This window comes from Chanodichthys erythropterus, chromosome 22 (genome assembly GCF_024489055.1).
Source record: "Chanodichthys erythropterus isolate Z2021 chromosome 22, ASM2448905v1, whole genome shotgun sequence".
In the NCBI taxonomy this organism is placed as follows: Eukaryota; Metazoa; Chordata; class Actinopteri; order Cypriniformes; family Xenocyprididae; genus Chanodichthys; species Chanodichthys erythropterus.
The window spans coordinates 14,982,275-15,126,453 of NC_090242.1; the positions used below are offsets into that span (position 1 = coordinate 14,982,275).

Here is a 144,179-nt window from a genome sequence, read left to right on the forward strand (position 1 = left end):
TAAATACTGCATCATCTCAAGAAATATCTGCTTACACACGTAACCACTGAAACCAACTCAAAACGATGAAGTATACATGCCAGCCCAGTATGTGTCACTGTAATTCTGCCACAGAGATACACTAAAAACGTAGAAACGTAGAATAATCTTATTGATTACAAACTCTTGTATACAAACTTTAGTAAAGCTTAGTAATAAAGCTTTATTTTAATAAAGTTAGTTGGCCCAGTAGCTTCTGCAGCACGAACACAAGCATGTAGTTCGCTATTGTTGTTGCTGTTACGTGACGTAGGGATGTCTGACTAGGGTCGAGACGTGGGGTGATGACATCATCGTATGGATTGGCTGTACACACGAAAATGCAAGGGTGTTGTTTTCAGATTTATCTACTCTGGGACCTGGTTTAAAAAAAATAGCGGTTTCAGGCTCCCAAAATGCCGGATCCGTCTGGACGAAACGGCGATGCGATACAAAATTTTTCCGTATACAGCTAAATGTGTCTCGGTGTGGACGGGGCTCTGGACCTTAGTTTCCATTAGCGATCAGGCCAGGCTGATTAGTCAGCCAATATTTTACATTTTTGAATGCTTCATGAATGAACTTCCAATTGAATACTGTCTGCTTTCAAATATTTTAAAGTAAAAATGAAATCAGAATTGATCTAATTTACTTTCTAAATACACCTTCATAGTGGGGCTGGGCGAAAAACAATATCATATCAAGATTGCAGTAACATTTGCATCGATGACGACGATAAGCTCTGGATATTTTTTACTCAATATGAAACAGCCTATCACACAGCAGAAATAAACGCAACAACAGCCAGTCAGTGCATGTCGCTAATAAGTGATTTCTGCGTTTCTCTGTGTGAATGAGTGCTGTAGATTTGTCTGATACATAAATGCTCACCATGTTTTCAGAGTCTACTGTCTCAGTATATGACGGCATGAACACATGCCTGTTGAACACAGAACACAGTTCTGTTGTTCAGCATCTTATTTGACAAAAAATAAAAATGCAATGTTTTTTGTTGTAAATTAATTGTTATATTTTCATTTGATTACATTTTAAAAACGTGATTAAATTGTTAAAGTTTATATACATTTAATATTAATCCTAAAAAAATAAAATCGAAAACACAGAATATAGGGGAAAATAAATTAAAAGGTAGCTATTCTGTGGGGTTAAATTGTGAACAAACAATTTTAAATGTTTACATTCATTTTCAATGTCTAACAAATATGTGGAAAGCATTTCCTTCGCCATTAATGGTAAATTAATATTGTGTTAAATATCAATATCATATGAAGTTAATTTTCTTTCAAATGTTCATACATATTGATATTACTTCTGCATTTTACTTATTTGCGTACGCTTTTGGCAAACCCATATTGGTTGATTGATAGTTTAATCTTAATCTGCTTGTTATCAGCCATCTGAATCAGTGAAATTGACTTCATTCTTTTTCATTCTTCTCGGTACTTAGAGAGAAGAAAGTTATTGAGCTGTGCAAATCTCAGAAGAAAGTGTATGACTCCTTCCAGGATGAGCTGGCTGACTACATCCAGGTGCAGAAGGCCCGGGGACTGGAGCCCAAAGCAGGGCTGGGCACTGTGGGACAAGCAAGCAAAGTTATGGATGAGAGTGCAACAGAAGGTCCACTGACAGCAGAAGAGATTCCTCATCCTGTCCAGTTGATGCCGCGTTTTCCGCCTCCTGGTTTCCCTCCACCTCACTGGCACCCACAATTCCAGTCTCCGGTCACTAATTTTGGCTTTGGGGTCACTGGTCCTGTCCCACCCTATCAGCCGGGATATATACCACATTCCCGTCCTCCATTCATACCTGGTCAACTATATAAAAAGGGGAGGAGCCCTGAGTCATTTAGCTCCTCCTCATTCTCAGGCTCCTCCTCCTACACTAGCAGCAGTAGTGACAGCAGCAGCAGTTACGACAGCAGAGAGAGGAGGAGACGGAAGAGAAAGATGAGAAAGCGCGGAAAGAGCAAAAGAGATCAGGAGGATGGGTCTGATATGGAAAAGAGAGGAAGGGAAGGAGTGGCGGAACGAGGGGAAAGGAAAAAGAGGCGGAAGGGAGACAGGAGAGGAAGTGTAGAAGGAGAAGATGATAGAAATAAGAAATGGAAGGAGAGAAGAAAAAGAGACAGAAGCTCTAGTGAAGACGAGGAAAGCAGAAGTAAAAGAAGACAAAGCAAGAAAAGCAGGAGGCACAGGGATGGACATCATGACAAGAGACGAAAAGAGGAGCTCTTGGAGAAACAAGAGGTTGAAGTGCAAAATGAGGAAGCACATGGAAGGATGGAGGAACATGGGGAGGATAGGACAGAAACAAAAGATGGCAAACAAAAACACAAAAAAGAGAAGAAAAAAGGAAAAGAGAAGATTAATCAAGAAGACAACAGGACAGAGGAGGAAAGGCTCTGGGATGAGACAATTCTTGGTGTTTTTTAAAGACTTTTCGATGATGGTTTGTCAGTATTGTTGTAATAAAGCTGCACGGGACCTCAGAAGAGCACTGAAATCTCCTGGACCCATCTCACTATTTATGCTCTCTGAAGAACTCTAAAGGCCTTTTTTTTTCATTCAGAAACTCATCTGCTATCAATTCCTTTTTAAAGGATCAAAAAATAAAAAAAATTGTCATCATTTACTCACCCTCATTTCATTTTAAACCCAGATGACTTTATTTTTTCATTGGAACACAAAATTAGATGTTTTGAAGAATGTTCATGCTACATACAACTTGCACAATATATTCTGAGTTTTTGTGAAGTACAGAGAAAAATTTGTTGATATTCACTGAAAATATTGAAAATTATTCCGCATATTTAAGAGTTCTGCAGCATTAATCCATTTTCACAGTGTGGAAAAGAGCAGTGTGAACATTATCTCCTTTTGTGTTGCACAGAATAAAGGAAGTCATACAAGTTTGGAATGACATGAGGGTGAGAAAATGGTGTGAAAATGGTCATTCTAGGATGAACTATTCCTTTGAATGCTCAGGACTACAGACTATATAGGATGTCTCTAGAGCTGCACTTCTCTCTTGGAGAAATCAGTAAACATTTTATACCTTGTGGTGTGATGCAAAAACACACTACATGAGCCATCCACCCATGTATCCTTTAACTTGCTTCATAGTTTTCATCAAATAAATCCCTCTCACTGTTTATATCAGCATAGATTTAGTATTTATTGTTGAGTGTTTTCTAAAAATCTCATACATGAATCTTTTCGTATGTTCATGACTTAATAGAAGCATTTCCACTTTTAGCCTCAAGGGGGTGCTGATTGCCACCATGTATGCTGTATCTGGATCAGCCTTGAAATGCCTTTCTCTGACTCTGTGTTCAAGATAGATGTCAATAATGAACGTCGAGAGTAAAATGAAGAGTTTGTCTGAATAGAGGTCAGATTTGCATATCGTAAATATTTCCCTGTATCAGAAGAGCTGCAATCCTTTGTTTTGTTGCATTTCTGTGTGTGCAAAACAGTAATGTAACATCAGCCTCATTTGATGCAGCAGTAGCATACAGGAATATTTTTTGTTTGCAGGTCTAACAGGTGCAGGAGTTGAATGAGGACACGACTGCTACTCTGTTGACCTCTTTCTTGCATAGAGCTGCATTTCCCTTTTTGAGACTTCAGACAAATATAACAATCGAAAAAAGTGGTTGTGCTGCATATCTGATATCCAATGGCTCCATTAAACAATTCTCAGCAATTCTTGGTTTTAGAGAACTTTCTTACTTTCTTAGGGAACATTTTGAATGTGTTTCAGAGGAAATGATACTTGGAAAATACATTAGCAAATACAAAATGCATGATTCAGCCAAAAATGACAATTCCACAATTTACCAACCCTCATGTTGTTCCAGTCGTAGGTTGGGATCCGGGCTGGTAAGCTCCAATATGACAATAAAAAAGCATCATAAAATACAGTCAATTTGAATATGCATAAGCACAAATGATATTTAATATAGTTAGATTGATTTCTGAAGGATCATGTGACACTAAAGACTGGAGTAATGATGCTGAAAATTCAGGAATAAATTACACTTTCAAATATATTAAAACAGAAAACCGTTATTTTAAATTGCATATACACTGTAAACCCGGAAAAAAAAAAATCAAATATTTTGAGTTAAGTAATTCAAAGTTCAAGTAAGCAGAACTGGCAGATTTCAATTTTGGATTCATACATTTTAATTGCTCTTAACTTATTTTTTTTTAGCAAGTTGTTTCATATATTAAAAGTATAAGAAAAGTCTGCGAGCCTGGACTCGAACTCTGGTTGCCCGAAATAAAATGACGCTCTATGTCAGCGCGCTGCCCACGAGGCTACCAGTGTCAACATCTTAAATTTTATTTTAAGTAGTGGAAATTTATATAGCTATAACTAGCTAATTCAGCAAATGTTAATTGGTCACACAATGCTTTGATAACAGTAGCATAGGAATTGCTGAAAGAGTACAGAAATATAGAATATTTCTGAAATACCTGTTCTCAATCTAAGCCCATGCTCCACTTGTCCCCCCCCCACTATTAAACACTACTAAATCCTCCACTTAACATTAATCTTGCATAAAAAAAAACATTATAAAACACTTAATTTTAGCATTTATTCTACCTTTCAAGTGTCATGGCAAAGCATGCTGGGAAATAGAAATCCCATCCCATTTCAGGAAAATTTAATTTTGTCTAAATTAAAAGAAACGAGTTCACAATTCATAATACTTAAAATGTGTCAGTTTCGTGAACTCAAAAGAAAAAGAAAGTTCTAAATACTCATAAAAGTTAATTTGATTGAACTAATTTGATTTTACTATGTTTCTGCATAAGAGACTTCTTTCAAAAACATAAGAATCTTAAACTTTTGATTGGCGGTGTACATGGAACGACGTGATTGTGAGTAAACGATGACAGAATTTTCATTTTTGTTTGAACTATCACTTTAAAGTCCGCGTGAACCGGAAGTTGCAAACGACTTTTCTCCAGTGTTGTGACGTATTTCCAAGTGAAACGGAATATTGAATAGAGGGCAGTGTTTTACTTTAGCGCTCCTCCTCTCCGTCTCTCGCTCATAGCAGACACACGGTTGCAGGGGAGTGGTTTACGCGTTTTCAACCCAAGCCGTCAAACTGACGATATCAGAGAAGGAACGCCATTCCAGACCGGAAGTAACTTTTCAGATTTTGATTAAAGATTACTGCAACAATTTTTTTCTGTGTTTTAACTTGCACGGATTAATTGTTCACCACAAGACTAGTAATATGCACTAACAAAGTAAATAGGGTCGATTTTGATTTCATGTGTACTTTAATTTGCTTTACTTTAATTTCTAATTCTAATGATTATGTGTTGATCTTCAAATGCACTTTAATGCATATTAAATTGTGGATCTAACACCCGTATCGTCTCACACAGTGTTTATACTTCAGAACTATGAACTTTTTTCCTAAGCATTTGTAACCGCAGAGTTGAAAGCCCTCCGTCGACACAAGCTCGTCGACATTCGCATTGAAGCGTTCTCTCAAGCCCCCTGAGATCTCCTGTTTTCAAAGAATCGTGTGGTTCGGCTCCCTCTGTCTTTGTCGTACCCTCGACCTCCGAGGCATGCGCGTCTCCCACATCCTCCCCTCTTCACGACCCCTCCACGTCCCATGAGCCCCTTCAGCCCTCCTCGCCAATGAACAAGATCTTAAACGCTTCAGCTCAAAACTCCCACACAAGCCCCCCTGAGCTTCAGGCTCCTGAGTCCCACACACTCAAAAACTTCATTAGTGCAGTTTATCTAGAACGTGGAGTGGAAAACGAGCACGTTGACTTGTTAAATGAGTTGAGAAATGTTTGTGAAAAAATAAAACAACGGTTTGACTTTGTGGTTCAAATGTTTAGCTGTGAGTTAGGCCTTCAGTTTTGTTCTTCAGGTTGTTTAGTGTTACTGACGTGTAAATTTGGTGTGCAATAATGACATAATGAGCTAAATGTGTTCGCCAACCTAGAGGCCTTGGAATAAACTGATCTGCTCTATCGATATGTGATTGTAGTGTAAAAGTGTTTTTACATTATGAAAAAACAATACGCTCCAATTGAGCAAGTTAACCTAACTATTCATTCAGCCAATATGACAAGATCGAGTACATACAATTCATCAAAAAAAATTATATTTTCATTACACTGTAAAAAAAAAAAAAAAAACATTTTTTTTCTTTTGTCAAATCATCTTAGAAGATTATGTGGTTCAGATAACATAATATTTTAGGTTTCTGTTGATTAAATCAACCGCTTCATTGTATTAACTCAAAGTTTTAAAGCAACCAGGTAACTTACTTTTTTAAGTTAAACCAACAATTCTTTTTTACAGTGTATATAAAATATTACTTTATCCATTTATCCAAATAATTTATTTTATGGATACTTTTAAGCATTTTCTTGATTTTCTTCTGTAAATAAATTCAAAGTGGTCAAAAAAGTGTAGGTTGTAAAAGAAGATGTAATGGCAATGCATTTGGGGGAAATAACATGACATTATAAACAAAAATGTATCATAAACAAACAAAATTAATTAAATTATTTCCCCAAAATGTATATGTACTCAAGGTGTGATTTGTTAAAAAAAAACATATTTGAATAAGAGTCATAATTTAATTTTTAATATTTAATATAATAATAATAATATATATTTATTATATACTAATAATTTAATATAATGTTTAGACAATGTAGAAATTCGATATAATTAATTTTTAAAATGATTGTTAAAAATATGAAAAATAATTGTTTAAAAACGATTAACTAAAAAGCATTTTTAACAATTAACTTGACTATATGTGTCCCCATGAGGTACTAAGATAAGCTGTCAAACGTTTTGAACACATTTAAGTCACCTTTCCTGACAAATTTGTATTATTTCATTCCATCTTAGTCCGGGATAAATCATAGTGTCACACACTTTTACTAGAATGCTTACGACGCTCAAAACAGACTGTCAGAAATGGGAAATGTAGGCTATGTAGCCTACTCTATCAATTCTTTGAGGTAAAACATATTTAGTTTGCCACGCTGCAATGTTGTTGGTTATATGCCACCATCTGTACTTTTCCAGTATTAATATAATTACTAATTGATTCATTAAGCATTTTTGTAGGTTATTTGTTCATTAATCTAGCATTAGCAGTATGTTGAGTTGGATCTGTTATTAATTTCAGTCTTATCTGATATTCATCACAAGTGTTTTTTATATTATGTGTTTGTGTTAGATTTGACGCTGTTCCAGCTGTGGTGCTCTGCGGACAGATGCAGGTGTTTCTCAGGTCACACACCTGCGTTTGGGTTAAAGAGCATTTTAATTTCTGCGCATTCTGTTTCAGAGTAGAGAAGAAAGTCTTTTAACAGTCACTGGAACTGCTCAAATAGAATGACCTGTGGGTTTTATCACATTTTTGTAAATGTGTGAGTTTTGGAGAAGTTGGAGATCATTTCAGTTATGAGTTCATAAATATATATATATATGCTGTTTTGATTTTAACTTCTCTAACAACGTGTCTGTTAAAAGTTACTTGAAGCACAAGAGTAAACGCTCATCTAATTTTTTTCAGGATGTTTTTAAGTCAAAACAGATGTTATATCTTAAAAATGTGTTGAAATGACATACTATTGCATTAAATTTGACTATATATTTAAATGATCATCTCACTCCTAAAACCTTGTAAAACCTAAAATGCTAAATTCATTCTTTATTGCATTGACAAATTCAGCGTTGTCACGCCACACGCTAAAAGATAATTGTGTACTTCAGAGCTTTTTAGTAAAACTTTTAGTGTTTCTGCATGTTCAATAGTCAATAGTTCCTATTTTCTTGTTAACGAAACCTGAAATATGTGTTTTTCTGAAAAGGCTCCTGATTTTTCCTTGATGTTTCATATGTATGTGTGTTTCCTCTGACTCATTCTCTGATAGGCTGTCAGTAATTGGTTCATTGGCCCCACACACTGCAGGGCAGGCCCTCCTTTCAGTGTGACACATGAAGAACAGAAAGGAAAACACAGACACACAGTTGACAGCTCGCACACGGACACCCAAGGATGACCCTCTCTTGCATGTGCAGTTATTTGTTCATGTGGATGGCAGGTAAGGAACTTTTCTTTCCATTGTTTTTAAGAGCGTCAAATTCCAATGTGACCAGACCTGAAACTTACAGTAAGTGCTACAAGTAAAATGAGCTTGACGAAAGGAAGTCTGCACAAGATAATTGCTGACTGCCGTTATATATTTTATTTGAATACTGAAGTTGAATTTTTTGTGACATTCAGTAAAAGGTGGTATTCTTAAAGAATCTTTTAAAATAACTTTGCGATGGCCTCAGTGGTTCGCTGTAGGCCCGAAGGTGTTTTGCATCCAAAGGCAATTTACAAAATTTCTTCCATTTAAATATATTTGCATTTGATATATGGCTTGTATGTTTTGCGCACACAATACTTAAATGTTTGATAATATATATAAAATAAAATTACACTTTATTTTGATGGTCCACTTTAGACATTCTACTAACTATAAGTAACACTGAAACTACATGTCAACGAAGTCTCATTAGAGTATTAGTAAACTATTAGGTTATGGTTAGTAAGTTGACATGTAGTTGCAAAGTTACTTAAAGTCTGTTGCATGACCATCAGAATGAAGTGTTAGCAGATATTAAGCAGACAGTCTACTCATACTGTAATGAGATGCAGTCGACATGTAATTGCAAAGTTACTTATTGTTAGTAGAGTGTCATTGAAATAAAGTGTAACTAAGCCAGATAATCGACTACAACTGAGTCTCGCACGCTAATTTGCATCTAGTAAATGTTTAAATGTCGAAAAAAGTCAGAGTTAACCAATAAATTGTTTGATTTAAATCTGATTAAAAAAGACTCGTTTTCATGCTCTCGCACTCCCGGCCTATTTTGGTTTTTGTACCAAACTGAAAATTGATTTTTTCCATTCTCTGATATATATTATCATGTCTTTTTCTGCTCATATGAATCTGTGCCCACATATGCGCAATTTTCCCCCAGGCACTGATAAGAGAGGAAAACTATTTTGCAAGAGGATATAGACAACATAAATTGCCTACCTAAGAGTTCTGTCTATTCAGGTTTCCATTCTTACATAACAAGGAAATTGACTAATGTGTTTCTAATCCTCTTAATGACTTTTCAGTCTTTTCTTTTACAGTTTCTAATTCTATATTTAACCTAACCTGCTCTACTTTCTGAAAGTGTCCTTTGAGTAGATTCCATCTAAGATAAACTATATTGTTAAACCTGAAAATCAAAATGTGCATAACGAACAAACCAGGACTTAAGTGCTACAGTAATATGAGCTTCTCATTAGGAAGTCTGCAGAAGTCAAAGAAAATTGATGACTGCCATAATATATTTTATTCTGAATACTGAATTTGAATTTTGTGACATTTTGTAGATAGTATTCTTAAAGAATCTTTTAAAATATCAAAGTCGTTTTGAATAGGTACCACTTAAAACTGAATGTGGCTAAACTACATAGTTTAAAATGTGCATAATGAACAAAGCAGGACTCATGATTTTTCCTTTGTTTCCCTTTAAGCGGTCATTCTGCCCTCCTTCCAAGCTACTTCGAACGTTTTATACCCCAAAATCAATGGCACGGAAAGTCTGTCCTGTGAATGTCCAGATCATACCTGCCAGGAGGTGTTTTGGTACCGTTACCTTGAGAGTACAAACACTCTTGAGTTTCTCATGTATGTCAACAGCGCTGGCAGAGAGCAGCACGGAAAGAACATCGAAGTCTCTCGGTTCAAGGGCAGCGCGTACTCCGGACAGAAGGTGGTGGTCTACACCCTACGTCTCCTGGGACTACAGGAAGAAGATGCCGGCTTCTATTCCTGCATGTTTAAAACTAAGGATATGATTCCTGTTGGATATTACATAAAGCCTGGAGGTATGGACAGTGCTCTCCTTCTCTATTTTGGTCTCCTACCCTGGTTCTTGTCTGAACTTTTCGCTCGCGAATGACCATTTTAGGCTAAAGAAAGTCAAGACGACCAAATAAATGAAACTGAGATACTAAATGTTGGTTTACAGAGTCATCTTAGTAAAATCACACCTTGAGGTTTCCATCCCTCAAGTGAGGACATCTTCACCTGGCGTGAAGGTGGAGATGTTTCCAAAGTCTTTATTCTCTTTCATGGTGCTCTAAGAACATCTCAAGATCATGTAGCGTAAAATAAATGACTGATGGGAGACGTGGTAGGAGAGATTCAAACTTCAGTTAAGTGTTCGGAGATGCCGAGGTATTTGGCCTGAGAATCCCAGAGTTATGTTTAAGACCTGTCTGGGATCTTCTGGTCTGGTCTGGACAGGTCATGTTAGTTGACTTAGTTGTTGGATACAATGGATTCAAATTTCATAGTTTTTGAGGGGGATATGAGAATCGTTTAATCTTCAGGTTGCACTGACAGTTATGTTGTCTTTGCATTCGTCTATGCTAGTTATTTAATTCAGTTAAGATTGCTAAAATGAATTTATTGTTTTTAAGTTGTAGTAGAACCATCTGAACCATTGTTTCTTGTCCATGTTCTGAGGTCACTTTTGATCTTTATTTTACCTACAATTTTACATAAATTCTTCATATCTAGAATCATAACACTTAAAAGATCCTAATTTTTTTTCTTTCGGGAGCAGATGCAGTCTGTTTTGTCTTGACATTCTTTTTCTTTGTTCTCCAGTGAATCCTCCAACAGTTCAGCCGCCAACAGTCAAGACCCAGAAACCTGTGAAGAAGCCTTGTAATTGCAAACCCTCAAGCTACTCACCTAAAGGTGCGGGCAGAGGCTCGGTGTTAGATGATGCTGATTTCTTGCTGTTTTATACTGTTTAGTTTGATTGGTTTCTTGTGTTTCAGGCTGTGAACATTCAGTGCTTTGGCCGGGAATTGGTTCTCTTTTGCTTTTGGCCATTACCCTTGCTGGCACACTTTACTACTTCAGTCGTGAGTACACAAACACACACAGAACATACTGGAACATCGCTGTGGTCAAACAAAGAGCTTCAAAACTTCAGTTTTGCCATGTGACATGCTTGTTTCAAATGCTCAGATGCCCCATGTAGATGTCCATTGGGAAAGTTTCTAAAGTACATCACAGTGCTTATAGTTCCGTTACAGTTTAAACAGTTACTGTATAAAAGTGTAAAGAAATTCATTCAAATTTTGATTTTATATAAAATTTGTGTGAATGTATCATTCATATTTTCATTTTTTTCTTTATCATTGAGACAACAGGTCTACCTAAGAAGTGCAGACATCGATTCACCAAGTAAGTCGAGAAGAGATTTCAGTGTGTTTTTTTTTTTTTTAAATCAAATAATTTAAACATCCCTTAAATGATCAAAGATGAAAATAAGCAAGTAAACAGGAGTGTTATAGTTTCTGGGTTAAGTTGATTTGCGACACTCACGCTCACATCAAAGCCCTTATATGTGTGTTTGCATTGGCTTGGTAGCCTTATTAGGCTCAGTGAAATTTTGATAAACACTTAAATAATTTGTTAGACTATTTCTGCCAATATCATGCGCTTTAAGAGCTTTTTTAAAAAAAAGTTTACTGTGCTATTTTCTCCACAGGACGAATCCGTCGCGATGAGGTGGACAACAGACTTTTCATCTCCAAACAAAAAGTATCTACAATTTGATAAAACACATCACATACCTACACTTTATAATATGGTTCCATTCATTAATATTAGTTAACTACATTAATTAACATGACCTAACAATGAAATTCACTTCTGAAGCTTTTATTAAGATTAGTTAATTTCACTTTTTACTTATACATATACACTTATAAAACTCAAAAGTTGTCTTTGTTAATCTTATTTTACCTCAGCTGACATGAACTAACAATGAAAAGTTTCTTTTTATTAACTAACATTAACAAAGATGAATGAATACCATAATAAATGTATTGCTCATGTTAGCTAATGCATTAACTAATGTTAACTAACGAGACATTATTGTAAAGTGTTACCAAAATGTCTTTTTCTTATATATTCCTGACTTACATGCTTTCGTATTTTTTGTTCATTTTTCAAGTGGTGGTTTTTTTCTCTCCAAAGCAATTTTTTTTCACAATGGACCTGTTGAAGTCTATAAAACTAGTGTTTGTGAACAAAAATAAATGAAAATTCTGTCATTTACTTACCCTTAAGTTATTCCAAACCTGTAAAAATTTGATCTGCTGAACACAAAAGAAGATATTTTCAAGAATATGAGTAACAAAACAGTTGTGGGGCACCATTGACTTACATAGTATGGGTGCCCCACAATTATTTGGTTACAAACATTCTTCAAAATATCTTCCTTTGTGAAGAAGAAAGAAATTTGTACAGGTTTGGAACAACTTGAGGGTGAGTAAATGACAGAATTTTCATTTTTGGGTGAACTAACCCTTTAAATTTACTCAATAGTCTTATTGGATGTTAGTCAGCCAACAGTCCACTTTATGAATTCGATTTAATGTCTGACTAGAGCTGAACGTACCACCAGGATTACTACAAAACTGAACTCACACTCAATCTGGACTAACCCGTGTTTTTATCAAGCCTGGTGTTTTGTTCTTGGCAGCACAGCATGTTTAATTTGCAATTGAATGTACAGTTTTCTTATTTTTTAAATGCTTTAAATGTTATGCTCTTTAGTTTGTATAAATCTTTAAATTAAATCTCATGTTTTCTCTTAAATCAGTGTATTATTGAGTGTTTCTGTGGGTTATTTGTTTGTGATGACACCTGTTTGTGTTGTAGGGGATTTATGGTGTCCCCCCGTCTTACATATCTGAGGGTGTGTTGGTTTATGTGTTTGGGCGTTTACAAGTTTCCCTCTCTGAGGGTGTGCGTTCCCTTTATGAAACTATACTGAATGATATTGCCCAGCATCTGATCGCAGCAAAGCTGATTAGCTTTTTATCAATTCAATACAATTGATAGGCTACCAAAATGCACATGTTGATGGTTAATGTGATGATACACTTCACCTGCGGTTACTCTGCAAAGACACCTGTGTGAACTTGAAGACTGTGACTTTAAACACCAGTAAAAAGCTGGTAAATGAACAACAACTCAAATACAAGACAAATGTAACCTTTAAAATGAAAAGGAGAAAACAAATACAATCAAAAATACATAAAAGGTCTGTGTCAAATAAAAAAAATAAAAAAAATGTGGGTATGAGAGAAGTGGTGCTGCCATTCAGTTTGGCTATGCAGCTGTTCTTCCTGATACTTTGAGGCAAATGAACAAACCTCTTCCTGTGCAAAAAGACAGAACGTTATCTCTCTCGCATCGCTCGTTCAGCTTTGAGCTCCTCAGCGCTACACTAAAACAAAACCACCACAGAGAGACCACAGACCTTGCCGCATGGAGAGCGTCACAGGCACAGACTCAACACAAGACCTCCATTACATTGTGTAGTTCTACAGTCTGAATTTTAAAAGCAATGTTTTATCATTAGTTTATTCATTTTGTTGGGATTTCAATAATACAGATGCAGTACAACAAATGGCGATGGAAAAATTAGATTTTTTTTTGTGGGAAAGGAAACATTTTTTTTTCATTTTTTTCTTTATTGATTGTAGAAAAAAAAAAACGTTAAACCAGGTTACATTAAAAATGTTAAAACAGAACACATTAAATTCATATACATCTAGCATTATTTATTTCAAAAGTGCACAAAACTACATTTGGCAAATGATTTATAAGAATAAGGTCATCTTTATTATACAGTTCTTTCAAACGTTAAAGCAAAAGAAGACAAGCACTTTGCTCAGAAAATATCAGGAATAAGGTGTAATTTTTGAAAAATGTAAAAAATGAATATAGTACGTGTACATGTAACTTACAATATGGTATTGTTCAGAAGAACAAAGAAGGAATTCTTATTCTTTGTTGCATCTTGATAACTTTCTTTGTGATCATCTTCGCTGAGCATGATGTATTCTGACATGAAACACAGCCAATTTTATTTAAAGCCTTGGTATGAAAAATTACCCGTTATTATGTTACACTGTGTGCAAAATCTACAATTTTTAATGACCATGTGCATTCATCTTTGTTTTGTGTCTCAAGTAGATGTAATCCATTAAAAGAGACACAAGAGCAATTCCTTTGAAGGGTTGAAAATGATAAAATGGTGATTACAAACATAGAATATCGATTTCTTAACCCTCAATGACAACAGTGAATACTTCATTTATAAAGATCATATCAAAACGCAATACTAGCTTCATTCACATCTAAAATATAATTACATAACTTATTTTATATACATAAATTCATTCATTTAAATAATAATAATAATAATATTGCATATATATTACTTTTAAAAATTGTATATGCTTTAGTGGTATATGAACTGTAATTATTACAGTATAAACCTTTAAATTGTACAGTAACTGTACTGTAAAATAGACCGTAAACTAACTGCTGTCCCGTAAAAACCTAAAATGTTGCTACCGTATTTTTTACGGTAAAGTTCTAGCAACCACAGCTGCTGGTTTTTAACTGTAAATTTTACAGGGATTATTTTATTTTATTATTATTTTATTTATTATTGTTTTATATATATATATATATATATATATATATATATATATATATATATATATATAGATATATATATATATATATATATATATATAAAATATTTAAAAAATATATTATATATATATTATTATATCTTCTGCTAAAACATATACAATATATAAAAGTATTATATTTAAAATATATATGCAATATTAACATTGAATATTAACAGATGCATGTTTATGAGATTAATATTACAAGCTTATAAACATGCATCAGTTAGTAAGATATAACTAAAAAATATAAAATATCACACAACTTTATCCTATAGCAATCCATCACTTGATGAATATTGTAGAGAAACAAGAGGTAATAGCGGAGGACATTAAAAAAACAGTCATGAATGCATTTGTGAATATGTGTATAGAGTGCAGCTGGCGTTCAGAAACTATATTGGCAAAATAAATGCATTTGAATGTTTGTTTCCTGTTGTGTCTGTACACCTTTTTACACCTGTAAACCTCTCTTTTAACATTAAATGATAAAGTTAACATTGAAGTATCAGTTGATTCTGTGAACATTGTTTGAACCTTATGAGAAATTAAAACTGACCCCATAAAAAGCATCATATCAGTCACATTTGAAAAATGCACTTGTACATTGGATTGAACTTTATTTCGCAGTACGTGCGCTTTCAATCTACTTTCAATCTACTATAAGTACTGAGTAATGTAAGGTAACTACACGGGTTAAGGTTAGGGATAGGTAAAGGGTTATTACTAGTTATTTCCCAGTTAATGTCATTGCTACAAAAAGTACATGCGAAACTGTCCACCTGTAAAATAAAATGCTACCGTACTTTGATAATGCTGTAGGTGTACAGCTTGATTTTGATTAGATGAGAGGAACATTCAAATAATTTCAAGAAAAAAAAATGCTGTTCCATCATTACTTAATAAATACACAAGAACAAACGCACTATTAACATTCTAGTTACTACAATTAACTAACAAGAAACTAGTAAGTAGTAGTGCTCAGTTAGTAAGTAATAAGTAATGCTCAGTTGAATGTGGTAGTTCACTATTAGCTAATCAGTAACTACGATTTTTTTCATACCTCCCAGAGGACTGCTAAGAACTACTATATACAGGTTCATAATCAATGTGAATAATTCATAATGTATAATTAATTCTAAAGTGAAGGCCATGGTAACCCACTAGAAATGACTCTAGTATTAACAACTTCTTCAGAAGGAATTTCTAATTACTTGGATCAGTATTCTAAAGTTGATAATTCCCTATAGGAATAACTGAAATCACTGTAAGCTTTTGAGGTTTTGGATAGTAATGACTCAAGTGTTTCTATATCCTTCTAAAGGAATTACCAATTATTTGGATCAGTAATGTGAAGATCATAGTAAAGTTAAGACTCAAATCCATCAGAAGGAATTACTATCCAAAAACTTACAATGACTTCATGTTTTTCACTTTAGAGTACTGATCAAAATAAAGTCCTTCTGAAGGATTTGGTAACACTTGAGTCATGTTAGCACTTTATTTTACAGTCCTGTTCCACATGTACATACTATGTACTTATTATTACAATAACTGGGTTATAACCCCTAAACCTAACCTTAACCCATGTAGTTACCTTATATTACCAGTACATTCCTGGGTAAGTACATTGTAAGTACACTTTAAGTACATGTAATGTAAAATAACGTGCAACCAGAGTCATTTCTAGTGGGTTACCATTACCTTCACTTTAGAATGAATTATACATTATTCACATTAAATATGAACCTGTATATAGTTTTAGTAGTTGTCTGTGAGGTATGAAAAAATATTGATTAGCTTCATTCATCTATCACAATACTAATTCGTAAATCAGAGTTTCTTGTTCTTGACGGAACAATACTCTAAAGTATACCAAAATGTGGATTTAGATAGTACTATTATTCAGCACTGGTCTCAACTGAACATGAAGGTATAAAAACATCACGAAGAAACCAAAACTACTTACATCAGGCTGTGATCTGTTGTCACTAATCCCTCCCTCTGAGCTTCACATTAATGGATACAGTGTTTGAATCACTGCTCTATCTGAAGAGAGTCCTAATGCTGCCATTACTGCAGTGACTGAAAGTCTGTTTTTACTGATCGCTCTCTGAGGTGGGCTGCTGTCTTACTGCATCTAATATTTCTCAGTTGTGGTGTGCGTGAGGATGAGTTGGCCCTGTTTCTCCAAGGAATCCCCAGGTAAGCCCCATCCCCCTCATCCTCACCTCCATCTCTGGGCTGTGTTTTGGGTCTGAGACCCACGTCTCTGAGATCAGGTTCTTTTGGTGAGTCAGACAGGGATCCCCATGCAAGAAATCAGTGGATGATGAGAAATTACCCAGACTGAGAAAGTGACTCAAAAGTACATGGGGGGCCATGGAAACTGAGGGTGGACCGCCTGTCATAAACTGTCTCTCCGTTTGACTGGAGGTCTTCCTGAACACCCACCTGCACGATATGAAAAACAGAATCTCCCCTTTTATGATAGGTCAACGCTGTATGTGAGAAAGTCATAAGGTCCCTGCCTTTGTTTTTGACTACAAAAAGAGGTTTTCTATTTTTAGTGTTTAATATGTTTTCTGTAATCAGTACTGTATCATCATTAGGTCAGCTCAGCATACAGTCAAACTCATTTTTATTTTTTATTTATCAGTTAGTATGTCAAGTAAATATATTAAAGCACCTTCGCAGGTGATTTCAAATGTGAGAGGTCAAAATGTATTTATGTATTTATTAATATATATATTTAACATATATTATATATATATATATATATATATATATATATATATATATATATATATATATATATATATATATATATATATATATATATATATATATATATATATATATATATATATATATATATATATAAATTTATATATATATTATATATATAAATAATATATATATTTAATATATATTTATTTAATATATACATATATATAACATTTGAATTATATAATTATTTATTAATATTTGAATTAAAAAAATAATTTTTTTTTTTGCAGTTGTTGTTTGTAATTGTATTATTATTATTATTATTAATCTCTAATTTGATTAATTTATATATGATATAAATATCTAGATATATCCAGTGTTAACAACAACAACAACAACAATACTTTATATATAACACTTACATTTAATAAATAACAATAATAATTATTATTTTGTTGCATTTGTTTTTGTAATTGTATAATTCTTGTTATAGCCTACTTAAAAAAAAAAAAAAAATGATTTGTTTTTTTTTTATAGAATTTGAGTTTTTGTTGCTATTGTCGTAAACTCATATTTCCACCATCCAATGAATATTGCGTTAACTTCCAGGCGAGGTAAATGTACATTACGTCAGACCGTGTTGCGACATAAGGAAGAAAGGGGGCGCTGTTGCTAGTGATGTAACCGTGTGGGCAGCATCCTCACCCCTCACATTATTTGGAGACTTGCTGTACGACTACAGAACAAAGGTGGTCTGAAGCTGTCACACAAAGCGATGAACATCTTTCCACTCTTATTGGAAACGTTATATTTTGATATCGTCGTGACGTCAGGTGATACTGCAGTCCTGTTTGAGTTTTTCCTCACCGAGATAAGATAGCACAAACACACTTCTCAAGCTAAACATTTCACAAAATGAAGATTTGAAATCACAAACTGTTTCAAAATGAAGACAAAAAGTGTCTTTTTTTCGTTCTGGTCCTCAAATGTAACCTCAAATACCTCCACTATCCACCTTGACACCAAATAGATTCAAAATAATTGCAAAAAAAAAAAGCAGTTGTGGATAGTAAAGAAGCATATTCGTTACTGTACTTAAGTAGCTACATTTTTCGGTAACACATTAGAATAATGTTCCGTCATTAATAAGTAACTATGCAGGAAGTAATGAGTTGTACTACATTAACCCTTCAGTTACTACTATTAAGTAGGCTAGGCCTAATATAGAAACAAGCTTAACTAATCAGAAAGTATAGTACTAAGATAGTTCCTTAGCTAATCAATAATTAGAGAATGAGATTGGCATCATTAAGAACTAATAGGTAACTATGACAAATTATAAAGAATTACTAATTAATTACTAATCACAACATTAAAGTGTCTGAGATGAGAGCAGTTGTCTTTTTTTACTCTCAGCGTGGTCATAAAATGCATCATTAATTACTCAAGTGTTACCTAGTCACTACTCAGGAACTACTAGTGATCAGGACCATTATTTTAAAGTTCCTGCATATGACTAGGTAACACTTGAGGTAACACTTGAGTAATTAATGATGCATTTTATGACTATATTCAGAGTAAAAATGATGACTGATTATGTCTCAGACACACGATAATGTTAGTTAATAGTTATTAATGATAGTAATCTCATTAGGTAATTATTGATTAGCTAATAAGGAACTATCTTCTAAATTTGATATTACTTACTGATTAGTTAAGCTTGTTTCTACATTAGTTAATAGAAGTAGCTGAAGTGTTAATGTACTACTCAGTCCTGCATTACTTCCTACATAGTTACTTATTAATGACGGACCATTATACTAAAGTGTTACCCATTTTTCAAGTAGGTTGACTATATAAACATGGTTCATCGATCAGTATTAGCCTACTTTTTACCTTTAATACTTAAGTAGGTTACATTAAAGGATTAGTTCACTTTCAGATTAAAATTTCCTGATAATTTACTCACCCCCATGTCATCCAAAATGTTCATGTCTTTCTTCAGTCAAAAAGAAATGAAGGTTTTTGATGAAAACATTCCAGGATTATTTTCCTTATAGTGGACTTCAGTGGAGCCCAAACGGTTGAAGGTCAAAATTACAGTTTACAGTGATCCCAGATGACAAATAAGGGTCTTATCTAGAGAAACCATTGCTCATTTTCTAAAAAAAAATTAAAATTTTATTCATTTTAACAATAAATGCTCATCTTGAACTAGCTCTCTTTTTCTTCTTCTTTATTAGAATTCCGGCAGTGTAGACACTGCTAAGTATATTACTGCCCTCCACAGGTCAAAGTTTGAACTAAATTGTCATATACAATATGCTGGTGCAAGTACATAACAATTAGTTCAAACTTTGACCTGTGGAGGGCAGTAATACACTTAGCAGTGTCTACACTGCCGGAATTCAAATAGAGAAGAAGAAGAAGAAGAAGAGAGCTAGTTCAAGATGAGCATTTATGGTTAAAAGTTATATAATTTTTTATTTATTTATTTATTTAGAAAATGAGCGATGGTTTCTCTAGATAAGACCCTTATTCCTCGTATGGTATCGTTTAAAGCCCTTTGAAGCTGCACTGAAACTGTAATTTTGACCTTCAACCGTCTGGAGGCCATTTTAGTCCACTATAAGGAGAATAATCCTGGAAAGTTTTCATCAAAAACCTTAATTTCTTTTCTTTTTTGAAGAAAGAAAGACATGAACATCTTGGATGACATGGGGGTGAGCAAATTATAAGGAAATTTTAATTTGAAAGTGAACATCCTTTAACAATCAAATACTTGTAACTTGAAAATGAGTAGCCCTACTAATAGTTTTACTGGAGTAACATTTTACATAATAAAATAGGCCTATCTCTATCTCTAGGGCATCCTACTTTTACTCAAGTGTTAGTGAATGAAAGTGAAAACAACAAAAATTTTTGAGAATATTCACTTCATTTAGTTGTGCATAAATAGATCTTAAAAACGTACACAAACAAAAACATTCCATGCACATATGTACTAGTCTTTGCACACCCTAACGCTACATTTTCAAAGCTAACTGAACGTTGGGGGTCCAAGTTGCCCACCGAAGTTACTTGAACAGCCCCACTCATAGCGTGTCACATGCGGTTTCACACGCCATCAAAGAGCTGCGCGCGCCGGTGCATGGGCTCGTGCTGCGCTGCTAGTGCAAAGACCCCCTTCAGGTGCACGCTGAGAGGATGCTGCACCACTGCAGTGACAATACGTCAAGCCACTTAAAAAACAACCACCTGTTTTATAATCCAAATTTTAACAATGATCCACATTGATACAGTGTCTTACAGAGAAATTTTCTTCATAAAATACTCTTGACATAAATCATGCAATCAGATTCAGATGATGAGAACTTCATCCTTACTTGACCTACATGGTATACTCTTTTAATGCACAATTGCAATTTCATATAGGCTATTTTCATATATTTTTGCTGTTTCTTGTATTTTATGGTTCCCATAATTGTTTTACAGTTTAAATTGTGATTAACACCTTATAAGCTGTTAAATGACCCCATTGTGACAACTTAAAGTGTGACAACATCCCATAATAGCTTCTAAGTTTATATATATATGCATCTAAACAGAAATTGTTTTTCAGAAATAGACGTATTCACTGGAGTACAAAGTGTGATAAAGTGTGATCCTTGATCTCTCCTAGGATTCTAACTAAAATGAGGTGAAAAAATTACAAATTAACCTTATTTTATTTCAAAATTAACCTTATTTAAAATACAAAATGACACAATTAGTAGCAACAAAACAAATAGTACATTTATTTTCTTTTTGCAGAACAGCTGAAAACCAAGACAGTGAGGGTTTGGGAGGGGCAGACAAGGAAATTTAGTTTCATCCTTTCAGTAGTTTTGTTCCTGTCGTTAAAGAAGAACTGAATGTCTGCGCTGAAAATTGAAAAAATGTATCAAATATACATCGGATTTTGTGTGAGTTTGTCACTCTTCTTTGGTGAGTTGAACATTTTCTCTTATATGATATTGCAATTACATTAAAGGATTTGTTATGAAAGGCATGAAAGTGTACAGGATTGACAGTTTACGATTATTTTGAATAACGACTCACATTACACTTGGATAAAGTAGGCTAAATGTTTGCATGTTGTTTTTATACAGCCATTAGACAATCATTTAAATGGTAAAGTAATATATATGTATATATATATATATATATATATATAATTTAATATTTAGCCTAACTACCTCAGGACAGAAACAGCATGGAAATGATGATATATATTTGTATTAGCATGCTTAAAAGTATAAATGTACACATTGCTTTCAGTTAATTCAGTGGTAAAATACGTTTCTATTTTATTTTCACACCGCTGAATGTAGAGGAATTCAGTTGCACATGACTTTTAATGTGATCAATAAAACATTTCTGTTTAAATCAGTTTCAGATGGTATTGGTTCACACTTGGATTCTTAATGTAAAAACATTTCTTTGTCTCCAGGAGTCTCTGCACGGATCTATAAAGAAGGAGAGAAGATAGAAGTTGACTGTGATCCTAAACAGTCCGGCACCTTGACATTCTGGTTTCGAATAAACAGTAAAGGCGCAGACTATTTATTCAGTGTTAAAAATGCAGATGTAAAGGAAAAAGGCTTAAATTTGGAACGATATGATATCAACAAGAACAACGGTAAGGTACGTTTGGACATTAAGTCGTTCAAGAAAAAGACAGACAGTGGCGTTTACACCTGCGCAGCCATGAACAGCAATAAACTCTTCTTTGGAGACATGACTGAAGTTGAAGGAGAACCAGGTGGGCATCTGACTGTTTATTTTTATAATATAATTTAGTCATGTGATATGAGCACTGCAAAACTAATTTTCTTAAGCAGCATTTTGTTCTTGGTTTCCAGTAAAAAAACCTAAACATCCTTAAAACAAGATAGATTTATATTAAAAGCAAAACTAAATATATTAATCCTGTTTTGATTCATTGTAATTTGTCTTGAATTACTATTATTTTTGTTACCTCATTGATAAATTCATTTGTCTTGTTTTTAACTTAAATTTGACCACAAAATGTAAGGTTTACGCTTATAATTAAAAAAATTGCTAGTGGGGTAGTAAAAATATACAATTACATTGAAAAATAATGTCATTGGACCATATTTGCTAATATCTCTGTTTCAGATTCAACAACCAAACCTCCAAAAATTGCTACAACAAAGCCGCTCACAGTGACTGCTACAACAAAATCGTGTTTGTGCAAAAAAGGTTTGTTATATATATATATAAAATTACACACTGGCAGAGCTAACAGTAGCTGAAAAATAAATCTTTTTATTATAATACAGCATTGTAATAGGAGGTGTATTTGTTCACAGATCTGAAGCTCCGTTTCAACTGTGAGACTTGGATATTGTCGTCTCTGGCCGCTGGCTGTGCTCTTCTCCTCATTCTGCTGATCGTCACAATTTTGTACTGCAACCGTAAGTCAAATCCACACCTTTTAAATCATACAAAGTGCAGTAGATGAGGTTATTATTTCATTTTTAAATGGTTTAAGTTAGTTTTAGAACATATAAGCTATTGCACATAGTTACTGCTTGACTTGAGCACAGACATTTAAAACATATACACAATTATACTAATCATACATGTGCAAAATGTGCATTGTGAGAAACAACAATGCATACATGCAAATGATTTTCAATACTCCTACACAATTATTTGGAGGACATGTCAGAACAATTAAACTATTCTTAATCTTCAAACACACAAACAAAGATGTAATTACACTTAAAATAAGTTATATTTTAACTTGAATAGAGAGCACTGGTCTCATTTTAAAGGTGTGATCCTAAATTCTAAACCAATGAGGAAGAGGTCTGGTCTGAGCCCCACATGGGAGGACACTAATTTAGTTTTAGATTTACACATTTGCATATTTCATATATTTCAAATTTATGCTCCTGTTCATAAAAACATACAGATGGATTAGGTTTTGGCAAGCTTAGTTTTTATATATATATATATATATATATATATATATATATATATATATATATATATATATATATATATATATATATATATATATATATATATATATATATATATATATATATATATATAAATCCTGCTGAAGAACTTATTGCAATTTATTTAGTTAAAAAAAAATCTAAAATAATCTTTTTGTTTTGTTCTTCTCCAGGTTTAAGAACAAGACGGTGTCCCCACCATTACAAAAGACAGTAAGTCACAGTCACACAAATTGCCATTAATACAGTACAGTTTCTGTTCAACATCTTAATTTGTCATTTTCAGACCTCAACCCAGACATGCTGGCCATGCGAAACTGCCCAACAACCACTTCTAGCTCCAGTAAAGAAGCAGGAAAGTTTTCGTTGGATACATTTTCGTCTCAACAAGTACATTTAAAAGCTGTTTCCTCCTTCAGGATTATTCAGTCCGTAGAACATTAAAACTTAAGCATCCAAAATGGAAATGTTCGAAACATCAGGATTTCTTTTTCTGTGAATTTATATGATTTTTATAGTTATCTCTTTGTATCTGTTACTGTTACATCTAACACACCGACAATAATCGGATCTTTTCTTTATGTGGTTTTTGATAATCTAAATCTGTTCCTGGTGAAATATTTTATGTTTTTAACATTTGCTTCAATTTAGGTTTATTAATTACAGCTTATGTTGGCTTAATTTGATGTCAAATATGACCACAAATGCATTTGCAGCAAGTATAGCTTTACAGTTCAAAGTGGTATAATTGTAATGTTTAAAAGAGATTTCTGCCATCTGCTGGCTGTTAGTGATATGAAGAAGTGGCATACATTATGTGCTGAGCTTCTCAGCTTCTCAGAACAAACTGCTTTCCTGCTGATGTCTGTTTCTACAACATTGAATTGTAAATAAACTAAATTCAATTAAAAAAAAAAAAAAGGCTCTTGGATAAAGTAATAGGCCAATATCATGCATTAATAGTGACATGAAGAATTTAAAATAACCAATTTCAGTATAAATCCTATGTCAATGGTCACATGCCAAAGAATAAAGTACATTGAAAATCCTGGGTATATACACCCATTAAACTCTTTATTTTATTTCAGTAGGCCTATGTACTTTGTAATCTTCCAGAAATCCTTAATGAATGTGTAAATACATTGCAGGCTTGATCAGCCTAAATAAAGATGGACTAATCAGTTATCATTAGGGGTGTAACGGTACACAAAACTCATGGTTCAGTACGTACCTCGGTTTTGAAATCACGGTTTTCGATACAGCAGGTGGGGAGAAAACTAAACATAATTTTTTTTTTTTTAATTAAACAGTGGTTTACTAAACAAATTGTGTTTTTGTCTTTACATATATTTAATTAAATTATAACTAAAAGTTTCTTAAGGATAAAAAAATTATCCTTGCAAATGCCATCAACTATGTAGGGAGCCCTTACTTGAACATTATGCTACTATAATATTACAGGTTAACAACTGAGCCCAAACTATTAACCTAAATTCAATTGCTTGAAATTTTTAGATATAATAATCAACACTCAAATAACAAATTATATGCAAACATGTAAGCTGCACCTAAGGCAGTTTTTGCATTAACTTCTAAATATTTTTACTCCAATTCGTTGTTGAAATATTATCATTTCCACACAGTGGCTGTCATTTTAATGACAGATTTATATAAACATGCATTAAATAATCAAGAGATCACTAAAAGGTTAAGTAAAATATAATGATAGGCTAATACAGTGCTTATATTAAGCGAAAGAGTTCATTTCTCTAGCGAACATACAAGCTGACTGTGGACATTAAATGGCCAAGCTGTTTTATTGACATCTTTCCGCCGTTGAAACACCAATTAGGCGAGTACACAAGATATTATACATTTCAGTAAGTTGCTCTGTATCTTTCAACCTACTTTCAGATGTTCTTTCATGTTTGTTCTGTATAGTATTAAAGAGGAAGAGTTAATCGCGTTTACTCGCGCTGCCGGTTGAACTGAGGCGCCTGTACGGTGATCTGTCACGCCGCATCAAAGGGCGTCGAAACGGCATTTTCTGTTTGAATTTCCTGATTTCGTGGACAGAATTTGAATTTCTTATCGAGAGTAACAAAACGCAGAGCTTATTGTGATTATTGGTGATTAGGCTACAATGTTGCAATGTAATGCTTCGGTACACATGTGCACTGAACCGAAAGCCCTGTACCGAAACGGTTCGGTGCGAATACGTGTACCGTTACACCCCTAGTTATCATGGTCTGAAATTATGATTTTAATCTAGCCTATTACTACATTCTTTGTAAACAACACACACCAAAAAATAATGTCAGAGTCCTTATCTTTAGTACATAACCAGACAGCAACATAGTGTGGCCCAGATCCTGCCCACTGCCAACATCTGGTACATGTGCATTACACGCCGGCCAGGTCCGGGCCGACACTATGTTGCTGTCAGGGTATTTATTTGCAGATTTTTAGAAACAAAACTTCAAATCTTTTGAAAGATTTTAAAAACAAAAAATAAAAAATGGTTGTATTGTTTTTTTTTAATCTCTTGAAAATACCTGACACAATGTCTTTAAACACTCTAGGAAGACCTGTCTGGATCTGTTCACCATTTTACGATCAGAAAGAAACTTAATTTTTGGAAGACACTGCTTAGTTTAAAGGTCGTATTTCAGTTTCTGTCATGAGCTATGAACGCTATTTACACATTTGAAAGCATCTGATGTTAAGCAAAACGGTAATGTTGCGGTAGCCCTTAAACCAACACAACTGAGTTAAAGTGAAAGTGAAAGACTTTTACCGCATGTAATGCAACACCTGTGAACTTATTAGTGGTTCTGAAAATTAAGTGTAAAACTTGAGCTTAAGCTAAGCAACTTTGTAAATGAAAATAATAATAAAAAAAAGTAGCATAGCAACAGGAATATGTCCAATAGGCCTCAAGGTCCAAGCGTGAGCTCCCTTTAATGGTTTCTCGTGTTAGGACATCATTTCCTGGTTTCACAGATGAGGCTTAAGCTAGTCCTAGACTAAAATGCATGTTTGAGTTGTTTTAACTGAAAGCAACTTGTTTTGTCTCAAGATGCACACCAGTAATGTTTTTTTTCTAAGGCACATTTATAAAAACCACTTAAATATCCAAATTGAACTAATGCCTAATCCTGGCTTAATCTAAGCCCTGTCTGTGAAACCAGGCTCATAAGTCTGTATGTCTATCTATCTATCTATAGTTGTTGAAATAAACTTCATGTGTTTTTACAATTAAAAAAACTTTATCTAGCTTATTTTTATACCATTTTTACAAAATGATGTACACGTTCAAATAATCTAACCAATCAGCATGAGAGAAGGCCTACATAGCCGACTCGCCGTTCCCCTCTGCCACCCCAACTGTATAACCACTAGATGGAGCTAAGATCCATTTTTGTTGTTGCTACAGGCTACGTTTCTAAGAGTATAGAAGTATTCACTATGACGCTTATATATATATATATATATATATATATAAAAAGATATACATAAATATATACAAGTATATATATATATATATATACATATATATACAAATTTATTTTCAGAATTACATTTTTTTTCTTCAAAACTAGTCTGTGGGGTAAAACGCCCCCAGGGGGCATCGCTTCCCACTATCATAATTACTGTGGTTAGTTGTTCTGAACATCTTTTGTTTTCCATCATATGTAATCTAACTAAGTGGTTGAATAAAAATATTTGGACTTTATATTTAAAAATTACCTCAAGTTAGGATCAGCTAGCTAGTATGGTTTTCTTTCTTCTGTGGAACATTGAAGAAGATAATTTAAGAAAGTATTTTTTCTTTCTTTCATACAATATATACCAATAGTAACCAAAATCAGCATTATCAGCATTCTTCAAAAATATTTGTGTTCTGCAGAGGAAAAGAAAGTCGTACAGGTTTGGAACAACACGAGGGTGAGTAAATAATGACAATTTTTTTTTTGGGGTGAACTATCCCTTTAATAGCACTAAATTCACTTTACTGCATGTCTCAAAATCAATGCTTTACTGCCAAATGTGCATTTCTGTGTGGCTGAACTGCATTTGCAGAATATTCAGTAATATATATTATTTGTTTGAGTCATATTTTATTAATTTATTTACTTTATAGCTCTAACCCCAGCAAAACATTTGGCAAATTGTTGGCTGAAGGGCTGGATTTGTCTAAGGCTGAATTTTAGCCCCAGTCTTAAAAAAAAAAAAAAAAATTACATATATTAATTTATTTCAGTTGTTTTCTGAGAATGTGTCTTGAATTACAGTAATTGTTAAACACATTAACAGTAAATATTTTGGAACATTTAAGCTATTGCAAACAATTACTGCTTATTTTATGACATGAGCACAGCCAATTATATAGTGCCACAGGAATCATAAATGTGCAAATTCCATTATTTGTAATGGTGAGAAACTACATCTGTGCAATGCATGCAAATGATAGCTATAGATCTCAAAAGTCTTAAATGCAAATGTGAATAATTATAATATACTAAACTTCCAGAAGAGAGTGGAGATTTAACAGCTCGCGCTTCGGTTTCTCAACAACAAAGCTGGAGAATCTCACGCTGCCAAAATGATGATTGTCAGTAACGGTGTTCAGCCTTACATTGTTTAAACCGGAGAAAGGGAGTCATTATGGACTGCAGTGGGAAATACGTCATTCCCATTATGGATGCGTGAGTATGCTGTCCCTGACAGCAACATAAATAGTGTCGGCCCAGATCCGGCCCACATCTGGTCCGCGTGTAATCCACATATACCAGATGTGGGCCGGATCTGGGCCACATTATGTTGCTGTCTGGGGTACTTGGCCTTGGACAATTTCATTTCAACTCAGTTTACACAAAAATGGAAATTCAGTAGGCTAATTATTCACTCAGCTTAATGTTTTAAAGCTTTATTAGGGCTGCCTTATTTTTTCAGAAAGAAATTAAAAAATGTCCTGCTCAAGCTTGCCCAGAGAATGGAGAAGGCAAAGTTGTCAAACTAATCTCAGGCAAATCGTGCCGTACGCTATATTCCAAATGCTCTGAAGGTATACAATGATTTAGCGAGAAACAAACCTAAAGTGTAATTTATTTTTACGAGAAAATTGAAAATCTTGATTGCCCAAAATAACCCAATGGGCGAGCGACCTTTAACCTGCATGAAAACCATGGACTGTTTGCGCGTTATCTTCCAGAAACGTTAAGTTGTAGTCCTATAGGATGTAAATACAGTGCAGATTTGATCACAACATACATAAAGATGAACTAAATCAGTTCTAATGATCTGAATTTACATTTTAAGATGTATTTTATGAACTACTATCATTCACCATAAACGCCACAATGTATATGTGCCTCTAACATCATTACATCTTTATTTTCATAAAGATTTGCAGAACAGAACATTCCAAACTAATTAAAACAAACAAACAGGGCTTATGTATTTTATTAGTTTTATTTTTTAAGAGTAAAAATCCCTTCTTTAAAATACCATCCTGTTACAATTAATAGTACACAACGTCTTTCAATGCTCTGTCCAGATCTCTTCAAGATTTTATGAGCATAAAACAAGGAAGACACTGCTGGGTTTGATAGTAATGTTTTTGTTTCTACTGTCAGCTATGGAAGCTATTTAAACATTTTAAAGTGTCAAAAAGTGAGTCCTGATGCACAAAATGGCAATGCTGTGGTTGCCCTTAAACCAACACAACGGAGTTGAAAGACCGACTTTGCCCACCACATCGAACTTAACAGTGGCTCTGAAAACATTTCAAACATTGCGTTTAAGCTAAACAGTTCCTATTTAACCTCCGAAATCAAGTGGAAAACACTTTTGCAGTGCAATATGAAATTGTCCCAATTATTTTCCAAAGCTTTTGTGATGAACAACAGGCACATGGGGCGTTTAGTGTTTGCAAAATTGTTTTACCGTTATTTTCGAGAGCATCCTTGTAAGTGCACTTGAGGAAGCAAACTACACAGAAAAAACACCTCCCACACAAACCTTTTTTGACTAGTGTCATCATACAGACATTCAAAAGGCATCATAATCACGGCCATCTACTGCGATCCCTGCACTGTAAACCATGAATTCCTAACCTGCGGCATCTATGTACACTAGTGTCTCAATTGATCCTCAAACAGCAATAGACTGTAATGTCTGTGAGCCGGAAGACTGTAGAGACCCCCAGTTAAATATTAAAAAAAAAAAAAAAAAAAAAAAAGTATATGGCATAATATTTTTTACTGGGGGAAAAATTATATCACAAAACCACACCAAAAATAGACGACTGAAAATAGAACAACAATACATGCGCTTTCTGTATATACATGTTCTATAAGTCACAAGGACACAAAAAGATCATTAGATTTATTTTTGCTTTGCTTTAGGAGAAAAGAGGATGGGGAAGGGGAGGGGGGCTCTAAAAAATACGTGTTTAAGTGTCTCTGTGCAGTTAAATTTTTTTCGTTTCATTCCGTGTCCACCATAAAATATATTTCTTGTCCGAGCAGCTCCCTTTAATGGTTTCTTGAGTTAGGGATGAGGGGACGCACCATAAATCTGAAAAATAAACAACATGGATTAAGTAAAACTTCCATAAAATACAATACATTTAAAAAAATATAATATGAAATATATATATACAATATGGTTCAAAAGTCTGGGGTTGGTAAGATTTTTTATATTTTTGAAAGAAATCTCATCAAGGCTGCATTTTTAATAAATTTATCAAAAATACAGTAAAAACAGTCATATTGTGAATTATTACTACTCTATAAATTAATTGTTTTCTATTTGAATCTATTTTAAAATGTAATTTATTCCAGCATTCAGTGTCACATGATCCTTCAGAAATCATTCTAATATGCTTATCAAGAAACATTTCTTTTTAACAATTTTGAAAACAGTTGTGCTGTGTAATATTATTTGTGGAAACCAAACCGTTAAATTATTTTTTTTTTTTTAGGATTCTTTGATGAATTGAAAGTTCAAAAGAACAGCATTTATTTGAAATAGAATCTTTTCTAACATTATGGATTTAGTGTGACCTCTGATTAATTTAATGCATCCTTGCTAAATAAAAGTATTAAAGGTGCCCTAGAACCAGTTTTTACAAGATGTAATATAAGTCTAAGTTGTCCCATGAATGTGTCTGTGAAGTTTCAGCTCAAAATACCCCATAGATTTTTTTAAGTTAATTTTATTTGCCTATTTTGGGGCATCATTAACTATGCACCGATTCAGCGCGCGGCCCCTTTAAATCGCGCGCTCCCTGCCCCCCGAGCTCTTGACTATAATACAGTGCATTTAAAAAGTTCACACAGCTAATATATCCCTCAACTGGATCTTTACAAGATGTTCGTCATGCATACTGCATGTATGCGTCGGATCATGCGAGTATAGTATTTATTTGGATGTTTACATTTGATTCTGAATGAGTTTGAGGCTGTGCTTCGTGGCTAAAGCTAACATTACACACTGTTGGAGAGATTTATAAAGAATGAAGATGAGTTTATGCATTATACAGACCAAAAGTGTTTAAAAATGAAAATAGCAACAGCTCTCTTGTCTCCGTGAATACAGTAAGAAACGATGGTAACTTTAACCACATTTAACAGTACATTAGCAACATGCTAACGAAACATTTATAAAGACAATTTACAAATATCACTAAAAATATCATGTTATCATGAATCATGTCAGTTATTATCGCTCCGTCTGCCATTTTTCGCTATTGTTCTTGTTTGCTTACCTAGTCTGATGATTCAGCTGTGCACAGATCCAGACGTTAATACTGGCTGCCCTTGTGTAATGCCTTGAACATGGGCTGGCATATGCAAATATTGCGGGCATACATATTAATGATCCCAACTGTTACGTAACAGTCGGTGTTGAGATTCGCCTGTTTTCCGGAAGTCTTTTAAACAAATGAGATTTATATAAGAAGGAGGAAACAATGGTGTTTGAGACTCGCTGTATGTGTTTTCCATGTGCTGAACTCTTGTTATTCAACTATGCCAAGATAAATTCACTTTTTAATTCTAGGGCACCTTTAATTTCATACTGACCCCATTTCTTTGAACTGTAGAGTGAATATAATATCCAAATCTGAATTCAAATTCAAAGCGGTTTGTAAAGATACTGACGTGCAATCTATCTGTTTCCGCCCTTTGTGGAAGATGAAGGCACCACATCTGAGCTCACTTTACCGGGCAGCTGGTCCGTGGCTGAGGAATCTTCTACTGACTGTTTCTGGGACACAAAATCAGAATTTTAATTATGCAAACCAAGTATGCAAACATTCTACGTAAGCATGTGGCTGGTGAAATTGAAGGTTGCTTTGTGGCATAACAGCACTACAATGTGTGCAAATGATATAATCAGGTGATCCAGATGCTGTATGACTCCTCAGCAAGTTGTAAATGCAAAGCCTTTGAGTATCAAACCAGCCATAGTGCTCAAACAATGCAAACCTGCCAGATTTTTGGATGAATATGCAAATATACAGCCATGTGATTGCGTTTCAGCTGATGGAATGGTGACAGAATGGGATATTTAGTTTGTGTTTCTCCATGCTGCCGTTCATGAGCCAAAGCTATAAGAACCAAATTCATGCATTTCATTTCATATACAACCTACCTTTGGTTTAGGCTTTGGTTTGCCCCCCTTTGCCTGTAATCAGATAGAGACCCCTGATTTAAACTGGTTTGAACCAGCATAAAGGGTCTGGCGCTCATACAGAAATGGCATACATAGATTTATCCTACTTTTAATTTTCTCCTGTTACATATGTTTTTTCAAAGAGGAAGACTGGAGAAGTAAAATATTCTGAAAGAACACAATATGAGAAAAATGTGATGCTTCTAGATCACCATGTTCATGGATATGGTGGCTGAAAAAATATGGGATGGGAGGAAAAAATATTTTTCAAAATTTTGTGTTCCTACAAGAAACTTTTGTGTTCTCTCCGAACAAACACTTCCTGTTTAACGTCCCGCTGGCAGTGATTCAGACAGCTCTGCACAATACGTTCACAATGGAGCGGTTCATAGAGTTTTACTTTGAACTTGTCCTTAAGTATAAAGAAAGTTCAAAATAAAACTCTATGAAACATACGGAGCTGTCTGAAACACTGCCAGTGGGACGTTAAACAGTAAGTTTATCGAACTCACAACAGGTTTTGAGAGAAAGTGTCTCCATCCACATCCATCCATCCATCATAAACGTGTATTTCACACGGCTCTGGGTCCTTCTGAAGTGAAGCGATTCTTTGTGTAAAAAATATCCATATTTAACAAGTTATGAAATAAAATATCTAGCTTCCGCCAGACCGCCTTCCATATTCAAGTTAAGAAGAAAGTGTAAACTGCCGTTGCGTCTTTTTCTGTGAACTGCGAGAGACTTTCTTCGTACATTGAATACTTTATGATAAATAAATATAGTGTAGGACAGGTGATAAATTATTGCGTTGACAGAGTGCCATAGGCCTATACATAACGCTTCAGCGCTCTGAATACATACACCCCGCCTCGGCGGTACTGGTAAGATCCAGCCGCAAGCGCTATTATATAAATTGAAAAACAAAATAATGAGTCATTTTTTATGTTTGTTAAAAAATCTGACTTGTAGAATCGTTTGGTTCATTCTGATGGTGCGAATTGAACAAGAAACTGCAAAGCGTTACACGGACCCATAATGCCAGTTAACCTGTGGCCTGATTCTTACCTTTGGTTTGCTGTCTTTGGCTTTGGGGTCAGTCAGGTTGGGAATCAATTTGCCTGCCAGCTCATCCAAAACTGGACCTGTTGCCTGTAAACAAAGATGAATGAAGAAATAAACAAACACAGTACTTGTGTAAAGCATTTAGGGGAATGTGTAGTTCTTTATGCAGGTTTGTACGTGGTACCTTATGGGTTGGCGGTGTTGGTTCAGGGATGAAGTGTTTGCCATCAGGTGCGGAGGGCTTCACGGCCGGTACTGCAGAAAAATCACTAGACAGCATGTCAAGGGCTGCTGTGTCATCGATTGATGTCTGAGAGACGGACAGACAGAGTCAAATGAGATTCTTAATGATCAAGGTCCTCATGAAAAGAAATATAGAAATCAGTAGAATTGAAGTTTTTATTTATTGAAATTTTATATATATTAGAGCTGCATGATTAATCATTAAAAGATCACAATCTCATATTAAAAACCCACACAATGACAAATGGCTATGTCTGTCTATTAACTTTTGAAAAGTACGATCACAGCAGAACATTCAAATCTGCATTGCTGCTCCCGCTGACCCAGCAAGAGCCGTTATCATGTTTAGGTATTTTCAACATCACATTATCTTTATTTATTATTATTAGATGTCTTACAATTATTCAAATTTTTAACCAAGTACTAGGATAAAAGTTTATAGTTTGGATATAAACACTGAAGTCTACAGTAGTGATCAAAGTAGAGTAAATCACCTCTTGAAAGTAAATGAAGATTGTATCAATTACATCATTACACCAACAGGTGGCGACAAGTGACTGCTAAAAAATTTAATTGTCATTGAATCATTAATTCAAGAGATTTGTTCAAAAATGCTGATTCCTCCAGTAATGAAACAAGTGAAGTCTTTATGAGTGTCATCAAATCATTCTTTGAAGCTTTTTTTTTATATATATATATAATTTTTAACAATATTTTAACTTAGAGCTGCAGTCCGTAACTTTTTTTGTGTTAAAAATTTACAAAAATTATATAATGAAAATATACAACATGAATCCATTTTCCAAACCGTGTTTTTGTCTTATCCTGAATCATTATGGTATACTTATATTAAGTGTTTATATTCTGACTATTTCAGATCGGACTGGTAGGACTCGCCGTAGAGTATCACAGTAACTGCATGACTCGCCATAGACCTACACGGAGAAAAGTAGCTCCGGCTAGAATGTTTCTCCGCAAGACGCGTGCAGTTCTGTTTATTAACCGCTAAAGGGCCAAAAATCGCAGACAGCAGCTTTAAACAAATATTTTTAAAACTGACTGAAGCAATTAACATTTTGACAACCTCTAGTAAATTCCACATTATTATTAAATCATGATATCTATTCTAAACAAAAAAAATAGATTTTGAATTGATCCAGAATTGTGCAGCTCTAATATATATATATATATATATATTCACTCAATGATTCATAAAGTACCTGCTTTGGTTTGACGTCTTTCTGCTTTGTTGCTATAAATGCCTGCGGAGAAGAATGAAGAACAAGTGGAAAATTTGTCTTTAGTTTTAATTGTCAATAAACTAATTCCAATGGTATGGATACATAATGAAGAAGCAAAAGTCACCTTGCGTTCTTCCTCTGAGAACCTATATTCTGGTGGAAGGCTGTCGTCTCTCTCACCTGGTTTACTAACCTTCTCCTCCACTATATTCTTTTCCTGTGGTGGGAAGGAAAAAAAGGCAATACTGTCATAATTTAGTTTACGTGACCATTTTTTGAAAGAAGCCTATGAATACTGTTCAAAAGTTTGGAGTCTGTATGATTTTTTTCTTTAAATAATACTTTTAATCAACAAGGACACATTAAATTGATCAAAAGTGACAGTAAAAACATTTCAATGTTACAGTAATAAATTCGATATTACAAAATATATTGCAATAGAAAATAGTTATTTTCAATCGTACTGTTTACTGTTGCATTAGATCAATAAATGCATAAACTTTTAATCAGACTTAATTCAAAAACATTTTTAAAAAAAACCCAAACTGAACATGAAATGACCAAACTGAAATGATTAGGGATTTTGATAAAAATGATTCTCAACACTGGGATAATTAAGAAGGATATGCAGAGCGACAGGCACCACACAATACCAGGAAACAAAAGGTTTTGGTGTATCATCTCGCATTTTACTCTTTAACAAGTCATTTTTTACAGCTTAGTTTAAATACAGTAAACATTTTTTGAGACTGAAGAGGAAGATGGGGTGCTGTTATGGTTTGTTTTCATAGTGCATCAATCTTTTATCCTCTAAAGATCAAGGAAAATTACTTTTTCATTATTTGACCTAAGGCAGATGATGTGTGTGTACTCCTTCATACCAAATTCAAGATGTCAAACAATCGTTTTGTTTTTTTTTGTTTTTTGTGCATTTTCGAATTATGAAAATAAGTAGCTTTAGTCATTTAATTGCATCGGACTTGGTGTGAATCGGCCTTGAATCTGCTTGGTGCTCAGTTGTGAGTATGGAAAGACATGGTTATTAAAAAGCATTTTACCTTAACTATGGCTTTTGGTGGGACAGGGGCGGGCTCAGGGGCTGCTTTTATGTCTCCCAGAGTGTCTGAGAGGGCATCCAAAGCGGATGAGGTACCTTCTGACAACTTCAACAAAGAGTAGAAGAGGAAAATCAGCATACAAGGAAAATATGAACATGAATAATATGTGCAAATACGGATAAACTAGAAATCTACCTGTCTGTCAGCATGTGGAGGGCCAGAAACAGCAGACTGAACTTTGGATGCAGAAGAAGGGGCGACAAAATCACCTGCAAGAGCATCTAAAGCAAAATCTGAAGCTGAATCTGAAGGCTGAAGTACAGAATGAGAAAAGACATGAGAAAGGTTTAAATAAACATTGAGATGATGTTAAGATTAAACATACGCTACCATTCAAAAGTTTGGGGTTAGTAAGATTTTTTTTTAGAATTTGATACTTTAATTCCACAAGGATGAATTTAATTGATCAAAAGTGATAGTAAAGAAATGTATAATGTTACAAAAGATTACTATTTCAAATAAATGCTGTTCTATTCATGATTGTATTACTGTTTCCACAAAAATATTAAGCAGCACAACTGTTTTGTTGTGAAATGAAATGTTTCTTGAGCACCAAATCAGCATATTAGAATGATTTTTGAAGGATCATGTGACACTGAAGTCTGGAGTAATGATGCTGAAAATTCAGCTTTGCATCACAGGAATAAATTACAATTTAAAAACAGTTTTAAATTGTAATAATATTTCACATAATTACTGTTTTTACTGTATTTTGATCAAATAAATGCAGTTCTTTCAAAAAGATTTTAAAAATCTTACCAACTCCAGACATTTAATATCATTGGAGAAACATTTAAGACATCAAACAGATCTCAGCTGTGTTTGTTTCCTACTGTACGTGGATGTTCACGAGCCTCACCTTAGCAGGAGACTTAGAGGAAGAACAAACAGGGGTCTTGGCAGCAGATGGGACAGAGGGGGTGGTAAAATCACCAGACAGAATATCCAGAGCTTCAGTAGGGTCTAGGGAAGGCTGAGACAGAAAAAAAACACCCACCAATCAATTCACAAGATCCAGCAACAGTGACCAATCACCACACACATCCTTGAGACTGATCACGACACATATGAACGAAGTTTCTGAAAGACAACACTAAGATCAGTGTCACTTAATGCTTATAACTGTGACAGTATTACCTCTTTCTTAGGGGGAGGATATTTTTTGAGATCTTCCTCTGAGAATCTGTAAGCTGGTGGGAGTGTGTCCTCTCTCTCCCCGACACGAGCTTCCTTTTTTGATGTCACGTCCTTCTCCTGCTCATTCAATTATTAAAAAAAGCACCAAGAAATGTAGCAATGATAACAATGCCATCTCTACATTTGTAAAAGACAAAAAAAGTCAAAGAAGAGTCATAAATGATGAGACAATTACATGAACGATGTCCCCAGGTTTGAGTTCAGGTTGTTTTTTTGGTGGTTCTGGTGCACCCAGAGTGTCGCCCAGAGCGCTGAAAGCATCCTACACAGAGAAATACAGAGAGCCATATTAAAAATCCATAGGGTCCTGAAAGCTGAACATTGGTTCTAATATTAAAACAATATATACTAATTATATGAGCAATTTCATATATACAATACATCTTTTATGTCCAGGATTTGCAATACCTCATCTGTCTCTAGTTTTTGCTTAGGGCCTGGAGGGGTAATTTTTTGAGGAGCAGCTGAAGAAACCTAGAGAATAGAATAGAATAGAATAGAATAGAATAGAATAGAATAGAATAGAATAGAATAGAATAGGGAACAAAACAACATTTATCATCTTTTGAGTGAAAACAAATACAGGAAAAATACTGGACAATAATAGTAGAAATTTGAATCAAGGAAGTTTCCATTCACCTATTTATATGTGAATTTAGGGATATCGAATAAAAACACTGGATGGAAATGATGTGCAGAAATTCTAAAAATGTGCATAAAAAAACTTTTGCACTAAAGTGAGGTGGATCATTTATTTTATCCAATAAGACGTCATGCGCATAAACTATGATGGAAACACGTTTACAGAATAAATCCAAAGACTCTCGTAACTTTGCCTCAACAAAGGATGTGGTTGGATATCTAAACTAACAGTGGACCAATTTTATTGCACAGCATCTCAAATGTTAGTTTGGTTATCCTGAAATGCCTGAGCCAAAGTCTGTCATCAAAATGGTTGGGTATAATTACCTACCAGAACCTGATTGCGTTCCCAAACACCAGGCATCCGAACACAAGATTACATGACCGTGTTTATTGCATTTTGTATGAAATGTACAATGTACGAAAAATGCCACAGTGGTTCCCCGACTGCAGCAACTTCCATTTTTATTGCAGATATTTTGTGCCAACTTCCCTACAAGTGACTATTTATTTTGTTTTCTTGAACACATGGGATGGAAACTGTTTATTCGCAATTGTTTTATGCAATATTTCAATTTCAACATTGGATAGAAACACAGCTATTGACATTTGATGGTACCTTAGATGCAGACTGTGCAGGAGCCACGAAATCACTTGCCAGAGCATCCAGTGCTGATAATTCATCTGCTTTATGCTTATAGAAGATTAGAAAGACAGAAAATAAGTAAGGTTAATCTGTGTAAGACAAACACTAACCATTCGCATTCTTACAAAGCATTCTGGAAAACTTGCTTAATTGCAGCCTTCTGTCGTCAAATGTAAGCTGTACTGTACTATTGACCATTTTCCCAATTCAGCCAATTTCTTACATAGCTGCTACAGTAGTTTCATGTCTCCACAGTCACTTCCTTGTAATAATAAAGCAATTTCGAATCAAATCAATATTTCATGCCATTTTTTTGGCAAGTGGCAATGTAATGAGTGGTATAATGTACAGTCAGCCTATCATTATATCAAAATAAACCCTGACAATAAAAGGCCTACCTTGGGAACGTCTTTAGTCTTCTCAGGAACTCCAGCAGGCTTCTTTGTTTCCTGATTTTAAAGAAATACCAGTGGTTTGAATGCTTAAACCGACTTAATGCAATAATATTTGAAAGAACAAAAGGCTAAACACAACAGCTCAGAAAGCTTTGCTACCTTGGGAACGTCTTTAGTCTTCTCAGGAACTGCATCAGGCTTCTTTGTTTCCTGATTTGAAAAATGACCAGTGGTTAAACAGTTTGAAACTGTTGAACTGAGATTTTATAAAATAAATCTTTTTTTGAGGAGAAACAAAATGTGGAATGGAAGCTTTAACAACATGTGAGCAGTATTGGGGAAAGTTATTTTTAAAAGTAATGCATTACAATATTGCGTTACTCCCTTAAAAAAGTTACAAATTGCATTACTTATGGAAAGCAATTTTATGTTGCTTTTGCGTTATTTGCGCTAGGCTTGCTTGTTTGTTTTTTTAATAACCAAAAATCTATTTTTTGGCAAATTTAAAGTTTTTTTCACACCAAAAGTGAAATGAATAAGCCTCAGGCTGAAGGAAATGCAAAGCCTGTACAGTAGAGGGCGCAGCTCAAACCTTTCAGCTGTGCTGCCATTCTGGATTAAAGAAGAATAGGATGCAGTCAGTTTTGCTTATTAGTGTGGTTGAACTGGATCATCAGAAGTCAGCAGCAAAGACATTAGTTAATAAAGTGAGATTAAGTACATAAAGTATACTTCTGTTATTTAACATCTATTTATAGTTTGAAATGTTCTATTTATTTTCATGAAAAGTGAATCTGTGCTTGTAATGCATTACCCCCAACACTGCATGTGAATACAAATGGCTTAAAACAAGACAGCACATTTCCTACCTTAGGAAGATCTTTAGTCTTTTCTGGAACCGCATCAGGTTTCTTCTTTTCCTGATTAAACAAATAAACAGTGTTTAACTACCTGAATGTACATTACAAGAATTACATAATGTATTAAATCCGCAAGCAGCATTGAAAGGGCCCTCGCACATGGCCACAGCCACCCAATGGCCTTAGGAAAACAGTGAATAGTGGACGACATGCATTTAAGCGGGTAAATATAGGAGAAAATAGTTTTGACTATATATATATTTCTATGTAGATGTCTTCGGGTCAGGACTACTATCAAACATGTGAAGAGTGGGGCAGATTGGACATTGTATAATGTAATTTTGTTCTTATATTGTCTCATTTTAATGAAAATGATTCTAAATTATTACCTGTGCAGGAGGAACAGATGCCTTAACAACAGGTGCAGCTGCAGGGGCCGTGAAACCTTCTGAAAGAATGTCCAGTGCATCATCTGTGTTCAGTGAGGGCTGAGAGAGAGATCCACCAATAAGAACACAGTATCCAGTGACAGTAGCCAATCACAACACACCATTAATACAACCCATTTTTGCTTACATGAAACATTCTCAATTATGTAAAATATTAAATAAGAATAATAGAAGACATTGATTTGAAATATTTTGTAAGTTGTATACAATGTCTGACCTCTTTTTTAGGGGGAGGATATTTCTTGAGATCTTCCTCTGAGAATCTGTAATCTGGTGGGAGTGTGTCCTCTCTCTCCCCGACAAGAACACCCTTCTCTGATGTCTGTTTCTTCTCCTGCTCAAAAACATGTAAATGATTAAAAACATAGAAAACTACTATATATAAAAACATATAGAAACTAATATATTATATATATATATATATATATATATATATATATATATATATATATATATATATATATATACACTAAAACTGAAGTAAAAATAAATTAAACCTATATAGATTTTTTTTAATAAAAAAGATAAAATGACAAAAGCACAAATTACTAAAAAATTAAACTAAATTAACTAAAATAACCGAAAATACACTATAGAAGACTAAATAACACTTTAAATAAAAATAATAATAAATAAAATAATCTATTAAAAATTACGAAAGAATGAACAGAGGAGTTACATCAACTATCTGGCCAGGTTTGAGTTCAGGTGATTTTTTGGGTGGTTCTGGAGCGCCCAGTGTGTCGCCCAAAGCGCCGAGAGCGTCCAGCGACATGGAGTCTGACTAGAAAAGAAAATAGACACAATTTCACTTTATTTATAATAAAAATATGTTGACTGGTCAGAAATATTGAATCCTTAAAATATGTACTGAACATTATTTAATTTAAGTATTGGGGTAAACTTGACTTTACCTTATCTGTCTTCGGTTTAGTGGATTGTGCGGGGATCTCCAGTTTGGCTTTCTTGTCAGCCGGTGGAGCAGGTGATTTAGTAACAGTAGCAGGTTGAGACGTTGCTGGTTGTTTCTGCTCAAGGACAGAGAGACGTGCTTAGTTTTTAGACATGCTAATATTATTGTTGCAGTGTTTTAAAAGCTCTTACCTGCTGAGAGGGTGGAGGGGGAGCAAAGTTGGTGATGCCTGCCGAACGAACGTCGACTGCTCCTATCGTTTCAGTTTTCTGAAATACAGTGAATAAATATCATACAAAGAAACAAAACATTATATTAAGTCAAGACTATGCATATACAATCGAATTATCTGACATGACTTAAGCCAGGGTTTAATAATTTAATAATATAAGAGGCTAATATTAGTAAAAAATAATATATATTTTTTTATTTAGTTATTAAAATCATTATTAAAGTTAATATGTTAAAAAATATAGATTATATATATAATAATATGTTATAATAATATAAATAATATGTTAGAAAATATGTAATTTATAATATTTTCTATATGCAACTATTCACAAAAGGGTGATGGGTACAATGAAATTGATAAAATAAATAATAGTTTTAATTTTTAAATTGAAATATTATTATTTTATTACATAATAAATAAAATAATAATAATAGTTAATTTACAACTTAATTTTAACAATTATTTTTAAAAACTAAATATTTATAAATAAAATATAATTTAAAATAATAAATAAACATAATAATTATTATTTTTAGCTATTAAAATAATTATTACAATAAAAAAAAATAGCAAATATTTTCCATATAATATTTTACAATTCATTCTTTGTATTTTTTTTATTTTTTTTTTTAAAGGTGGCTTTATATTTTTATTTAATTTAAATAAAATTCCCTCACAAGGGGATTTTCATAACTGAAGTTCTGTGCATGGCATGAAAAAGTTTGAAAACCCCTGAAAAAGTTTGAAAACCCCATCAATCATAACAATCTGTTGTCAAGGCTACTCACCACATCTGTCTTCTTAGGAGGAGCTGAAGAAGACACGAACCCAGAAGAGAGGGACTCCAGTGCATCGTCTGTGCTTATTGGCTTTTAGAAAACATCAAACAAGCAAACGTGAATGAAAAAGACCAAAGAGAATTGTGCGCAAAATGTCAAAAATAATAATGTAATTCTAGAAAAGACCTTTAGAGGGAGCCCCGAGCTAAATTTCAGGGGAATAACAAACTGCATATGTTGTGGCAGGAAAAGTACAGACACACCCTCTGCATACCAAAAGCTCAACATTAACAGCATGCTGCGTTCACATGCTAACTTATAAAACAAACAGCAGCTGAATAATCTGAGACCTCTATGTACGATCAGAGAAAAGCAATCGGGAAAACTGTACAAAATGGTGAGAGGGTGATCATAATATTCTGAAAACTGAAGGCTGGGCGATGGGCGTTAACTAAAAACTTAAGTGAATGAGTAAAAAATGCAGCACAGGTTATGTGTGTGTGTACAGTTTGTGCTGATTGGGCAACAATGTGCTGAAAGTGAATGAGTGATGAATTTGTGTTTGCTTCTGTTTGCTAGCCAACACCCTTAGATCAAGCTAAATATTTGGCACTAAAATACAGATAGAGAAAGAGATGTGGTAAGACATGGGACAATAACAGTGAGACATGTCTAAAATGATACGATTGGGCGTAACAGTTGGACTATGGGCCTCATTCACTAACCGTGCATATTGTGTGCAAATGTTTTCATGCAGAAATCATGATTATTCAATAAGTTAAACACTGAAATAATTCAAAACTGACAGAAAAAGAAAAAAACTGAAAGATTCACACACCCACACACACACATTATATATATATATATATATGTGCCCTTATATGGACATGGTTTTTATGTGTATTATGCAAATTACTTGATGTCATTTAAATTATCCAAATTAGGCCCAAAGACACGAAGAATAGGGACAATAACAGTGTGATAGAAATAGCAATAATGTGGTGGTGGGGTGTAGGCAAGTAAACACTGGAGACTTCAAACGTGTGTGAACTAGAAGAATGGGAGTCACATGATTAGAAAAGGGCTAAAAACAACAGCTCAATGAACACACTGACAGTAAAAGCCTACCTTAGGAACGTCTTTAGGCTTCTCAGGAACTCCAGCAGGATTTTTCTTTTCCTGAGTATATAAATAAACACCAGTTACTTAGACTCAAAGCCCACTGAAAAATGACTGAAAAACATGCTCCTCTAATAACAAATGCTTTGGATTAGACAGTCAGAAACATACTAAAAACATACTCTACACATCAGTGAGATGTAATAAAGAGGCAAGACTGATGAATTATGAAGAGGGAAACAAATGGTTTAAAGAGATAGTTCATCCAAAAATAACAATCCTATCATTTACCCACCCTCATGTTGTTTCAAATCCCTAAATTTCAGAAGATATTTGTGATACACAATTAAGCTTCCGCAAGAACCAATGAGGTCTGTTCTTGCGTGTCAAGCAAGTATGGATGTGCTTCTGTTTATGTTTGCTGATCAAAGTTTATATGTGAATAAAAGCCCATATTAAATCTGTTCATCATATAAAGTGATTGTGTCTTTTCAGAAGACTTAGATTGAACCACTTGATTCATATGGGTTTATTTTACGATCTTTGTAAACGTCAAGAGTTATGAGTGAACAGACTTTCAATGGGACAGAAATCTCTTCCCAAGATAAAAGTCAAATGGGTTTGGAACATTTTTGGGTGAACTATCCCTTTAAGAAGACCTTTAACATCCTTATTTGGGCTACTTTTATTATGCTTTTTGGTGCCTTTCTGTCCATTTTGAAGCTTAAAAGCCTCAGTCCGCATTAATTGTAATTGTACAAAAAAGTATCAAGCAATAACATTGGATGTTCTTCAAAATCCTCATTTTGTGTTCAATGGAAGAAAGAAAATCATCCAGGTTTCAACTTGGTTCAACTATCCCTTTAACTACTGATAAACTGAAAGGAATAGAAAAAGAAAGAGGTTAAAAATATGTATGATCGCCAACTGACCATGTCTTCCTTTCTGTATCCGGGCGGCAGTGTGTCATCTCTCTCACCACACAAAACACCCTTCTCTGGTTTTATATTTGGCTGAGACATGCAACACACTCCATTAGAAAACACACACATATAGCAAAATACAGGTTGTTAAACAATCAGCATTCACAAACACATGCTAAGATTATTACTTAAAGGGTTAGTTCTCCCAAAAATGACAATTCTGTCATCTATTACTTACCCTAATGTCTTTCTAAACCCATAGGATCTTGTTCATCTTCAGAAACTCAACGGAAAATGTTTTAAATTAAATCTGAGAGATTTCTGGTCCTCCATTGACCGTCTATCCAGCTACCACTTAGACACTTCACAAAGTTCATAAAGAGATTGTAAAACTAATACATATGCATTGAGCCGTGTAGTCCAATTTTTCTGAAGAGACTTGATCATTTTATATGATGAACAGATTTAATTTAGGCTTTTATTCACAATATAAACATTCATTAATGCACAAATCAGATATGGTAAACAGAAGCTCAAACATGTTTGCTTGACACGTGTGAGAACCAATGAGGTTCATTCTTGTGTTACATAGCACGTTTGAGCTTCCACAAGAGGTTTTTTCTTACACGTCAAGCAAGTATGGTTGAGCTTCAGTTTATGTTAGCTGATCAATGTTTATATATGAATAAAAGCCCTAATTAAATCTGTTCATCATATAAAGCGAACAGGTCTCTTCAGAAGATTTGGATTAAACAATTTCATCGATTCATATGGATTTTTTTTTTTTTTTTTTTTTACATTCTCTTTATGAACATTTTGAAGTGAATTTTAGGTGAATAGACTTTCAATGGATGGACAGTCAAAATGCGTTCTCAGTTTTCATTAAAAATATCTTCACTTGTGTTTTAAAGGTGAATGAAAGGGTTTTGGAACGACATTGAGAGTAACTGATGACAGAATTTTCATTTTTGGATGAATTAACCATTTAAAGGAGTAGTTCACTTTCAAATTAAAATTTCCTGATAATTTATGTCGTCCAAGATGTCCATGTACTTCTTTTTTTTTTTTTCAGTCGAAAATAATTTAAGGTTTTTGATGAAAACATTCCAGGATTTTTCTCCAAATAGTGGACTTCAATGGACCCCAAACGGTTGAAGGTCAAACTAAATTTTGTATATGACTAAATTGTCATATACAATATGATAGTGCAAGTATATAACAATTAGTTCAAACTTTGACCTGAGGAGGGCAGTAATACACTTAGCAGTGTCTACACTGCTGGAATTCTAATAGAGAAGAAGAAGAAGAGAGGTAGTTCAAGATGAGCATTTATGGTTAAAACTTATAAAATTTAAATTTTTTTTTAGAAAATGAGTGATGGTTTCTCTAGATAAGACCCTTTTTCTCGTCTGGGATCACGTAGAACGCTTTGAAACTGCACTGAAACTGTAATTTTGACCGTTTGGAGGCCATTGAAGTCCACTGTATGGAGAAAAATCCTGGAATGTTTTCATCAAACACCTTAATTTCTTTTCGACTGAAGAAAGAAGAACATGGACATCTTGGATGACATGGGGGTGAGTAAATTATCAGGAAATTTTAATTTGAAAGTGAACTAATCCTTTAAGTTTAAAACAGACATCAGTCAAATATCAACACTCATGCATTACCTCTGTAATCTCTGGTCCAGTGTATTTTGGGACTTTAGGAGCCAGAGGTTGTGATGAGGGTAAAGTGCCAGACAGGGCATCAAACGGATCTACATCCTAAACAAGCATACAAAATAAACACATTAGACTGTTTTGTTTTTTTTTTTAAAGAAAGAGTCTCTGATGACTACACAACAAAAAGACACAAAGATAAACTCAGCATGTATACTAACCCCTGTACTGACTTTAGCTCCTGGACCCACTTCCACTTGCACCTGCAGCCCAAAGCAAAATTACTTTATTATTCTCCATACTGACATACCTGGACTGGCTACACTACTGAAACATTCCCAGATAGCACACATTTCTCCTTCCAAGGTATTTTTCAATAAATTGCCAAAGACATCCCTGTAATATGACCATATGCTGCTCACCAAACTGTTGTATTAAATCTGCTCATATTAAAAGATGTTTTACAATGTCTTTTAGATGTTTGTTGGTAGTTCACCTGAACTACTATGAAAAGTTGACACATGTTGATCTCAAAATCTCAAACTTTTAAATGGTAGTGTATATGTGGACCAGCTTGAGTGGCTTTACATCCTGCATTTATGTTCTTTGAAATGCATTAACGTGAGTTTACGCTTTGAGCTGAACTTTGGTTGTAGTCGTTAATCAATAGAAATGATTCCCCAAAAAGCCCTTTTAAAATCCATTAAGATATGCTGGGTGCTACTTTTCAAGCACAAATGTCTTCGTACTTTCAGCAAGAGAATGTGAGGTTAAAATAAGAATGATGACACTCCCGGTGATCCTCCGTCATTCCATAAGTACCTTTTGAGCGCTTGTTTGCTTTTGTGCACCAGCCGTGGCTGAGGGCTTTCCAACAGCCGGATCCACTTTAGCAGGTCCCGGTTTGGATGAAGGAACTGTTGTACTCTATCAGAAGGATACGCGCCACATGTTTGAGCATTAATACCAACTTTCACATGGTGATTATAAACTAAATAAAGCAATTGTGTAGCCAAAGCAAACCCAGAGAGGGAAAGAACAGAAAGATAAGACCTCCGTCTTATCTTTTCAGGAGTGCAGTGATGCAACTCCTTTCATAGACGTGTGGGAAAGATAAACACGTTGAGATGTGGAAGGTGGTGATCGGAGAATGAGACATTGCTAAGTTGGGACTATCCATCCAAAGAGAGTTCTTGAAGTAAAAGCAGCAATAAATGGCGTGCAGAAGATGATATTGTAAAAGAGCCATGCTGATGAAGTCTTGTTTGCAGAAGAATAAGGAGGAGACACCAATGAATGATGTGCATTGGTGTACCTGGGCCTTGTCTTTCACAGGGTCTGTGGGCTTCACTCCTGTTCCACCTGTCGTTCCAGCAGGTCCAGTAGCGGAGCTCACAGTTGGGACTTTAGCAGAAGTCGCAGGTGTGGGTTTAGAGACTGTGGCCTGCAATCAGCATGCAGGAGTGGGATTCTCATTATGCACTTTTAAGTATGAAGATGAGATGGACAAAACCCATTGAAGATGGGGTTTAGTTTCGAAATGGCAGAGAAGAAAGTTAAAATGTTTCTCCAGGCGGCACCCATTAAAGTCGTGAATGTGTTCAGCGTTGAGAACCAAAGAACAAAACAAAAAAGCATGATCTCCATTAGACAGAGACAGCAACAAATGGTCCTACAGATGTTTTCCAGATGTCATAGAAACAGAAACAGCCCAAAAGTGTTGTGTTAGTATTCACCAAAAATGTTAACCAAGAGTGAAAGCAAGATTGGTTAGGATAGAAAGGAAAAAGATTTTAAGGAAAAGTGCTGTATGGCCCTGATGTAAACCAGCGTGAGGAAGGTGTGAACAAGCCCAAAGTCTGATAAATCCAGTAGACGGGATGGTGTCTACCTGTGGCGTGACTTGAGAAGGTCCTTTCTGAGTGGTGGCGGGGCCTCCACCGCCTGCAGCTCCTTTCTACAATGCAGATGTGAGAATGTCAATCATATATCATGTCTAGGGCGTCATACACATTACTTTTGGGCCTATTCCATGTTTTATTTATTGAAACTACTTGGGAGAGAGGCAATGTGATCAAGACAGATTCAAACCTATAGCCCCCTTTTACACATACAGTCTTTACTGGAAAAGGACCTTTTCAAAAATACCGGTAAATCAGTTCTGGCAATTTACCTGTAATGGAAGTTGTAACATTCCCCGGAAATTACCTGTATACTCTAAACAAAAATGCTGGTTTCACAGACAAGGCTTAAGCCTATTCCCAGACTAAAATGCATGTTTTAGCTGTTTTAGCTGAAAGTAACATGCATTGACTCATCTTAAAATATGTCAGTGCCATTGTTTTGCCTCAAGATGCATACCAGTAATATTTCTTTTCTAGGCAATGTTTATAAAAGCTACTTAAATGTCCTAATTGAACTAAGCCTGGCTAAATCTAAGTCTCGTTGGGCCTTTAAGTGCTATATAGCACCTATTTTTAAAGCACCTTTGTCAAATGGTGAAATGTAGAAACATAAGAGTTGATTGAAAACTTTACTTACAGAATGCTTCAATCACAAAATATCAGGACATAATGTAGCCTAATTATGTGACTACATAACACAAAGCAGTTAATATATGAACATAGCCTTTTAATTGAAGTTTGTGACATAATTTTGGTATATAACGGACTTAACAAACACCTCCTTTTGAGCCTCTTATCAGTTTACATTCATTCAAAGACTACAGCCAATCACCATGTCTTAGCTTTTGCTCATCCTCCACTTGTATTCCTCCTTCCACATAATTTAAACTGCAACTGACAGCTCTCAGTATCCAAACTGTCTTGTTGCATCCCACTACCACTTAATTCTCCTCCTTAGATTTTAGATGTGTTACTCCACTCTCATATGTTTGCTATGAATGGGAAATTACAAGTTGTTTTGAATCACTTTTATGCTTTTCTGAGGTCAAAAAGTCTTGTGTGGGGGCCTGGAATATTTCCTTATAGGGGGCCTTGAGGGCAAAAAGGTTGAAAACCACATTTTCTTCAGGAAATACACTGTATTTTAATCCGTTTTTTAATCCCCAACTACACTAAGAGAGAGTTAGAGAACTTTTAAAGAACAATACAGGGGCTTAACGGGTTCTTTGCATGGCAGTGGTGCTAACTACCTCAAATTGAACAGACAGTGAAACTAAAGTTCTTCTCCTCATGCAGCGAACGAAGACAACGTCGCGGCATTTAAAGATCATTTCCCATGACTGACATCACAGAATTTACTGGTATTTTGGTGCTGATGTGTGAATGGTCTCTTAAGGGTAAAAAGCTAGAATGCCTTTGCTTGTGTGAACAGCACATATGTGTATTTACTGGTAAAGTCATTCTAGTATTTTTACAGTAATTTCCCAGGATTACTGTGTGAAAGGGGTTTATGCCTGCTGTATTAGCGCCACAGCTCAAACATTCCAGGATGGAGTGCACTAGGTATCAACTAATATTGCAAATTCTTTGTTTTCAGTCTAAGGAGTTGTTAACCAGGGGATTTGGGAGTGAGCGATACCTTTAACAATCACATAAACAGCAGTTACAGGCAAATCAAAAGCAAACTCCAGCTGTAGCTAGATTCAGGAAAGTGAGTCATAGGGCAGAGACGCCTCTCATGGGAGACACCATGTCCTGCCACAACCAAATATGTGGAGCAGAAACATGATTTGTCCAAAAGCAACAAATAACCATGAGAAAAATTAAAAGAACTTTTCTGTTTAGCAATCAAAATGTCTCAAAAAGCAAAGAACAAAGTCCTTTAAGTGTCCATACAAACATAGGAGTGAGTGTATAAAGACTTCTTTGTATTTTTATCTCTATGCAGTCATTATTTTCGGTCCTCTTGTAGCTTTTAATGATGGTGCTTGTTAAATAAAGCGCATAGCAACCTTGCACCAGCCACCCACAACACCCCCGTATTGTGGTGGCGACTTCTGCACTGGCAAATGGCCTTCAGTTGTTCTTCAGAAAAAGCTTGTTACTCATAGTGTCTACATTTCTGCTGAAAGGAACAGCATTAAAGGGGTCATGAACTGCATTATTTTATGTTTCCTGGGGTGCACTTATGTTAGTATGATTTTACATGAAAAACTCTCATAATTTAGAAATAAAATCCATTTTTCCTACCCTGATTTCAGCTCTGTTTTAAGGGGCGTGTCTGCTGGGAGACTTCAGTGTAAACGCCCACTGCTGTGATTGGCTAACATCTTTCATATGAAAATAGCTAAGTATTACATGTGGAACTCTCTCGAAGCATGTTTTTACTATTACAGTTCTCAAGGTTTACTTATCGTAAAAAGTGTTGATTATAGCATTATATTTATATTGTGGCATGCAAGGTTGCAGTGATGAGCATGTAGCCGATCACAGACATGTTGAGTGCATGAATGCAGTTATCTCGTCATTGTAAATTGATTTCTGCACACTAATGAATGCTTTCATCATAACTAACAGTGAAAACATAATGTAAATTTGTTGATCCCAATGGGAGTTTCGGTGAGAGTCCAGAACTCAGTCACTGATAAACTCGTGCTGTTTGATTGACAGCTCCAGCGATTGTAAAGGGATTGTTCTTTGATCGCTTTCTATATATAATTTATAATTCTGCAGAGGTGGTCTTTCACCTATCTATGACATAATAAGGAACATTTTACAGCGAGTCTTAATCTGGGCTTGGTTTCAATAAAAGCTGTTTTTGGACTAACAAGGAAGTTTTCAGTTCTGAAACTTATGGGATATTCTTATAGTATGATGACCTCTTATATCAAAAGCTCAAGGAAAATTTGATTTCTCAATTCATGACCTCTTTAAACACTTTATCTGAATAGGTCTCCATTTAGCAATGACACCACACCTCTTAAAAGCACAGTAGCGTCCCTCACAGAGCAGTTCAGACACCTGGATACTTCAAAGAAGGAAAAAAGCAGATGACTACCAACATCCAGTGTCGAAGCCATGGGTCGATAAAGTTGTAGAGTGGAGTGTAATCTTTACATCAGACAAATAAAATAAATAATGTGAATAAATTGTTAATGACTGAAAAGGATGAGGGTTTTTACCTCATATTGTGCAGGTTTCGCTGTGGAGACCTGAGATGTTGTGGTGGGTGTGACCTGCTGAGACTAAAAACAAAAAGAGAGACAAAAAGAGAACAGTTGAGTGTCTGAGAAAAGGAAATGCACTTACATTATTATGAAAAGCCTTATTGCTGCTAGTATCAATACATAAAAATGCATTATTGCTGCTATCAATACATAAAAAAGCATTTGTGCAATATTGATCCCATTACTTGCCCTGACCTCGCTACATTAAAAACAGCCAGAATCACATGCAAATCACAAGTTTAGCATGAAACATGAGGTCATGCTGAATCAGAGGGAAACCCAGTGAACACATTATCAAACACAATTAAATATGCGTGTGTTATTTCAAATGCAAGCAAAAATGTACCAAATGCACAGTGCATGGTGTATTTCTAATCAGATGTAGCATTATTAATAGAGAGAAATCAATAAATCTGAAGCAATAACAATCCTAACTGATCCTTGATGTAAGAACTAAGTATTTCAGTAACTCTACAGGTCCACAGATAGCATCTTCAACAATGGCTTTTGTATTACCAGACAAGACACTTAAACCCCCATAGCAACCACTTTTAGCCATTCATGGTATGTGGTCCTCTAAACCTTTAAACATTAATCTGCCATTTATTTATTAAAGTGACAGTTGCTCAAGGGTAAAATTGTGACAGCTCATGGCTTGTTTTTCTACTGGCCTTTACTTTTCTCTGTTCACAAACCTTGGGTAGAAGAGAAATAAAGTGTCAAGGAGCACCCAGCATGTAGATTTACTGCTTCAGTATTCCTTTAAGTGTTCTAACAAGCTCAGCAGGTTTTAGGTTATGTACTGAAAGAGGGTGGATTGTTGATGATGAAATACGAAGAACCAGAGATGAGATACAGTCAAACATCAGCGTTATTCATGTGATAAAAGCTATTCAAATGTAAATCTTCCATGTCCATTGCCCTCAGTGACCTCGGCAAGTTATTAGTGACAGGACATTTTGTCATCACTTTATTTCTTTTTATAGAACCAAATAGCCCTACCCACTGTGAAATCTCATACATTAAACATCAAATATCTTATGACTGTGTCACATTGACCTTGACTCACATCAAAACATGCTCCTTGGTTGTCATGGCAGGTCACAGGAACTTTTTTAAAATAATTTATCACTTCTCTCTTAAGACCATTTGTCCTCTTTTTAAAGTTCTTAATTTTATTGGATGTATTCTATATATATTTTTATAAACACTTTTTAATATACTGGTTTAAACTCTTCATATCCTGAGAGCAAACTACAATAGAAGTGGCCTAAAGATTAAAACATTTACATGCACCTTCTATGGAAGTCCCAAAAAATGTTCGTCCAATCATTGCAATCGGTCCGAATGCAATGATACAATGTCCCACCTGCCTGTCAACATATGTATTTCCATACCTCCAAACACCCTGCTCATGCAGACATCACACGTCATCAGGATATGCAGGGTTGTAGACAGACAGTCACCGAGTGCCACAAACAAAGAGGATCCACCTTATACAGTTCCTCCTGAACCAAAACAATCAGCTTATGTTGCGTTCATGCCATATTGTAACCATAATTACGAGATAGCAACCCTTGAGGAAAATGAAAGAAGCCAGACACAAATTCTCAACCACAAGAGCACCACAGTTCAACATATCAGATTATAAGTGCTAACCACTAGGTCATGACTTCTACCACATCTTAAATTAAAAAAGTCAGGAAGTTTTGAAGCTAAAGTTAGGGCCATTGTGCTGATATTTGACTGTCAAAAATTTACTCCCAAATAAGACGTACATCAACATGACCACATAATTTAGATTACATGGTTCAAGTGACCCAATTCTGATTTTTTTTGTTTTGTTTCAGGCTTTATTCATGTGTGAAAAAAAAATCTGATATGAATCACATACTTGCATTTGTGTCTGCCATGCAAGCAGACAGATCAGATATTCCAATCAATGCAAGTAGTACGTCATTAAAAAAGCAACGGTGGTGAATGAAGTCAATTCAGGTGCCATCACCAACATGATCACATGACTCTTTTTGGTTATGTCAATGGATCTATATATTTAATGTGCGACTATTTGGTGGAGTCGCACATTAAATATATAGATATAGTCAGATATAGTCAACAAGTCGGAACTGGGCACCAAGACCAGCAGTGTAAATGCAGCAGCAGTGTTCTTTGCCTCTGCCACTAAATAAAGATACATGAGCAACAACTATAATAAAAGCACTGATGCAGCAGTGGACAACATTATCAAAAACTCTTGAAAGCATAGCAGAGCACTTTTGGAAATACTTGGCTGCTAACCTAATAACCCAACCCATTCAATAACAATACAACAGAAAAAGGTGGAAACCCATAAGAGAACTAGTGTGAGTATAGTTTTCAATGAACATGGGTGTAGAACTAAACGTTGCGTGCAAGAAACCGCCTAGAAACACTAGGCATGCTCAGCAATAAAAAAAAACACAATGCATTATGGGTAAATGTATGGGTAAACATAGAGAAGGTACTATTTAAAAAGACACTGCATGTGTGCAGAAGAACCTAAATGAATTCAATGCTGACTCACTGCACTTAAAAATAGAACTAAACATTCCACAGATCTCATTAATGTAACCACAACAGATTATCCTACGAATAATGATGACAATTTCCTTTAAATGTTATGATTCAAAATGTCTAGGTTATGTTTTGCTTTCATTGACATAAACAGCACCCCAAAAAAGCCTCACATGACTCAGTCCAGTCTAAATTATGAGCTCGCATTGTCATCTCAATATCACGATGGTCAAAATTCCTGATGGACAATCCAACTATCACAGATGGATCCTTTACATAAAAATGTCTGTGCACATCCCAATGCAGAGTCTGACAACTCCTCCCAGAAACCACAACATGTTAGCAGGCGTTAGTAAATGTGGCAAAGAAAGCAATACGGGTTCGGTACAAACCACACAGGTTCTCTCCAACCTGTTTTAGCCTCCGAGCCACTGCCCTCTTCTAATACAATCGTATTGAAGAAGCATATTTGGTGGAGTCGCATGTTAAATCTGTAGACACTCCCTTTGAAAATAACAATTGGTGATTTGTAAATATAAGTAAGCTACATTAGCATTGATTCTTACATCCCAATAACTCAAACTCCTTCAACTGCACTATTGAACAGGAAAAATCTTCAGTTTATAATCTTGACGTTTTCAGTAGTTACCCCATTGAGTGATTCAAAATTAACAAAATTCATGACTTAATGCATGTCTCCACCCATATTACCACAATGGTACAGTCATAAACCCTTTGTGGTTTCAGAGAATTAATCCACTGTATGACATATTTGCTGTGTTTCTCAGTCAAAATGAATCAACTACTATGACGACAACATTTCTGTATTTTGACCACATAACAATGATGACAATATGATGTTACCATTGATGTTTAAGAATGGCAGGTTCTACTGGTATAATGAGAGGTTCAGCAGCACACAGATTAGCATGACACAGGGCAGATTGCATTTCGAGATTAACTAGTAAAGTGACTACAGTCAATTCTGGGACCAAAGAAGTGGTTTACACAAATATGATAAATTATGCAAGACTTGTGACTTAAATGTTAGCTTTTATACTACAAATGCCATAATGAGGTAACATCCTGGATTTGGAAAATGCCTTCAAGTTGCTACTTGCAAGCAGTCAAGTATGTACTAAATGGCCAGCAGCAAGGTATAAGGCTATAGGTGTTCATAAATGGTATACATATAGCAAAACCGAAGAAAAAAATCAACACAAATGGCGTTCAACCTGTTTTGTAGATGGCGTCACTGTGTTCTTGTAAGCCTGTGGCCATTGATTCATATTTTAAAACATTTAAAGTTTACAGCATGGGCATATTTGACTGTGTAAAAGCATACAGATTTTCACAACAGTTTGACCATGATGGCATCAGAGTCAGTGTTGCTGAATTTGGCTACTTTTAAGCTTTTGCAGTGGGTTGGGGGTTGATTTTCACCCCCATACGTATGATTTCGGTGCTCCAACGCCCTCAAAACACCGCCCAGACGTACAATTTCAATGGAGAATTCGGCCGCCCAACAGAGAAAATAGCATTGGCTACTTCTGACTGGCCTTTGGGCTATTTTTCTTGTGAAGACCTGGCAACCCTGACCAGAGTAAATTTAGCAAGTCTATGCTAGATTCTGGTTGTCACCTTCAACCAGAATCTGTAACTAATCAGACAGGGTGTATGCTTGTTGTAAGCCCATTATGAAATGAATTAATTATCCAGCTATGCTTCCAGACATGAAATATTACCTTCTGCCATGAGCATAAGTCAAAATGGAAGGTTACAAAGTATGAAAATGGCAATATGATGTCATAAACATCTAAAAAATGTGAGCATTGTGACAGACAGCTAGTTCTGACGTGTACAGCTTGCTTACCAAAAACTTAAAACCTTCTAAACTGTAAACCAATGCAATAAACAAAACTAAAGTAACCAACTTAATAACCAAACCAGCTTTTTCTACAATTTCCTTTTAGATTGCACAATTTAAAATCTGTTCAGATATGTAGTTAAAAATGCACTGAGGCCTTTTTAATCTATCAGACGACAATGAAACAAGCGCAGTCACGTTCGTGCCAAAAGCATAGTAATAATTTCCACGAACTGCCGCACAGTTGGCAGAATCTTCAGCTATAGTCAGGTACATTGACAGGAAACCACAGACAGAAATGCAAGATCTATTGATACATACCATCTGTAACAAAACCAAGAGAGTGTCCTGTTTCACTTTCGTCTGTATAATCCAATCTAAAAGAGAGTCACTTCAAATTCACTCGGTCTGAAATATAAAAAATATATCCCTCATGCACACATACACGCACATACTAACAGAAACACGCCCAGCAGTGAAGCCAGAAGCCTCAAACCCCTCCCACCCCAGCACTTCAAAAGCTGAATCCCCTCCCTATAACTCATGATGCATTGTAGAAGTGTCCTGATTGGTCGAGAGAGGCAGAGTTCCGCCTATCTGCACAGCGAGCCAGGAAAAGTAAACACAAGACTGTTTCCATACAACTAAGGAAGTTGGAGTTGGGGTGGTGGTTATGGGTTTCAAAGATAGGCCGACTGCATTGGTTTGAAGGGGGTCTGGCTGAGTTTGGACTGATAAGCTGTTGTACACATTTCTGTATGGGCTGGTGGAGAAAAAGACGCAGTGCAGGCACAAACCTTCCAGTACATGTCTGTCAGGCAGGGTGTGTCTGGTACACTCACTGCTCAGGAATCTGAACTGCACAACCTACCATCAGCCCAGAGAAAGAGAGAAAAGCATCACATGCGTGTCAATCCACCACACCCAGAAGATGGAAAATAATCAAAGCGTGATAGAGAGAAAGGAAGAGAGAAATGAGTTAATGCACAGCAGAAAGCAAAGACAGAGAATAAAAAACAAATGGGTGAGTCATGAGCCCTGCTTAAACGGAAGCTCAGACTTGGTGCAGAATTGGTGCCAGTGCTTATGTAAGAGGAACACAGCATAGATGCGTAGCCACTGCAGACTTTGACTCGCTGCCCTCATATACCCACCTACTGGTAAAACAAAAGAATAATCTGACTTGTTTGTTCAGATGCCATTTTGTTTACAATCCCCAAACCGGGCAAAACCAGCCAACTTTTATAGTGGAAGAGCGCCCTCTGGTGCACAAATCAGGCAAAGTTAAACCTCAAGTTGATAAATGAGAAAACTATGAAACAATTGAAAAATATTATGAATTTTTTCCTCTGACAAAAATAGGTGGATGTGTAATGGTTCAACGTGATAAATATGACCTCTTCTATCTGGGAAGAAGTTAAAAAAGCACAGAGATTTGACTGAGCAATCAGCAGAAGAAAGACTTGAAAACAACAAGATAATTGGATGAGTACATGTACACGCTTACATAAACACACACAGTTTCATTCCAATCACTTAATAAGCGAGTAAAATTATTTTTAATAAATCTAATTGAGCTAGATTATGTTGCTTGTTTTGAGGCTCATTATACTGGACATATATGTGTGTGTGTGTGTATTCTTGTATACATGGTTTATGAGGACAAAAAAATGTGTTTTACAACATGGGTATTACAACGTAAACATGGTCACACTTCCTTTGTCCTCGTAAACCAAATGGCTTAAAAAACATACCAAACAGTGTTGTGTTTTGTTTTTTTTTATTAAAAAAATGCATGTTTCCTGTGATGGTTAGGTTTAGAGGTAGGGGTATAGTCAAAGTCCCTTTAAGACAAGTCATTTCACTCTGCGGCCATCTTTGAAACGCCTCTCGGGCATCCTGGGCATCATGCCCTATCTCTTTGAATGGGGAAACATCAAATTCTCCAAAACTGTTAGCCAACCTTACGATTACATTTCATATTTGAAATCACCAATGAAATCTGACAACAGCTGTCTTATAAATGTTTTATCCAAACGCTCGAATCATGACAAAAAACTGTATTTTTTAGGCTGGATCAAGCTAATGCGCATGTGCAGACCTAAATGCGCGTCTCTTCTGCCATGTATCAGAGGCGCGCGTCTGACTGTTTCTATAGAAACCGGCATTTATAACGGCCCCTGCAGTGACGCGATGACTTTACCAGTCGACAATTGGCTCTTATTTAGAAGGCGGGACTTATTCCGCCATATTGCGCGTTACACTTTCTCCCATTCAAAACAATACGAGTGACATGTCTTGTGTTATTCTAAAGTCTTTGGTATAGTGTAGGGGGATAGAATGTACAGTTTGTACAGTATAAAAACCATTGCGTGTATGGAGAGTCTCCGTAAACCATATATACAAATGTGTGTGTGTGTGTGTGTGTGTGTGAGAAAGAAGTCTCTTATGTTCATCAGAATGCATTTATTTGATTAGAAATACAATAAAAACAGTATATTGTAAAATATTATTACGATTTAAAATAAGCATGCATGATGCAGGGAAGGTACAGCTAGGCAGGAAATTGGAGGGAGAGGCCAGTGACACAGGCTGGTCTTACAGGCTGTACTACAGCGGAACAGTGCCACGGGCATTTATATGCAGAACAGCTACGGTCATACCCCAATATTGTGGTATTACTACACTTTTTCCACTGTATATATTTTGCACAACTTGCTTGCACAATCCCACATAAAGCTTTCATCCATGTGAAAAAGCTCACACGTCGTTCACAGTAATGGGTGCAGCTGGGTGGAGATATTCAGGTGCAAATCGCACTTATCACGAAACACAATACAATCCAACAAGCACCCAAATTTCTATATTTGTTGTCATGTGCATGCTGGAATGCAGTTACATTCCACAGAGCCACTTCTGAGGCAGGGGACCTTTGAATGAAACCAAATAAGGAAAACAGGAAAGACCCACTAACCAAATGCAACAGATTCGTCCCCTCACAGAACAACTAAAACAACCAAGTCAGATTTCGTTACCATCCATCTGATTAAAGTCAACACAAATTGTTGTTTCCAACCCATTTTACTTCTGTAATGTGATGATTCCCAAATGAATGATCTGGAAATGTGTTTTTTTAAAAGATCGTGACGAACATGAAGCAAGCTACAGCAGGACAAGAGAGTGACTAAACAGGAGTGTTGCATAGCAAGTCTTATCTGTTAATAAATGAGTCTGTCATCAGCACTGATCCCCACCCTCGAGTAGAGGTCAAGAGGTGACGTGACAAAATCTAGGAATGAATCTCAGAAGACCAAAGAATGACTTTCAGTGTCTATGTATATGCAATTCAAGTTCTGCAGGCTCAGAACTGACAATCTGAATAGAAAACATTCGAAAACAAACCAGGCTCTGTAAATGCTCTACACAACTTTGAGGTCGCTCTAATAAAACACTGCTCTGTTTGTTTGAGCGGCCCTTGAATTCTAATATAGCTGAAGACAGTTATCTGTTAGCATTCCCATTCATCTCAATGGAAATTAAAACATCATTTCCATGATAATTGCTGTGCTTTCATTCTGATCCTGTAGCAATAATTATAGATTTTATCATAGAAACCTCATGAAAGTGCAGTTTTCTGTCCTGTGACATTGTTTTCATTTAAAACAGATTGGGAAGGATATTATAAAAGGGCTTTCCCATTTTGCAGCTCATGAAAATAGCAAATAGTCTTCAAGATCTATTTTAGGTCTGTTTTCTCTGTAAAAGGGAAATGATATGCATGTATCTTCCTAAAAGTTAATTTTGTCGTATTTTAGGAGACCACTCACATATAAAAAGCTTCAAAGCGAATGGTCCATCTCTGACCACACAACTCACATTTTGATTTCATGCGGTCTTTAAGATATACTATAGGTAATGCTTTTCCTTTTACTTAACTAAGGCTTTCTGAGAGAAGACACAGCCCCAAATGTACACTAAGAAGTTTAATTTAATAATCACAGTATTACCTACATGCGCATTTAAACATATAAACACAATTGACTCAAAGCTCTAAAGAAAACACAAGGTGTGACACTGATGAGGAAATAACCCTCGGGTGCAATATGATTGAGTCAGCACATTATGATGCATTGTTTGCTCGCAACAAACAAAAACAAAAAATAAAATAAATAAATAAATAAATAAAACATACTCTCTAAAAAATGCTGGGTTAAAAACAACCCAAGTTGGGTTGAAAATAGACAAATCCAGCGGTTGGGTTAAATGTTTGCCCAATATGCTGGGTAGTTTTATTTAGCCCAACTACTGTTTAAAAATTACTATATATGGCTGGCTTAAAATGAACCCAAAATAGGTTGGAAATCAAAAATCAGACACATCATTACTAGAGGCAACAATAATAATCAAAAGGAGAACATTTATTAATAAGCAATTTAATAAATGTTAATTGTTTAATTATTATTCATTAAACTAGTAAATGTTCATTTTATAAAACATATTAATAAATGTTAATTTCTAACATACTTTGGGTTCATTTTAAGCAAAGAATACAGTATTTTTTTTTAAACAACAGTTGAGTTAAAGCTTCCCAGCAGGTTGGGCAAACATTTAACCCAATTGCTGAGTTTGTCCATTTTCAACCCAACTTGGGTTGTTTCTAACCCAGCATTTTTAGTGTAACATCCAAATCTCACTTAGATGGTGTGGTGAATATACGCCCCCAAATGGTAATCTTTCTAAAACACCAAATCTGACAACATCACTGTATCTAGCTTTCTCTTTCAGCTTTTCACCTTCTCTAAAAAGTATGAGTATTACTGACTTTGAAACCAAAGGTATTCCTGACGTTCTATGCTGCAGCTGTGTCTATATTTAGTAGTTTGCTCTGCATGAGGTTTGTTGACAGAGTTTCAGTCCAAAAGTCAGTGGGCATCTGGAGCCAGTTTGTTGTCTGTCTTCATGAATAAGGGCTGTATGGTAACAAAATTTTAAGCTCTGTTCCAAAATCTAGTGAGCTGAGCTGCCTTGTTGTCTACGGCCTACATAGGCAGCTATCTGCTACTTAGGAAGCAATGTGCCAAACAAACTGTGTAAAGATATACATAAAAAATACATAATTAGATTAGATAATTAGAGAAATTTGAATTAATTTCTTTTAACTGTCATGAGCATGTTTTTACTCTTGTGCTACATTCTTTGATTTGTTAGGGTTTGTTAATTCACATATGATACATGTAATGATGTATTAAAATTTTGCCAAAATTAGTTATCTTGTAAGACGCTGTCTAACACACTTATGATGCCTTAAAATGTTGCCTAGGGAGGAAGCTCACTCGGATTTGGGTCAGAGCTTTGGTGAAAAGTAAAAGAAGAGAGCTCTTGTTGCACAAGTGTGCATAGCTCATGATGACATCATCCTTGCATGATGGTTAGGCAATGAACACAGTAATGTTTTTTGATTCAGCATCTGATCATTCTCAGAACATGTGAGATCCACATATGGGCTCAAGGGCATTCAAAATTTGAACCTTCCAGGCCCGATGTTTAACCTCTACAAAATCGACAGCAAAAACACAACCTACACTCTAGGTTAAAAACAACAAGTTGGGTTGAAAAATGGACAAACCCAGCGATTGGGTTGTTTTAACCCGACTGTTGGGTTAAATGTTTGCCCAACCTGCTGGGTAGTTTTATTTAACCCAACTATTGTTTGAAAATGACTATATGGCTGACTTAAAATGAATCTAAAATGAAATTAAAATGTTAATTTATTAAACTTATTAATAAATGTTAATTTTCAAGATATTTTGGGTTCATTTTAAGTAAGCAATACTGTAATTTTTAAACAATAGTTGAGTTAAGTAAAACTACCCAGCAGGTTGGGCAAACATTTAACCCAACTGCTAGGTTAAAACAACCCAATCGCTGGGTTTGTCCATTTTCAACCCAACTTGGGTTGTTTTTAACCCAGCATTTTTTAGAGTGTAAATACAAGAAGCGCAGGAAATGGCAGGGAATTGTTTGCATTCAGGCAGTATTATTCTGTATTGGATCAACAGCTGATAAATCTGACAGTCCATCTCCGAGACAACCTGGGGTACAAAAATACCATCTCATGCTTTAAATACCCGACATTAGCTGCTGAGTCCGCAAATACACCTATGCACATGTGGGCACCCAAACATACAGAAATAGAAATAGTTGTGTGCTATTGGAACTACATGCTGTCGGAACACGTTCCTCTAGCTGTTCAGATCAATAGTGCGCAGCTAACTGAGCACACAAACCACTGTAGATCAATACCCTGTTACAATACACTGAACTCACTTAACAATAGAATTAGTGCTTAAAATACCCTAACACAGAACAGTGTATTTCTAGCCTTAATTTGATATTTTTTTATTTATACAAGAGAGAGAGATTTGCTATAGAATACATCTAACCATGCACTCTAAAAAATGCTGGGTTGTTTCAACCCAAGTTTGGGTCAAAAATGGACAAACCCAACCATTGGGTTAAATTTTTTAATGCATTTTTTAACCCAACAGTTGGGTTTGTCCATATTTGACCCAAATTTGGGTTGAAACAACCCAGCATTTTTTATAGTGTGTTATTAAATTATTTGTTTTTAGAGATTAATTACTTAAGATACTTCAGATGCTCACTGTCCGCCATTAAGGTTTCGAATTGCTTGAAATATAATTGAAATCACTTCAAAAATGAAAATACAGCGCAAAGATATTTATATACCATATTTATAAAGTTATTTACAAAGTTAATTATATACCAGTTATCACTGTAAAGCTGCTTTGACACAATCTGCATTGTAAAAAGCACTATATAAATAAAGGTGACTTGACTTGACAAAGTACAGCGCAAGTCTATCATATAAGCTACATAATATTATAATGAGAACATTATAATGTGTGCTTGAGACATGGCTTTTAATGGTGAGATTGCTGTTTTTGTAATTAGGCTCTCAAAACTGATATTAAAATTTTGATTTTGATTTATCGGCCAATTTATTGGTTATTGGCTTTCAAATTATCAGTATTATCGGTATCGGACAAAATTTTCATATGGGTGTTTCCCTACCCAATCATGACAGATACTGATAAATTTAAAAATCTGTAATGTCTTGATTGTTGCTTCATAACATTAAGGTTGAAGCAGTGTAGTCACATTAACTATTTTAACTATGTCTTTAGTACCTTTCTGGACCTCAAAAGGTGTAATGTGTGGTTCAGAAACCCTCGAATTTCATGAAAAATATCTTAGGTTAAAATAAATAATAATCTGGGTAACTGAAATAATGCACTATACGCAACTCACAACTCATCATTATTTGGTTGCATTTTAAAATATTTATATGTAAATTAACAATGCACGTTCTTCACAGTGAAAGTGAGCAAGTGTCTTCCTTCGGGCCATTAACGTCAGTATAGCTGATGCTTAACCAGGCTGGCATGTTGCACTGTGGGAATGTGCAGCACTTGGATAAATGCCTATTGGCCAACATCAGCCATGTCAGAGAGCTCTGCTCATGCTCAAAATGACACAGCTACCCATGATGTCTGCATAACACCAGTTTTAGGTTGCAGGAAGAAAACTGGTGATATTAATGACATGACTGACATAGTAGGAAAATTAATAGGTTAAAATATCAGATGCAAAAGTCAAAACCAAATAAGGCAATATCAGGTGAAATAGTTTCGATTAATAAAGCAAACCAGAGGTATTATGAATTAACTTCATCATTGCAAATTCTGCAAAAAACATATAATCACCAACAGTCTAATGAATCACAGTGAAACACACCCAGAAATGCTATCATTAAACAACTACTGCGCATTGCAACATCTGGATTTGTCATAACGTTGCCAGTAAAACAGATAACAGAGACTGAAAGTCCTTGGTGAAGCTGAAGCTTTATTAAAGTGCTAAAAGCACACTTTTTCCTAACATTTCCTGGCATTCCCCACACATTCCAGAACTCCTCCTCCCTTAGAGGGTTGCTGTGGGACCAAAGCCAAGACCTGCTGACCAGAACACTTACACCAAACAAAAACTCAAGCAAAGTTTAAAAGCACATGATCAAATCCTCACAATGTCAAGTCAGTCACTGCAACTCAAACCCACTTAAGCAAAACCATGCAGGCACGGTACTCTCTGAGACCTCAATATGATTATATCCAGTAAGCAGCACCTGTTGCTCTACAGCGACGTCCTGCAGGGCCGGTTGGTCCTGTGTGCCGCGGATCCAGCTGATAATCTGGCCCATGTCTACCGGTGCTGAGTGTGTGGCGGCGTCTCTGTGGCTCTGCTGTGTCTGCTGTCTGAGCTACAGCATGTTCCAAGCACAGGGAGCAGGGGGAGGGGTCAGGGGAGTGGTCAGGGTAAAGAGGGGTGTGGCTAGGGCACTTTCTAGAGGCAGGCTCAGGGAAGGAGGAGGAATGACTAAACATGGAAACATGGAATTTATACCGCCTGACTGAGAAGTCAGATACACTTTCAAGGCAAGTGAATAGGGTAAAAAAATTACCTAATAGATATTATCATTCTTACCCAGTTTGATTGATTACACTCTAAAAAATGCTGGGTTAAAAACAACCCAAGTTGGACAAACCCAGCAATTGGGTTGTTTTAACCCAGTGGTTGGGTTAAATGTTTACCCAACGTGCTGGGTAGTTTTATTTAACTCAACTGTTGTATAAAAAATACTGTATTGCTTGCTTAAAATGAACCCAAAATATGCTGGAAATTAACATTTATTAATATGTTTAATAAATGAGCATTTATTAATAAGATAATGAATAATAAACAATAAACATTTATTAAATTGCTTCACTCTAAAAAATGTTGGGTTAAAAACAACCCAAGTTGGGTTGAAAATGGACAAACCCAGCGATTGGGTTCTTTTAACCCAGCAGTTGGGTTAAATGTTTGCCCAACCTATTGTTTAAAAATTACTGTATTGCTTACTTAAAATGAACCCAAAATATCTTGAAAATTAACATTTATTAATATGTTTAATAAATTAACATTTTAATTTCATTTAAGATTCATTTTAAGTCAGCCATATAGTCATTTTCAAACAATAGTTGGTTTAAATAAAACTACCCAACAGGTTGGGCAAACATTTAACCCAACTGCCGGGTTAAACAACCCAATCGCTGGGTTTGTCCATTTTCATCCCAACTTGGGTTGTTTTTAACCCAGCATTTTTAAGAGTGTTATTAATAAATGTACACCTTTTGATTATTATTGTTGCCTCTAGTAATTATGTGTCTGTTTTTTAATTTCTCACCTATTTTGGATTCATTTTAAGCCAGCCATATAGTCATTTTTAGTCAGTACACTCTAAAAAATGCTGGGTTAAAAACAACCCAAGTTGGGTTGAAAATGGACAAACCCAGCGATTGGGTTGTTTTAACCCAGTGGTTGGGTTAAATGTTTGCCCAACCTGCTGGGTAGTTTTATTTAAACCAACTATTGTTTAAAAATTGCTATATGGCTAGCTTAAAATGAACCCAAAATAGTTGGGAAATTAAAAACCAGATGCAATTAGAGGCAACAATAATAGACAAAAGGTGAATGTTTATTAATAAGCTTTAATATTTTATTAATATAAATTTAATAGTTTATTAATATAAATTTATTAATAAGCAATTTAATAAATGTTTATTGTTTAATAATTATTCATTGAACATTACTAAATGTTCATTTCCAACATACTTTGGGTTAATTTTAATTAAGCAATACAGTAATTTTTAAACAATAGTTGAGTTAAATAAAACTACCCAGCAGGTTGGGCAAACATTTAATCCTACCGCTGGGTTAAAACAACCAAATTGCTGGGTTTGTCCATTTCCAACCCAACTTGGGTTGTTTTTAACCCAGCATTTTTTAGAGTGTAGTTGGGTTAAATAAAACTACCCAGCACGTTGGGCAAACATTTAACCCAACCACTGGGTTAAAACAACCCAATTGCTGGGTTTTCAACCCAACTTGGGTTGTTTTTAACCAAACATTTTTTAGAGTGTACATTTGCAAACATTTTATTTCTGAAATATAATTATTGTAAACAATTTTAAATATGCAAATGGTGCATTAATAATTAAATATGTACTAATTTGCATACATTTCCAGAACAAAAATCTGAATATTGGATAAAACCAGGTTAAAAATTCTTGTTTTATTTTGTTGACATGTAATATATAGTCAAAGGTTTTTACAGAAGGGATCTCTTTTTATCACTCTACCGATTTGGGGGGAAAAACTGCCTACAGCACAAAAAAACTCTACAAAAAAACCTTCAGAATAGGAATAAAATGTCTTTTAAATATATGTAATCTATAGACAGATCAAGCGAAAAACAATAAACACATAAATGTGTCTTTTCTGTTTTCTGTTTTTGTCTGAAAAAAAAACACGTTATTAAAAGCCAAATAGCCCAAAATTGACTACTGCAAATTAAAAATGATTTTGCCTGTAGTGTCTTGCCTTAAAGCAGGGATATCCAGGGCGTATGTTTCCATGTTCACACGTTATGATCCAAAGGTAAACATTTATGGCTGTTTTTATGGTGCATTTGAAAGACGTGCATATAGACACTAAAATTCCTGAACCAACAAATGAAACAAAGTACAAAATAATTGGAACAAAGGTGCTCTGACTTATAATACATAGTGGCAGGACTATATGTGACAAAACGTGAGTGTACGAACGCAAGGGTCAGGGCCAGACTTCCTGTGCTTTATTAGTGTGTCCGCTGCCAAGTATAACTAATCTAAAGCATGCTAGCCAAACAATTCCCAAGAAATACTCCTACTCAGCATGTGTAACCAGCAAGAAGTCACATTTCAAGGGAAGGAAACATGATATCTTTACATTTAGTGTCTCGCAAGAGCTTCTCAATCATCAGTGCAATGTTTTAAATGTGCAATCAGCGAAATCAGTGACTTGCTCTTATGAAACATTCCCCTCAAATGCCAAAACACGGTGTGCAGCTATCCACCCCAAATGCTGAGAACAAAGCATGCCTGTTCAGTGAGATAGACTTGGGTGTGATCCTCCATAATTTCCAACTGACATCTCAAGTTCAGTCAGATGTGGACATGCAGTTATGCGTGTTAGACAACTGTGTCAAAAGACAGCCAATCTGTGTCAAAGAGCTTTGACATTTTTTTTACCATGAGAAATTGGCTTACCTACAAACTCTATTTGGAGTCAATTCACTACCTGAAAGTAATTAAATAATCTTTCAGAAACTTGTGCAATCAAGCAATCAAGTAAGTAAAGTGGCTTTACTTTATCTTCAGAACACAAATGAAAATACTTTAATGAAATCTGAGAGCTTTCTGTCCCTCCATAGACAGCTACGCAACTGACACTTTGACGTTTCAAAAAGTTCATAAAGAGATCGTAAAACTAATCCATATGAATTGAGTAGTTCAGTCCAAATTGTAGTAAAATGATCACTATGATTAGATTGACTTTAGGCTTTTATTCACATATAAACATTGATCAGCAAATATAAACAGAAGCTCAACGATATTTGCTTGACGCGCAAGAACAAACCTCATTGGTTCTTGCGGTAGCTCAAAACGTGATGCGTAACACATGAGAACGAACCTCATTGGTTCTCGCACGTCAAGCAGACATGCTTGAGCTTCTGATTACCATATCTGATGTATGAGTTGATGAATGTTTATGTGAATAAAAGCTTAAATTAAATCTGTTCATCATATAAAACGATCAAGTCTCTTTGGAAAATTTGGACTAAACCACTTAATTTATATGGATTCGTTTTACGATCTCTTTATAAACTTTTTGAAGTGTGAAAGCGGTAGTTGTGTAGACTGTCAATGGAGGGACAGAAAGCTTTTAGATTTTATTCAAATCTCTTCATTTGTGTTGAGATGAACAAAAGTCTTACGGGTTTGGAACGACATGAGAATGAGTAACTGATGACAGAATTTTTATTTTTGGGTGAACTAACACTTTAAGTATAGCAAAGTAGACTGCAATGTTGTAAAAAAAATGTGAAAAGTGTTATTTTAACTTAATAATTTCAATTGAACTGACTAAAAACAACAAAATTTCATTCTTGTAGCATTACTGTGGCAGGGGATTTTCAGTTCCCAGTTGGAAAGTTAAAGGAACACTCCACTTTTTTTGAAAATAGGCTCATTTTCCAACTCCCCTAGAGTTAAACAGTTGAGTTTTACCGTTTTCGAATCCATTCAGCCGATCTCCGGTTCTGGCGGTACTACTTTTAGCATTTAGCATAGTTCATTGAATCTGATTAGACCGTTAGCATCGCGCTTAAAAATGACCAAAGAGTTTTGATATTTTTCCTATTTAAAACTTGACTCTTCTGTAGTTAAATCGTGTACTAAGACCGACAGAAAATGAAAAGTTGCGATTTTCTAGGCTGATATGGTTAGGAACTATACTCTCATTCCGGCGTAATAATCAAGGAACTTTGCTGCCGTATCATGGCTGCAGCAGTGCAATGATATCACGCAGCGTCTCTCACAAACGTCTCCATGGTTGCAAGGCACGTTCCCTGTGCAAGCAGGGGCTCATGGGCGCTGCGTAATATCATTGCGCTGCTGCAGCCATGGAACGGCAGCAAAGTTCCTTGATTATTACGCCTGAATGAGAGTATAGTTCCTAGCCATATCAGCCTAGAAAATCATAACTTTTTATTTTCCGTCAGTCTTAGTACACGATTTAACTACAGAAGAGTCAAGTTTTAAATAGGAAAAATATCAAAACTCTTTGGTCATTTTTAAGCACGATGCTAACGGTCTAATCAGATTCAATGAACTATGCTAAGCTATGCTAAAAGTGGTACCGTCAGAACCGGAGATCGGCTGAATGGATTCGAAAACGGTAAAACTCAACTGTTTAACTCTAGGGGAATTGGAAAATGAGCCTATTTTCAAAAAAAAGTGGAGTGTTCCTTTAACAGTTGGGAAGAAGCTGTCATAAAACAAGGTTTTCATGTTGCTTCAATGAAAGAAACAAATCCTAATCTTCTATTTTCTGTGTATAATTATACTCTGAGAATAATCAAATATGTAACCTTTTCTTCTCCAAGGTAGTATATTCAAAATATAGCCCAACCTCTCCTACCTTATTGCTCAATTTTAAGAGATATCAATCCTCTCAACTCTCAAAGACACCACCTGACTGGAGATGTTGACTTGCATTCCTGGGGGATTCATTTCGACATATGAAGCATTAATCAACAGCAGCACACTGAAACGCTTAGCATCAATCCGCATAGTGTCGATTGAGAAAGAAGCCCAAAGGAACCTGATATTATAAACTCACATGGCTAATTATTTCCAGAGGGCCACTTAGAAATGCACAAACGCTGCAATAGATAACAACAGGCACAGTCAAACTATACTAAAGTCAAATCTAAATTATGAGGTCAGTCAGTTTTTTTAACCTGAAACCTAATGTAGGATGATCTCATTCGTATTCGTAAGTATTGACAGAAGACTAGAGTAATGATGCTGAAAATTCAGCTTTGTCATGACAGGAATAAATTACATTTTAAAATGTATTTTAAATTAGAATAATATTTCACAACATTATTATTTTCATTGTATTTTTTAAATAAATGCAGTCTTGTTGAGCAGAAGAGACTTTCAATAAAACATTTAAAAGTCTTTTTTAAAAACGTACTGACCCCAGATTTTTGAATAGCGCACATGCAAAATGAGAAACCCAGAAACTAAAGCAATGATGTCCTATATATGAATGACTTGCTCGTTCCTTTCCCTTTTGTTCATCTATGGAACACAAATAAAGATATTTTAATGTAATCTAAGAGATTTCTGTCCCTCCATTAACTCATTACATAAAGGAACAAGTGAGTCTCGACCTTTCGCAGAGGAACATCCTGCATTTGTGCACACATGAACACACAAAAACACTAGAGTTTTGTAAAACAAAAGGTTCGACACACCCACATACCTTCCTGTAACTTTCAGAAGCACTTAGACTCAAGCTATGAGAACATAAACTGAAATTAACACCTGAAGGTAGAAGACGACTAATTGTCATTAATGGTTAAGCTGATAAAAAAAAAAAACACACATGTTTATGCATGAGATTCTCTGGCATCCATAATGTCAGACACCTGCAGACACACCTGAACATTTCTTCTGCTAGCTTACCGAGCGAGTCAAACCAGCTGTGTTATCTTGAGAAACACTCAGTGATACATGTTTGTTTAATCTATCCTCCTAAAACTATCCTGTATCATAATATACAAGCTAACATCATGCCTTATTATATTGAGTTTAGCGGGCCCTGGTGTTACCAGTCCAATGCCCGGTGCCCCTGTAACTGGAGCTCCTGATAAGTTTCAGGTTATATATATATATATATATATATATAGTAACAAAATGTCCCTGAGAACATTTCACGACACTGTCACGGGACATTGAAACATTGCAGCCCGACCAGGGACGTACTAGCAAACAAGAGCATATAGCTATACAAAATCAATATATTTAATGCACTACACATTCATAAATGCATTCCACTGTTGTTTCTGTGGGTACGACTCTCTGTCTGAAGTAGATGGAGAATTGTGTCATAAAGTAATGTTGTTTTACATTTAATGGGCTGGATGTGCAAACATTGCACAGCTGGGTTATAAAACATTCATGGCTTTGAAGAAATACAGTTTATATATGTGACACTAGCCTGATTGGGAGCAGTAATAGCTAAAGTGCAAGGCTGTGATGGCAAGGACTATTATAGTCCACAAGAGGGTGCCAATGCTACATTAAAAACCAAAGCATGAAAAGTATATACTTGATCAATGAATTATGCAGGTTTCCTAAAGACAGACTATACAAAAATTGCATTAATATAGCAATTTGAATACATTTCCATGATTTTATTCTTCCCAGTCATACAGACCTTTTATTATTATTATAAAAAAAAATATTTCATAGACATCACACTCACAAAGTGCCATTTAAAGCCAATGAGTATACCTATAAATTGATAAAACTCTATTTGTACACAGAAATTAACTTGACTTTTTAGATTTTGTTAATTTGCATGACTTTCATTGCATGGAAAGCATTCTAAAAATCTGATATTTCCAAGTTTTCCATGACTATGGGACATATTTGAGCATATTCTAATGTGAATTATAATTTCAAAACAACACATATTAAATGTGAATGGCTTACCTGGAATCTTGAGGTCTGAGGAACACTGACTTTTTGTAATGAAGTGTTACCATTCTAGAAAGAATAAAGACAGAAAGAAAAGTGATTTAGCGACCTGTCAACACTTACAATAACCTAAGGGTTTAACATGTCACTACGCCCAATATGATGAATAATCAACAGTCTATCTGAGGATTATAACCCTACAGAACAGTCAAAAGCATCAACTGAGTGAAAGGCTATTCTATTTTTGACATATTAGATTTTTTTTCCCCATTTAACCTGACAATTTCTGTCATTTCTCCTTGAATTTTAGATTATAATAGCGTACTTTAGAACATAAATAAACTAATTTTATTAGCTGTAAGTTGACACTGATTTTAAATTGTATTTTTCAGTGTGTAAACCATAGCAACTTTCTTTCCGATTTTACAATTGCAATGCGACTCACACCTACAAGAAACTTTATAATCCAAATCAGACAACGCCCAACTTTAATAGTAACCCGTTGTTTTTTAGTAAGTGAGTCTGTGTGTACAAGTACAACGGTCAGCCTAATCTTGATGCCTACATTTGTCAACACTTTAAAGGACCCTCCTTTGATCACTACGAGTCGTTTCATATTGGAAGTTAAAGTTTTCGGTGCAGTTCAAAGCATGACACGGATCTACTTACGATGCTCGCCCAATACGCAGCATACGCCATGGCTCAAAACGCGTCGTTTCAAGGTTAAAAAGTTTGCTAATGTCTTCCTAGAGTTACGTTCGCCAGCTTCTTTCATTCAAGTGAGGTGTGCTGCTGTCTCGTTCTCAGATAAAGCCACTCCCGTGAACGCGGGTACCAGAACACTGATAATTACAGCAAACGAACGGGGCGGTTTTTCTTGGTTTGAAGATGTGGTATGCTCTTTTGCATTTCATTTTGCGATGTGAAAGTTGAAGCTTAATTTGCATTGCGCATTAAAAATTCAAACAGGCTGTCTCAGGACATAAGCATTCCTTTCTATTGCGCAACAGTTTGCAAAAGAAGGCACGTCCTGATATTGCTGAAGTTATTACATATATATAACATATTTTGTTGATCCTGGAACAACATTCTAGTCTGAAAAGTTAGTCTTAACCCTATTCCCACCCCTAAACCTAACCCTACCCGGCCATAAGTTATCCCAAAAATCAGAGGGAAATGATAGATGAATAACACTGATGTAGAAGCACCAATTCATGATTTTAAGCCTAAACTTGACATAATCTGTAAATTTGTCCCTCAAATCTGATTGGTTGATTTGAATGTTGTTCCAGGATCAACAAAAATGTTGACCCAGGAACATGTTGAACTTAGCAATATCAGGTTATGCCAAACGAAAAGTGCCTTGCAATGGGCTAATGCAGGCACTTTATTTGCAACGCAAACATACACGGAAAATTGAACACTACTTAGTTTGCAGTCTTAAAGATTCAAGAGATTACTTAATATTCCGAGTTCATGCAACTTATTATTTAAAACAACAACAAAACAAGCGGTCTCAAAAGTACATTTGCTTAACATGCTTGCGTAGCCTACTTTGTTGTATGTATGAATGAGTAAGTAAAGTTAATAACAACAGCAGACCTTATTTTACTCTTAAATCCAACAAGACTTAAAACTTGTCATTTTCTGAAGCACTCTTGGTTCACTTCAAATTGGACAGAATTTGACAGACATTCTTCAAGAATGATAACGATAGTTCTAAAAATCGTTCTAAAATAATAGCACTGTCCACAACACAGCTATAACGATAATGAAACGATATCGTATCACTTTCAGAACGATCTTTTCCAATTGTTGAACGATAACACTGACAGCCAATCAGAATCCATTCTAATTCAAGGGCTCGCGCATTTTAAAAGGCGGACGAGCTTAATCGCCGAAGTCCAGAAAAAGCCACCTCTGTTTGACAAGTCAAAAAACGAGTTCATACTGTCAGGCTATCAAACACTAATATAAAATTACCTCAGGCATCCAGCACTAGTTTTAACAAACATTGTCTTGTTTCCTTTGAAGTTGCAGTGAAATTAGGCATTGTTTTTTATTCCATCGACATCGTCAGCTAAATTTGCTGTTAGATTAGATCTAGTACACTAGCTTGATTCACAAAAACATTTCATGCTGATGATATCTGCTGGTTAAAGCCTTGTAAATGTAACAAGAACAGCAAAAACATGTTGCATACACTTGAAAACCGCAGCGCGTGAGCTTCTAAACAGATTGTTATTGTTCGTTGGTGTGAACGCAAATATAACATTAGTTATCTTTATATAGTTATCGTTCTTGGTGTGAACGGGCCTTATTTGAGACCCGTACATGACATGACATAAACTGCGGCTCGGAGAGTCAGATTAAATAAGTAGATTCTTCGAATCGGCTCATAAGAATCATTCGTTTGGGAATCAGTTTATTGAGGTTACGCTGAATTATTTGATTCATTAAAGAGAACCGGCTCCTAAGAGTCATCCGTTCGGGAATCGGGCTGCAATGATTGCTGTAGTTTTCGCGCTGTAAAAAGTCTTAAAAGAATAGAAATGCAGGGAATCAATGTTGTTGATAAATGCACGCTCAAGAACGATTAATGAGCCGAAAATTATGTTAAAAAATCGTTCCGGTTTTTTTCTGTTACGAATAAGAGCAGTTCCCAACCCTAAATCATACCTATTAACTTGAAATAAAAAAAATATTTATTTAATATGGCTAAATCAATCTGATTATATTAACCAAGAAAATTAAGTTTTTAAGAAAGACATGCCTACTGTACATATTCCCTTTCTACAGAGAGTTACAGAACACAAGGCATAATCATGTGAAAAAAACATACCTTGTCATTTTTCTTACGACCATGAGTTCTCTTTCTGCGCGGCATGTCTAAGCAATAAGATCACTGACTTTAAAAACACAGTTTTGTTTTCACCCGAGGTGTACTTCACAGTGTTTGCTCCTCCTGTGGACTGTAAGAGAATCAATCTGTGCCAGAGGCTTAGAGGAAAATCAAAGCTTGTGTGCAATTTTGTGTCAGTATGAATTTGCTTTTGTTTTGATGCTATATTGTGTGGCTTTTGTGTGCGCATGTAAGCTCTTTGTTCAAACAGTGTCTGGCTTTCTTGGAACTAACCGTTGACTTTCTTGGACTTACAGCTAGATGTTTTTACTAGTTTTATATATCAATTTTAATGAGTTGTATATTGCATATGCATGTTCTGAGGCAAACAGTGCCACGCCCCCTCAAACGCTTCTTTTCATTTGTCCTTCGTTTCTTAAAGGAATAGTTCATCCCACTGCCATACCCTCGAAAACCAAGATACTTTTTTTTCTTTTCTTTGATGAAACTCAAAAGAGAAATTCTGTAGAATTGTGCTCCTGGCAATTAAAGGTATGGTAGGCAATTTTTTATAAACAATTTTTGTTATACTGGTTAAAACTATTTGCATCCTGACAGCAAACAATAATAGAAGTGGTCTAAATATTGAAACATGTACATATATCTTCTCTGTAAGTCTCAGGACGTGTATCCTCGCTCATTACTCTTCAGAAAGCTTCCTTGCTCCTCATTCCTCGCCTCCTCGTGGTGCAATTAAAGAATTGAGATGTCCTTCAAGATGGCTTTCTTTGATCAGTTTCCATCTCACGGGCTGGAGGTTGTAGCGAGGAAAGGAGGAAGCATCAGTTTGAGTATTGAGAAGCACCCAAAAAAACTTTCCTTTGATTCCTCCGGGCACTGTAAACAAACAGCAGCCACCTTTTACGCTGCTGGAGGGTGGGATATTATGCTTTCAAAGCTAACTTGCTATAGAGTACCTCAGGGATTATGCGTTTTTGTAGGCAAAACCCGGAAGCGAGTTAGCATTTTAGGACTTCCGGTTCCATCGCCCCGAAGTCAATGGGTTTTTTGAATGGGTTTTTGCTAAATCGCCTGAAAAGGTCTGTGGTAAACAAAGCCTCTAAATATTTTCATGTTTTGGTCTATGACATAAAACACACCAGTTATTAACCCACTTGTGATTTTTTTAAACCTTTACTGTGTCTTAAAAGCGGCAGTTGCTAACAAGTTGCTAAAAGGGACTACTTCCTTTGGCAGGGACTTTAGATGTCATCATGACAAACGGGACATTTGGACAGCATTTCTAATGAAAAAGTGGATAAATATTCATTTACAGCACAGATCATAATCAGAGCATGTTTTTAAATAAAGTTGTTTTTTAAATGCAGTTTGAGGAAGCCTGTGACGACGTTGATCCGCGACCGTGGTGTGCTGTAGTCCGTTTATAGCCTACTGTTAGCTTTTTATATCTGACGACTTTATTTATGCTTCAAAATGTATAAATGTTGTGTTAACTTGTAAAGATTATCTTGATAGACAAAACGTGTAAGTGTCATAACCCTTTGTTAAACACAGGGCTTATTTTTTGCGATTTTCCAAAAGTCTATGGGAAAAATGCATAGGCTTTCAATCGAGGGAACCCGTGCACCGCTAACTTCCGAGTTGGCCTACAAAAACACGTCATCCCTGAGGTACTCTATTGCTATCCTGTCCGAAAGTGCCTACCCTACCTTAAAAATTAAAGGGAACCAAGCCTTTCAAGCCTCAAAATTAGCCTATCAGGCCTTTCAAGCCTGATAATAGCTTTATGTGAGGAACACAGCCCTAGCTCAAACTGTTTTTGAAATGTTTTCTGTTTGTCTTTCTTTCTGTTTATTGCTTTTCTTGGACACACAAAAGAAAAAGAAAAACCCAGTCATGATCCCCTACTGCATGAAAGAGGCTCTGTGCTTTCTACCAGAAACAACAGATATTGCAGGAAAATTTTCAGCATTCTTGAGCAGTACCGCAAGAATGAACACACCTTATTTCTTGCTCAGAGCTGATAGAAAGCTGCTGGTGACTCACACAGGTATGACACAATTTTTCTCTTGTTCTTCACTTAAAATAATTTCCCCTCATTTCACTTCTTGTGACAAAATGTCTGATCTGGTACATTTTAAAGGGTTAGTTCACCCAAAAATGAAAATAATGTAATTTATTACTCACCCTCATGTCATCCGTAAGGTCTTTGTTAATCTTTCAACACATTTCCTCTCTCAAGATCCATAAAGGTAATAAAAACATATTTAAAACTATTCATGCGAGTTCAGTAGTTCTACCTTAATATTATAAAGCAATGAGAATACTTTTGTGTGCCAAAAAAACAAAAACAAAATAACGACTTTTCAACAATATAGTGATGGGCCGATTTCAAAACACTGCTTTGGAGCTTTACAAATCGAATCAGTGATTCGGATCTCCTATATCAAACGGCTTTAAGCTGCTGAAGTCACGTGACTGGCGCTCCGAGTTAGATTCGTAAAGCTCTGAAGCAGTGTTTTGAAATAGGCCCATCATATTGTTGAAAAGTCGTTATTTATTTATTTTTATTTTTTATTTTTTTTTGGCGCACAAAAGTATTCTCATCGCCTTATAATAAGGTAGAACTACTGAACTCACATGAACAGTTTTAAATATGTTTTTATTAGCTTTATTGAACTTGAGAAAGGAAATGTCATTGCTTTGAATACAGGCCTCACTGAGTCATCGGATTTATATCTTATAAAAATATCTTAATTTGTGTTCCGAAGATGAATGAAGGCCTTACGGGTGTGGAACTACATGAGGGTGAGTAATAAATGACATTATTTTCGTTTTTGGGTGAACCCTTTAATCTTCTTTGCCTGTATGCTTAAGTTTAAAAAAACAGCACTATTACTCAAGCTGTCTGTCAATAAACGGTCGTGTAGTGAGGCGTATAAAGATAAACTAGGTTGTCATACCTACGTGACTTCTCATGTAGGCCTAGCCTACATACAGAGAGAGAAGTGGCTCTGGCTACAATGCCACGTAAACACTGTAAGTTTCAGGAGTGACAACCGCATTTAAATGCGGGAGTGAATCCCCCAAATTATCGTTACATGTGTGTACGGAACACAATCGACTCTCTCGAAAATGCGATGATTGACAGCTTGGATACCATAGCGACGTTCTAGCGTCTCTCCTGTTTGGTATCCGTTATCGTAATATTAAAGAGTAATATTAAAGTGACAAAACACTCGTTATTTTCAGCAATTTAACTAAACACACTAACACAGTCGACGGAGGCGTCATATTTTGTACAGACAGTTTCACACAGCGCGCGGCACTCATTCTGTGTTGCCATGGTCACTCATTATAAGCGGTTTTGGGCTTGTTGTTTAAGCTCGTCTCATAAAGCAAACCTGTTTATGGAGTAATTATGGAGTAATTAAAGTGAGCAGACATGAATCGCGATTTTCAGCATATAGCATTTGGATAGGCTTGAGCTTTCCCTGTGATTTGCCGCGCATACTAGAGAGACAAACGTAAAGGTCATTAACAACTAGTTGTTCAGTTCGGTTCCGTACACACTGCATAGAATTTCTGTAAATGCGGTTGTCACTACCTGTATTTTTCGGGAGTTAATACGGTTGTAGAATGCGGTTGTCACTCCCGTATTTTACTGAACTGTGCGTGTACAGAACGAGATTAAGCACTAAAAGGTGAACTGACAACCGAATTTAGCTGCAGTACGTGGCCAATTTTCTTCCGCAAGAACGCATGCAGTTTTGTTTATTTACCGCTAGAGCGCCAAAAGTACATAGTGCACCTTTAATTATAAATGAAAACGAAAATGATCTTATCAACGATTTTATTATGTTTGTTATGGTAATGTCATTTTTAAATAACGTGTTTTATACAGCTCTGTTCACATGCAGGCTAATGCTTTATATTTTGGTTCAATACTACCCTCTGTTGACGAGGTTGGGCCCATCAACTGTTTGGTTACGCATATTCTTCAAAATATCTTCTTTTTTTGTTCCGCAGAAGAAATAAATTCATACAGGTTTGGAACAATTTGAGGATGAGTAAATCACGGAATGACAGAATTTTCATTTTTGGGTGAATCCCTTTAAATACACTTTATGTTGGTAATTTATGCTGCCTTCACGTGAAATATCGGAAATTTGCTAATTCCCACTTCTGAAGTCGTGATTACGAGCGTATCGCATTCAAGTTTTGAAATGGGAGGGCGTTCATGTGCAATTTTTACCTAGGGTTAGAGTTTAATGTGGATATTTACGATAATTCCGAGAGCACGTGAAGGCAGCATAAAGCCACATAATGAACCAAACGTTGCCATGAAAGTCCAGCAGATGGCGCGCTTTCCATACTTCTCAGTGAGTTTTCTACCTTGCAAATTGATGTCATAAAATAGATACCACTGAGTCCATTTACTATTTATAGTTGGCTAATCAGGGGTTGGTTGCATAAACTGCTTAGATTGGTCTTAAAAGTTGGTCATCCATTTTTTTTTTTTTACTTTTTAAAGTCAGTTACATAATTAGGTAGACTGGTCTAATTTGAATCAGAAAAGCAAGACTTACCTTTGACTAATTGCTAGTCAAATTAGTTCTTAAGACACAGTCTTGACATACTGGCTAAGTTTATGCCCAAAGATCATGAATTTAATCCACAACCGAAATAATAATAAATAGTAATAAAATAAAAAAATTAATAGAATTTATTCCAAATTCAAAATAATCCACATTATATTATATATTCATAATATATTATAAATATATAATGCCTAATTTAGACCATTTGTTTGGACTATATTTATATAACAAAATAGTTCAATAATTGCATACAAAAATATTGGAAAAATCATTTCTATAAAGAGGGCATCTGTTTAATGATTTAAGATTGTGTGCATGAGGCAGGTTGTGTCATGATAAAATATGATCCACTTCTGCCACCTTTTTATTTACATCATCCCTCTATTGTTTTTAATTTCCCAGCAGTCTGTAATGTAATCAATAATGGCAGTAGCCAGGAAGGCAGTGTGACTCATTCTAAGCAAAACACCCTGAAGTAGAGAAGTGAAGCATATCCACACTGAGATCGGCAATACTGGAAGTGTCCAGAGTGGAGCCATCATGTTTGCAGGAACCTTTAAATGCTTGATAATCACAGGAAACCTGTGACAGTGATAACATTCAACCACACAAAGGCACTAGCGGCCTAACTGCCGTCTGTTTGGATGAGTGTGTGTCTTTATCTGTGTGTGGATGAAGGTCCTCCACCTCAGATAATGCAATAGGGACACAATCATTTAAAGGGGGCTGCTGGCTCGCCTCTCATTAATTCATTCAGTTCTCAAGGCACCACTGTAGTATCTATTGACCTCTAGTTCATGAAATCAGCTGTTTGTTTTGTGTCCACGCTAATGGCTGGAAGTATTGATTTACTAAAACCAATTAGATGAACAAGTCTTTCACTCTGCAGAATCCTATAGCAGCGTGTCTTTAACAGAAACATTTGCGTGACTTATATGTATGCTTAAAGGGATAGTTCACCCAAAAATGAAAATTTTGTCATCATTTACTCATCCTAAAGTTATTCCAAACCTGTATAAATTTATTTTTTTTCTGTTGAACACAAAGGAAGATATTTTTGAAGAATGTGGGAAACCTAACAGTTTTGGGGCACCATTGACTTTTTTGTTTTACTACGGAAGTCAGTGGTGCCCCAGGCTGGCCTGGTTATAAACTTTCTTCAAAATATCTTCCATTGTGTTCAGCAGAACAAAGACATTTACAGGTTTGGAACAACTTTAGGGTGGGTAAATGATGACAGAATTTTCATCTTTAGGTGAACTATCCCTTTAAAGGGTTATTATAGAAAAAATTATGTCATTTATTACTCACCCTCATGTCGTTCCACACCCGTAAGACCTTCGTTAATCTTCGGAACACAAATTAAGATATTTTAGTTCAAATCCAATGGCTCCGTGAGGCCTCCATAGGGAGTAATGTCACTTCCTCTGTCAAAATCCATAAAGGTACTAAAAACACATCTAAATCAGTTTATGCGAGTACAGTGGTTCAATATTAATATTATAAACCGACAAGAATATTTTTGGTGCGGCAAAAAAAAAAAAAAAAACTACTTATTTAGTGATGACCGTCCGAATTCAAAACACTGCTTCAGGAAGCATCGAAGCGTGAATCAGTGTATCGAATCATGAATCGGATCGCGATTCAAACCCGCCAAACGGCTGAAATCACGTGACTTTGGCGCTCCGAACTGCAGATTCGATAGATTCACTGTGCTCCGATGCTTCCTGAAGCAGTGTTTTGAAATCGGCCATCACTAAATAAGTCGTTATTTTGTTTTTTTTTGGCGCACCAAAAATATTCTCGTCGCTTTATAATATTAATATTAAACGACTGTACGCACATAAACTGATTTAGATGTGTTTTTAGTACCTTTATGGATCTTGACAGAGGAAATGACATTACTCCCTATGAAGGTGTGGAGTGTGGAACGTCATGAGGGTGAGTAATAAATGACAGAATTTTCATTTTTGGGTGAACTAACCTTTTAAAAGTATTCACAACCGGTAAAATGCTATTTAATTTATTTCAATTACAAGGAATGTTGAGTATTTTATTATTTGCAATTTTATTTGATATACGTAATCAAAAATTAAAACTAAAAATTATTTTAGTTTATTAAAATAAAACTGAAATGAGGGGAAAAAAACTAATAAAAAGGACAAAAGCACTATGTACATTAAATTACAAAAATTAAACTAAAATTAAACGGAAAATATAAAAATAAAAGCTACTTAAAAATATTAAATAATAAATAATGCTAAAATAATCAAAATTGAGGACAAAAGCACATTGTATATAAAATGACAAAAACTTAAACTAAAAAGAAAATGGAAAATATAAAAATAAAAGCTAAAATATTAGTAAATAATAAATAATTCTAAAATAATAAAGATTGAGGACAAAAGCACAATGTACATAAAATTACAAAACTTAAACTAAAATAAAAATGGAAAATATAAAAATAAAAGCTAATTAAAAATATTAGTAAATAATAAAGAATGTTAAAATAATAAAAAAAAATGGGGGGGGGATCTATCCTAGTGTATTTCTCCTGGCATTTTAATGCAATTACCATGAAGTGTAATGGATGTTAAATAATTAATGTCAAGTTTTAGGGGGCTGTATTTAGTGCCCACTGGATGTTCAAATGATCTCACAGTTAAGATTCATCATTGTGGTGTGAGTGAGTCTTTGTAGTTTTATTGGCATTACAGGAAAAAACACTTGCTTATGAGACTTTACCATCATTTGAATCAGTTTTCTTGATTGATTTTGTTTTCCCATATCATTTTGATGGTGCCTTCATCACAGCATTCAACAAATATATTGTTAAAATCTGCTTGTCATTTTCCAATGTAAAAAGCAAGAGATCAAGTGGTGTTTTCATTCCTGAAAGAATCACATGTTACAAAGTTTAAAAGCCAAACTAAAGGTCTCCCAAGTTTTTATAAAAGGAAGGTTTGATTGACTTTCAGGTAAAAAAAAAAACAGCAAAACCGTGAAAGTTTCTGTTATACTATAAATGTGATTGAACTATAATTTTGCCAAATAGGTTACTGGAAATTTTCTTTTATTTTCTGTCATGCTCATAGGAAGAGTGTCACTTTCCTCTCTCCTTGTTTTGAAAGGTCATGGATGACGTTGAGAGATGTGACGGCCTCACGGATGTCACTGTTCACGGCTGCAGGAGCAATTAGCCTTTGGGTTAACGGATCCGTGTGATGGTTTGAGCTTTAGAGATATCTCAGATGTTCAGGTGACCTTCTGTCAGCACAGCAGATAAGAAGAACCCTCACAAAGTCTGTGGAAAAACTAGTCTAAAGCACTATTTCTTTCTGAGAGAAGATGAGATGATGTCATTTTCTTTCTTTGCCATTGATTGTTTTGACAGTTGCAACATGCTTTAATTCCAGCATAATGAGCAACATTTTAGTACACATCTCATTCTGCAGTGATCCTCCTAGAATGTCTTAGTTATGACCCTAGCAACTGCATAGTAACATGCTAAAAACTTTAGCAGGCCGTAGCAACTGCTTAGCAATGTGGCAGCAACTTATGTAAATAAAAACATAAAATATAGATTTAATTCATTTTAGTTTAATTTAATTTAATTTAATTTAATTTAATTTAATTTAATTTTCTTCTCTTTTCTTCTCTTCTCTTCTCTTCTCTTCTTTTCTTTTCTTTTCTTTTCTTTTCTCTTCTCTTCTGTGATGACGTGTTTACTGGCACGAGGGGCAGGATAACCTGTCAATCACATGACATCACAGCTAGCAAAACACAATCATCCACTCAATTACCAATGGACAAAATCAAGTCCCACCCTACTATTTTATTTTCACTCGGATATATGTCACAAAAGGGAAGAAAAAATGTATGTAATGTATGTAATCTGAAATGTAAATATGAAGTATTATAAAATACATAAATAAATAAAATATATTCATAAAATTGTGTAAATAGAAAAGGTCAAGTCAAAATTACTTTGGGGCTTAAGCTCAAATAAAGTTTAATGTGCATATGCTTTTAATTAAAATAGGCTCCAGGGCTACAACTCGAATAGTTGAAGTGACTTAATTTTTTTTTTTTCAACTTAACTAAAAAATTTATGGAAGCTTGTTCCCACCACTGAATAAAAAATAAAAAAGGTATAATTGAGACTTTTTATATATAAACTCACAATTGTGTTATAAATTCAGAATTGCGTGATATGAAGTCTAAATAGCATATTTTAAAGTCAGAATTGCAAGATATAAACTCGCAATTATGACCTTTTTCTCAGAAGTATATTTTGCAATTCTGACTTTATAACAATTGCGAATTTTAAAGTCAGAATTGTGAGATATAAACTCACAATTCTGAGGAAAAAAAAGTATTTTTTCCCTCAGAATTGAACTTTACAACTTACAATTGGGAGTTTATATCTCGCAATTCTGACATTATAACTTGCAATTGCAAGTTTATATCTTACAATTCTGAGAAAAGAAGTCAAATTTGCAAGTTTATATCTCACAATTGTGAGAAAAAATGTCAGAATTGTGAGATAAACAGTCACAATTACCTTTTTTATTTAATAGCGGAAACAAACTTCCTACAAATTTTTGTTCATGCTACAAATTAAGTTCCTTTAACTCAATGTAGTTCGTTGGTTGAACTAAATTTCATTATAAGTTGTCATAACTAAAAAAAACTGATGCAAACTGTTGCTTTATTTTGGTTGTTGTTGAGCCAACACATTATTTTTTTAGTGTGTAGAAATGGAAAATAAATTGGTCTGTGTGACTGTAACGGACAGTCATTAAAACTGTGCTTTGTCTTTTAACACTAATTTGTCAGTTTGCTGTGGTCTTTTTCATTGACGCATTTAATCTACCAGTTTCCTTATATTCTTTCTATGCACGCACATGAACATTGCATGTTCCTTTTAATTGGCTCTTTTGGTCGTTATTTGCCATAGAAACTAACAGTTCTACTCAACCTTAGGGAACCCTGTGCCTTTGAGAGCTGCCGCCTATCTCTCGCTCTGTCTGTAGAAACTCCCAGGCTACTAAACAGAAACCTAATTACCGGCTCAGGCCACACCAGGCTATTACAGATATATCAACAGTGGGGGATGTTGTGAAACACTGTTTTTCAGGATGTTGACTTACTGCACTTAAGTATACGGACAATAAAGTGTAAAGTCCATATCAGCAAGTGACATGTTGTCCCAAGCTGTGGGCTTTATTACAGGTAAAGTGTGCAGTTTTTCTCCTTGATGTTTTATGCAAAATAGATATCCAGTGTTGTCATTGTGTGTGATAAATCCAGCTGCTGGTCATTGTTGCATGGTTATATGATCAGATTAATTTCCTCCAATATTTATGTCACTGATATGACACTGAGCACTGACAGCATGATAGAGAAGAGAGATAGTGAAGAAGGGGAGAAAGGTTTCCATGACAACTACACATCCTTGACAAATGAAACGGTTTGAGGACAAGAGTAGGCGATAAGAAAAGAATGTGTGTGCATGCATGTGAGGAAGAAAGAGAGAGAGAGCAAAGATTAGAATACCTGGTCTGAGTCAGAACAACATTGACTGCTGGCAAGAACTGCTATTTTATGAACCGTTTTATATTAGTTGTTACATCAATGTAAATTTTCTGATTCCAAACAGCCGACAGTGTGAGTGCGACTCAGGAATAGATGGCTCTTTGGAGTCGGATCGTTTCTTTCCAGTTCATGTGATTTGAGTAAATAAGTCATTTATGCAATTTGAATGGTTGAAAAGATCCAACTCCAAAGCAGTGCTACTTTAGTATCATTGATATACTATTATATAGTGTTCGTTAATATTTCAAATTATTTTTTATTTTCTACTTTCTGTAACTTTTTGTTATGTGTTTTTGTCATTTTTATTAGTTTTTTTAATATAGTTTTTATTAATTGCCTATAATATATTAATGTAATACATTTAGTTTTAGTTATTTTAGCACTTCAAGTTAAAGGCACACTATGTAAATTTTCGCCACTAGAGGTCGCTTATTCAGGCATAGTTTGATGACGCCTTGATTTCACAGAATAATGGGATTTGTTGTCTTCACGTCTACAGCCCGTGGAAAAGAATCAGGACAGGACTTGGCAAGAGATCATGTTCATGTTGAGATTATTAACGTTACTGTAATATGAAGCAGAGCAGAGCGAGTGCTGTGGGAGCAGAAACGAGGCCGCTGGAACGATTGCTAATGAGAGACGAGTGCGACACATGCCTCAAGAACAGTGGAGCTTTTATTATGCCAAAGTCGCCGCTTCCGCTGCTTCCAGTCAAGCATATGTGAGGTAAAGTATATATAACATTGTTCGAGTGTTTTTTGGATATTTAATCCAAATATCTTACATGTTGTGCCTTTAAATAAACTATAAAATAAAATGTTTTTTTTTAAAATATATATTTTATTTCAGTTGATGTTTATTTTATTTCAAGCAATGATTTTTATTATGGAATTCTTTTAGTTAACGATAATAACCCTGTTTCAAAGAGCTGTTCATGTCTGATTCTTAAATGATTGAATTTTTTGAGTCAGTTCTTTACCTTTCGGTGAGAATCTTTCACAAGATGAGTACAAAGCGTAAAATAAACAATTTTCAATGTAGCTTGTACTATATTTTTCTGCTTTTAGTAGTTTGTAGCAGAGATGGGCACTCAAGTTGCATTTTAATAGACTCCAGACTTGACTCCGGCTCCAGCTTAAAGACTTCAGACTTGATTCGGGCTCCAGCTTAAAGACTCCAGATTTGACTCAGGCTCCATCTTAAAGACTCCAGATTGATTCGGGCTCCAGCTTAAAGACTTCAGACTTGACTCCGGCTCCAGCTTAAAGACTCCAGACTTGACTCAGGCTCCATCTTAAAGACTCCAGATTGACTCGGGCTCCAGCTAAAAGACTCCAGACTTGGCTTGGGCTCCAGTTTAAAGACTCCAGACTTGACTCGGGCTCCAGCTTAAAGACTCCAGACTTGACTCGGGCTCCAGCTTAAATACTCCAGACTTGACTCGGGCTCCAGCTTAAAGACTCCAGACTTGACTCGGGCTCCAGCTTAAAGACTTCAGACTTGGCTTGGGCTCCATCTTAAAGACTCCAGACTTGACTCGGGCTCCAGCTTAAAGACTTCAGACTTGGCTTGGGCTCCATCTTAAAGACTCCAGACTTGACTCAGGCTCCATCTTAAAGACTTCAGACTTGGCTTGGGCTCCAGCTTAAAGACTCCAGACTTGACTCAGGCTCCAGCTTAAAGACTCCAGACTTGACTCAGGCTCCATCTTAAAGACTTCAGACTTGACTCGGGCTCCATCTTAAAGACTCCAGACTTGACTCAGGCTCCAGTTTAAAGACTTCAGACTTGGCTTGGGCTGCATCTTAAAGACTCCAGACTTGACTCGGGCTCCAGCTTAAAGACTCCAGACTTGACTCGGGCTCCATCTTAAAGACTCCAGACTTGACTCAGGCTCCATCTTAAAGACTCCAGACTTGACTCGGGCTCCAGCTTAAAGACTCCAGACTTGACTCGGGCTCCAGCTTAAAGACTCCAGACTTGACTGGCGCTCCATCTTAAAGACTCCAGACTTGGCTTGGGCTCCAGTTTAAAGACTCCAGACTTGACTCAGGCTCCATCTTAAAGACTCCAGACTTGGCTTGGGCTCCAGTTTAAAGACTCCAGACTTGACTCGGGCTCCATCTTAAAGACTCCAGACTTGACTCAGGCTCCATCTTAAAGACACCAGACTTGACTGGGGCTCCATCTTAAAGACTCCAGACTTGGCTTGGGCTCCAGTTTAAAGACTCCAGACTTGACTCGGGCTTCATCTTAAAGACTCCATACTTGGCTCAGGCTCCAGCTTAAAGACTCCAGACTTGACTCGGGCTCCAGCTTAAAGACTCCAGACTTGACTCCGGCTCCAGACTTGACTTGGGCTCCAGCTTAAAGACTCCAGACTTGACTCCGGCTCCAGCTTAAAGACTCCAGACTTGACTCGGCCTCCGGTTTGTGACCAGTGATATCCCGGCCATAAACAAAACTTAATTTCTGCAAAGAACAACTTAGAAGTCATGTCAGGTATATGCTGTGCAGCTAAGGCATAGAAGTAATAAAGATTCTACGTTCAAAAGACCACAGCAGAGACATTGATAGTGTTGGAAGACTATAGAGTCGCCCTTGGGGTAAGGCTGTAATACTCAGAGCTAGTATTAATGATCCTGTGTCGGACCAGCGTACACCTAAGAAGGACGGTGAGAGTGTATAGATGCTAAAGACCTGTGTGCTCACATGTGATTGAAGCAGTGATAGTAGCTTCTTGACAGGATGCCGTCACCTTACTTCGGGAGGGGAATTACCTTGAAGTATTGGAAATGTATTAGAAGTATTCGAGAAGGGAATTACCTCGAGATACTGTAGTGTTATATTGTATTATATTCGGGACGGGAATTACCCCGAAGGTAGCCTACTATAGTACTGTATTGGTATTGTAGTATTGTATTGTATTATATTTGAGACAGCAATTACCTCAAAGGTACTGTAGTACTGTATTGGTACTGTAGTATTGTTATATTATATTGACAACTGGAGGTGGTCAGTGGGGAAGTCAGATATTGGGAATTTCCACGACACTATAGCTACATTTGATTTGAGCCATCCCATTAGGCTACTTGTTTCCCTTTCTGTGATGATTAAGGCTTATTGACGTAAAACTTTCCTATGAAATGATTATGATATAGTTCAAGTGGACTGCACAATCCATTGCTCTTTCATTCTAGGTCTCAATTAATTTTACACTTTATCCAGCTGCATTATTTTTAACACACTGTTTACACAGCCATCATGGCCTCCATGACGTCTTCAGGTCTGATTCAGAGTGCTCCATCAGAGTTTTCATTTCCTGTTGTCTCACCCCATCCCCCTCCACAGGTCTTGGTTTTACCCCACTATGCTTATTGTTCATCCACCATTAAATGTTAACACGTCTCTTAATAACAACTTGCAGCTGTTACGGTGACAGCTTAGATGAGGTGGCAGTAATCAGAAGTGAATTGGCTGATCTGGTTTTTCCACATTTGACGTGTTTGTGTGCATGTTTGTTCAGTGAAGCCTTTTTAATTACACAGTACATTACAGGAAAAAGGAGCATTTGTGTGACTGAGTACTTCCGACACTAAGAAAATCCTCAAGTTTGAGTCCATGGTTTGCGCAGTGGCAGCCCACCAATGACAGCTGGTGTAGTGGACAGTGGTCTTATATGAGACCTCTATTTTCTGTCCAACTCTCCAATGCCTTTTTAAAGAATACAAACACGCTTGTCACTCATGAACCTTGCTACTCTTCCTCATCTATTTCCAGGTGCAAAGTCTAATGAGTTCAGTGTTTAATGCAAACAGGTGTTGCTAGGTGGACGTGGATGACTGAAGCTGCTTAAGCAAATGGACTGTTTGCTCAATAGCCCATCTGATAGGTCTACTCTGAGAACTGACCTGCTGATTTATTTTCATTCAATGTCTGGCTGTCTGGTAGCATTCCCATTCATCTCAATGTCAGTTGCTTAGTCGCTGCATGGCACTACAAGAACATGCACAGTCCCAAGACTCAATAGTTCAAAAGATGAAAATGAAAACAGATTTATTGAGAGATATTTTACAGGAAGTTACACATTTTAGAAGTAGGTGTATACCATGAGAATCAACCAACCAACACAAACCCATTATATTTACAAAAAACATTCATATTTAAAGAGTTAGTTCACCCAAAAATAAATTTTATGTCATTAAAGGTGCAGTATGTAAGAATTTTGCAGTAAAATATCCAAAAACCACTAGGCCAGTGTTATATATTTTGTTCACTTCAGTACTTGTTATATATTTTGTTCACTTGTTCAGTACTTCAGTAAATGTTTCCAACTATTTGTAAATTGTGAGAAAATTGCAATTTTAACCAAGGCTCCGGGACGTGTGAGGAGTCGCCTGTCAATTGCGTCATACCCGCGTTACCCTCGGTTTCCGATTTTGTAGAAACCATGGAAACACCAAAGATGCTTTAATATATTACATGTTGTAATAGTTGAGGGAACAACTGTTTTGATATATTTATAGACAGAAAACTAATTGTTGTTATATAGCTCAAAGTTTAGTCTTATTGTTTAAATCAAATTTTCTTGATTTTTTGCGAGTACTATGCTTTACCATGCCTCAAAGAAAAACACTATTTTGTCAAGTAGCTAACATAGCATAATCAGATGCAGCTTTATTTTAGTAACAGTAATACAGAATTTTCTCCATCATACAATACGTTTTAAAATTAATTCCATGCCATTTATCAACACAAGCCATCCAGCATTTAATATATTCTAAAATCGATCTTACTGCAGTGTGTAACGGTTATATAGACGTTATAACAGTAATGTTATAACATCATGTTCAACACACTCAAATGTATCTAATATAATAAAAAGAGCAGTGTTACCTCGTACTCATGACCAGAAAAGCAGAAGCAGCGCCGGCGACTGGCATAATAAAAGTTCTGCTGCTCGTGAGGCGTGTGTTGCGCAATCGCTCCAGCGGCCTTGTTCAGCTCCCACAACACTCTGCTCTGCTTCATACTACAGTAGGGGTGCAACGGATCAAAAAACTCACGGTTCGGATCGTTTCTCGGATCAGAGTCACGGATCGGATCATTTTTCGGATCAGCAAAAAAAAAGACAAGACAAATAAACATAAGTTTTGTCTTTTTGTTTATTAACACTTTTAAATTATTAAATTAAAATATATAAAAAATATATAAAATGTGATGAAGTGGGCGGTTATCGTCACATAGCTCTCCGTTCCCCTGGACGTCCACCCGTCTGTCGTGAGCGCAACAGAGGATGCTCGGGATAGTTCATCCACAACTTTTTTCTTCTCCTGCTCATAAAGATCTGGCAGAATATTTTCGCTGAAGTGGGTGCGCGACGGGATGTTGTAACGTGGCTTAAGCACTTTCAGCATGTGTTTAAAGCCCTCGTTTTGCACAACCGAATATGGCCTCATGTCTGCACCTATAAACACACCGATAGCGTTTGTGATGGCTTTAGCCCGGTCTGATTGTGCAACAAGGGGCTGCTTAAATGCCGCGGTGATAAGCGGTTGTTGAGCAGCCTTCGTTTTCACTCCTGTCAGTGAAACACCGGTGTGATGTCGCTTCAAATGCGTGGCCATGCTTGATGTGTTTCCACTGTGATATGGCTTTCTTGTGCCACAGTGCCTACACACTGTCATGGTTTTATCCACTAACCTCTTTCCTTCATCATTATATTTGACAGGGAAGCCAAAATGCTCCCATACAGGGGATTTAAATGACGTGGGGCATTCAAGCTCCTCCGTTCCTCCGCTCGCCATGACCACGCTGTGTGTGGACTGAATATGCGCACAACTTTTTTTTTCATAAATCAATCCGCGGATCACGTGTGTGCCGAACCGAAGATATTGATCCGAACGGATCACGGATCAATGATGATCCGTTGCACCACTATACTACAGTAATGTTAATAACTGCATCCATGAACATGATTTCTTCCTGAGTCCTATCCCAATTATTTTCCTCTGGCTGTGAGGTGAAGACCACATGTCCCAAGATACCACACTCAAACTTGGCGTCATCAAGCTACGCATTTGTTTTGAATAGGCCTCTAGCGGACAGAAAATTTTACATATTGCACCTTTAATTACTAAGTGCTGCGCTCACTATGTCAACAGCATAGGAGACTGACGTAGAAGAGAAGAAATTGTTGAATAAAGTTGTTATTTTGGTTTTGTTTTGCGCACAAAAAGTATTCTTGTTGCTTCAAAACATTAAGGTTGAACCATGGTAGTCATATGGACTATTTTAACAATGTCTTTAATACCTATTTCTGGACCTCAAAAGGTGCAATGATGTTGCTGCCTATGTGTGGATCAGAAACCCTTGGATTTCATCAAAAATATATTAATTTGTGTTCCGAAGACAAACGAATGTCTTGCGGGTTTGGAACGGCATGAGAGTGAGTGAATGACAAGACATTTCATTTTTGGGTGAACTAACCCTTTAACTTCAACTAAACTACTGCATAAGCTATTTCATGCAAACAAGAGAATGAAGGACCCCTGCCTAACTTAAATGGATCAATTTCCTGCTGGAGTGGAAGCTCCTGTGTTATGACGTCATAAGTTGGAAAAATAATATGGATATGAAATAAATAATATATATTTTATTTGATCTCTCTCATTTATATATAATAGGCATACAAAAACGTGCATATAACAAACCGTGAAAGGTGAGTGATTAATTGTTGTCTATAAGCAGTAATGTTGGCCTACCAAAACACATAACGTTTTTAAGCAAACCAAAGAGATTGAAGTTTTATCAAAGACTATAGGTTTTATTTATCATAGGTAAGTTAATAACAAATGATTTGTTAACGTTGTTTCAAGTTTTATGACATGTAAAAAATAGTATTTCTAAGCTTAAAGCTGCTGAAAAAGGAATGCCTTATTTGCCGCCACGGCCAACAGGCCCTTTTCAACGTCACAACTAAACGTTTTGGGCATCATCTAAAATTTTGATTTTTCCATTTGTAAACACTTTTTAGTCATTCGTGTGCTCGGAACGCGTAAATATTTGACTCACTTGAGGATGCATAAGGTAGAACCAAGCCCCACTCTCCATTTGTATTTACCCGGAAATGCTTCAGTCGCCTGGACTCAGGTAGGTAAACCGGTAAAAAGCTGAAGAAGAATAAAGATTGCGCTGGCATGCACGAAATGACCGCATTCTATAAAGTGAAACCCAATGTTCTTAATAATGGTTATTTTAAAGTTGCCTTGTTTTTTTCCGAATCCACGTAAAAGGCATCTAAATACATCTGACACAGAGATGCATCTGACTGGACAACACAGTCTATTCAGAGACGAGAGCAAAAGTGTAGGCGGGAGCACAAGAGTGGCACAGCTTTAAGCTCAATGAGACACATGGACCTGTGGCACAAAACAAAAGATGCTGACATCAAAAGAGACCGGTGTCTGTCTCAACATGCTCAAACTCTCTCTTTGATACAAGCACTTGTTGTGGCACGACAAACTGCGCCTCGTGTTCGTCTGGAGTGGACTGAGCTTCAGTTGGTCGCTCTATCTGTCTGGGTCATTGTGACATTTACTGAATAAATCTGTGCGAATATTCATGAGGGCTTGTTGCTTTTCTCTTCACGATCTTCTTGGTATTCATACACAGGGCTGTAGCCGATGGGAATGATTCTGTGGACCACAATTTTCACTACAAACGTGTTCATACATGCATGATATTGCATAACAGTTTGTTGATATGTCATATATTATCCATTATAATGTTTTAAAATGTTTATATTTTCGTGTTTACAATATCTTGTTTTTTTCCTCCCTCATATTATGAATTTAATGCAGCCTATAAAACAAGATTAGCCTACATAAAAAATATGTGAATGTATATGTCTTACCCTTTTCTTATTATTAATCATGTTTCAAGGTATTTTGATAATGCCATTGAGTTTATTCACATTATATTATTTAACTATTTATTTTAAAATATTAATATTTGGAATGCAGCCCATCAGTCTGCCAAATCTAGATCAGTGAAAACACGAAGAAAGCCATTTTGTTGTGACGTGAGAAGAAAACATTGCAGGACCCCATATAACGGTCTCAAGGTCAGTAAGTGTTTTAGAAATATTACATATTTGGACATTTTTATGAAAAAACATTGTTCACGACTAACACTTGATAATCATTATTTAAACACTGAAGTTGTGTAAACTAGTCGAAATATGATGTCAAAAGTTTTTTTTTGTTGTTGTTTTTTTTTTTTTTTGAAAATGGTATTTCATGGCTTTATTTTAAACCAAGTCTCTCTCTCTCTCTCTCTCTCTCTCTCTCTCTCTTTCTCTCTATCGTCTGACTGACTATATCTGTCTGACTATCGTCTGACTGTATCTGTATCATCTTTCTGTCTGACTGATCTATCATCTGACTGACTGTCAATCTATCGTCTGATTATCTATCTGTCTATCTATCTTTCTATCTATCTATATCTGTCTATCTATCAATATATATCTATCATCTGACTGACTTTCTATCTATCTATCTGTCTATCTATCTATCTATCTATCTATCTATATCTATCATCTGACTGACTGACTGTCAATCTATCGTCTGACTGACTATCTGTCTATCTTTCTATCTATCTATCTATCTATCTATCTATCTATCTATCTATCTATCTATCTATCATCTGACTACCTGTCTGACAATCAATATCTATCATCTGACTATCTTTCTATCTATCTATCTCTATCTATCTATCATCTGACTGACTGTCAATTTATCGTCTAACTGACTATCTATTTATCTATCTGTCTATCTATATCTATCTATCGTCAGTCTAGCTATTTATCTATATCTATCTATCGTCTGACTACCTTTCTGACAATCTATCGTCTGACTGACTATCTATCTATCTATCTATCTATCTATCTATCTATCTATCTATCTATCTATCTATCTATCTATCGTCTGACTGACTATCTGTTTATCTATCTATCATCTGAATGACTATCTTTCTATCTGTGTATCTATCTATCTATCATCTGACTGACTATCGATTGTCTGACTGACTCTTTCTGTCTGTCTGACTGTCTATCTATCTATCTATCTATCTATCTATCTATCTATCTATCGTCTGATTGACTATCTGTTTATCTATCTATCTGTGTATCTATCTATCATCTGACTGACTATCGATTGTCTGACTGACTCTTTCTGTCTATCTATCTATCTATCTATCTATCTATCTATCTATCTATCTATCTATCTATCTATCTATCTATCTATCTATCTATCTATCTATCTATCTATCTGTGTCGCCAAATATATAAATAGATAGTCAGTCAGACGATAGATAGATAGATGCGTGTGATATATCTGAACTACAAATTTACAAAACCAATTTAACATGTTGCCAGATTTCTGTATGAGAACGCATATCATTGGTGTTTAATATGGATATTGTGAATGTTTGCACAAGCAGCGCGTGTAGTGGAGCTGTCCAGAGCTGCGGTGCTGAAACGGTCTCGTCATGACGCAGACAGTTACGTCAACTATTTAACTATTACTGAACAGCCGTTCCCTTCTAATTAATTTAGTCTTACTTATAAGATATAGCCTTAACTTAGTATATATCTGCTAGTCTATTAGGCGAATGAGATATTGATTTGAGCAGATGTAGACCATACAGCGAGATTATAAAATCTAGCCCAGTTCTAGAACCTCCTCTATGAAGGTTTCACGAACATAAGAGCAGAATTGCCCGTGTAAACGTTCTAACAAAAGCTTTATTTCCAGCTCTATTCCTAAGCGTAATAATGGTCGTCGGCTATTTATAGAGAAGCATTCCCTTCCGCTTTCATGCGCAATTCACCCCGCCCGACTCCCCCGGGACCCGAGCATCCTACCCCAGGTAGAAATTGACGTCAGAGCGGTTCGTAATTTGACGTGTAAACATCCCTTCCCCTTCCACGACTCCCTCATTGGTGGCTCTCCATGCGCGTTCAATTACTCGCTCAGACTGCATCAGAATTAAGAGGAGAATATAACGTTTTCCAAGGAAGGCTTTCGGAGCTGGACTGATATTTCTTGTGTTTACATATTCTGTATTTATTTGTTAACTTATTTCTATTTAACTGTTTTGTATTCATCGTGATCATCCAGATCAAATTTAAGTGGTTGTAATTTATTTGAAATGGAAGAAAGATGTCGTCCAATGTTGCTGTGCAGTGTTCTTGCTCTGTTCTGTGCGCTGGTGTCCTCAGCTGTGGACAGACAGTATCTGAACGAATGGGCGGTGGAGATTCCAGGAGGAGCCCACAATGCACGATCCATCGCCGACGAGCTCGGATACGAGTTAGTCCGACAGGTAAGTCACACCAAACACTGTTTCTTTCAGGGTAAAACACTTACTTGCCTCACACACATCTGGCTCTACTTTGCATCAGTGTTGCATGCAATTGTGTCTTCCAATTATATTGTGTAGCTAATGCATTTATTCATAGCAACACTGTTGCTTTGCCAGATCATATTTGTTCTGTTCTTTCGATATGAATGAATGTGCATTAGAAAATGTGTTTATTCAGTTGCCAGATCATTTGCTTAACCATTAAACACTAAGGCATCTGCTGGGTGATGGCTGAATGTGCTTTGCAACTAGGATACTTGTTGTTATTATGTTTTATAATCTAAATAGTTGTCTGTCAGATCTAACATAAGAATTCATCTGATTTTTTTTTCCTTTAAGCATTTAATGCAATAATAGCAATAAAATACTTTTTACATTTGCTGTAATTCAGTTGTCACAGAATTAAAAATTCACCTGTTGTGTCATATAGTTCTCTTAGAAGAATGTTTTATACATGTAAAGAAACCCAAGTAAGCTGCTAGGCATTTTTAATAAGTCTATTTTTTTGTTAAGTAGCTTCAGGTCGACTAGACCAGACAGATGGGAACTGCGTCATTATGACCAGGCTTAATTTAGCTCCCAATATGAACCATTCTCTTCAGTCAATTCTGTCTTTCATTTGTCTGCAGATTGGGGCACTGGAAAACCATTATTTATTCAAGCGGCACAATCACCCTAGCAGGAACAAAAGAAGTGCGGATCATATCACCAAACGTCTGTCGGAAGATGACAGGGTACGAGGCTTTACGAAACCCCTTGCACTGCTTTCAATCTATGTACATGCTAGTAAAATGGCCATTTATTCAAAAACCCCTCTGAGACATCATAGGCTTATGTCATGTTTTTTTCAGGTTTGAATATTTTAATAGCATGATATTCCCAAAGAATAAATCATTCACAACAGTTAAGAGATGAAAAATAAATGGACTTTCAATCACCACTAAATGGTTCTGAATGGCACCTGTGGCTTCTCCTGTAGGTGTCTTGGGCCGAACAGCAGTATGAGAAGCGAAGGGCCAAACGTGCCCCACTGGGGACAGAATGCAGGGACTGCTCGGTGGACAAACTCTTCGACGACCCCATGTGGAACCAACAGTGGTATCTAGTGAGTCTCAATATCTTAATTGCTCTTTGTCAAAGGCGGTGTTTGGTTTTCTTTTGCTCTGTAACATTTTCAGGCATTGATTCCAGAGGGGTTTTTTCCCCATTCATTTTCCTCATTTTAAAGTTCTAAACCTTGAACCAACTGAAATGAATAAGCAAAAAAATATATTTGAAAGTCAGAAAAAAGGACAAAATTCCAAGACTCTGTACTTCTCTAAAAAGATAGTGTATATGATTTACTTTGAAATTATTTTCACTCAGAATTTGCTAGTAAATTTCACAAAGAATTACAAAGAAATGGCAAATATCAGTTGAATTTAATATTACATTTTGTTACAGCTTCGAAAAACATTTTTTTATGGTGTCCACTTCCTTTATGAGAGAATGAACGATTCATCCATTGTGAATAATGTAATTAAATCAGAAACAAGAAATATATTCACTACAAATCATTGATTATAAGTATTAAATGCCACTCACACACAGATTTTATATATATATATATATATATATATATATATATATATATATATATATATATATATATATATATATATACACTGAATATTAGTGCTGTCAAGTTTAGTCACGACATAATATCTAAAATAAAAGTATGTATATATGTGTGTATGTGTATATACTGTATATATATACACACCCCTATATCATATATTTGCAAACTTTTATGTTAGATGCAATTAATCACAATTAATCGACCTGACTGCACTAATATATATATATATATATATATATATATATATAGTCAAACCAAAATTTATTCAGACATCTTGAACATTTCATTCATTAATACAGTTTTTTCACTATAGTAAAAAAAAAAATGGTATTAAAATATGACAAGATCTCAGAGTTCAACTGTGTCAGAAAAAATGTATCTTGATTATGTCTGATAACACTTGAGCAAAACATGGTCAGGTCAAAGTGTCTGAATAATTTTTGGTTCCAAATTTTTATCAGTTTTACTGGTAGTCCACTGTATGAAGAATTTTGGGGTATAATATATCACAGTTTACTTTATTTTGCTATCCTCACTTACATAAATGAACTATAGTGTCCTGCACCCACTAGTAAAAAATATATCAAAAATATCAAAATGATCCAATATTTATAAATAGTTTGAGAACGTAGGAAAACTTTGCAGTGTTTCATAGGAGTGGGTGGCCAGTGCTAAGGTGTTTTCTCTAATTCTCCTTTCCATGGTAACAGCAACTTAGTCATTTGGTGTAAGATGAAATCACACTAACTTGTCTACTTGTGTTATATATCATTGCTTAGAAACCTCAGATCACAGTAGGTTTGGCTTAAAAGGCTCATGTGTTCTCAATAAAAAAAAACAATTTCCAATAGAAACGATGGACTTGTGTGCTCAAATGCGGAACCCATTAATATCAACAAACGGCTTTGTTGTAAAAGCCATTGTAACAATCCTCTCTGGTGTATTACATTTCCTGTCTGTAGGCCTTCATTACTGGGTCAGTCGTCCCTCTGGACTGGCGCACTATATGCGGTTGAAGCCCAGTGTTTTTAAGGTTTCAGAGCTCATAGTATGGCTAAGCAAAAATGAGATTGTAAAGGAGAACGCTCCTTAATCCCAAACAACAGATGAGCCAATCACACATTAGTACCAATTTACTGAAACACAATGGATTGATGGGTTTATCTTATGGAAGCCAAGCTCTTAATGCCAGAGAATGGCTTCCGTACAGTCACAGATGGGAATGGATTCAGCTGGCTCTAATATGGATCACAGCTCATGGTTTATATAGCAAGTCACTCTAATCAAATTGAAAACATCCATTTGCATTTCCGACTGAGGGATTAATTTTTTGGACAAACATTTTATTTTAAAACGCAATTTAGCGGTGGCATTAACTGGCAATGACCTTTTGTTCTTTTTTGCTTCAACAAGTTACTAAACCTCTTTATTCATGTGTCGAGCATGTTTGTGTGAGCTCTGCCACCTCTTAACCTAATTGCTCATGAAGTTCCTGCCCAGTTCTTATTTTAAACTGTGCCTGTCACTAAATTTAGCTCATTAACTGTTGTCAGCCTCTCCGTTTGTTCAGAATCAACTCATGAGACTAAAAAGCTGAAAGTGAATATTTGCAAAAACGGAGTATCTATTTACACTTAGTTCAAATAGCGTCCCTTGTTGGCATACGCTATTTACACTAGCTCCGCCCACCAATGTGTGTTTGGGCCACTCAAGTTTTAAAAAAGACGCACAGAATTCGATGTCTTCAGTGGTGCAGCAGTAGTGAGTAAGGTTCACAGTCCTGGCCTTTAACGTGATCGACACGGGCTCGAGTCCGCCTTTTGCCGAGCTCACATTTATTTTCAATAAAAGTAAAAATAATGTTCTAAAAGTGGAAATAAGCTGCGAAAAAGTGTTTAATAATATTAAAAGTGTTAATTTGGTAGGGTTAGTGGAAGGTGTAGGGAGGGTTTTAATTCTCCCAACAAGGCAGCATCCATTTTTTCATTGTAATAAATATAATCATTTACACTCTATGATATTATTGCATCCTGTTAATGTACAAAGATACTGAGATGCACATAGTACCTGCCAATATAAAGTATAGATAGCATCTAATTACTATTTACTTTTATTGCAAAGTAATACTGATACTTTTACGTGTTGTAAATAGAATCTATCGCTATTTTCACCTATAGTGTAAATAGCATAATGCTAAGAAAATGCTGCTATATTGTCACTTAGTGTAAATAGCATCTATTGCAAATAGCCGCTGCCTTGCAAAAATGAAATACATTGCATTTTAGTGAAAAGGGAAAGAGATGCATCTTATTGCGTTGTTCAAGTTCATGTTGTTGTATAATAGAGTGCAACTAAAATTCTCATTCATTTAATTTTTAACAGTAATGTATGAACCTTTCAAAACAGACCTACCATGAGCTCAGAGGTTATAAAGTGATGGTATAAGCTACTGTAGAAGCCACAACTTTGTGTGATTTTTAACTTCATTTTTACTATAAATAATCATACTGATAAACGTAAATTGTGCTCAGAAGTGACCTCTTACACCCATAAGTCATTGACATAGTTGTTTCTCTACTATATAGTTGAATTTATATTTTGAATTTATTTGAATTTTATTTTTTTATATATATATTTGAGTTTTTAGCTACATATATGTATATAAAAACTCAAATATAGAAAAAATTATATATATATATATATATATATATATATATATATATATACAATTCTATAATATTATGTTTATAATATTATATAGATGTATATTATGAACTGATTCAATTATGTATACGCTTCAAGAAATGCTTAGTTTATTAGCTAATAAACAGTAGTCTGTTTTTTTTTCAGTTTTTTTTTATTAAAATTAAAGTTCGTAATTCTTTGATTCATCTCAGAGGTTTTGGTTAGCTTCTAACTCTTTATTGCAGACTCTTTTGAAATCCCTGTAGAGAAAAATTAACAGGAGAAAATGCTTCAGAAACCAAGGCTGCTGAAAAGTGGGCGGTCGTCGTTGTGCTCCATTGGTCACTTTGAGCGATGATGCAGACAAGGCAGGTGGTTAAAAAGGGAAAGAAAGAATGACGTTCAATCTTAGGAGATGAAAGGGTAGATAGAAAAGAAGGTTATGGATTTATGGAGGAAAAAGGCAGCTCGGTGAAAGGATTGCATTTCACCAGAGAGGACTGCTGATAATTCAATTAAAGACATGACTCATATCATATCCTTTTTCTTCTCTGTACTGAGAACACTGTGTGGTTTTATTCATATTCTGTGTGGTACTGCATCTAACATTTTTAGATGTATCACTGCATTTGACTGCATCTCTTTAGAGGCAATGAGAGTTTATGCACCTGCCGATATATGAGACGCCAAGTAAAACTTCTTGACTCACTTAAAGGTGTTATAAAGGTATCAAATCAGTGACGTGGACATCAGCTGTGGGGTTTACAGCCCTCCTGAGGTTATGCTGGCTATGATTGTGCTATGTGGCAGAGGCGTCATGTGTGGTGGGTCGTCTCTTTCTCTCCCCCTTCCCCCTCCTGTCTTTCCAGAGTAAGACCTCAGCTATGAGTCATGCTTCATGGTAGTGTTACTGCAGCGTCTATGCATAATTTGTGAGCAGATCACAGACCCCTTTCTTCATCTCTGTCCTTTTTCCTTTCACTTTTATGCTTTGAGAAGCATTGAGACATAACTATAAACATCATAAAGCCTACATACATATACACTATAGTTGTGTTTTGGTTGCGAACAGCTATTTCTTGAATAAAGTGATTTTTTTTTTTTTTTTAGTGAGCGAATCAGTTTCATAAATTTCCATGCACTGATTTGTAAGTACTTTGTGAAGCAGTTAATAGCTCTTGCCAGCCAGAGTAATTCTAGGAAAATAGCCTAGGCTGTGTGGGACAAGCATACGGAGTGAATACGCCCCTTCTCTAATTGAGTAGGTGTTTTAGGTCTGCACAAATTGAACTAGATGTCTGCCTTGTGAGCAAACAGACTGGAACTTGTTGTTTGTCGATTAATGGATGAGGCATTGTTGAAGCTTGTAGTTAACTAGGCTATTTTTGTCCTTTTCTCCCCTTCTCTTTAGTTTAACAAGCCAGAAGTTATGGAAGCCCATTTCTGCCACATAAAAAATGCTTCAAAAATCAGTCAAAATTAGAGATGCTAAGTCATAATAATGAGATAAAATGTTTAAAATATGAGAAAATTATTTTTTCAAAAAGCTGAATTTCTTTGTCATAATTATGATATATTCCATAAGTATGACTCATAATTTTGACTTTTTATCTAATAATCACAAAATTTGGACATATGTCATAATGACATTTATGTCATAATAAATCATAATTTTTTTGTCTTATGTGGCAGAAATGGGCTCCCATGAGAAGTTGACAAAAGCAGGGAAAGTAACAGGTCTCCTTTGTCAGTGCTGCTTAAAACACTTTCTTGAGTCTCTTTCTTTGAGTCTCTGATTTAGATTTGTAGACACAACACTTTTTAGAGCAATACAAAGATTTTGAAAAAAATCTGCATGAATGATTCTCTGGTTCACTCAATGCTCAAATAAACATTAATTTGTGACCACTTTCTATATGATTTAAACTACAGAAAGAGCTGTATGAATCAATGAATTAATCTGAGTCATTTTGTTTAACAGAATCAAAGATTCAGTCAACTATAATGAATAAAATCATATTTATCCAATTAAAACAGCTATGCTAGTAATCAGATGGTAACCCCACTGTTAATACATATGACATAACTGAGGTTAGCTTCATTTTATATACTAGTAGACTCGCTGTATTTCCCAACTCTGCTCAGCAGCTCTCTGATATTTGATTATCGGTCAAAAAGAAAAAAATCCCATCATGGTCTAGTATGGACTGAAAATAGTCTCTACAAACCAAAAGGTCAGACTGGGTGATTACATCGCCAGCTTTCATTTTCAAGCAAACAGCTTTTGTTGGAAGGGTCAGTGGATGTGTCATACGAAGAGGCTTTTGTCTTTGTGAAGAGGTTGAGAGGACCTGAGAATGTTGAGTGGCACTCATGTATATGACGATGAAATACTCACATATTCCTCATCTTTCCTCATCCTCCCCTTCCAGCAAGACACCCGGACATCTTCATCCCTCCCCAAATTGGATCTACACGTGATCCCTGTCTGGAAGAAGGGCATCACGGGCAAAGGTGTGGTCATCACCGTGTTAGATGATGGCCTGGAGTGGAACCACACCGACATATACCCTAACTATGTAAGTGTGTCGTCATGGCATGCCTACTCGACTACCATCCGTAAACCTCTGCGCTGTTGTTTCCATGCCAACGCCTACCCCCTCAACTGTGCAGAGGATTATCCATAGTGACACCTACCACGACTAGAGCAAAGCCATTTGATGAGGACTTCCAGTATAGAAGGTCACAAAAAAAAATCTCACTCGCTCATTCAAAGCTATTTAAAAATTCAGTCTGAATGTGTTCCATTAACATAAGACTGCAGTGAGCCCAGCATCGCTTTTTTGCAATAGAGAAATCATAGGATAATATCAAACATCTGTCTCTTATTAGGATGTGAGTACATAGTAGCATCAGCTGTCACTCTGCTGTTGGCTTGTTTACAAACAGCACTCAACAAAAAGAAACCCTGGCAAGTGTGACCGCTTAATACAGACTCATGTGTTAGAGTCTTAATAGTGTGCAAATTTGTGCATAATACTTACTAATTTTTTTTAAAATAAATGTAAAAGAGTATGCATAATGCGTAAATATTGTCACATGAACTCATTAGGATTTCTACATTGAGCATTCAGTAATTTTTTCCAATTTTGCATAAAAATTAGTGCTGTCAAATTGATTCATCACAAATAATCGCATCTAACATAAACTTTTTTAAATATATATATATATATATATATATATATATATATATATATATATAATATATATATATGCTTTTATAAAATGGCTATCACACAATACAAATATTAAAGCCAAAAATATGTATCATTGCAACTTTCATTAAGTAAACTTTCAATAAAAGCCTTCCTTCCGCTCGAAAAAATAGTCCCTGACCGTGAACAGCAACAGAAGTTACATTATTACGCCATTAGCTGGCAGCAAAGACTGTCTTTATGAGTGTGTCAGTCAGTAGCGAAGACTTTTATATTGAAAAGACTGAATTGTTGTGAACACGGAACAAAACGCAACTGACAAATGCTTTGACTAGCGCTGTCAGTCATGGGAAAACCCCTTAACTGTTAAAAGGACAAGATAATACATCGGACATTTAAATAGATTTTTTATTATGAACATAGGACAGACCTGAAGGAAAACATTAAATCTGAATGATAAATCTGAATAAACTCGCTCACTCAAACTTTTTCTCAGAATACTCTTCTAAATAATACAGTAAGCATCAATGAACAATATCAACTGAGAACATACAGTTTACGTTGCTGAGAGTGGTTGCTAAGGGTGTTGTGTAGTGATACACAGAACCGTTGTGTAAAGTTGTCATAGCTGTGTTTTATTGTGAATAAAACACAGCTATTGACCAATCAGAATCAAGGACAGGAACTAACCATTTTATAATAAATAGTTAAATAAATATGTATATGTATAGAGAGAGAGAGAGAGAGAGAGAGAATACACACATATATTTACAAACGTTTATGTTAGATGTGATTAATTGATTTGACAGCACTAGTAAAAATGTTTCAATGCAGTTCAGTCTAATTAGAAATAGTAAGAGTAGTGTGCTACTATTCCAAACATAGATGTAATATCTCCCTTCCTATTAAGCCACATCTTTCTGCAACATACTGATACTATTACCTAGTTCTGGCATGAAACTCTGCGCCATGCAGGCTGACAGGTCTTTAACTTATTTGTTAACGATCACATCATTATCTACTTAGCACAGCTGATTGGTTGCCATTGCATTGCCAATGAGCTGCGTTCAGCATTTGAACAAATACTGGTAGTGTTGCTTTTAGCAGTATGCAGCCTACTTTCAGAACCCTCCTCCTTCCCCAGCTCCACCTGCTATGGGAGTTAAATCATGTATGTTACATGTGCAGCAGCATATCTTACATGCTCACAGCAATGTTTGTGAATGTATTGGCAATAGCTAGTCTTGGTACTTGCTCTGCAGCAGCAACAGCGTAGCAGATCCATTCCACCAAGACCAAATACATTAACATTGCCATATCCATTACCATGCCAATCTCCCGAGAGTCATCATGACAGTGTTAAAATTTGTGTATGCTAGGAAAAAAAATCTGCAACCATTCAAACCCTCATTTTCTGCTCTCCTCGATGTAGGATCCTGCTGCTAGCTATGATTTTAACGACAACGATCCTGATCCCTTCCCCAGATATGACTCCACCAATGAAAACAAGTGAGTGAATGAATCTCTATACTCTTTGATTTCTCCAGATGAATGAACTGAATATCTTACAGTTTTTCTCCATTGGTTTGGCTCATTTCTTGAAACAGAAATTACATTCTCAAAACTCTAAGATCATTTGGCAAAACAGTCTTTCAGTTCAGCACAACACTATAGCTCACTTGCAAAAGCTCATATCTCTCCCAAAACTGTTCACTTATGCTTCAAAACTAAATTCCTTTCCCATATAAAGAGAAATGGCAAAGATCCTTCTCAATTGCTTTGGCTCATTTCTTGAAACAGACCAGACATTCTCAACACTCTTGGTGCTTTTGCCAAAATAACGTGGATGGTTCGGCACAACACCATGGTTCACCTGCAAAAGCTCATACCTCTCCCAAAACAGTTCACTCATGTGACAAAACTAAATTTCCTTCTCATTTAAACAGTCAGTGCCCCCAAAATGCTTTGTCCCTTTGGCATTGTGTAAGCACTACAAGTCAAAAGAAGATGAGGAGCTTCTGTGTATTGTATGGGCCAAGACTGGGGATGTGAGTGGCCACACCATTCTCAGATATGGCAGCACACATCGTTATATTGCCCCCTCGCCTCCTTCGTTAGTCAAGTTCTAGTTTCAACTGACTGTCAATTGTTGTAATAAATTTATCAAATGTTCCAAGGATTCATATACGGTATTCATGGTATTATGTTCTTGACTAATTTTGACAATTGAACAGACAGTTGTGCATGTGATGACTTATACAATGAAATGACGCTGACACATTTTGGAGCGAACAACCATTAGACTGAGAATCAACAATCAGTTTAGATCAACAAGATCTATTCACTTGGAAATTGTGCTAAATGTAGGCTACCTGTACTCAATCATTTGCAAAGATGTACTGAGACATTGAGACATGTACTTAGACATTTGCAATTTGATGAAATGAATGAGAAAATCAATTCTGCTGTGAACGATTGCCAAGTGGTATGGAGGTTTGTCCATGTTGTTGTTGTTAATTTCTGTTTCAAGAAATGAGCCAAACCAATGGAGAAAAATGTAATTTCTGTTTCAAGAAATGAGCCAAACCAATGGAGAAAAACTGTAAGAGACCTTAGGATCATAACTGCTGATACACACTTGAAAAGCACAGATTTTCCAAAGTCTTTAGACTTTCAATTATGTTATGCATCACATATAGCGATAAGGAAACTGATAAGTGACTGGAAAATGTTACAAACCTCAGAATGGCATAGTAGTTTTCTGCCCTCTTTAAAGAGATTTGCAGATTTATTTAACATCATACTAAATCTGTTCAGGGAGAATTAGACCAGGCTGGCAATGCTTTCCATCTTTAAGCTGCTATGAAAGAGAACTGACAGTGTCAGTAGGTCTGATCTGAGAAGGTCTGTTCTCCATCAGGGAACGAGTGTAATCCATTCCAATGGTACACACATAACTTGAGCTGTCTTACATAAGAGGATCAGAATCCATGCACATCTACTACAATTTGTAATCAAAGTGCATATATGCATATGCATAATAAATGTATTATTTTTTTTTAAATAAATGATTTAATTAATCAAATTAATATATTAAATTAATATATATATATATATATATATATATATATATATATATATATATATATATATATATATATATATATATATATATATATATTATGTCTATAATATATTAAATAATATATTAAATATCTGTGCCAGAGGAAAGCTTAAATAAATGACAAAAATTACTGATGTGTGCAAATATATATATATAAAACTTAAACAATATATTACCAGTACTTTAAGTCATTTATATATAAATAATATGTGAAAAGCATAAATGGAAATAAGAGACACATGAAGCAAACATACACATATCTTCTAGTGTGTTTTTTGCTTCATATACACATGCAGATGACATCTTTGCAGTTTTGTTTTTCAGTGTCACATCATTAGTGCCTCAGGAAACATGTCAAATTGAAGTTGTTTACATTTGCCTACAGGTCAGGGAGCATATGCAATTGCAGTAATTGATGTGTTATTTAATAATTAATAGTGAAAAAGAAGCTTTCAAACAGAAAAATAAGTGGTCATGAAAATAGAAACACTCATTATTTTGTCTCCATGTGGTTGTGTCCATGCCAGTGAACCAATGAATGACTCATACTGTGCCAGCTATAGTTTTTTTTTTCTCACGCGCGCACACACACACACGCACACACACACACACACACACACACACACAAACAAACACTCATAATTATGCTCTTGAAAAGGCACACGCAAGCTCGCTCATTCTCTCGCTGCCCATGTCAACATATTCTTTTGTCAACTGTGCTCAAGGTGCTTTGCTATAATTGTCTGCACTGTGTAAAATGCATCAACAGGCTGATTGGTGTTTCGAATGATGGTTATTACGAAGGAATTACGAAGGCATATAATAATTAACCATTTTCAGGATCAAGCACAATTATAATCATTTTTGGCATATTACTCCCTGAAAAATATAATGTTATTCAACAGTCTAAATGGTCCTTTACACATTGTTAGACTAATTTTTGACATCAGTCATGAGTACTGTTTTCCACTGTAATTATTACATATATTATTGGTGATTGCAACCACCCAGAACACTAGCAACCACCTAGCAACCATCCAGAACACTAGCAACCATCTCAACCACCCAGAACACCATAGAAACCATCTAGCAACAATCTAGAACACCCTAGCAACCACCTAGCAACCACTCAGAACACTAGCAACCACCTAGCAACCACCCAGAACACTAGCAACCACCTAGCAACCATCCAGAACACTAGCAACCATCTCAACTACCCAGAACACCATAGAAACCACCTAGCAACAATCTAGAACACCCTAGCAACCACCTAGCAACCATCTAGCAACAATCAAAACACAGTAGCAATTATCTTGCAACCACACAGAACAAAATAACCATATAGTAACCACCCAGAACACCCTAGAAGCCACCTAGCAACCATCTAGAACACCCTAGCAACCAGCCAGTAAACCATAGCAACCACCTAGCAACCACCCAGAACACTAACAACCATCTAGCAACCACCAAAGCACAGTACCAATTATCCACCCAGAACACAATAACAAACATAGAGCAACCACCCAGAACACCCTAGCAATCACCTAGCAATCAACCAGAACACCCTAGCAACCAGCCAGAATACAAAACAACCATCTAGCAACCACCAAAGCACAGTAGCAATTATCTTGCAACTACCCAGAACACAATAACCATATAGTAACCACCCAGAGCACCCTAGCAACCAGTCAGAAAACCATAGCAACCATCCAGAACACTAACAACCATCTAACAACCACCAAAGCACAGTAGCAATTATCTTGCAACCACCCAGAACACAATAACAAGCATAGAGCAACCACCCAGAACACCCTAGCAACCACCTAGCAACCACCCAGAGCACTAGAATTAAACAGAACACCACCACCCAGAACCATCTAAACACCAAAGCACAATAGCAATTATCTTGCAACCACCCAGAACACACTAGAAACCACCTATCAACAATCCAGAACACCCTAGCAACCACCTAGCAACCATCCAGAACACTAGCAACCATCTAGCGACAGCCAAACACAGTAGCAATTATCTTGCAACCACCCAGAACACAATAACAACCATATAGCAACCACCCAGAACACCCTAGAAACCACCTAGCAACCAGCCAGAACACCCTAGCAACCACCTAGCAGCCATCCAGAATACTAAAGAGTGTAGTAATGCCCTAAAAACCACTAAGACTCTAGCAACAACATACCAGTCCCCTCAGTAACCATGTTTGCAAATCTGTGTTGGTCTACAAATTTAGATATATTGGGTTTTGAACATGCCAGCTATATTAAATTTGAATTGAACTGAATTGTAACCCTATTCTCTGTTGTATGCCCTCAGGCATGGTACTAGATGTGCTGGAGAGATTGCCATGCAAGCAGACAACAACAAATGTGGCGTCGGAGTGGCCTACAACTCCAAAGTGGGAGGTGTGTGTTGTCAAGCTGTGTTTGTTCACTTTTGGTATCTTTAGTTCTCTGGTTTTACCAGTCAGGTGTTTGTATCCAGCAACAATGAGATGATAGCATGATTACATAACAGCACTGACCCGTACAACAAGTCATACATGTTCATAATCCACCTGTCCATGTCCACTTGGACATATAAGCTTTAGTGAATCATAACATCAGCAGCACATTTAATCATCACCATTCAAACATTTGTGCAGTAGATTTTTTTGTCCTCTTCATGAAGGTCATCTTTTGTGCCTCCCACCTGCAGGAATACGAATGCTAGATGGAATCGTGACAGATGCCATTGAAGCCAGTTCTATCGGCTTTAACCCTGACCACGTGGACATCTACAGTGCTAGCTGGGGCCCTAATGATGACGGAAAGACCGTGGAGGGGCCCGGGCGTCTGGCTCAAAAAGCTTTTGAGTACGGAATCCAGAAGGTAAGAAGTGTGGGAATTGGACTGAATCGAAAGAGCACCCAAACCGAACACCCTAGCAACCACCCAGCTAATGCATTGTGCTTATGGCGTGTAACTCTTAACACAAACACATTATAATCTAATAATCTCAAAATAATTGTTTTTACTATAGGGGCGTGGTGGGAAGGGCTCCATTTTCGTCTGGGCATCCGGTAACGGTGGCCGTCAGGGCGACAACTGTGATTGTGATGGATACACAGACAGTCTGTACACAATCTCCATCAGCAGTGCGTCTCAGCAGGGTTTATCACCATGGTACGCTGAGAAATGCTCCTCTACGCTGGCCACAGCCTACAGCAGTGGAGACTACACGGACCAGAGAATAGTGAGTCTTCACTTCACATACGTATTCTTGCTCTTGTGGTCTCAATTTTTATATTGCTTTTGGTTTCCTTTGTATCATATATATATATATATATATATATATATATATATATATATATATATATATATATACACACACACACAATCTTTTATGTTGGATGCAATTAATCGATTTGACAGAACTAATAAAAATAGATTGTCTGACAGTTTGGGGTCTTTTTTGGTTGGTGCGTTTGCTTGTTCTGTATTGAGTTTGTTGTGTTGACATTTAATCTTTTATCTGGTTGTCTTACAGACTAGTGCCGATTTGCACAATGAATGCACAGAGACACACACTGGCACGTCTGCATCTGCCCCATTGGCTGCTGGAATATTTGCACTGGCTTTGGAGCAAAAGTATGTCAAACATCTTGTATTTTGTATGTTGTTTTACTTGTAGAATTTCATTGGTTTCACATTTGTTTTCCAAGTTAATTATTATTACATGAACAATTTGAATTGCATTTTTAAAATAATCTTAATGTCATGCATATTTATCAGTCATACTCAAAACAGTTAAGAAACAGGTATGATTTCTGCATTCAAAAAAACATGGCATAGGTTACACATTTTATTTTAATTAAATAATCATACTTTCAAAATGCAATTGTTTAAAATCAGCATAAGTCTGTTAATTTTGAAAACTATTAAATGTATTTAGTTAAAAAGTATGAATATGGTTAAAATATGGTTAGCCGTGGAGCAAGAAATATTTAGTTAGTTAAAATGTTTATTTTATATATATATATATATATATATATATATAAGGGGCATTTTTTTTTTACAAAAAAATGCCCGTTTCAGTTTTTGTCTCATATTTCCATCATATTGGTATAGTTATCACATGAGCAACAAGTGCAATATCACACGAGTGCAGTTTTTCTGTTCAGAATAAAATGAGTAAAAAAGTGATGCTGATTTTATACAATTCAATAAATAAGAAGTTAATATTGTGTTTTATATACAAAATTTTGCCAACGAAAATATAAAGACAAAGCAGAACTAATTTTATTTCTGAATCCACATTTTCAAAGTACCGCGAAAGTGATTTAAAAGCAGACGTCTGCTCTCTAATTGTTCTCACGGTACTTTGATGTCATACACCAATCAGTCTGTGCAGCGCCACTTCAATGAAGCCTAGTGATTCAATGGATTTACTTCACTCCTGAATTCATCAGCCATTTTAACTAATCGAATGAACGAATGACTTTATGACTTAATCACCACCTACTGGCAGTTTTATTTTCTTATTTAGAGTATAATTTCATTCAAATTAATTTCATATTTCCATAGTAATAAAAAAAAAACATTAAAGGTATAGTTCACCCAAAAATTAAAATTCATTCATCATTTACTTGCCCTCATGGTCCAAAAGTGTAATCAATTCTGTTGAATCAATAATATATTTCTTGCCGAAGCTACTTTTTGTAATGCCTATTTTATGCTTTACACAATAATGATTTTAAATGATCTTTTGGGTGTAATGTCTTAACCAAATTTGATGTGCGATTAATAGAGATGTGGATGTATTCTTTTGCTCTCCACCCTAGTCCTGATCTCACCTGGCGAGACCTCCAGCACTTGGTGGTTTGGACATCTGAGTTTGACCCCCTGGCCAATAACCCAGGCTGGAAAAGGAACGGAGCTGGATTGATGGTCAACAGTCGGTTTGGGTTTGGCCTCCTGAACGCCAAAGCTCTGGTGGACCTGGCTGATCCCAAGGTCTGGAAGCATGTTCCGGAGAAGAAACAGTGCATCGTCAGAGATGAGACATTCCAACCAAGGTACAGTTTGGTGAGATTGCTTCCAGATGTTAGCATCAGAAAATTCAGCTTTTTGCAGCAGAGACAAGGCAGTGTTGTTGCACCTCACGCATGGAAGACAAAGCCAGCCTGATCTCCTGCCATCTGCTAATAGCCACATTAATGCAATAGATCCAGTGTGTGTGTGTGTGTGTGTGTGTGTGTATGCATTTGTACCCATCTGTTTGTTCTTTACAACTGCTTTTGTAATTCCTGCGGAAGGATTTAATAGGAACGTATATTTTGGGAAATTAGAACTGGAATCCATTCCAGTTTTTACTAAATAAACAGAGCATTGTTTTTCCACCTACATTTACGTCATAAAAACTCTAGAGATTGTGAAGCTTTAGTGTTCATACAAAGCTTAGATAGAAAAACTGCACCTGAACAGATGTTTCATTTTCCTGGAACTAAATTTCCAGATGCCCGGATGTCCTAATGCAAATGTCATGACACACATTATAATGTTGTTTATAGAATGCCACGCAATCAAACACAGCACAAGCTGCCAGTTGTAAAGCACATGGCATTATTGGTATTTGCTACACCTTATCTAAAACACTAAGAGAGGGACACAAAATAGGCTCCCAGCTAGTGTATGTTCATCCATCCATCCATCCCCATCCATCCATCAATCCATCCAACCAACCATCTGCCCTTGTTTTAACATTTGGTGTGCATTATCACCATGGCTCTTGTTTGATGCAAATTCTGTGCCTTTCAATGTAATCTGCTGGGATTACAGTTCATATCGCTCATGCATATCTGTCTAGGGAACAGTGGGTAGAAAAATCCCTTCATTAATGTTCTAACTCTGTGATTGAAGCTGATAATAATAGGATGTTTTGGCATCTTTTTCTAAATTCTTTATACAAAAAAAAAAAGCTGGCTAGATAGAGACATGATACACAAAAATGAAGTAAAAAAGTATTTTTTTTTTTTTTATGTTTTTGAAGAAAGTATTATGCTCACCGAGACTGCATTGATTTGATTAAAACAAACGTAACATTGTGAAATATTGTTACAATTTAAAATACATTTTATTTTTAAAAATTATTTTAAAATGTAATTTATTTCTGTGATGGCAAAGCTGAATTTTTAGCATCATTAATCCAGACTTAAAGGTACGGAAGAGGATTAGGGCCAAGCAATAATAAAAAAATAAAACCATCTCGAGATTAAAGTTGTTAAATTTCGAGAAAAAACTTGTTAAATTTCGAGAAAAAAGTCGAGATAAAATGTTGAGAATAAACTTGTTAAATTATGAGAACAAATTTGTTAAATTACGAATTTGTTCTCATAATTTAATGACTTTTTCTCGTAATTTAACAACTTTTTTCTCGTAATTTAACGAGTTTATTCTCAAAATTTTATTTAGACTTTTTTCTCGAAATTTAATGAATTTATTCTCGTAATTTAACGACTTTTTTCTCATAACTTAACGACTTTATTCTCAACATTTTATCTCGACTTTTTTCTTGAAATTTAACGTGTTTTTTCTCGTAATTTAACAAGTTTATTCTCAACATTTTATCTCGACTTTTTTCTTGTAATTTAACAGTTTATTCTCAACATTTTATCTCAAATTTTTTCTCATAATTTACCGAGTTTTTTCTCATAATTTAATGACTTTATTCTCAACATTTTATCTCGACTTTTTTCTTGAAATTTAACAAGTTTTTTCTCGTAATTTAATGAGTTTATTTTCAACAATTTATTTAAAGTTTTTTCTCGAAATTTAATGAGTTTTTTCTCGTAATTTAATGAGTTTATTCTCAACATTTTATTTAGACTTTTTTCTCGAAATTTAATGAGTTTTTTCTCGTAATTTAATGAGTTTATTCTCAACATTTTATTTAGACTTTTTTCTTGAAATTTAACGAGTTTTTTCTCAAAATTTAACAACTTTAATCTCGAGATGGTTTTATTTTTTATTATTGCTTGGCCCTAATCCACTTCCGTATCAAGGTCACATGATCCTTCAGAAGTTATTTTAACATGCTGATTTGCTGCTCAAAAACATTTTCAAAAACAGCTGTGCTGTTAACTATGTGTACTTACTATATAGTTACAGTTAGGGTTTGCTTTAGGGTTAGTTAGTTGTAATTATGCATAATTTTCTGTTATTACTATGGTAAGTACATGTAGTAACGTGTAACGGCACTGTGGCACTGTAAAATAAAGTGTTACCAAAAATATTTAGTGCATACTGCACACTGTGTGGTAAGAAGTACACTAGTATTCCATTCCCAAAATAGCCTGTGTCTTTCCTGTGAATTTTGCCATTGCTAATACCATTCTTTGCCTGTCGAGCTACATTAATCACTATTTGCAAAAAAAAAAAAATGTGTTTAACTGCATTTACAAACACTTTTTTGTATACAGACCATTGAAGGCTGCAGGTGAGATATCCATCGAGATCCCCACTAAGGCCTGCGCAGGACAGGCGAATTCTGTCGTGTCCTTGGAGCATGTGCAGGTGGAGGTCAGCATTGAGTACACACGGAGAGGAGACCTCCACATCACGTTGACGTCTCCATCAGGTGAGACATATACAAACTTAAACACACTAGCATGTGCACATTTGGGAATGAGCACACTGATTGTTGGTTTTGTCCCATTAGGTACCACCACAGTCCTGCTGGCGGAGAGAGAGAGGGACACATCGTCCAATGGTTTCCGAAACTGGGCCTTCATGTCCGTGCACACCTGGGGAGAGAATCCCACCGGCACTTGGACCCTGAAGATTACTGATACGGTACATACCAGCATCTCTGCAAACAAATATCTAATGCACATGGAGCGCCTGATAATCACATTCCATCCCCCCTTCCCTCTCTCTTGCTAACAGTCAGGACGGATGGAGAATGAAGGTCAGATTCTTAGCTGGAAGTTGATTTTGCACGGGACATCTGAGAAGCCTGACCACATGCAGAAAGCAAGGGTGTACACGCCCTACAACGCTGTACAAAACGATCGCAGAGGCGTTGAACCAATGGAAGACATGATCAAGGTCAGAAAGAGAGCCAAACTTTAGAAGATTGTCGACTTGGAATTTAAGGTTCTATCTGACATTTTTGTCAAGATTGAGTTATTCACATTAATAACTTATTTACATTATGTGATGTTTTTAATGTGTTTAAGTTTTGAGAACAAAAAGGGTCTGACCATAAAGGAGTATGGGATGCAAAATCTTTGAAGCTCAATATCTCAAAACTGCTCAGAATGCAGATAGAGCCTTAAAATTCCAAGGTGGCGAGATGCCGAGAAGAATGTTTGTTGAAATTTACATTTCAATAATGTATTTACAATGTTTCTACGGTTGCAATACTAAATGTTACAATTCAAGCATTACGAGTAACTTGAGTTATGTAATCAGATTACTTTTTTAAAGTAACTAGTAAAGTAACAACAAAATATCTGAGCTACTTTTTCAAATAAGTAATGCAAGTTACTTTTTTTCCCATGTATTGACTGACACCTCTCCTGTCCCCGTATTGAGAGAAATTGTAAGTTCAGAGGTGTTGTGTGTGAACTTTTTTGATATTATTAAAAAAATAACAAGCAAGCCCAGCCCAGATGAGAAAAAATAAAGTGAAAGTAATGTAATAAAAAGTAACTAAGTAATGCAATTAGTTACTTTTTTAGGGAGTAATGCAATATTGTAATGCATTACTTTTAAAAGTAACTTTCCCCAAAACATCGAACTTCAAAAATTGCATTAATTGTGGATGCATGCTTTTGTTGTCTTATTTTTCTGTTATCTGATGGACCTGTTGGAAAGCAGTGGTATGCAATTCCAACAGTCTTATCTCTTCAATTTCCTATCTCTCTGAATAGCAGGAACCCCCAACTCCTGCTCACAAACCTGAAATTTCAAGTCCGGTGGATTCAGACTCACTCCCTTCCGCTGCCTCCATCAGTGTCCCAGAGGAAAATCCAGCCGTTGTTCCAGGCCCTTCCACCACCAGTCTGGCCCTGCTGCGTCTCCTCCAGTCGGCCTTCAACAGGCAGAGGGCGGCAGTTCCTCCGCACGTTCCTCCCAAGACCTTTCAGCGCGAGAGGATCCCACCGCAGAAGCTGTACCAAGCCCTCGACCAGCTGAACCGCTACAGGGGCTCCGAAAACGGCCTGTTCAGTGACTACAGTGACAACTTCTACAAGGCCCAACCTTACAGGCACAGAGACGACCGGCTGCTGCAGGCACTGTTTGACATGATCGGAGACGACCAGCAATGAGACCAGTAGAAGGACAGTAGGTAAAAGAAGCTGGATGCCCTGCTGAAAAGACCAGCTTAAGGCCCCGATATACTCACAGCGAGGTTCTTTTTCGTTCTTCTCTTTGGGGTAAAAAAAAGAAGCTCCTAAAAACTCAGCGCTTTACAAACTCCAAATGTTCGTTTTGGCCTGATTTTGTTTGAAAAGTTTGTTCTTTGATTTCACTTGAAGTATATCAGGGCCTTTAGGCTTTCCAGCAACATAGCCATGCTGTTCTCCAGAAAAAAACTGGATTGTGAAGGTTTTGTTTGTGAAGCAGCATGTTAAACTGGTCTTGGTATTAAAGTTGAGCAAGTTATGCAGCTGGTGAACCTGCCAAGCTAGTCTTTTCAGCAGGGCGACGAAGGGGCAAGATAGGAAGTAAGCTGGTACACAACTACAGGGGGATGAAATGAGATACAGAGAGAAATGTTGCATATTGTTCTCTTCCAGACAAGCTTGTTTTTATCTGCACATGTAGTTATCAAGTATAAGCATTCTACGGCCTGTGTCTGTCAGTGTGAGTGTTTGTATATCTGTGGTGAACAGCCAGCTGTATTTATCCCTCAGTTTTGAACCAGGTTGCTACGATATAAAACCAATGACAGGACCAATCATGGCATTTCTTGCCCTTTGCCCTCTTGATGATTTTTCTCATGTTGCCTTCACTGCCACCAAATTTTGCATGCTATGAAAACGTTTACATTTGGATGTCATGAGTATATTCTACTGTAAAGATGATGATTGTGAATTGTAAAGATTTGGGAAAATCTCATTCTTCACAGAATCAGTCCTTAAAGTCAACTTGAAATCAAATCTGACCCGATTTATTTTCTTAATGCACGTTCTTTGTCTCATTGTGCACGATTTGTGAGTGCGCACTATTCCAAATACATAAATGTTTGTCTTAATACTTTAACAAAATATAATGACTTGCTTTCCGCCTCTAAAACGGCTTACCTTTTTGACTGATGCCACAAATTTCTCTTTCTATTTTAATCTGTCCCTAGTTCTTTTCTGATGTAAAACACCCACTTTTCACATGTCAAATTGATAGCTAAAATGTATTTATTAAATACTGTTGTTTTTCTAGAGCAGGGTTTCCCAACCGTGGTTTGTGGACCTCTAGGGTGGTTAATGATGGAACTACAGGAAGTCTGTGAGATTGTGATAAAAATAGCAATACCAAATAAGAGGTGCACAAAGTAGCTTTTTTTCCTGAAATATATTTTACCCTTAAAGAAAATTATACTTAAGATGATATACACTAACTTTAATCTAAATTGAGTGGATGATTAAAACATCATAACCATTCAAAATTACTGTATTGTAGGGGATCAGTGTTTGTCTAAATTTCTGAAATTTGCTAAAAAGTCTAAATTTGCTCTTGGGCTATTATCGTTAACTAAAACTAAAAACATAAAAAATTTGCTACTTGAAAAAAAATACCGTTAACTGAAATAAAATTAAAACATTCTTTAGTTACTGTTAAGTTAAACTTAAAGTACTTAAATTAAATAAACTAAAATTAATAAATAAACATTTATAAAAACTATATAGACATATTTAAAAAAAAAAAAAACTAATAAAAATAACAAAATGCAAGTTTAGTTCACCCAAAAATGAAAAGAATACTTTTTGTGCCGCAAAAGAACAAAAATAACAATTTTATTCAACAATATCTAGCACTCGACACTGAACTAAACACTGCGTCATGAAACTCTGAAGCTTTACGAATCTTTTGTTTCGAATATCGAAATATGTTTTTAGTAGCTTTCTGGGTGTTTGAAACTTGCTCTCAATGGAGGCCTCAGTGAGCCATCAGATTTCATCAAAAATATCTTAATTTGTGTTCTGAAAATGAATGAAGGTCTTAGGTGTGTGGAACGACATGAGGGTGAGTAATTAATGACTGAATTTTCATTTTTGGGTGAACTAACTCTTTAAAGTGAAAACAGAAAAAATAAAAAAAAATCTAATACAATATTGCAAATTTAGAATATTACTTAAAATCTCAAGTACTTCCAGTAAACAATTGAGGTCATATAGATGGTTTAGCAGACAGAAACGGTTGTGAAACCTTGTTTTAGACTAAAAGACATCAGTAACACCTGGTTCCACTACTGAGTGTTTATAGATCACCGTAACACTCAGGATGACACCATTTACATACTTAGAGAACTATCATTCAGTAAACTGTACAGTAGCGAGGACATGTACCTGTGGGACACCTTGAAGCCTAAATTTATCTGCCCTTTTTTTTGCACAACTGTTACCATGTACCTCTCCCCTGCTCTATCTAGAAACATCTGCTTTAGAAATAATCTCTAAATAGTTCAATTATGGTTTTAGAGCTCATGACAAAAGTGAATTGTACAACCCAACAAATAAGTACGTATCAACTGGTTTTGTATTTAAAAATTCATAAAAACAAAGATAAAGTTTTATTTTTCTAAGAGTTCATAGTTTATGAGAGTACACAAAGTAATATCTATATAGAACCCTAATATATTAAATCACCTTTTACCTCATAAGCCTAAGTCGCAATTCCTACCTGTCTCTCATGAGTATATGTTGTTGTACAATTAGCCTGAATGTCTCTGGACTTATTTCCAATAAACTTTATCCAGCTGTTGTGATGATGCTCTGAAAGGGATTGTCTGTGATTTGCCTTTGTTAAACAGGCTTGAATGTTCCTGCTTTTTTCTATTTTCGCACAACCATATCCTTTTAAGTTAACTATGTCAACTTTTAAGTTGAATGCAAAAGTAACCACATTTCTGTTTTTATTTTTTTAAAGGTATAATCTGAAATTGCTGGAAATGCCAGTTTGTCAAGAAGAAATTATTTAATAAATGTTTGTCATGGTTCAGCACATAATTTTTATTATTTTATTTTTCAGAGTGAAGTCATTTGTCAAATGTACAATATATTTAAAAGGCCAGGTTTGATCTACTGATCCAATAGAATGTGTTAAGGTGACTACAGAAGTAGACCATTTACACTCACACACCTTGTAATTATTCAATGTGGTTAGTGTTTATACCAATTTAAGCTTCTGTCCAAAGTTGTTTACAAACTATATAGTTTAATGTATATCCATATGAAATGACTTTTATCATAATAAACTGAACAGTAACATTGCAATCAAACTTTTTGTTCAAATACCATATGATGCTTTTGTATGGATGCATGTTAAGAGCTTTCTTTCAATGACACATAGGCTACAGTATATTACACACATGCATGGAGAAAGAGAGTGAATACTTAGTTCGTTTCTTGCTACACTTCATTAATAATTCAAACACCTCTGGTTTGTGAGAGCTTTAACAGCTGTTCTTCAAGCATGTCCAAACATACCTCAATAAACTGTAAACTGGCAAATATATTCTTACCGAAGGCCATGCAATAAACCAATTGCATAAAATCAGTTAATTACTATAGCAATTAGAGAACAAGTCAAAATCTGAACTGTTTTTGTTGTCATAACAGTGAATAAAACAGTGCCAAATCAATCAAACGAACAATTAGATAGGCTTAATTAAGCAAGCTTTTTTATTATTATTTGCTTTGATGTTCTGTCATAATTTGTTTAGGTTTTTATTTAATATTCTCACTTCATGTTTGGTGATGTGTTTGATATTTCATAAAGAAACATAGCGCCATCTTGTGACGCAAAATGCACACTAAAAACAGCAATGGTCAGGAGACAGCAGAGAGTACATTAGCCAGTCAAGCAATGAGGTTTCTTCTTACTTCTAACAAAGAACTAATAAACCAGATGACTTCTTCTACTACTTCTTCTTTGTGCGTATACAACGTAGTGACGATGCAAGCTGCCATTAAAACACCAATGATTTAGAAGAACAACATAGTGAGTAAACGTGCTCTGTAGAGCAGTTTTTCCATTTAGGCTTGCTGTAGAAACATGTCGGAGCATTATGGTGACTTAACATGCAAGAGGACCCACGGTGTATGTTAATAGAAATGGATCATTCTAAGGTAATAAAACATAACGGTTCATTATGTAAGGTCTTTATGCACCACTGAAAACATAGTTATGTATATTATATAGCATTTCTGTCAATAGATCCTCACAAATTTTACACATTGAACAATTAAGGGAAAATTACATTGTATAATTTTGTAAACATTATGGGAATGATACTTTTGAATCTTCTCTAAACATTCTAAAGCAAATAGTAATATTTAAAAAATGTTAGACGAATGTCAAATGTCCAAAAACAAATTCCATGAATGTGCTACATTTTGAAGACATTATTAAAGTCCAGATAACTTTAAACTAACCTTCTGTTAAGATTATGGAAGAATGTTTGTTTATAAATAGAACTTTACCAGAACATTAGCGAAAGTTCTAAGAATATATATATTTTTTTAACAAACGAGTTGAGATTATGGTTGAAAGCCTAAAACCGTGGTCACACTAGGGTGTGTCTGTGGCGGCCTGAGAAGTTCGATGTTTCGCCATGAAATAGGAAGTTGTTGTAACTCTGGCAAACAATGTTGGATCTGCCCCAAACTTCACATGTTTTATTAAAGTCCTGACCCGAAGACATCTTCATGACAATATTCAGTTACAGTTATAGCGCCACCTGCGAGACACAGGAAATTACATGTTTTACACTCTGATTAACTCCTCATAGAGATTTAACCAGATTAACATCAAATGTTTTCAGTCTAATCTTAAGACCTTAGCGATGATAAATATCAAAGATCTTGAGTTTTCGTGGAAGGGTGTGTCTATGGTGGACTGACAAAGTCTGATGTTTCGACATGAAAGATGAAGCTGTTGTAACTCAGGCATACAATGTCTGATCTGCACCAAACTTCACATGTGTGATAAGAGTCCTGGCCTAAAGACATCTACAGTGGGTATGGAAAGTATTCAGACCCCCTTCAATTTTTCACTCTTTGTTATATTGCAGCCATTTGCTAAAATCATTTAAGTTAATTTTTTTCCTCATTAATATACACACAAGCACCCCCATATTGACAGAAAAACACAGAATTGTTGACATTTTTGCAGATTTATTAAAAAGAAAAACTGAAATATCACATGGTACTAAGTATTCAGACCCTTTGCTGTGACACTCATATATTTAACTCAGGTGCTGTCCATTTCTTCTGATCATCCTTGAGATGGTTCTACACCTTTATTTGAGTCCAGCTGTGTTTGATTATACTGATTGGACTTGATTAGGAAAGCCACACACCTGTCTATATAAGACCTTACAGCTCACAGTGCATGTCAGAGCAAATGAGAGTCATGAGGTCAAAGGAACTGCCTGAAGAGCTCAGAGACAGAATTGTGGCAAGGCACAGATCTGGCCAAGGTTACAAAAAGATTTCTGCTGCACTTAAGGTTCCTAAGAGCACAGTGGCCTCCATAATCCTTAAATGGAAGACGTTTGGGACGACCAGAACCCTTCCTAGAGCTGGTCGTCCGGCCAAACTGAGCTATCGGGGGAGAAGAGCCTTGGTGAAAGAGGTAAAGAAGAACCCAAAGATCACTGTGGCTGAGCTCCAGAGATGCAGTCGGGAGATGGGAGAAAGTTGTAGAAAGTTAACCATCACTGCAGCCCTCCACCAGTCAGGGCTTTATGGTAGAGTGGCCCGACGGAAGCCTCTCCTCAGTGCAAGACACATGAAAGCCCGCATGGAGTTTGCTAAAAAACACCTGAAGGACTCCAAAATGGTGAGAAATAAGATTCTCTGGTCTGATGAGACCAAGATAGAACTTTTTGACCTTAATTCTAAGTGGTATGTGTGGAGAAAACCAGGCACTGCTCATCACCTGTCCAATACAGTCCCAACAGTGAAGCATGGTGGTGGCAGTATCATTCTGTGGGGGTGTTTTTCAGCTGCAGGGACAGGGCGACTGGTTGCAATCTAGGGAAAGATGAATGCGGCCAAGTACAGGGATATCTTGGACGAAAACCTTCTCCAGAGTGCTCAGGACCTCAGACTGGGCCGAAGGTTTACCTTCCAACAAGACAATGACCCTAAGCACACAGCTAAAATAACGAAGGAGTGGCTTCACAACAACTCCGTGACTGTTCTTGAATGGCCCAGCCAGAGCCCTGACTTAAACCCAATTGAGCATCTCTGGAGAGACCTAAAAATGGCTGTCCACCAACATTTACCATCCAACCTGACAGAACTGAAGAGGATCTGCAAGGAGGAATGGCAGAGGATCCCCAAATCCAGGTGTGAAAAACAAAAAGACTCATGGCTGTATTAGATCAAAAGGGTGCTTCTACTAAATACTGAGCAAAGGGTCTGAATACTTAGGACCATGTGATATTTCAGTTTTTCTTTTTTAATAAATCTGTAAAAATGTCAACAATTCTGTGTTTTTCTGTCAATATGGAGTGCTGTGTGTACAAATAATGAGGAAAAAAATGAACTTAAATGATTTTAGCAAATGGCTGCAATATAACAAAGAGTGAAAAATTTAAGGGGGTCTGAATATTTTCTGTACACACTGTATATGACAATATTCAGTTAGTCATAGCGCCACCTGCTGGCAACAGGAAATGGCATGCTTTACACTGTAATTCACTACCAGAAACACACTTCAATATGCCACGAAGTACCAAACATGCTAGAAACACGTTAAATCATGCAACACTTGGCTAAGTGCTAATGTATGCGATTAACGCCATGAAACAGGAAGTTGTTGTAACTCAGGCATACAATGTCCGATCTGCTCAAATCTTCACATGCTTGATAATATTTCTGGCCTGAACACATCTATAACGCAATATTCTGTTACGGTCAAAGCACCACCTGTTGGCAGCAGGAAGTGTGGCACTTTCAAATGACTTTCCCATAATTCTCCTGTATTTACATGCTCCCATGCATTTCACCCACTATTCACTGTTTTCCAACGGGTGGCCCGGGTGCGAGGGCCCTTTCATCACATTTAATATGTTTTTTGATTGTTCTGTTGAAGAAACACTGCAAAAATATCTTTTCAAGAAATTTCAGTAAACAAAAATCTCCAGACAACATGAGCTGTGGAAAATTTTAAGTCTTCTAGGAGCTTTATACAGCGGATGCCATTAAAAACACAGTAAGTCTATCCCGCACAGCCTCACTGTCATACCTGTCATGCCGGTGCTCTGAAAATGTTCTATTACTCTGTCAACACACTCAGTATGTACAATGCAAGCAAAGTGCCATGCGAGGACACACAGAGTACTCCATGTCAGAACAGTCTGTCTCTCTCTCAGGAAGTACATGACGAGTTGTCAAGTATACAGGTGATGTTGTTGTACTGCTTGTCAGTTCCTCTCTGGCATTTTAAAGGCCTTGATACTGTAAGCCCGGTTAATGTTTGACCATCATATGGAAATACGAGTGGCACCAGCTGCAATGGTTCTTATCACACAAAAACACTAATGTATGAGACTTATCTCCCAACAGACACTGATGGCGTGGCCGGTCTCATATTTCAAAACAGAGGCAGGTCTCTTCTTAATAAAATAAAATACTGGCCCATCTGTATAATAATGAGGTCCATTCTTCAATAAAATTCGATGCATATTTTTCACTCACTGAATTGTCCAAGAGCACACTTCTCCACACAATTTGAGATATCTTTCATGTCTGTATGGTGATCGTTTTAGCAAGCAAGTTAAATGAGAGCTGTGTCAAGCATTTTGCTAAAATCGTTCTTGAATTTTTGCAGTAAGTCCACTGGTTATTGAAATATACAGTGCATGTTTGTCTGCATGAGAGAAATACTCATTTTAAGGCCATAATCTCCCTGGCATACTGTTGTGGAGCTTCATAATCTTGCAAAGTCAATCTCAGCACATTTTCATAACTTCCAAACACCTTTCACGTCACCTCAGGCTGGACGGAATTCCACGGCATTCTGATGATTCCAGAAAAATGCAAAATGCTTCCTTCTGAATGCAAAGCAGAAGATGAGATTTACAGTTTGAGAGAGAGAGGGAGAGAGAGAAAGAGAGAGAGGCCCTCCCTCCATCATTTCCTCTTATTTCTCATCCCCACCTAGTCTCTTCTACACCTGTTCCATCAGTTTTATCCTAATGTTTTCTTTTCATTTTCAGACTCTTAACTCGACTTGTCCTGTTCTTTATTTTCTGTCCTCTCTGCTGGTTCTCTCACACAATATCTCTGCTTCTTTCTCATCATCTGACCGGTGGAATCTGTTCCTCTGGCTCTCGTCCAAAGCAGCCAGATTTGGAAGGAATCCTGGTGGAATAAACTCCAGGAGGACAGTTGACAGCGAGGAGCAAAAGAGAATGAGAGAAATGAAGAGAGAGTCTAAAAAACATGAAATTGTAACCTGTTTCTTTTAAAAAGGAGACTATGATAATGTAGCTAATATTTCAGAAATCCTATTGCATATTAAACAAATTTTAGTGCAACACAATTTGAGCTTGTTAAAGGTAAAGTGTTTAATTTGGAGTACAATCGAATATGTGACCCTGGATCAGAAAACCAGTCATAAGTAGCATGGATATATTTGTAGCAATAGCCAACAATACATTGTAGGCCTATGGGTCAAAAAAAAAGAAAAAAAAAAAGCCAAAAATCATTAGGATATTAAGTAAAGATCATGTTATATGAAGATATTTTGTACATTTCCTACCGTAAATATATCAAAAATGTATTTTTGTTAGTGGATATGCATTGCTAGGACTTCATTTGGACAACTATAAAGGCAATTTTCTCAATATTTCGATTTTTTTTTGTACCCTCAGATTCCAGATTTTCACATATCTCAACTAAATATGGTCCTAAATATTAATTTAAAAAAATGTACTTTTATGTGGTCCAGGGTCACATATATTCAAAAACGAGGTCCAAAATGTGTGAAGCCAGTTAAAGGGGGAAAATACAAAAAAATTAAATATAATTGTAATAAAGAAATATACTATATAAAAATCTACTATAATATAACTGAACTATTTGGGATTTATATGTTGCAATATAAAGAAATACTTGGTATTTATATGCTACTTACCAAAAAAAAAATTCAGAAAACATTTGTTTTGAATGGCTGTCTTTGGGTTTGACGCCATTTTGAATTGAACGCAGATTAAAATGAGGCTGTGAGGAATAGATGAACATAGTCTTTCACGTAATTTTCACAACTCATAACTTTTATAACTGTTTTATGGAGTTTAAGTTTTCTTAGGATAGTTGTTTCGTCAGCTGAACAATCGCGTTGTTGTAAGACAACGAACGCACTGTATCCCTCACAAAAATTAAACATGGCGCTACCCTTACTCAGGTCTATCAATAGGAAAAGATGTTATTTGCAGACCAGAGGAGGCAAAACGGTGATCCCATGAACGCGTTTCCACTTTCCAGCCCTGACCATCAATAATAACCAACTGCAGAACCGCAGAACCATACGTCATGACAGTCTGAGGACGACAGCGCCAGACTAACAGCCTGAGGGCGGAAGTGGGCGGAGTAATAGTCTCACGTTGGATGTGGGCGGAGTTGACGACAAACAAGCAAACAATCATGGCGGAAGAAGCGAACACGGTAAAAAGTTTCTTTGTGTTGTGCTTTTAATCGATCACGTTTATGTGTTGTGTATTTATTCGATCGTTAACACTTAACATGACTCAGATATTTTGTAAATGGGCTTCAAAGTCACTTTATCACGTCTTTTGATATTTTACAAATCGTCTCACGTTGCTTGCGCCCAGGTGAATAAATACTATAGTCATTTATAGTAAATACTATAGTGTTTTTGAACCATACTATAGTACTATAAATACTTGAATTAATTTATTGTGGTAATTCTATAGTTGCTGTGATAATATGGCAGCTATAATAATATAAACAAATTACTTTACCCAATATTGTACTAAGTTTTCTACAATTTTAGGGTATATTATACTACAATATACACTACAGTTTACTGTAGTAAAAACTAAAGTATACTATTTATACTAGTTTATCAGTTCACTATAGTTAATATTATAGTATTATGTAGCATTCATTAGTGTTGTAAATACAGTATGGTTCAAAAACACTATAGTATTTACTATAGTATTTTTTCACCTGGGTGTTTACATATTCATGGTTTGTTATTTTACTTGTTGTTGGTACTGTATTTTATTTAATTGGTTACATTTTACAATACTGATCAGTGTTTTTGTGGATTTTAGAGGCATATTAGTATCGGGAGATGCTCCGCTTTACTTCATTTACAGCGATGCAAAACGTGCTGCAACAACTTCCACTGCCCAGTGCTCTTAAACCGACCAGACGGCACAGGTTGAATGCACAGCTTCAAATTCACTTAAAAAAAACTGTCGTTCATGGAGGTATGAACGTTTCTTTTGTATTCTGAATTTAAAATGTTGTTTTTGCAATGAAGTAAGTAGTAATTTTGACTTTAGAAGAATGAAACTTGTTTCTTTTATGCAATTTTTATGGTTATATATCTAAGTTTTTCTTTGATTTTGCAATGCAGTAAATTGACAAGCAGAATCACCCCAGAACAAGAGAAGCTGATCAAAAACAAGGTTAGTTTTATAAGACTTTCATAAACACATAAGCTACTTATACAGATGGTGTGTTATATCTGTCACATCTTTTCAGGAATAACTTAATAATATTCTATTGTTTTAGAAACAGTTGACCGGCTGTGTGGGATCTTCATGTTAATGGTAAGCAAAAAAAAAAGGAAAAGTTAAAAGTTTTTAAAAATGTATGAACTTCTCTTTTCATTAGAATGAAAAACATATATGAGGGCTTTTCATACTTTAAATAGTTAACCCTGGGTGATTGTTAACCCCAGGTAAACAGAATCCTGGGTTATCTTGATTCACGTTTCACACTGATCATCATTTACCTGAGGTTAACAATTAATCCTGAGTATTCATATGCACTGTACATTACTAAACCCTGGTTAACATCCTTATTTGCAGTGTCAGTGTCACTGATTGGATGAACAAAGCACACAATATGTTTTCATAAATGCTTAGGCATTGCACATCCTCATTACATATAGTCAACTTCCTCATTACATATAGATCAAGTTTATCCTGAATGAACATTTCAGACTATAAAAGAATTAAACAGTATTTTCTGCTCTGCAATTGTTGCATTTTCTGTCAGCATTTTTTTTTTTTTTTTCTTTCCAATGCTGAATTTTCTATTTATATACAATGCACAGTGTTTCTGTGACTGTCAAAAGCATGTAAATATACAAGCAATATGTGGAGCGTTACTTTACCCACGGTTAAAAGTGGTGTTTAGGACGACGATAACCCGGGGTTAAATGTAGCGTGAAAAGCCATGTGAATTGCTTGCCTTTTAAAAAAAAAAAAAAAAAAAATTATACTGAACATAACTGATTAATTTCATTGGTGACAGAGTATGATTTAAGTCTTCAATATATAAACATGAGAAAAACAGAATGTCAAAACTTTATTATACATGCTGTGCTGCATCCTGACTACAACACAAAGTGTTGTTAAATACACTTTTAACATCTCATCCCATTTGTTTATACCCTTCTCTCATGAAGGAACCACGGATCACAGAAGACTTCTGCGCTGCACAACAATCAAAGGTCTTTACGGGTTTAGTGGAAGAGCTGTGCTTTCTGATATTGAAAGAAAAAGACCAGGAACAAGAACTTTCACAGGCTGAAACAGATGATGACAGACAACTGGCCAAAGAGCCTTTAGTGTTTTGCTTTCAAATTAAGGATGATATGGACATTTTACAAAAAAAGTTTATTTTTTTAGATTTAATTTGTCATCATGTACCTGCTGTTCAATCTACACTCAATTTAGTTTGATTTTGTATTTTTTAGAGCAAAGCACAGCTAGTGGCTATATAATGCTTTTGCTCTTACATTTTAGTACATTTTATTAAAATTAAATAAATATCTTTTGTTTTTGGGTTTGATGGATCTGAATGTGTTTAATTCATGCATTCTAGTGTACAACCGTGTAATGCGTATTATATATTATGAAAAACAATGATTCATTCTGAAATGCTTTTTATTTTATTTTATGACAAATTAATAAATGTTTATCGATTTTAGTGTTTAAGCTTTGTTGTGTTCAATTTATATTCAGTTAATCATTTAAGACATAAAACAAATTTATGAACTTTTAAAATATTAAAAGGTTACAAGGGGATTTTAATACACACATAGGCTATATATATATATCTTAACGTGATTGTGTATATGATTAAGCTATTAACACAATGTGAATCTATATCTATAATTTCAGTTAGATCGTTTTAATACAATATTTCACATTAACATGGTTTTAAACTTTAAAATGCTCCAAATGGAGCGATGCCTACGGAGATAAATTGGCTCCGCCCACTTCCGCCCTCAGGCTGTTAGTCTGGCACTGTCGTCCTCAGACTGTCATGACGTATGGTTCTGTGGTTCTGCAGTTAGTCCTATCTCGCTGTCTCAGACGACGACATCTTTGATTTGTGTCGGCCAGACAGCCACCGTAGCTTCTCTATTTTGCTTCAAAAGGGAGGGGCGAGCACTGTTGGTTGCAGTTCGCAACCTTATCACTAGATGCCGCTAAAATGTACACATTGCACCTTTAACATACGCATGGACATCTGGAATGTTCAGAGATCATTCAGAAATTATGTTTTTATAACTTAATGGGAACGTTAGCAAAATGTTTCTGCAACATTTTTTTTTGTTGGCTAGGAAAATACAACTACCATATCATGAACAGCTAGGATAGCAAAATAAATTGGCTTATCAACTTTTAAAAGGGAGGATAAAACACTTACTGTTTGCGTTAATGTCACAGACTACATTTCCCATCATCCTCTCTGGCACCAAACCACGCACACCTGGAACTCATCTAGTCCTCATCACCAGAAGTATATAGGGTGCATTCCAAACATGATATATCGCCCTCTGAAGGGCACTTTGGAATGAAAATAATCATGGCCGCCATGTTGAAAGGTCGTTCCAAACCGAAGTGCTGAAAAATGGCCACTTCAAAGGGCCCTTCGGAATGAGAGGACACTTTGGGCCCCCATGATCCTTTGCACAGGGAAGTTGTTTGACGTCACAGAATGGGTACAGGGGGCTCGGAGTTTGTATAGTATTTTTCTATACTACTATAATATTTATTTGGTACATAATTATGGTCAAAATGATATTGTTCTTCAACAAAAATACTTAGCAGCTACCCTTCCATTCAAATGTTTCAAATACATAGACACAACATACATTATATTTAACGTAAATAAATAAATAATCTAACGTTAAACAAAATACGTGTTTTTGGGGGGTTAACAAAATGTGCGATAAAGGCGCTTCCTTGATTGTCTCGTTAAGATGATGCAGAAGTGCATTCCAAAAGAAGAGGGTTTTTTTAAAGGTGCCCTAGAACTTTTTTTAAAAAGATGTAATATAAGTCTTAGGTGTCCCCTGAATGTGTCTGTGAAGTTTCAGCTCAAAATACCCCATACATTTTTTTTAATTCTTTTTTTTAACTGCCTATTTTGGGGCATCATTATAAATGAGCCGATTCAGGGCTACTGGCCCTTTAATTCTCCTGCTCCACGCCCACGGAGCTCGCACTTGCCTTGAACAGTGCAAACAAAGTTTACACAGCTAATATAACCCTCAAATGGATCTTTACAAAGTGTTCGTCATGCATGCGGCATGCATGCGTCGGATTATGTGAGTATTGTATACTGTTATATTGTTTACACTGATTCTGAATGGATTTGAGGCTGTGCTCCGTGGCTATCGGCTAATGCTACACTGTTGGAGAGATTTATAAAGAATGAAGTTGTGTTTTTGAATTATACAGACTGCAAGTGTTTAAAAATGAAAATAGCGACGGCTCTTGTCTCCGTGAATACAGTAAGAAACGATGGTAACTTTAACCACATTTAATAGTACATTAGCAACATGCTAACAAAACATTTAGAAAGACAATTTACAAATATCACTAAAAATATCATGGATCATGTCAGTTATTATTGCTCTATCTGCCATTTTTCGCTATTGTTCTTGCTTGCTTACCTAGTCTGTTGATTCACCTGTGCAGATCCAGACGTTAATACTGTCTGCCCTTGTCTAATGCCTTTCATCATTTTGGGAACATGGGCTGGCATATGCAAATATTGGGGGCGTACATATTAATGATCCCGACTGTTACGTAACAGTCGGTGTTATGTTGAGATTCGCCTGTTCTTCGGAGGTCTTTTAAACAAATGAGATTTATATAAGAAGGAGGAAACAATGGAGTTTGAAACTCACTGTATGTCATTTCCATGTACTGAACTCTTGTTATTTGACTATGCCAAGATAAATAAAATTTTTCATTCGAGGGCACCTTTAACCCCTACACCCTTCATCCCTTCGAAGCTCTCACTCCAGAGGGTAAACCCTTTGAAGGGATTAGGGCATAGGGATGAGCCCTTCCGTATGGAACACAGTGCTCATGTGACGCTACAGACTACTTCTACCTTGTTACTTACCTACTTTATGTTCCTGCCTTGTTAGCTACAACTGTACAAAGACGCAAAGTCAGCAATACCAGCATCATCTGCTAACGATCTCATCTCTTACATGTATATATTGTGTTCCTGCCATATCTTCAAATAAACCTACCTGTTTGAGTTTTACCTCAGTTATGGTCACTGAGCAAGCCAGAGGAGAGGCTGCTCACTGCAGAGCCATGGGTGGAGCGTGAAGTCCAGCTCCCCCTCTCTGGATGTAATTTGAGCATAATGGTTGGAACTAGAAGGTCAAACCACACCCTAACCCTACTCATAACTCAATCCCTCCACCCATTAGATCCAGAGAGGTGGAACTGGATGTCATTTGTCCAATCAAATTCTTTGACATTTTGCAGATTGATGCCAGGTTGCATGTACTAAATGGATTGATATGAGATGGTCCATATGAGTCGGAACTACTTTTCTAAAAGAATGAACTTCAAGTGTTACTGTAGTGTTTCCTATGGGTGCAGTTTGCTCTAAGTAATGCACTTCCTTTGCTGTAGTGAAACTCATGAAATGAGTTGATTAGTTTCACGCTAATGCATAATATGCTTTTAAAACAATAGAGTTTTGCTTTTATTTAACCTTGAGCATTCATTTATTTCATCCTTTTGTTTTTTAGAATATTGGTGCTGTTTGTTTTCGTTCCTTCATAACAGCATTGTCATTATCTTGTGCTATGTTTATCCATTTTTCCTACCCTTTTCAACCCTGTCCAGGTGGGTTTCTCTCACATTTCTTGTGGACACAGACATGTGTCTCAGTCCCACATGAAGTACTAAGGCCAAAAGATCCACAATCTAACTGTAATCTAATGCAGGCAGCTGAAGTTAGCTGAAAGTGTTGAGATGATTGCACACACACACACACACAGACTCACACCCATTTGAACAATGTTAAATATGTGTTGATAAACACAACCAAAGACAAAGACTTCCTTGAGGACGATATGTTACGTTTACACTTACAAAGCTTAATGGAGGTTTTAGTTGTTTAATATAAGAATCATTGTTGTTTCTTGTAAAGTGTATGAAATAAAAATGAGTCCTAAATGTTGTTTAATGTTATGTTGGCATTTACATTTTTTTTAGTTGAAGCTCTAATAAGTCACAGTTTCTCTCATTAATCAGAGGTGACCAAGTTAATTCTTTCAATCCTGCCTGTTCTGTATTCAGTGTTCCAGAGTGGAATGAGGTTGAAAAAGCAGACCAGTCATGCAGGATTCAACCATGACAATGTGTCAGCAATGCCATGGAAATCAGAGAAAATGTAATCAGATGCGGTGACTTTAATTTGCCTGAATGTTTCCGCTCCTCAGCCATTGTTGCGCTGATGCATTAGCATGATGAGAAACTAATTAACGCCCACTTAATTAATACTCAAGCTGTTCAGCTAAAAATCACTTTAAGACTGTTCCCTTTACAAACACATCTTATATAATCCCATTACTTTGTCTGTGTAGCATTCTGGACCAACATGCATTGCAGGGCTGCTTTTAAACACTAAACTAGTTTTTAATCAAGGGTGTGGTAGGCTTTTTTTTATGCAGGCCTAATCTCAAGGATTCACAGTGGCTTCCCTGCACCCAGCCTAAAACTACTGCACCACACCAAAACACTCTGCATAATCACTCCATCCCAGAGTGTGACTCTAAGACACAGCAGGTGTGCATGCTGGGGGAAAATAGCCAGAAGCTGCCAAACAAGTTTTACAATGAGCCAAGCTAACGAATAAGCGGTTGACCTTCTCAGCTGACACTTTGGCCGAATCCAGTCTAGGTGATCTATAGTTTCAGACTTAGTTCATACTTGTTTAGACTTGGTTTGCTGAATTATGAATAATGCAATAGTATGTCACACCAAGTCTAGCGATCATTTCTGGAAACTTTTATTTCTTGTTATACTTGTTCCTGCAGATTACTGTATGAGTGATGCAACCATGGACCAACGATGACTCATGATGACCCTAATGCAATTGACTGATGACTGCAGTCTACTACTTACAAACACTGAGACATGTGCAATAACACACTTGCAGGCTGGAGCCAACCAGCCAAATACTTGGTTGACATATAGCAGTGTTTTCAGGAATACAGTAGTAAACACAGGGAGCGGTAAGTATGACGGCTGGCAAATAAAATCTGACTCCAATCTTAGCAACGGTGGAGAAAACACTCCTTTTGACCAATACTGGATACTATTAATTACTGTAATTTGTTTTTGTGTTTAATAATCCTTTAAATTACAGGAAGGGTGCTGAAGAAGAATCAAGCAAAGACTGTAAACTTCATTATAATTATAAAGGGAAAAAAAGAAGCTTTCTTTAAAGGGAGATAGTAACCAGACAGTTGATGGCACCCATTGACTTCCATTGTCCTGCTATGGAAGTCAATGGGTGCCGTCAACTGTCTAAAAAAAGAGAGAGTTGTTTCAACTTAAAAAAGTAAGTGTTCATGCTGCCCTAAAATTTTAAGTTTAGTCAACTCAAATATCCAAGTTGTCACTTAGTACAACTTCACATTTCAAGTTGACTAAACTTAAAATTTTAAGGCAGCATGAACACTTACTTTAAGATGAAACAACACTTTTTTGTGTGTGTGTACCAACATTCTTCAAAATATCTTGTTCAGCAGAAGAAATAAACTGTTTGGAACAACACGAGGGTGAATAAGTAATGACAAAATTTTTATTTTTGGGTGAACTCCCTTCAAGGTTCAATGTGATATAGAAAGCACAATATAAACTGCATAATGCAATTTAATGATAGTAAATTATTATTTAAAAAAACAAAAACAAAAAAACACTGTAGTTAAATGAACATTTATTATAGAATATTTATTATAAGAATTAAATTCACTACAAAAAAATCTGAAAACATAAAATGTTAATTAATAATTGCCAAGGCTGATTTTGAAATACTAATTCTAATACTAATATATTACTCATACTACACTTACCATATCTTTCTATGGCGGAAATAGAGTAGTATGCTAGTATGCGGTTCCGAATTCAGCAATGGTATACTACCACTACTGTTAATCATGGATATCGACCTGTTATTAATCTCAAAATGGCCAAATATCAACAGATTAATTGGTCTATAAATAATTAGGCCATTTCAAGATGTGGTTTATATATATTTCTTAATATTTTTGTATTTATTAAATAACAAGCATAGAGGAAATAAGCATAAATGTATGCAATATTTGTCATACACACATGTACACAATACATAATGCAATTTAATAAAATGCAAAAACTGCTGAATTAAATGACAATTATTACAAAATATTATATAACACATAATAAATGTAATATACTGAATAAATGCTTAATAAAAACATTGATTATTAATTGACAAGCCTGATTTTGAAACTGACACAAGGTTAACTACCAATCAGCTAACTGGGCTTGGTTAATGACCAATAATTAAACTCAAAATGGCCAAAATTTTATATTTTGAATACATTTTTTATTTATCAAATAAAAAGCATAGAGGAAATAACCAGCATAAAGCTGATCATCATCATACTACTTGCAGAACAGAAGAAGCATAGAGAGAAAAAATAGCAAGAAAACCCTTCTAACATAAATAATACAGATAGAAAAGACCCAACTGAGCAGAAAGGAACTTACTTTTGCTAAGGTCCCTCCCTCTGTCCGCATTAGAGAGAGAGAGAGAGTTTGCACGTATGTCACAGCGACTATGGTGGAGGGCTGGTGAAGATGATGGCAGCTCTCTGCGAGGATGGCACATATGGACTCAATTGTGGCCGCAAGAGCGACAGAATATCAGTTTTACATGTCAAACTGACAGAATCAGCCTTTAAAGCGCTAGAAAACTACCAAAACTGTAAGGTGAGTGCTGGAAAACTTACAGCTTTATGGAGAGAAATGGAAAGCCAGAGCTTGCTCGCCCAAAAAAAGGCATTCGATGTGTCAAATTGTTTTATTCCTCTCTAAACAATGCAACATCTCCTAAAAGTTGATACATGTTTTCAGTTGGTTGATGTCCTTGCAGAATTGATTGGAAAATCTTTTTAATAAAGAAAAAAAGACTCTACGGGGTGAACATTATGCCAACACACCATTGAACTCTCTGCTTGTAATTTGAGCACTAAAATCACATTTAATGACTTTTAATACCTTTATGAAGTCTGAGTGATTGATAAAGCGTATATAAACTGGATTAAAGCTATATTGTTGTTTAGGTTGTATGTTTTATTGTGTTTTATCCTCGAAATATGAGCTACAATGCTAACGGATAGTTAAAACTTTTATCTACGAACGAATAACGTCGATTCAGCTGTCTGTCATTTCGACATTTTGATCATTTTAGTTAGTTTACATTCTCTTTAAAGTAAATATTTCGTGTTACATACGAAAAAGTGTTTGGGTTTGACGAAAATTAAAGTTTGGTGAGCTAGCTGATAGCACGGCTAATGTTACTAGCTGGCAGTCCTCCAACAATGATTAAGTTCATAAATGTGGCGATATTTCTGTTATTTGTTTTTATAGTCATGAGTCTTAGTCCAAATAAATATGGTTTAGAATCACAATAAGACCAAATAGCATCTAGGTTTGTTTAATTAACGTCTAAATATGGTTGCTGAGCTAGCTAGTTAGCTTAGAAGACTTATACACACCTGAGGAGTTTAATGATTTATTAAGATAAACTGTGTCGTTTTATACCATAAACGTTGTTTATTATGTGCTAGGCAAACATATTTATCTTTAAAAAACATAGTGAATAATTAATTCTTGTTCAGAAAGGAGTTTTTTGCTTTTGATGTGTGGCATGTGACTAAGTGGGGAAACCCATTACTTTGGCTTAAACATTTAAATAGGACAAATCATCTTCCTTCCATGTAATTTTGATAAACTTTCTAAACTAGTCCTGACCACAAATGATGTGTATAATTATTCCCATTTGGGTCATTTAAGAGAGTAGTGCAATGGGTGAGTTAGATGTGTAAATCTGTTATGAATGTCACTAAGATAAGGAAATTGATAAAACAAAAAAAGACCTTCTGGGCATTTCTATCATTTCAAAAGCCTGAAAGAGTTTCTATTGGCTTACTAGGAGAAATCAGGCAGCTTCAGTGAAGAGCTGCATTGTCTGGATTTTTTTTTTTAAAGCTCTACGCTGCTCAAAGTGCTTACGAGGCAGTGTTTGACTTAAAGCTACAGCTGGCCCGTTGTAAAAAAGAAGGAAAAAAAAAACTGCGCCGGGTTCATAGAGATGGTTCATTCGAATCCTGAAAGGCCAAATGCAGCTAAACATTTAGGCTCAAGATTTGCTTTGGGTTGTGGATAATTTGGACATTAACCCATTGCATCTGAACCGGGCCACCTATGAAGTTAAAGTCAACCAATTTTGTTTGGAATTTCTCTCAAAAGAGTTAAGTTGAACCTTGAAGCCTGTTTGGGACTAAATTTAGCTTAGTAATCCATCAAGTTCCTGGCTGCTTTAGACTGGCACTGTTTGCCTTTGTTGATTAGGACTTGCAGTTTGGTTGACGCTCAAAATGTTACAACACACCATCGGTAAGGCCAAGTCTTAAGCGAAACGTGCCATTCTGTTGATTTTTATCTTGCACTATTATAGTATTTATTAATATTTTGCTGTTATTTTAATTTTAGTTTAAGTGATTTTATGTGGTTTTGTCAATTTTATTAGTTTTTGTTAAATATTTTTATTTCCGTTAGTTGCCAAGGAAATCTTTCTATATTCATTTAACTGTCCTAAATTAAATTTTTCTATATTTAGTATATAACTTTATTTCAGTTAACAAAAATGCTTTTTAATAGTTTTAGTTTTCCGAGCAAATCTCATGCCGTTCAGTTGACGATATCTAACGTGATTGGAATAAATGTTACGGCAAAATATTCAAAGGCTGCCGAAGGTTACATAACACTCGTGTTGTGTATTAAGTGTCATGTTAGTGTAAAGAATGTAGTGATCATATCCTGCAGGGCTTAGCATCCTCCTATATTAATCGGATAGTAGTTAAGGGATTACTTACTTCATCCGTACCATACCTTCTCTAGCTTTAGCATAATACTGCAAAATAGACAGAATGCTTAATGTACTTTAAGTGTCTCCAGCTAGCTTGATTAACTGACCAGAATTTGTTTTTTACAGTATCTTGTTGTCATGTTCCAGATCTGTTTGTCTTCCAGCTACCGTTTTCAGCTGAGCTTGTGGTTAATCATTATTCATCTCTCGGCAATGGGACAAGACAGTCAGGGCAAAGACAGGGAATGTGTGAACCTCAGCGATGATCCTGGAGCCGTGCCTTATCTCTTGCATGGCATTAAATGTTGATAATAGGTCTTAAGTTGCGAAAGTGCGTCTGTGTTTATTTTTAATGTTTGATTTACTAAGGAAGCTGTTTTAATTACAATTCCTGTTTCTGTGGTTATTGGTGGCTGCTTTTGCTGCACAATTTGTGTTGGACATCAACAAAGAACCAAGAAGTTGTTCAAATCAGATTTTGAAATGTATTAAAATTACTCTGAACTGCATTGTCCAAAAATATGCAAATGTATGTTAAGGCTGAATTTTACTATCTTAATTATGCACGATTACATGGAAAGTGGTGTTTTATTATTTGCATTTAGCATTAGACTCCACACAGATGTGCAACCCATTTTTAAGAGTTGAGAACCAGTGGTTTAGGCTTCCAGATCATCCGAAAGCTAAATCGTGCTTCTTCGTACTCCTGTGTAATGTGATCTGATCAAGTCTGTGTGCAAGTGTGCTTGGGGGGGGTGGGGACTTGTGAAACTTATCTGCTTAAACAAGCCTTTGCAGATGGAGGAGGCTTTGGGCAGTATTTGAATATAACTAAAGGTGTATGGTTGCAGGGAAGTGAAGGGTTTGGTTTATGTATGTGCATCTGTTCCTTTAACAATGAAATGAATTCTGCACAGAATGTACTCTAAACATGAGACTTGGAAAAAAAATCACGCCTGTTCCAGTAGAAATGGCAGTTCATGTTCAAGTTTATGGTATTTTGAGAGAATTAGTAGGTCTTGCTGGTATTCTATGCATGCAGAAGTTGCTTTATAGTTGCACTAATCTCATTGTTTTTTCATAGTTTTTCTTAATATAAAGGGGTCATGAATTGATAAATCAACTTTTCCTTGAGCTTTTGATACATAAGAGGTCATCATACTATAAGAATATCCAGAACTGAAAACTTTCTTGTTAGTCCAATAAAAACTTTTATTGATACCAGGCCCAGCGAACGACTGATCCTGGAATGTGCCTATGACGGTGAAATGCCGCCTCCGCAGAACAGAAGTGAGATGAGGAGGAGAGAATAGCGAAACAACAGGACAAAAATAACATTACCTTTCAAAGGATCCTTATGCTCGGAATATGGTTATTTATTTTCAACAATGTGAATATATCAGTTGAGCTTTAGATTAGTATTCGGTATTTCACTGTAGATTCTTTGGTAAATCAATCGCAGGCTTTGCAAACAGACTTTTACAATATGACTCGACAGTAGTGCAACAACATGTAAGTTATTGTGTTAATTCTAATGCCTGATCTGATATGTAAAGATTCATGTGAAGTCAGATGTTCTTTACTGTGTGTCAATAAATCAAACCAGTGATTAAACGGTCAGCTTCAGTAGTAGGATGACAATAATCTGTTATTTCAGGTGATTTAAATTATATAAAGAAAGCGATTAAAGAACGCTCCCTTTGCAATCGCTCGAGCTGTCAATCAAACAGTGCGAGTTTATCAATGACTGAGTTCTGGACATGCGCCAAAACTCTCGTTTTATTCAATGAATCTCTTAGTTTTATCGTATTTGCACTGTTAGTTACGACGAAAGCATTCGTTAGTGTGCAGAAATTGAGTTGCAATGACGAAATCACTGCTTTCATGCGCTCAACATGTCTGTGATCGGCTACAGCGTTCATCACTGCAACCTTTCATGCCATGATCTAAATATAATGCCATAGATCTATGCACTTTTCACGATTAGTTAACCTTGAGAGCTGTAATAGTAAAAACGTGCTAAAAAGAGAGAGTAATACTTTGCTATTTCAAATGGAAAGATGTTAGCCAATCACAGCAGTGGGCGTTTACACTGAGGTCTCACAGCAGACACGCCCCTTAAAACAGAGCGTTTAAATAAGAGGGCTAAAATCAGGGTAGTAAAAATGCCTTTTATTTTTAAATTATTACATTTTTTTTTTTATGTAAAAAGCATACTTGCATTATAAGCGCAGCCCAGGAAACATTATAAAACAATAAAACGATGCAGTTCACCATTTTAAATTAGCAAAATAACCATTTGGTTACCTATATTAAATGTTTTGGTGGATTAAATCAGTTTTAAGTGGCTCCAGATAGCACACAAACATCTGCAAGACCTAGAGAGTGCTTCGTCTGGAAAGCATCTGCTGTGTACAAACATCTGAGAAACGTCAGTTTTAAGTACATTCTAAATCATAAACATCTTAAAAACATTTTCTAAATGTCTATTTAGCATCTGACAGGAAACGTTCTAGAAACGTTTTGCAGATGAGCAAACACTCTAAAAAATACATCGTCCAGATGTAAACACGCACATCAAATAGACATCTCTGAGATGTACGTGTTCTGTCAGGGGCAGGTTTAATTTATTAATTTTTTTGTGAATCTTTTCCAGAATGCACCATCCTCACAGGCGACGATACGTTTTCAGGGTCTTCAAGGGGTAAGTTGACTTTTCATCGCTTGTGGAATAGACATGTTGATAGGAGTTTTACAGCATCTTAATGAGTATCATCACTGGCTGAAGGTTGGGAGTTACTCATCAAAGCACCCTGAAATTGTGGACCTGGTGTCTTAATAGAGAGCCCTCCGCCTTCAGTGGTTTTATTGTTTAACCTCTGACCCTGCGCACCATGCTGTAGTTTACATCAGACGCTGTGTGACTATAAATACTGGGTTGGCGAGTACGATTCCGGTTTTACGCTCATGAATACTCTCTCTAAATACATAGTCTACTTAACTAGTGTCTGTGCTGCAATCTGGCTGTTCTGACACAATGAGTCTGTTCCAAAACTTCCTTGCTATCTAGGTAGCCATCTTCTTAGGCAACATACATCAACAGTGATGGATAGGTGAATAATTTATAACGCTCTACATGGGCGGCAGTACTTTTAACTGTCAGTCAAGCACATCGCAAATAGTGCTCTTCATGAGAACTGCACAGAAGACTTTACTAATGTTAACCGTTGATTCCAGTAGTTTTGCATTAGCATGTTGCTATTCTAATAACTCTAAAAACACAAATGTATGAAATTACAAGTAGGTGATTAGAAGTGTTGTAGTGTTTGTTAATATATTGAGTTCACTTTTATTTTTATATTTTCATTTTAGTTTATATTTTAATAATTTTATGGTGATTATGTGCTTTTGTCAGTTTTATTAGTTTTTGTTGTTTTGTTCAATATTTCTATTTTAATTTTAGTTTAAGTAATTTTAGTACGTCAACTTAAACTTATATTGGTTAGTTGCCAGAAAAAGTTCTAATTTGTTTAACTTAATCTTATGTTGTTGTTTTTTAATCTATTATTTATATTTTATTTCAGCTTTTTCATGTTAATGAAAACTGTTTTTCATAGTTTTAGATTACATTACATAAAAGTTATTGGTATTAAGTGAATTTTTAACTGTATTTTCTCTCAACTCCATCTGCCATATTGGCACTGTGGGATTGCCTACTTGATGGATATATGCAATGCTACCTTAAAATTTGTCCAAAACTAGGTATAAGGCAGCATAATTGCTGCTTTTTTAAACTATGATGCCTTAAATTACTGTTTAGGTAGCTCACTTGTGTTTTGACAAGCTAGTATTAGTAATTTTTTGGATGATTACCCATATTAGCATTCAAGTAATTAAACTTGGTTTTATCTCCACCCCTTCAGCGCATTAAAATCCCAACGACAGATGCTTCCGATGGCTCTCATAACTTCGACTTTTATCTGTCCAACTTTGGCAAAGACAATCCTCAAGGAAGCTTTGAGTGTATCCACCAGTACATATCTAGGTAAGGGCAGAGTGAATTTCTAGTGTCAAAAACTACTTCTCATTTTGCTGTTGTTTCTTATTTTTAACCACTCTTTTGTGCTTATTAGCTCTGGAGCCCCCCATCTGTCCTCCCAGGGAACGATTCAAGACAAAATCACAGTGTGTGCCACCAATGACTCCTACCAGGTGACCAAAGTACGTGTGACCAAAGCAGAGGAGGATAAAAGCAAGAACAGCACCAAATTCATCAAACCTGGAGGACCATTCAGAGGTTTGATATTCATCCAACGCATTATATATGTCCTGTAACATGCACACACAAACACATTCTGGTCACTTGGATAAGGGGAGTACCCAGTATTACATTAATCCAAAGTTAAAAATGACCCTAGGTTAACAATCAAGCTTGTGAAAGGCTCATAAAGGATTTTCTCACTGGATTTTTTTTTTTTTTTTTTAGATGTCCGTCCAGTTTAAATTAGCATTTCAAGCATTTCCATATAATTTCTGGCTATAGTTTCAATCGAGATGTTTCTGTTTCAAAGAATCTTTCTGCACACCTGATGATTATCTACACAGGATGCGGTTTTCTTTTCGGTTTCTGTTTTCATTCCATTTTAGATGTGCGTGTAATACGTTATATATACTTGCTCATTGTCAGATTGAAATAGATTAATAAACATGTAATTTTGTGATCTCCCATCATGCAGATCTCCTCATTTTTCTCACAGACCTGTAACACTCGGCCAGTTCAGTTGTCCTGGCCAGTTCAGTTGTCCTGAACAGTTGTCCAGTTCAGTTGTCCCTGGTCACGTAACCGTGTGCGTTAAACCAATTGGGAGATTTACAGTTAGTGATGTATGGATTAGGGTCAAGAGAAAAAGCAAGTAAAAGTTCATCCTATTTATCTGACGTGGCTAAGTCGTGGTGCACCCATGTCCCCAAGATTACCAGTGTGTCCCAGTGTTTATTGCAAAGTGGAAAGTGACAGACTGAATCATTCAAATCTTATATAGCTATTGTCACCTGCAAAGACACCTGCTTAGGTTGTTAAATGAAAGCAGTGTTTTTTGCATTTTAAAAGCTGCAGGGGGGAGACATTGCCACAACTCTAGAGACCCGTTTTATCTCATGTTTCAAAAAAAGATATTATCATTTAGGAAAAAAGGTGAACCCTTGAGGGTTTTTAGAGTGTCTTTAACTAACATTCAAATGCAGCTCATTACGTTTCACCCCTTCCAGACAAAACCTGTCTCTCAGCACCTGTTCAGCTGTCACTCCCCTCTGGGAGCCCCCGATCTCCGGACCACAGCTGGCTTCTGCTGCAAAACTGGAAAAGTCAGTTTCACTCCCCTCCCTTGGCACTGAGCCGCAGGGGAGGAGTGATCGGGTGCGTTTGCATTTTAAACGTCAAAAGGAAGTGCAAGAAAAGGAAGGCTTTGTAGCAGCTGGTGCTCAGGAAGCCTAGTCATACTCTTGTTTGTGTGGTTAACCTAAGGGACACAATCAACAGTTTGAAATCGTGCAGATTTGCCATATTATCATAAGATCTTCCCTTCCCTGATTCCTCCCAGTCTGCTGTACGTAGTTACATGTGTGATGGCCAAAGCTTATTATCCATTGACGCAAGAGTTTCATCTGACTGGCAGGAGGTGAGACAGTGAAAGTTCGCATCTAGATGTCATCAAGTCATCGGCACATGTTCGGGCAAACCGAGGGAGTGTCTGCATAAGAAGACAGTAGAATGGTTAAGGAGCCACTACCCTTAATCTCAATTTCGTAATTAAGGAAACTTTTTTTTTTTTAGGCAATGTAGGTACTTCAGTATTGTTTGAGTAGATCCTAACTTTAAAGGGGACCTATAGTGTCCCTTTTACAAGATGTAATACAAGTCTCTGGTGTCTCCAGAATGTGTCTGTGAAGTTTCAGCTCAAGATACCCCACAGATAATTTATTATAGATTGTCAAATTTGCCCCTATTTGGGTGGGAGCAAAAACACACCCTTTTTTTTTTTTTTTTTTTGTCCTTTTAAATACAAACGGGCCGCTGTGGAGCTATAACAGCTTGCAATTCGGTTATTTAACAACAACAAAGCTGGAGAATCTCATGCAGCCTTACATTGTTCAAACCGGAGTCGGACACTGATGGAGAAACTCGAAAAAGTTTTAGAATGCATCTGGATGTTTCTGAATGGTTAGTGGATAAATTTATGCAGTTGCTGTGGAGTTGATTCAACTCATCGACTAGCATGTGCCGTCATGTTAATCTTTTGTGTAAATCCAGCGTTGAATTGACCATGTTTGAAGCAGTCTGGCGTGGCATGGTAACACTTTATTACAACTACTCTTCCTTATCCTCTTCTTTTCAGACTATTTTCAAATAGTTTGAAAAAACTAGAGATATAATTCATTAAAAAGAATTTTGCAAGATTAATGTTGCACGATTAAAATTAAATGTGCAATTTCGGTCTTGTAATCCTTGGTTCTCTTGAGACTTTTAAAATGTTTTCCCAATGTAGACACTTGGTTTAGCACTAATCCTAATCTTGCACTCTGTATTGATTGGGATAGTGTGCGAATTAGCCCTCAAGTACATGGTCCACCACCACGTATAATTTATCATAAGGAATTCCGTGAAAGTATTTAAGCTATTTACTTGGATATGTCACTGTTTTAATTACCACTCTTATTTGGCCATCTCTTTGTGAATGTTTTGCATAGACAAAAAAATCCAGCACCGAAAACCGGCCCCCTCAGCCCCTGACCCGGTTCCAGAGAGGAAGCATACCACTCCCCTCAACCCAGCCAACACCATCCGCAAGTGCCTTACCAACAACCCCGTATCGCAGCGCCCGTACCGGGACCGCGTCATTCACCTCCTCGCCCTGCGCTCCTATAAGAAGCTAGAGGTGCTCGCCAGACTGCAAAGAGACGGCGTCAGCCAGAAAGACCGCAACTCTTTGGGTACTACACTACATCAGGTGAGACACCAGGCATAATGTTATTCACCAATTCATCAATTCATTTCCACTTTCCTTTGACATATAAAGAAGTTTAGGATGTTTTTTTTATGTTTTTGAATGCTGTCTTTTATGCTCACCAAGGCTGCATTTATATGATCAAAATATAGTATAACAGTAATACTGTGAAATATTAGTACAGTTTAAAATATTTTTTTTTTTATATATTTAATGGCACTTAACTTGCTGTGCAGGTTCTCTGAATGCAACTTGAGGAGTGTCATAATCATGCATATTATTTCCGGACAGAGACTTGAAGCATAGATAGCTGTGATTTGATGCTGCAAACTAATGGGCTACAGACTCACAGCACTTTTGCAGAAGCACAATGTCCTGTAATGCAAGTCACCATTTAACAGCCCAAACACAAAGACTTGCATTCACCACAGCTTAACGTATAGCACGTGGCAAATTAGTCAACCATAAATTAACCTTATTAGTGTAATTATGCACATGCATTCTCGCTCAAACAGCTCACGTGCTGAAGAGATTGGTGTAGTTCATTTCAGTTGATCTTGGTCATGTTGTTGACTGTAGTCATTTGAATGGCTTTTGTCATCAAAAGGGGCAGAAGTAGCAATTTCGGTTCTCCCCACTAGTTTCAAAGGAGAAATATCATGGTTCACAACCTTTTCTATCAAGTATAGAAGGAATTTATTCAAGCTTTGAAAAGGGAAGTATGAAACAAGCTTCTCTCCTTCTTTGGAAATGAAGGAAGGACTGAGAATCTGAAACGGTTCCTGCGCCGAGTTGTAACGTAAGAAGTAACACTATATCGCTTTGCCTAACTGTCCATTTGCATTACTATTTATAGTGTTTGTGTATCTGTTGCTCTTAAGTATGCCGACTTAAAGAGTACACAATGTACACAATATTTCATTGTGTAAGTATTCATCGTGTTCATTCTCCTTCCTATCAAATGTGTATTAGTAGTTTAGTTGCTAAAAATAAAATAAGATGAACAAATATATCATTAAAAAAACACAAGTTGTTAAAATGGTTTTGGTCATTTAAATGGGAATTTTACTAGATTGTTAGTTCAAGATGAGCTAGATTCATACTTTATTCAATGTTTGTTCAAAATCCAAGCTTGCCTTGGCAAGCACCACTAATTAAATAAAACTTCTAACCTATTTTTCTATTTTTATTCATTTAAAAATATTAAAAGAGGTCCTTTTAATAAAACATTCTATGTCCTGTATTTTAACCAAGAATCAAGAGCAATCAATGCAATATTTTCCATTTCTATAGGTGGCCAATCTAAACCCCAAGGATAACTCATATTCGCTGAAGGACTTTATCTTCCGCGAGGTCCAGAGGGACTGGCCGGGCTATACGGAGGATGAAAGGGTTCAGGTTGACCGGATCCTGGCACGGTAAGATTCACTTGTCACGTGCAATTAAAAGAAGAATGACTCTTTAGTTGAACATTTTTGAGATCCCAAGAGTATTTGGCAAAGCTGAATGTTACTTTTTTTTTTTTTCTTTTTTTTTTCTCCAACAGGAAATTGGGCTTGAATTCAGAGTCTGTCTCATCCAGCAGTCCAACCAAAGAGCCAACATCCCCACAGGTACAACACATATTTTATTGTAATTTATTAATCAAATAAACTGAAATGACTAAATAGTCTTTATTCACACTAGGGCTGGGCGATATATCGAATGCTTTTGTCACGCGCATTTCGTCAGTAAAGCCGGTTCCCTGATTACCGCTAAATCGCCATCACCTGCTTTCAAATGAAGCGCCATTTAATAGACAGAGCCGTAGTTCACTGACAAGCCACGCAATATTGCGTTCAATATCGATATGAATCGCCGTCAATATTGAACGCAATATTGCGTGGCTTGTCAGTGAACTACTATAACCAAAAAAAATATATTTTTTATTTTTATTTTGGATAACTTGATGACTGCTTGTGTTCTTGCTGCCATTGTCTGTGTACTTTTCCACAGTCTCTGTTATTGACTTCCAAATAGTCTCTTGTTTCCAAAGACTTACTTTTGGTGAAACTTTTGTGTGATCTATCTTTGAATCCATTAAATCCCAACAATAATTATATTTAACATTAGAAGCACTACTGTGACTAAAAAGCTTACACATACTGGTGTGGATTAACCATTACAGAAACATAATGATTTTTATGTGTTGTTGCAGCTGCAGAGCAAGTATGGATCTGCTACTGTAATAGATACACGCTGCTTTGAGCATGTAAGATATGCTGCTGCTGCATGAATAGACACACAGTATTTATGCATCAGTTCTAGGCAGGTGGAGCTGGGGGAGGTGAAGGGTTTCAGAGGAACTCTGATAGCACGCTGCATGTCTGCCCTACAGCAAACACTGAACCAGACTATTTAAACATTGAGCGAGCAAGCAAACTCATTGGCTGCAGGATCAGCAGACCATATATCATACAAAAATAGTCACGATTTGCACATCCATGAATTTGCAGACACAAGAATCATGTTTTGTTCCTTGCTTTTCAGAAACGCCAACCTGAGATAGACTTCATTGACCCTCTGATGCCTAAGAAGCCCCGAATCTCCCACCTCAGTAACCGAGGACCTTCCTCCTCAACTGGTCGTCATCCTTCGGAAGCTGAGGACAAAAAAAACGCACCCACGGCCGCCTGCCCTGGACCCACTTTTCGCCCTCCCCCTGTCACAGGCTCTAGTTCAAATTCCCCCAGCACGCCGGAGGGCCGGGGGTCACAGGATCTGCCCCTGGACCAGAGCTC

The 144,179-nt window shown here is 35.9% G+C and overlaps 6 protein-coding genes and 2 long non-coding RNA genes across 27 annotated transcripts in view; 7 read left to right on the forward strand and 1 right to left on the reverse strand.

Moving 5' to 3' along the window:
* The window catches only part of zmat1 (zinc finger matrin-type 1), an 8,789-nt gene extending 4,962 nt beyond the window's left edge, over positions 1–3,827 (forward strand). The window contains exon 7 of the mRNA XM_067376023.1: positions 1,487–3,827. Within this exon, the coding sequence (XP_067232124.1) occupies positions 1,487–2,471 (985 nt within the window). The 3' untranslated portion in view covers positions 2,472–3,827. The remainder of the gene's footprint in view (positions 1–1,486) is intronic.
* A 4,159-nt stretch (positions 3,828–7,986) lies between these two features.
* Positions 7,987–12,276, forward strand: cd8b (cd8 beta). Its single transcript, XM_067376437.1, has 6 exons — positions 7,987–8,153; positions 9,632–9,985; positions 10,773–10,865; positions 10,949–11,035; positions 11,327–11,360; positions 11,668–12,276. Exons 1-6 carry the CDS (start codon positions 8,108–8,110, stop codon positions 11,684–11,686), a joined length of 633 nt encoding a protein of 210 aa, XP_067232538.1. The 5' UTR covers positions 7,987–8,107; the 3' UTR covers positions 11,687–12,276.
* An 8,366-nt stretch (positions 12,277–20,642) lies between these two features.
* On the forward strand, positions 20,643–25,844 carry cd8a (CD8a molecule). Its single transcript, XM_067376019.1, has 8 exons — positions 20,643–20,802; positions 21,027–21,104; positions 21,218–21,391; positions 21,897–22,208; positions 22,586–22,669; positions 22,780–22,884; positions 23,610–23,649; positions 23,723–25,844. The coding sequence occupies exons 3-8, from the start codon at positions 21,319–21,321 to the stop codon at positions 23,772–23,774; spliced, it is 666 nt and encodes a 221-aa protein (XP_067232120.1). The 5' UTR covers positions 20,643–20,802; positions 21,027–21,104; positions 21,218–21,318; the 3' UTR covers positions 23,775–25,844.
* A 3,795-nt stretch (positions 25,845–29,639) lies between these two features.
* Positions 29,640–73,370, reverse strand: cast (calpastatin). Of its 19 annotated transcripts, none has more exons than XM_067375015.1 (34): positions 73,210–73,369; positions 70,383–70,436; positions 63,359–63,493; positions 50,688–50,750; positions 47,493–47,558; positions 46,917–47,045; positions 46,424–46,528; positions 45,823–45,864; positions 45,611–45,706; positions 43,950–44,030; positions 43,027–43,077; positions 41,908–41,988; positions 41,076–41,153; positions 40,886–40,999; positions 40,651–40,755; positions 40,189–40,305; positions 39,912–40,010; positions 39,532–39,582; positions 38,822–38,872; positions 38,666–38,716; positions 38,241–38,315; positions 37,388–37,453; positions 37,155–37,241; positions 36,920–37,036; positions 36,642–36,755; positions 35,918–36,034; positions 35,723–35,827; positions 34,789–34,881; positions 34,644–34,685; positions 33,365–33,490; positions 33,184–33,267; positions 32,098–32,130; positions 31,605–31,710; positions 29,640–30,018 (listed from the first exon to the last, which is right to left on the reverse strand). In XM_067375015.1, the coding sequence occupies exons 1-33, from the start codon at positions 73,252–73,254 to the stop codon at positions 31,612–31,614; spliced, it is 2,772 nt and encodes a 923-aa protein (XP_067231116.1). In that variant the 5' UTR covers positions 73,255–73,369; the 3' UTR covers positions 29,640–30,018; positions 31,605–31,611. The 19 variants fall into 19 exon arrangements, with proteins under 19 accessions (XP_067231116.1, XP_067231117.1, XP_067231120.1 ...); XM_067375016.1 differs by lacking the exon at positions 73,210–73,369 and adding an exon at positions 71,037–71,194; XM_067375019.1 differs by lacking the exon at positions 43,950–44,030 and having other exon boundaries at positions 73,210–73,370.
* Positions 73,371–73,686: 316 nt separating this feature from the next.
* On the forward strand, positions 73,687–81,021 carry LOC137013022 (uncharacterized). Its single transcript, XR_010893647.1, has 3 exons — positions 73,687–73,761; positions 75,109–75,280; positions 80,963–81,021. It is a non-coding gene; the product is annotated as an uncharacterized lncRNA (long non-coding RNA).
* A 12,345-nt stretch (positions 81,022–93,366) lies between these two features.
* Positions 93,367–116,814, forward strand: pcsk1 (proprotein convertase subtilisin/kexin type 1). 2 transcript variants are annotated; one of them, XM_067375537.1, is made up of 14 exons: positions 93,367–93,815; positions 94,484–94,588; positions 94,834–94,959; positions 100,590–100,736; positions 102,805–102,881; positions 106,828–106,916; positions 107,209–107,381; positions 107,533–107,745; positions 108,040–108,140; positions 109,334–109,567; positions 111,971–112,128; positions 112,210–112,343; positions 112,437–112,598; positions 113,426–116,814. In XM_067375537.1, exons 1-14 carry the CDS (start codon positions 93,642–93,644, stop codon positions 113,822–113,824), a joined length of 2,292 nt encoding a protein of 763 aa, XP_067231638.1. In that variant the 5' UTR covers positions 93,367–93,641; the 3' UTR covers positions 113,825–116,814. The 2 variants fall into 2 exon arrangements, with proteins under 2 accessions (XP_067231638.1, XP_067231639.1); XM_067375538.1 differs by having other exon boundaries at positions 113,429–116,814.
* Positions 116,815–123,239: 6,425 nt separating this feature from the next.
* LOC137012987 (uncharacterized) lies at positions 123,240–125,677 on the forward strand. Its single transcript, XR_010893642.1, has 5 exons — positions 123,240–123,394; positions 124,027–124,185; positions 124,335–124,386; positions 124,493–124,530; positions 125,394–125,677. It is a non-coding gene; the product is annotated as an uncharacterized lncRNA (long non-coding RNA).
* Positions 125,678–132,034: 6,357 nt separating this feature from the next.
* ell2 (elongation factor for RNA polymerase II 2) overlaps positions 132,035–144,179 on the forward strand; it is a 16,434-nt gene continuing 4,289 nt past the window's right edge. Inside the window, exons 1-8 of the mRNA XM_067375977.1 lie at positions 132,035–132,234; positions 137,052–137,099; positions 138,319–138,440; positions 138,529–138,692; positions 141,143–141,402; positions 142,693–142,817; positions 142,946–143,012; positions 143,929–144,179. The exon at positions 143,929–144,179 is cut by the window's right edge and continues 422 nt beyond it. Coding sequence (XP_067232078.1) covers positions 132,103–132,234; positions 137,052–137,099; positions 138,319–138,440; positions 138,529–138,692; positions 141,143–141,402; positions 142,693–142,817; positions 142,946–143,012; positions 143,929–144,179 — 1,169 coding nt within the window. The 5' untranslated portion in view covers positions 132,035–132,102. The remainder of the gene's footprint in view (positions 132,235–137,051; positions 137,100–138,318; positions 138,441–138,528; positions 138,693–141,142; positions 141,403–142,692; positions 142,818–142,945; positions 143,013–143,928) is intronic.

Bases quoted from the DNA above. Each gene is read 5' to 3' on its own strand.
- cd8b (XM_067376437.1), top strand. From the start codon at position 8,108: ATGACCCTCTCTTGCATGTGCAGTTATTTGTTCATGTGGATGGCAG. The intron at 8,154-9,631 runs GTAAGGAACTTT...TTTCCCTTTAAG, and splicing joins TTTGTTCATGTGGATGGCAG to CGGTCATTCTGCCCTCCTTC. The intron at 11,036-11,326 runs GTGAGTACACAA...TTGAGACAACAG, and splicing joins CACACTTTACTACTTCAGTC to GTCTACCTAAGAAGTGCAGA.
- cd8a (XM_067376019.1), top strand. From the start codon at position 21,319: ATGTCTGCGCTGAAAATTGAAAAAATGTATCAAATATACATCGGATTT. The intron at 21,392-21,896 runs GTGAGTTGAACA...CTTTGTCTCCAG, and splicing joins GAGTTTGTCACTCTTCTTTG to GAGTCTCTGCACGGATCTAT. The intron at 22,209-22,585 runs GTGGGCATCTGA...TCTCTGTTTCAG, and splicing joins TGAAGTTGAAGGAGAACCAG to ATTCAACAACCAAACCTCCA.
- cast (XM_067375015.1), bottom strand. From the start codon at position 73,254: ATGCCGCGCAGAAAGAGAACTCATGGTCGTAAGAAAAATGACAAG. The intron at 45,707-45,822 runs GTTAGTATACAT...ATGCTTGTTTAG, and splicing joins GAGCTAAAGTCAGTACAGGG to GATGTAGATCCGTTTGATGC. The intron at 33,268-33,364 runs GTACCACGTACA...CTTTGTTTACAG, and splicing joins CAACACCGCCAACCCATAAG to GCAACAGGTCCAGTTTTGGA.
- pcsk1 (XM_067375537.1), top strand. From the start codon at position 93,642: ATGGAAGAAAGATGTCGTCCAATGTTGCTGTGCAGTGTTCTTGCTCTG. The intron at 94,589-94,833 runs GTACGAGGCTTT...CTTCTCCTGTAG, and splicing joins GTCTGTCGGAAGATGACAGG to GTGTCTTGGGCCGAACAGCA. The intron at 94,960-100,589 runs GTGAGTCTCAAT...CTCCCCTTCCAG, and splicing joins GGAACCAACAGTGGTATCTA to CAAGACACCCGGACATCTTC.